Source organism: Oxyura jamaicensis, chromosome 2 (assembly GCF_011077185.1).
Source record: "Oxyura jamaicensis isolate SHBP4307 breed ruddy duck chromosome 2, BPBGC_Ojam_1.0, whole genome shotgun sequence".
NCBI classification, from domain to species: Eukaryota; Metazoa; Chordata; class Aves; order Anseriformes; family Anatidae; genus Oxyura; species Oxyura jamaicensis.
Genome location: NC_048894.1, coordinates 86,181,364 through 86,305,676, shown reverse-complemented (window position 1 = coordinate 86,305,676; position 124,313 = coordinate 86,181,364). Strand labels below are relative to the sequence as shown.

The following is a 124,313-nucleotide window of genomic DNA, read 5'->3' as shown; positions in this document are numbered from 1 at the left end:
ACAAAGACAGTACAAGGAGAAGAAGTTCACAGGAGGAGTTAGGAACCATTGGAACGCATTGCCCATGGAGGCTGTGAAAACTTCATTCCTGGAGATTTTTCAAAATACAGCTGTGCAAGGCTCTGAGCAACTAGCTTTGCCTTTATCATTGGCCTCATTTTGCACAGGGGATTATACAGATGATCTCCAGACCTCCACTCCAAACTACATTTTTCTATGACTCCATGATACTTTTCTGAGGCTTATGGCCCTCTTATTCCCATTGCAGTTGTGAATCCTACCCATTCTCTCTTCTTACTGAGGACATACCCTAAATTCCCAGGTGGAGAGTCTGTTTTACCCAACTATCTCTTTACTGTTTTGTTGGTTTCTGGAACTTGATCTGGATTATGTATGTACTGTATCAGGTAATTCTGTGCAAACTCTGATAAAAATTGCTCTAGCTGTGTCTAAATAAGAAAATTAAACAGTGCTGGGGAAAGTTCCTGGATGTACAACTAGTCTAGATAAATGGTTAGAATGGTCGCTGGCATATTTTCAGTTCATGCCCAACAGCATCCCCCTCCACCCACCCACCCACAGACATCTTAAACATAAATTTGGAAACTGAAGAGAGTCACAGATTCCTCTTACTTGTAGTCTCCTTGTTTTGGAGTCTTTTAGAGTTAATAGCACGGATTTTTGCTGTTCCTTGGCCCTTGGCCCAAGTGATCCTTGATGTGTTTTAATTCAAAAGGATGGGGACAGCCTCAGTGTCCCCAGTGTCTAAGGAACTCGCAGGCCAAAGAGTCAACTTCAGGATGCACTGGAAGTTGTGCAGATTGATCTGTATTGTGGGGAGGAGAGTTAATCTCAGTTTATGATTTGAATAATTACATCCCACCTGACTTCTGCGTTAGGTATATATTCTTCTCCATGTTCCTAATCCTTAGCCATTATGAAGCTGCAGCTTGATCTACATAGCACTGAAGTCAGTGGACAATTTTGCCTTTTTGTTTGTTTGTTTGTTTGTTTGTTTGTTTGTTTGTTTTGTTTTTGTTGGCACTTGTCCAGTTTACCAACAAAGTAAATAGTTTACTTCAAGTTACCTTGCATTTAGGCAGCTTTACCAAGCCTTTAATTAAGACATTTGTTTTTAATCACTTACATTCATGATGTGGCTTGTCTTTTAAGAAATCTTCAGTCATTCCAGTCATTTCTCCTTTATTCTCTAATTATTTTAAGTATAAATTATTCAGATTTACAGCCTGCTGGATGTCATTATTTGAGAAGTGTACATACTAGCGTATTTACTGTGTCAAACTGATGGTGGATAATACAATTACATGCTTTTTTCACTGATATCTGATCTGCTAATTAACTGGAAAATATTTTGATTGGGGTGACTGCTTACCCAAATTATTTAATTGTCCCACACAAGGTTGTCAGCAAAAATAAAAAAAAAAATAAAAAAATGGAAATAAGCTTACAAAGCTCTTTGAGATTTCATATGAACAGCCCTTCAGGTTAGCGCTGGAATTAGAAAAACAAAGAAATAGTGGGAGGAATGTGTAGTCTGCAATAAAATAAATTAGTTCCATTTTAATTTTAATAGAGAATAAATGTACGATCACTTAGGACTTGTCTAATCCTGTTCCTCTATTTTCTTAGTTCTTTACAAATCCCCCTAGTAAAAAGTGTGCGTGTGTGAAGGGAAGATGAGTGTAAAGAACTGAGAGAACTGAGAGCACGATGTAGGTAAACTGGAAAGCCCTAACTCTCAGGTCTGTGTCTGGTTGACTAGGCTAGACTTCTTTCCTATTTTGGGTAGGCTTTTTATCCTGAATTGACTGATGAACTGAACATGATAGAAAGCTGCAAACAATTTTATCACTCAAGAACTTTACTTTCACTCTGTGCAGAATATATTGGACATGAACCATTCTCAGAAGTTCTTGTTGAACAAAATGTCTGGATTTAATAGACACATCTGTGCATAACTACTACATGTGCATATTATTAGATTTCCTGTCAGCAACGAAAAGGTTAACTAGTTTAAGTGGTGTTAAGGGAGCTGAAGTGATCTATATTTTTTTCAGTGGTCAATGACATAAATGAAGAGATTTACACCAGAGGATTAGCAAGGTTTATGTTGTTTTAAAACAGAACCAGCAAAATTTTTGTGTTCTGCTTTGTCTGTAAGTACTTTGTTATGTAGGGATAATTTCTTGAATCAAAGGCCACATCAAAGGCAAGAGAAGCACAAATGTAATTTTATTCATGTGAATAGTTCCATTGAATTTCTTCTTACTGCTACTTGTGTATTTCAGACCTTTATTAGAAAGTCTTGGAAATTTCATTTTGTATTCCAATTGTGAGAATGCTGAAGGAATGCATGGCAAAATTCAAAATTAATGAGTTTACATATCATTTACACATGCAGAATTGTTTCATGCAGAATGACAACAGGGAGGTTTACAATACCTTTTATTTAGAGATAGAACCTGATTATTATCTTTTCAGTGGTAGCAGAGAGAGGGCCATGGGTCACTGCAAAGTGTGTGCTTAAAGGCCTTTGACTTTTAGGGCCTATATGTATAGACATATCATAAATATAATACGCTCATTACTAGACTTTGTAGTATGCACACAGCAACAGCAAATATCAGATTTAATAAATGAAGGGATGATTTGGGTGGTTATTTTCCTTCTCGGATTTTGCTCGGACATTGCCTTAGACTGACCTCAGAGCTGCTGTTACTTGAAGATATGAGATGCAGTCTTAACTTGTTATTATCAATAGATGGTAAGAAGTATTCACAGTATTCAACAGGAGTAGGAGTATTCAAAGGGGAAGGAGTGTCCTCAGTCTTTACTGCAAAACCAGCAATTATTTTTTCTAAGTACAAATGTGCAGTGCTTTAGCTGATAAGCAACTGTCCTGCTTCACAGGATAGGATAGGTCAGTCTTTTGGGGACAATCACATCTGGAATGCCTCAATATGCACTTTGCACCACTGCTTTATATTCACTCACATTGTGGAAAATGCAGTCCTAAAGCATATAACAAGATCCCTGAGCCTGGCATTGCTGTGGGGAGAGAAAAGATGGAAGAAGCTGAGAGATGTTGAGACCCACAACAAGGGGCTTTTAGCCACAATCAGAGAGGAATACCCCACTTAAACTTTGTTTTCTCCTCTGCTCCATAAAACTTCTCCAAGTAAATCACTTAATCTCTTAAACAATTTCTTAAAGCAGCTTAAATTTTCTACTTGGTCATGATATTCTTCTGTTTTTAATAGTATTTTATTAAACAACAACAAAAAATGCTTCTATCTATGGTGAAAAATAAAAACAAAGTTTACAGTTATTGTAGGCTTTTGTTTTCTGTCTCTTCTGCAAGTACTTATTTCCTCCAGTCATTTTCAAGATTTCAGGCTAGGATCACCACAGCCTTTTATATTACATTATTTCCCTACCATGAAGTTGTTTATGTGTATTGTTTACCCAACAGACATTTCTCTTTCACTTGGTATATTCATTACTAAATAATTCTGCGAGAAGATACAGGCCACTGATTTTTTGCAATTTGCATCACCATACTCTAAGCTATGTTGAAAGCTAAGCTTTTTGGTCCTCTTGCTTTGGAAGTACATTAATATTTCTATGACCTTTACTAGATGGCAGATGAGAAGCATTAGGAATAAAATAACAAACAAACCAAAGGAAACCAATTTTTCAGAATGTGTATTTCTGCTCCTTGACTGGAAAGGAGTAAGAGGGAAAAGAATCTATGTTAAAAAGAATATAAACTTCAGTTACAGTTATGATAATTTCTCTACGTAGATTATTTTTCCATGTCAAAATGCTGTCGTATTTTTTTTGGTGATTATTCCATTCACCATAATGCAAAAATGCATTTCAAGGTTTTTAATAGATATGTATATAGAAAATATATAGACATCATTATAGATTTTATTTAGAGATATTTAGGAAAAAAAAAAAAAAAAAAGAATAGTTTGACAAGTTTATTTACTCTGTGCATTGAAGTTATCATATTAAAAGCAGTCACTATGCTAATGACTACTTTACACAAAACAACTTCAATTCACTTCCAAAGCTTGCGTGATGTGAAGAGAAATTCTGTGAAACAAGCTGCAGATGTAGTGACTTTTTGTGTGGTGTAAATGGTCTGCTCTAGAAGACTATACCTTTACAAGTCTTTAGAAGACTGTAGAAGGAAAACCAAATAAATTCTACCCAGGAAACCAGTTCTTTCACGGCAGCATTGTTTTTCAGTGGTTTTACTACACAGCGGAAGCCATGTCTGTTCCTGTTCATCTAGGTGTCAATGCTATAACTCAAAGGAATAGATCCAAAAATGATTTTTAGTGACTTGAAATTTGTCTGCTTTATGAGGACCGTGTATAGATTAACAGCATCTATGATCCAGCAAGGTTTTTAAAATATGCAAAGCAGTTGTCCCATGAACTAAAGTATTTGTTCTCTGTTTTCCAGTTGGAGGAAAATTTGAGATTGTTCAATAGCAATTTTTGTTCATATACTTTATATGCTATGCCAGAGCCTCAAGTGAAAGGATATTCTAGGTGTTGTTGTTGTTATTTATTTATTTTATTTTAATTTTTATTTCTCTTTAGAAAAGTCATAAAGCTTAAAGAAAACAACAATCAGTTAATGATACTATGAATCACATGAATCCAGAAGGGTTAAGATTAAATTAAGTTGTGCTATTCTTAAGATTGACATGATGTCAAAAGTCACCATCTTTACCAAGAGAAGCAATGCCATTGCAGCCAGTAGAAGCAGGAAAAGGCCTTATACTGAAAATGTCACATAACTTTTAAACTGCTGCTTTTGTAAGATCTTCTGTTTCAATACCTGGTTACACAATTGGGATGAAAATATATATTTGTTAAAATAACTTCTTCAGGGAAAAAAAAAAAAAAAGTTTGAAAACATGTTTTTTATGGCTTTAATTGGTTTATTTCAAGTGAAGTGAGGGACTTTGTAGTTTGGATACAAGCATTTCCCTTCCACGTGCTGTTTAAGCCCAAGAGCATGTTGCTCTTTGTTCAAGCCTCAGAGAAACTGAAAGTAACTAGATACTGACTTTTAAAAATGTCTTTCCTCCCCTCTGTTTATTTTTTAGAATTTCCTCAGCTTGATCTAGCAGTATGGATATATGGAGAAGTGTTTTTTTTACATTTTTTGATTTATGTAATGGAGTTCTAACACACATCTTTCACTCATAAAATGTAGAGATTCTGACTCTTACCCAATCTTTAAATTCCGAGCAAACTATACTGAGCTATCCAGCTGAAAACCCGTCCCATTTTAAATATAACTCCTATATCTGTAGGTTATTGTTCTTTAATTATGCCATGTGTAAAATGTTTTTATACAAAGCATCCAATCTGAACTTACTCAAGTGATGGCATCTCTCTTTGCAGTCAAAGTTCTTAGCCCACTGCTGGCTTAAAATGTAACCAGTTTTCAGCTGCTAGTTTGAATGGAATTTAAGTTTCTATTCAAGATATAGCTGTGATGCTGCATCACATTGCACAAAGACAGTTCCTAGATTCTTACCCAAAGTCAGATCACTCTCTTTGTGCTGCAGAGTTGGGGTGTCTCAAGCATATAACATAGCCATTGTATCCAGTAAAAAAATGCAATTATTTTTATGTGGTACATAACAGTTTAATAGGACATAGTAAACCAAATTTGCAGAAAAGACTGTGTTGTCACCTAAAATGCTCACTGAGTTATATTAGATGTCCAGCTCCAGAACAGACAAGCACAAAAAGACAAAGCAGGTTGCATCCTTCCTGTACCTGTATATATGCTATAATTTGGTATGTGTACAAGCAAGTTCTAATTTAATGCATGCAGAAACTTGGGTTGGATGAGAGCCTCTCCTTAAAAAATTTTGGTATCAGTGATTTCTGCACGATGAAAATGCAGACATCCAGAAGTGACAGAGTTTCTGTGTTGGGTCAGACACTTCAAGAACTGGAGTTTTTCTGCTCTACTTTTGGATAAACAATATACTGCAGTCTTATTAGGAGAAATGGTATACCTTAGTGTCAGTGCTTTCCTTGCTTAGCGGCCAGCTTCCTTTCCCTAGGGGCTTGTATATCCTGTATGACTCCGATTTGCACAGCAACATCAGGTATTTGGGTGCTCAATTTGCACTGTTGTTGCTGAGGATCTAACCATTTTATTGATGGATATTAGTTCTTTTCTGTGGATTTGCTGTCTTCTAGCTCTGTGGTTTATAATCCCTACCTTTCAGTATTCCCACTGAGTCTTCATTCTGCTCTTGAAAAGGCCTTTTGCAATAGGTACATTTTATAACCGTTCACAGAAAGCCCTTAACTGTGGAAAAAGCTATTTCTTACAAATCTGTTGCACACATATGTCCCTCATAAACCCTCTGGAGAAAAAGCAAGCAGGAGAGGTAACTGAGTAGCAGTATAGATGATTTGGGTAATACAACTCACTAGAGACCTCAAGACAAAAACTGCTGAGCAAGCTGCCAGGCTGTTCAAATTACAGTAAACTGTTTGGAGTATTTTGGCCCCAGGAGCACACCAGAACTTCCCCAACTACAAAGTTTCATTTGGTCTTCTCTTTCTCGAGGGTGCAACTCTCTCATGTTGCCTACTCCAACACCAGAAAATAAAACAGTATCAAAACCGAGGCTTGAGTACCAGCACTCCATCTTCCCTGTTTAACTGCTTTCAGTTTAAGCATGAGAGAGATTAATCATGGATGCAGGCCACACAGTCTTAATTAGCTTTCTGACCAATAAACTTAACCTTGCTCCTTTTATTTACTACTACACACAGAGCAGTATTTAATTTTTTTAAAAATGAAAATCTCATTCTGTAACATTTAAGCATCTTTGCAAGGCACACTTAGGACATGTGATGAGAAGGGCTGCTGCTCAGTAATAATTTTTAGTTAATAATGCATTTATATAAATGTGTCTACATGTGTCTGTATGGGTCTCTCTCTACATACATATATCTGTCAATTGACAGAACCTTTACAGCATCCTTTTCTACCTTACTTAGCAAGGCAATCCAATACAGAGAGCAAGTTTCAAGGCTTTGAATTAAACTCTCCTTGTTTGTAATAAGATTTTAACTGTCAACACTAGTAAGTCATAAATATGAGAATAATTTAATAAGGACTACCACAAACACACACCTTTTTGCTATTTTATTTTTGTTCTGTATTTAAAGTATCCACACCTCTTCACACATTTCCTTTCTCCTCAGTATCAGGCACTAAGGCTCACTTAGGCTGGTAAAAAGGACTGACTGTTTTTAAACTGTAATTGTTTCTCATTGAGTCTTGTTGAAAGAATTCTGAGGACTAACTGGAGTCACCATTTGTGAAAAAGGTCCCTGGTGATTATACTGAGATGAGGTTCCATGTTTTGCTATGTACCTGTAGTTACAAAAAGACAGAGAAAAAAAAAAAAAAAAAAAAAAAAAAAGACCTTTAAAACACATTCTCATATTGCTGAACACTCCCTCTTCTTCCCCCTCACTCCATTCTTCATAAAGACTTATGCCCATTTGCTCCAGAGATGGTGGGGCAAAGCCTGTACTAGTTGCCCAGTCACCGTGATACAGGGTACTGGGGTGGGGTTTAGAAAATATTCTGGGGACAGTCTGAGAAGACTTCTGTATTCTTCTAAATTTTTTACAGGAAGAGGCACTATAAATAGTCTTACACCTAAATCATTATATAGTGTATCTCCTCAGCTGAAAAACCTCTCATGAGAAGTAGGGCTGACACAGAACTGACCAGAGAACCTTGTGTTCATTCAGTCTCCAATAAATAAATAAATAAATACATACATATTTTAAACTAAATATTACTCCTGAAGACTCCAAAGCAACTTGCTGAAAAGGTGCAGCCTTTCTCTCTAAAATCAAATGAAATGTGGTGCTATCTTATATGAACTACTGCAAACCCAAGACATGGTCATACAACTTGTGGTGCACATCAAATATTCCTTCCTATGAAAAAGGTAAACAGTGCTGTCAGAATTTAACTGCACTAAAATTTTTTGCAACCTTATTTTCTGACTTCATCTAGGGATTACTTAGAATTAAAAACACAATACAGCAATAAAGCTTGTCATATAAAAATACCATTAATATTCCAAGTTGAAGAAACCATATTTCTGATGTTCTATATCCTATACAACAGCAATGAGTTCAGAATGCTTAAAACAAGTATAAACAACTTTTGTTCCACATAGCGTGGAAGGTCAATACAATAGAAGTACAGCACAGATGTGGCTGCATGCTGCCTGTTGTAAGTGATATCACTGATTCTTTTCATAGGAACATTTATTAGACTATGTTAGCAGTAGAGAAGCAAATCTCTGTGATACCCATGACTGTCTCCAGGAGACTGACCATATATTGTAGACGTGTCAAATTAAGCAGCTATATAAATATCCACCACGTGCAGTCACTTGCTACTTTCTGAGATATTATCACAGACATGACTTGAGAATTATCAAAGCGAGAAAATAAGGGGTTGCCATTTTAAAAACCAGTAAGAATGGCATGATGCCCCATGTGAAAATCAAGTAGAAGTGAATTGTTGTAGTCTGACCCCAAGTTCCAGGAATAAGCTCTCTTCTGTTCACCTCTCCACTACAGTCTAGCTTGACTTGTGACCATGAAAATTAACAGGACTTTTATCACTTATTTTACAAAGCAAAAAATTAAAACATTAAGCATCTCAGTTTTATAGGCATCACTAAATAATGTTGGGGTGGGGGGATGGAGGGAGATTCCCAGCATCTGTAATACTTTTACAAAACTGTTTCACAGAGTGATATAATCCTCCACCTTAAGTCAGTGAACACTATTGTACTCCCAAAGTAGCTGCAGAGAAAGTAAAAAATGTCTGTTGCAATTTTCCAGCCAGGGGTACTAATCTCAGGAAAAGGTACCATTCAGCTCAGAAAGAGTGTGGTAAAAGCTGGTCTGCAGTTTCTGGGTGTGATCTTCAAAAAAGCCAGAGGATTTTGTCCTGGCTCTAGAAAGACTCCGTTAGCACAAAACAAGAACCCTACTCTTCCTCTCCACCAAAAACTAACAAAATTCATCCACTTTGAACTACAACCACAGTAACACCTGTAGAAAGTAAAATGAAGTAACAGATGTGTTTTCCTTTCCTAGATCACACGGGCATCTGTCTTTTTGCTCTTGAAATCTGGTATCTGTCTGAAGCCTGTCAATGATCCTTGCTGAGATGCCTTTGCCTTTTTATTGTCTGACATTTACAAGCAAGTTGCTCTTGCATCAAGTTGCTCTGAGTTCAGCTTTATTAGGCTATACAGCCTTGAGACTGTTGCGTATTTTCATCCCCTGTCAACAGGGACTGTGACAACAGGTGACTGCCTATATTCTAAGTCTAACCACAAGAGAAAAAGAGCTGAAGTGAATTCATGGTGGATAGCAGAAATGGAAGTCAGTGCATTGCCTTTTGCACAACAATGAAATAGTTGACAAGGTGAATTCTTCAAAAGCCAGGTAGCTCCCTAAAGCTTCTCAAGCCTTTTCTGGACACTTTCCACTGGCAGTGTTAAAAAGAATTGAAATGTGTTGTGAACAGAATCCCAAGGCCATTAAACAGTTTAATGGAAGATAAATTTATCAGGAATACTTGGAAACTTGGACAGTATCACCATGTCCTAGATCATTCTGGAAAATAAGAAATCAGACTCTAAAGAGAAAACACAATATCATAAAAGAGGGAGGGGAAACAAATGGTTACTAAGCTATTCTGAAGCTGGGAGGAAGGCTGGTTCGGACCTATGACTATGTTAGGAGCTCTTTGTTCTCATCAAAGGAATAGGGTTTTTCACTTGCTCTGAAGTGTCCATCTCTGTTTAACTTAAGAGGAATTAGACACTTACATACTTCGTAAATGTGGCCCATATTTTTAACAGGCCTTGAGCAGGTAAAGAGTAAAGGTTATTAATTCGGTTCATGAAATAGTCACAATAGTGATGTGAGGAAACAATGATTTTATAGTCACAGGGTCCTGGGCTGCCTAAATGTGGGGGCATAGCATGATGGCATCTCACTGCCATCTGAGTAAATCCACCCATTTTTAACAACCATTTTTGTATAGCAAATTTTGTATAGCAAATGCCCATTTCATGAGAGTCTGTTGCCACCATTGTGGAAGTGCCATACCACACAATTTTATTTGGGGAATTTTTACTTTGGTGTTCATGGGCATCTTCCAGAACACAAAGATCAATCAAAAAAAAAAAAAAAAAAAAAAAAAAAAGCCACCGTAGGTAGGCAAAATACATCTCAATGCAGAAACATTTAGAAATCATGATTTACCTTATTGTTAAGATACCTTCCCTGTACATACTTTATGACATTCCATAAAATTTAAAAAATCTCAAGGTGCTTTCAGATTAGCACGTCAATAATGTGGTGGGATCCAACACCAACTGTTCTGCATTTTTTAAGCCAAGGGAATGTCATACTTAACACTTAATTGTTCTTTAACTAAATAAATGAAATTAGGATTTTCCCTGTAATCTTTATGAACAAGATAAGAAATATATCTCATACCTACCCATGCATTTGTGCAATTATTGATGGGGATGTTGATGGAAGATTAGAATTTGCCGGGTGGGTTGCTGACCAATGAACCTTGCCAGTGTATCCAGGGATATTTGGAGTGCTAAAGAAAAAAAAAAAGTTGAAGAGTGGGGGGCAGGAAAGAATAAATTAAATGACTACAGGCTTGGAATATGACTTACAGATCAGTTTTAAAATAGCTAGTGTTTCTCTATCAAAGATGGATAGGGTAAAAATTCATCATAATATAATGAATAGTCCTTAAAATGTATAAACTGGCATAGCTTCTTCAGGACAAGTAAAACAACATTATAGTGGTCTCACTGATCAGTCACAAACCCTTGTGTTAGATATGGAAATATCTTTTTTTTTTTTTTTTCAAATTTTTAAAGTACTTGGAGTATCTGTATGATTATTCATTATTGTAAGCCACATTTCATCACTTCATGTCAAAGAAAATATGGGGTCATGAGGTTCAAAAATAAAAAAGGAAATATATATTTTTTGATGTGATATAGATTTAGTTGATATTTACATTCCCCATTAAAAAAGGGATTAAGATAGTAGGCTTTAGGCCAAGAGGTATGATTTCTTGTGGCCTAAGACACTTATAATTTCCTCAATGATTCTAAAGTTCTCTGAATTTCCTCTAGAATTTATTTACATGTATGTGCAACATTACTAACACTGCTAAGACACATCAACTTAAAAATTAGCTTGAGTGCACCAGAGGACTAAGACAGTATGTTCAAAATTCTGGAAAACAACTAAACCCTGTTGTTAATTCTGAACCTAAGTTTTAACATGAAATCTAAAAAGAAAGTTTCTTAAAGAGGCTAAGGAAAATATTCTACTTATTTGAGGTATAACAAGAGAAAATTTTACTAGAAATTGGATGATTAAACAGAGATGGACCAATACCAAATAAAAAAATAAATTTATAAAAAGGTATGAATACAAAATGATAATCCAAGAAGATTAAAAATAAAACAATCTAATACCCCAATATGACAGTTTTTTTGCAGCACAGTTATTCAGAGAGTACCATAAGTACTGTTCTATACTGACAGCTCAGAATAGGACTCCACTGAATTATAAACACATTCAGCCTCCCCGTCTGGGTGTAAGTGCCCGTGGCAAGCTGTTTTATCCACTGAATCAAGAAAATAGTTGGGATTGTAAAACGCACCTGTATTACTTTTTGTGAGTCATTTGACTAAGTGAATGGTAAATAATCAGATATTTTTTGGTTCTGCTGTATTCTGGGCAAAATAAACAGTTCATTTAGTTATAAAGTGCATAGAGCTGTTTGTTCCAGTACAGGTGATTATCTGCTTCTCTGCAACTGAGTTCAGCACAGGATGCAAAACTGGACATATGTGGGAGATGCAGTTTATCAGATACTTCTTTGACTTGTGTACTACAAAACCTGACTTTGAAATTCCTTACCAGAATATCGGATGTAATGACAAAATGCTGTATTGACCTACCACAGTTACAAGGGGCTACACTTGTCACAGGAGCATTGGCAGTAGATGTTGTAGCTGGCAAAAGGATAATCTAGTTCTTTTTTTAATATTATTTATTTATTTATTTTTATTTTGGAGTAACCTTGCACAAACCCATATATCCACACACTGCTACATTCCCTGCATCACACTGCAGTGTGTGACCCTCCAGAGAAGATGGCTTTGTGGTATCAGTACAGCAGTTCTGTAGCACTTAGGAAACTGTTCCCTATAGGGAATCCCCAAGAAGTTGGCTGAGCAAGTAACAGACCTGCTGTCCATCTTGACAGCAGCCACGCAATGGAAAAAAACAGGCCTGAAAATCTGGTACAGAAGTGAAACATATTTTCAGAATTAACCAAAATGGCTTGCAGACAAAGTTGCTTTTTCATGTCAAAGTAGACAATTGTCAGGTTATGTGCAGATGAAGTAATGTTGTATAGAAAAACTCATTTCCATACACAAGGATCCCACTGAGGTACTCAATGGACATTGAGTGTGTGTGAATATAAGGCCATGCATTCAGCCAAACCAAACTTGAAAATGTGATATCATTCTGAGGGAGTCAGGCTGTAAATAGTTTTACTACTCTGGCAATGCATTATAATAAAGATATATCTCTCACATGTAAAAAAGAAATTCCATTGATTTCTTTGAAATTGTGTGAGCATTTCAGAGAAAAGATCACAACACGAACCCCCATATTATCTTGCAACATTTTATGAGCCTATTAGGAGCTAAGTCACATAATAACTATACAACTGTGGAGATATTCAAACACATTACACACTGTGAGGCATTTAATTGATAAAATCTTCTGACCTTTAAAGCTTGAAAAACAAGAAGAATAGAGAAAAATATAATAAATGACAAAATGTGACCCAAAAATCAAGCCTGAGAAATGACCAAAGGGCAAGATTTGTTATAAACTGTCTGTTAGAAAGGTTTCACAGAAGTCATCAGCTTCACAATATGTGGAAAGGATGTAGCTCTGAAAGAGAAGAGAGATGTGCAGAGAGAAGCCAAAACTACCAGGATAGTAAGAAAGCTTAGACTACAGTAAAGCAGCTGCTCTCCTGGGAACCTGCAAACAAGATGCAAAAATGTGCTGCGGTTATGTATGTGATAAAGCAGAAGAAACTGAGGTTAAAAAAATACCCCTTTGGTTTTTTGTTTTTGGATCATGCTGTCTAGCTCTTGTGTGTCTGCTCTGATGAGCTGCTAAACCAGATTTTTGCTGCTAAAGAAAACAACTAAGTGCCAGGCTACCACTGGGCAACATACAAAACTCCTCTGTGGTTATGCTGCCGTCATCAAGCTTTCTTTCTGTAACCATGACATCTCTCTTGTTCATATACTTCCTTGTTATCATCCTAGCAGCTCTTAGTCCTAATGGTAGGAAACATGCTATGTTAACAGCTGAATAAGCTGTAAGATTTTTCAAGTGAAATGTAGTGATTCTGAAAGTCCTCTGCTTTGGTGTATTTGTGTTTTGTATGTCCAACTCTGGATGTCTTTGAAGATTATTTCCTAGTAGTCTTTAGGAAAAACATTGTGGATCTAATTTAGTTACCTGCTTGTACTGACAGAAGCACTTGAGATACCTTAGGGTATCTGAGATATCCCTCTACAGTACAGGACTCACAGAAGACCCATACTGTTATGAAGCAGCAGCTGAAAGAGATGTTGTAGAATCCATGGGGTTTGGATGCCCAGGTTTGCCACATAAATTGCTGTCTTTAGGGGAGCAAAATCAAGATTGCCTCAAATCATTTTTTAATTCTTGAAAACCTTGGATCTAGCACTTCAACCTGAGCAACTGAGTTAGGCATGCAAATTTCTGTCTCATGAAAGCAACCCTGAAGATTCGTAACTTGCACTCAAGAGCAAAGAGTTCCTAGCATCCTACTCTTTCTTAGAAACATTGTTTCATAAATCCTAAAGAACAAAATCACCAGATAAAATCATTGATTAGCTTTTCTGGTCAGTGCAATTACAAAATGGGCAAGTCTCACTCACAATACGTAAGACTTGCAACTGGTCTCCACCTCAAATTCCCTGACAGGAAGATGTACATGTCACTCATTCGTGGTTCCTCTTTCTCTCCATGATCCTATTTGCCAAGTAGAATAACCCATTGTAAAAATACCTCTGACGTGATTGATGTGATATTATGTCAAGAAACTCAATGCATACAGACCCAGTGTTGGGAAAGAGCATATCTGAGAGAACTTGTGAAGTCAAAACCAGGTGATCCATGTAGAGTGAAGAATGGAACCAACAGGATTTTTGAACAGAGCATTATTGGCTGAATTTCGTACCCTTCTCCCTCAGCCATCAAAGAAGTATAGGGAATTTACAAAAGGATTTGGGATTTCTAAAGGATTAAAACACCCAAAATGGTGATTTTCCCAGAAATATTTTGGACCAGGTTAAGCTAGACCATTTTGTTTCTACAATTTCAGACCATTTTAATTGTGTTTTCAACATTTTCAAGCCCCTTTTTTTAGTATAAATATATATATATTTCAGAAACAAGAAATCAATTCAAGCCAGCAATAAAATCTAATTTGGAAAAATTAGGATATTTAAGCACCACCCTCTCCCCCTTCCTCCCCACCCGGTCCTGCCACCCCCTGAATGACTCAAATTGGAAAACCACTAAAAATACATACACGGTGGACAAGATGTTAGTTTCTGAAGAACAGACACATTGTGGGAAAGCTTTTAGGCAGACCATGTAAATGACTGTGCAAGGGGTAAGGCAGCAGAGGGTCCTGTCCCCTGCTAATTGTGGCCTGTGAGGTTTCTGTGGTAACTTGAAATGATAAGGGATGCATGCACACAGTCAGTTGGAAGCTGACTGTACACTGAAGAAATATGACTGAAGTCACTACAGATACACTGGTGTGATAGTAGCATTTTGCCCAATGTGCTTGGGAAACTGAGAATAAAGGATAGTTTCACAAAACAGCTTTGCGCAAGAACCAGGACTTGAACCACTTAGGACTTTATCTTCCTGGAAACTGTGTGTATTAAGTTCCCATTTCAAACGCTCCCAGAAATGGACTTTGGTCAGATCCCAGTCTCTCTACAATACAGAGAACCTCCATGGCCTTGGCCAAGTCACTTCAGCTTCCTCAGCCTTCATCTTTCAGAAGTAAGTGGCATAATCTGCTTTATCAGTGTTAAAAGCATGATCCAGTTGATGCTTCAAAAGTACTTCTGAGAAAATAGCACTCTGGTAGAATGCACATGTATTGTGTAAGCACTGCCCTCTACTGAGTATTACGAGAGCTGATGAATTATGAGTAGCAAGTTTGAAAATGCAAATGACTGCCAGATTTTCGTTTAATTCTGGAGGGCAAGGCTTTTAACATAGAACAAGAAAATATAATCTCTGTCCTAACTGCTTTTGTCAAATTTCAAGAGGTCACAGTAAGTACCTCTGTGAGACATCAAGCAGGGGCTGTGCTGTAATACAAGAGACCCACAACAGAGAAGAGCACGAGGCAGATACAACGATCGATAGGAACTGTTGCTGTGTATGCTGGAATGCACTAAGTGTACTGCATTATTGCTATACTAAGTACTGCTAACCCACAGAGGGTGTAAGGGAGTACTAACAATGCCAAGAAGGAGAGTTATTTGCGTCTGTCAGGCTGAGCACTTATCAGAGCTCTGCCCATGAATGCTACAGAGGAAATCCCCATCACCAGCGTGGGAGGCTTTTTTTTCCATTGACCCTTAAAACACCTGCAGAACTAAAATACCACATCGAGCATAACCTTGTTTCAGCAGTTGAATGGGGAAGAGGTCAACTGAAGGAAAAAGCTGGTGACTATGGACTGGAGGAGGATTATACAAAATTACATACTGATGAGGATATTTAAGAAAAAGAGAAGAGCAGATGATTATGTTGGGAATCCATACAATGCAGTAAACCCCAGTTCTGTGTGGTTTTCAAAACTACTGATTTGAAAATGCACTTCTGAATAAGAAAGATTTTTTTTTTTTTTTTTTCAAAGTAGTTGTTAATAACAAGAAAGAATGATTGGGTCACTGCTTATTTTCAGTTATTAATAAGATGAAGTCAAAAGTGTGCGGAGAATTTAGCCATCTGAGCCTTCCTGAAAGTCACAGTAGCTGTACTGCAAAGTATCCTCTCCCGTGCAACTTGCCCAAGTGAGCTGAAAATGCAGTGTTTCCTCTGAATTCTGACAATCCTCCTCTTCCTTGATACACATTTGGGTTGAAGCAGCAGTTACATACCAGATTTTTCAAGTGCTCAGTATCTAAAAGTTTCATTGTGGTGTTTGTGGCCAGATTTACACAGGCGTTTAGCAATCGACATACACCCAGAATGTGAGCTCTTTCTGAATTCTGGTTTTCAAGTGTGGTTGCTGAGCTATTTTCAAAAGCCTGGCTGCACAAAACATACTCTTTAGCTCTCAGTTGCTTCCCTACCTGGTATATGGTTAGCTATGTGACATACAAAATCAAGTGTGCTTTTCATTTCCTACAAATTAATAAATAGTACAAGCAAATAATTAATAATCAAATCAGTAAGAAACAACAACAGACTAAGGAAAATAGGAATAATCATTTCAGATTCCAGAATCTTCTAAAACAAAATACCAGACGTCTTAGTTCTGCAAAGTATATGAACATATACTTAATTCCATCCTGGTCAGGAAATCTTGTTAAGCAAATATCTTCAGCTCATTAATTCCAGTGGAATTTATACTTTGGGGGTTTGAAGGAAAAGAAAGCAAATACAAGGAGAGAGTTTAAAGTGGGCAGACAAGAAGAGAAAGTAGGAAATAAAAAACATGCGAAAAAAAGCAAATATGCAAAAAAAAATAATAAGAATAGTAAGTTCAAAAATACAACAACAAAAAATGCAACTTGAGCCTCTGGAAGTATGTTGGTCAGTATGCCTGTAAAAAATTACACAAGGAACATTCAATGCAAATACATGTAAGTATAAAAGTATTCATTTTGAGAACTTGCTAGTTAATGGCATGAAAAGACAAGATTCAAGCCTGCAACTCCTGTACTCTACCAACGTAGATCAGTTGATGCAGTTTTGAGCAGTAAAATGAGATCATGATATGCTTTATAAGAGATCTTTGAAGATCTACTGGTGAAAAAAAAAGACTTTATTAGAGTAGGAATATGTTTAAAAGATATTTTCAGAGTATTCCTTCTTAACACAATTTCCTTTTTTTTTTTTTTTTTTTTTTTTTTACTAGCTTTTTATTTAAAATGTTTGCATGACATCCTTGGCAAAGAACTGATACAGAACTGGAGATGTAATTAAACTATCAAAAATGTGAAATAAAGATGAAAACCAGTCCAGTATGTATTTGGATTTATTTATTTATTTATTTATTTATTTATTTATTTATTTATTTATGTGGTAATAAAGCCAGATCCATGTGCTGCTATAGAAATGTGTAGGTCAAGTGAGGTGATTGTGCCCCTCTGCTCTGCCCTTGTGAGGCCCCACTTGGAGTCCTGCATCCAGGTCTGGGGCCCCCAGCACAAGAAAGATGTGGGGCTGTTAGGGTCCAGAGGAGGGCCACAAGGTTGATCAGAGGGCTGGAGCACCTCTCCTATGGAGAAAGGCTGAGAGCTGGGGATGTTCAGCCTGGAGAAGAGAAGGCTCCAGGGAGACCCCATTGCAGTTTTTCAATACTTAAAGGGTACTTATAAAAAAGATAGAGAGCAGCTTTTTCCTTGGTCAGATAATGCGAGGACAAGGAGGAATGGTTTAAAATTAAAAGAGGGGAGATTTAGATCAGATGTTAGGGGGAAATTCATCACTCAGAGGGTGCTGAGGCACTGGCACAGGTTGCCCAGAGAAGCTGCAGATGCCCCATCCCTGGAGGTGTTCAAGGCCAGGTTGGATGAGGCCCTGAGCAACTTGATCTGGTGGGTGGCATCCCTGCCCATGGCAAGGGAGTTGTAACTAGGTGATCTTTAAGGTCCCTTCCAACCAACCTGTTCTATGATTATGAATTGTGATTGTGAATGATTGCAGCTTTTAGGCACACATTACAAGATTATGAAGGATGGAAGAGGCAAACAAGTTCATTCTAATGCAAATTTAGGAGTCAATACACAAACCAAAGATATTAAGAATGATGCTACATTTCAGAGCTGGATCAAACCTCAAGAGATGATACAATCAATCCCTTTCCCCAAGACAGGCTTTAATGAAAGCCTGGAAAAGAATCAGAAGAAATAAATTACCATCCAGGATCTTTGATTAAGTATGAAGATGATGAGCCTGACCCGTGAAAAGTATTTCCACAGCTCCCTTATGGAAATTCCCACTGATCACCCTAGACTGCCACCAGAACATAAAGAGTTTTGATTAATAAGTCCAGATTTATAAATCGAGCACTTCCAGCTGAGTCACAACACTTATGACATGGCTTTTTACATGTGATGAAGGCTCCAGCCATTCTATTTCTGAATCACAGAGATAAAAGGCTGGATAAAAGACAAATTCCTAAGTCTTCACTTGTGTCTCAGCCTAACTTTTAAGAACTGTGGCTAACATTTTCTGCTAAGTATTATTTTTTCTAATGAAGTTTAAGCAAAGCACTGTTTCAGTCTAAAGATCAGAGTTTGAAAAAAAAGCCAAAACCAAACAACAAAAAAGGCACAGTCTGGGACTCTGGATATATGAAGTTTAAATCCTAACTGTGAGATAAATTCTCAGTGGGATTTGACAAGCCACTTAATCCCACCTAGATTCCCATCTGTAAAAGTTCCAAATTGTACAGTAAGGACTTCCGTGTATTATCTGGAGCACTGTGCATATGCACAGAGCCTTTAAACAGGGTTGATCTTATGAGGCTTTTAGGCTCAACTCCGGCGTAAGTCATGACTTTTATCTTTTTTCTTTTTTTTTTCTAATTCCTTAGAAAAGAAAAAAAAAAAAAGAAAAAGAAAAACAGAAGATGGTTTCCTGTTCTGCCAAAAGGAAGAGAGGGTGGGCACAAGGGTAACATACAAAACATGCCCAGGTTCACCACTCTTCCTGTTTGTCTGTGCAAAATAACATGACAGATGACTCTTAGCAAGTTTCAGCTTTGCTAATTATTTGACTGGCAACCACTTTCTTGCATAGTCTGAGGAAGAAGAGTGTCTCCCTCCTGAGTACTGCCTGAGTGCTGTTGCCTAAGTGCTAGAGGCAGGATGTGCAACTGGTAGTCCATGAAAGAGCGAAAGTGACTATCTGCAAAGAGATTTTTACATTTCACAGATTTACAAAGCATACTTATGCTTCTAAATCCAAATCATATACCTAACATATGTCTAAGATTTCAGTGGGAGTCTAGTAGCCTTTAAGCCTTTTATATATCTGTCCAGAACTACTGCCAAACACAAAAAGCAAAACAGTATAAATATATATTACAGAAATAACTTTTATGTCTTCTTTCTAACTTTTTTTTCTTCCTTCTGCTTAGAATCATAGCAATCTTGATAACTTACAGTCATAGATATAGTAAACAAATATACTTTATGAAGATCTTTCAGGAATAGATTTTTTCAGGTGGAATTGAGTTTTTCACACCTTTGAGGTATCTGAATCTTTAAGGTCTCAGAGCTCTTGGTCTCCTGCTTGACATAAATCAGTGAAACTCATTGCCTTACTCACTAAAACCCAAGAAAATGGCATGGAGAATACAGGAGATAGTAATACAGAACCTGTTGCTCGAATGCATAAATCCACTATGATACTATATGCTGAAAATAGCTCCAGCCAAGATGTCTGTCTGTTTGCAGCCCAGCATACACATCAGCTTCTATTCTCCAAAGCTCAACAGCAACAGCTGCATGATCTGGCAGCTGTTGGGTTGATAGGGTTAATATCTCTGCTCACTTTAGAAATCTCTGTTCAGCACTATGGTGTGTGCTATGTGTGCTGTATTTTAAAGCACATTTCTCAGTAAACATTTTCTACTATTTTCTGTTCTTATTCAAGCAGAAGTTGCAAGTTAGATGAAGACTGTGAGAAACCATGCCTTGTGCAGGAGGTGAGATAAAACAATCAGAAGGGTGCATTATATACATTCACAGCTTGGTATTAATAGGTTGGGTTGCAGTAATATGGGTCAAATTTGGCTGTCTTTCAATGCCCAACACCTCACGTTGCCTGTGAACCTACTGCCATAATGAGTAGGGCTGTGTAAGGATGATGTTCTTTTCCCATAAATTATGGCTGCATGTAAGGCATTGCAAAAGCATATGTATTCTCCCTGAAACTGATGTAAGATGGAAATGAACAGATCCAAGATGAGGCTCAAAAACTGCAGTCACCTCCAAGCCAGTTCCCAGCAACTGGGATGTTTAGCACATACAATGCCATATGTGAGTAAGGCCCAGCATTCTGCCTTTTCTTCAGAACTGAGAGGGAAATATTTTTGCAGCTTCTCTCCCTCTGCTTTCTCCAATGACATATCTTCTTTGTTGTTTTCACACAAATGTGGGCTATGCAAGATCACTGAAGGGAAAAAAAAGGAAAGGCCTATGCAAAGAGAAAATCTGATAAGGTAAACAGAACAGTCTCTTTCCTCTTTTGTTTCACCGTATTTAGCTCTTACCATTATGCTGTTACTTTCACCATTTTGCTGTCTCAAACGTTTACAATTAAATTCTCCATACCATCTCAAGCTACTAAAGAATACTTTAGGAAAGGCTTAAAGTGAAAACCTTTCAATATCAAAGTTCATGATATAACTAATACTAAGGTAGTGTTCCTAATTGCATTCAGAGAACTTTCGCAAACTAGAATGCCATCTAGTGGGTGAAGTTAAAAATCAATTTTTTATAATTCCAAAAGTCATACTGCCCATCAAAGAATGCCATAGTCCCTTTTTCATAAATACTAAAAAGAGGTGTTTGAAGTATCAAAATATCCCATAGTTTGAAAATAAACATAGATTTTTTGGAAGTAAGAACTCTGTTCAGAATGGTTCAGATCCACTGAGCTCAGAACTTTCTCTTCCATGTCCTCAGCACTTGAGCCTTGGATGTAACACAAATCTCTTTCCTGCTGCTGGGAAGTCATAGTGTGTTCGGTTGCCTGAGCATCATTAGGAAACACAGTTTGGGTGTTTTGGGGTGTGATCTGGAAGATGTGCTCAGAGTAGTTTCACATACAACCTTTCTAGAATGAGAAAAAGGGAAAGACACCTGCCCAGTTCTTAAACCTCAGTTGTGCAATTAGTCTAGCAAGGTTAACAGCAGAAGTGATGGAATACTCCCATTTCCATCCCAGCCTAGGTCAGAGCCTGCTGATCATGATGAGTTCATTTGACCAAGACAGTATATTGCACTGGTGTTACCACAGGTAGCCTGTACTTCCCAGGATAATGCAGACTGAGGACAGATTTTCATCTGGTAGTCAATTACTGTCAGTCCATTATAACCATGCTGTACTAGATGGATGTCAGAGTCACTTGGGCCACAGTGCAGCTCCAGATTTTGAAACTCTGCCTCAATATCAGGAAAATAGTACTGATGGAAGGATATGTGAACATACAAGTTTCATTAACTACTGCCAATATGTTCCTGTGAGAAGGATATTTCCTTGAAAGCCAGGGGGAGAAAGAAAAAAAAAAAGTTTTGAATTTCTGAAAAAAATGGAAGAAAAACCTAATCAACATTTTTGGCTAAAAAGCATGATGCTGGGTGTTAGGATTATGATTTCCTTGAAATTGTAACACTAATGCAATGCAGTATAGAATCAGGTCTTAATGTTCTGTGAAAAATTCATATAGTCAGAACAGGTTGCATTTAAGTTTACCATAATACAAACAGATGTATAAAACGTGTTATACCATCATTTCAGTAGACATCTCTCTGCTCATTTTGTAAGAGCTGCCTTGGGTGAGTTTGTGTATCTAGGATGAACAGGTCCCTTAGATTTATATAGACCTATACTGATCACTGTAGGAAGTGACCACTGTAGGCCATTTACTACTGATTCAGTGATTAAAAAGGACTTTTCAAGGTCACTCTTGAACCTGAAAATCCACTGTTCTTCCTGCGTTAACAGAACCTTATCCGAATTATTCAAAACTATAATGAGTGTTCCTCCCAAGTTTTTAAATTCTTTTGGACCCAGGGTAGATCTTTAATACTTTCTCTACTTTTCCCAAGTAACAAGAGCTCAAGACTCAGTATCAAAATCATGATAATAAGAGAAACATACTGTGCAGTGCTTGTGTAGCGAGGCTTTGAAGTTCGCACATGGTTAAACATGATTAAGTCTACATTGGCATTGTCGATGTCTTCAAAATTTACTGCACCAACACAGCCACTGTTTGGATAGAAAGGAAATCAAAGACATGTACATTATTCATAAAACAGATGGTGGAGGCAGCTGAACCATATATTGTGTACTCCAAAATTCTAGTTATTTATTAAAACGGTCCACAAGAAAAAGATGTGGAGATGAATTGCCCTGTGTGTTTGGCATATCCCAAGATGAAAGCAACCATTTGCTGAATTTGCAGCACATAACAAATGACAGCAGATAGTGCATATGTGCAGAGAGGAGGATTGTGAAGAGCAGAAACAACACAGAAAACTGTCATCCCCTGTGCTTTTGGCTATGCCAATGATCAGAATGGGATATTCTTTCAAAAAGGACATAATGGGTCCTACTTTACACTTTACAGGTAAAAGGCTGGAGTCACCCACAGGCAGAGGAGACTCAGCACACCCTCCGCCTTGGCACCAGAAAACACCTTAAGAATAGAACCCATAGTCTATATCTTGCTTCTTGCATCATCTACAATTGTTGCTTGGGCTAAATCAAAAATGTAGGAAGTAGAAAGAACCCAAGGACATTGTACTCACGTATACAAAGGGATATGACAGATTCGAGAGCTTCGGCTTACGCTGTTAAAAGACAAAATACATCAATCACCTTTTTCATCAGGCAGAATATTCTGACAGAATATTTATGAGGTCCCAAAAGAGATGTGGTGACAAGTCAAAGCTTTGCTCTTGGAACAATGCAATGCTCATTTGAATTGTGGTAAAAGACTGTGGTAAATGATTATGTTGGCATATATGCTAAATGACCCAGTTCAGCATGTAGAATTTTGCCTTTTAACCCTCATCATCAGATGCCGGGGCTTCAGGCAATTTCCTACATCTGTATATGCAAGTTTTCTTTAAACATGAATTGCTTTTCTACTTGTAACACTTTAATCAGTTCTAGAGAGCATGGGAAAACTTAACATCAGGTCTGAATTCCTCTCTTGCTCTGTGTCTGCAAACTGCTCTTACTGGCCACATCTATACTCCTCTGAAAAAACAACTTCTAAGCCAGTGATAGTATGCTCTTTCCCCTTTCCCACTCTGGAGAGGTGCCTGCTTGACTTTGTATGCCTGACTGCCTGACTGCCAGCAGTGCACCTGCCCATTGAGTTTGGCCAAGCAAACCTGCTGGCTGTGGCCTTGAAAGCAGGCAAGTTCTAGCTTTCCTGCTTTGACCACGCTTTTCATCCCCACCTCTACTTGGCTCACGGTCTGAGTAAGCCCTTTTGAACTTCCTTTGAACTTCCATTTTGAACTTTCTAAATGAGGCCTTTTATTGCCCTCATTTAAAATGCTCCACTATGAGGTTGTTTGGGATTCTACTCAGCAGATAAAACTTCAAGTTTGTAAATGTGTATGATTACTGTGGGATTTTCATAAATGTCAAATCTCGATGAAAACATCAGATGTATGCAATCATGACACTCATTTACATTACAGAATTCTTCTGTTCTGCTTTTTATACTTAACTCTCTCATGGGAAAAAACATGTTGGAGGGTACATTTAATGTAGGTATTGACTGAATATTTTAACTAGTTATAGAATGCTGCTGAATTTAGTCTTAAGAAATAATTAACAGTACACAGACTTCCTAAAGGAAGTACTCACACACACATAAAGCAAAAAGAAACTTACAAACAAACTGGTTTCTGTGGAGAGGTAAAAGATCTTGTCTGAAACCTGTCCCAAAGGTTTCCAATAACCTAAAATCATAAATAGATGCTTCTGTTAGGGAAAGGATGACCTGTGCAGAACCAATTGCAGGACTGAATTATAATTTAGTAAAAATAATAATTATTACAGATAGTAATTACAAATAATCTAACTAAAGACTTCCTATGCTGCAACATAATTCCTATCAAACAATTTTTCATCAATACCTTTGTCCTCTCTTTTGGTAATACGTATGAATACCTTCTTCTGTGCCAATTTACAGTGGGTAAAAGGGAAAACATACGAAACAATTTGAAGCAGTTACTCAAGAGTGATGTTGACCATAAATGCTCACTTGGGACTGTTTTTATTTGAAATCATTACTGTAGGTTTGTTTGTATGACCTATACAATATATATGGGCTACATTTCATTAGCAAAGTCAAAAAAAGAGTTGGTAAGAAGTTGTTCACTGACTTGGCTTATTTCAGGTGCAGGATTGTATCTCCTTTTTGTGAAACACTGGGAAACAGGATCAGCCATCACTTCCACTGTTGATTCCGGAGGCTGAATTTTGGATGGTAACATATTATCCCAAGGAACTTCTTCATATGCTCTGGATAACAATAAAAAGGGAGGTAAAAATGCTCCAATATAATCATTACTGAATGAAATCTGTAGCTAGATAATAAGGAATACTGTGACAAAGAAGGATGTGGAAAAAGCAAAGGTGTATATTTCTGTTTTAAAGGGAGGTGAAAAGACTGGAATTATGTTACCTGTTGGGGAACATGTAGTTATGGTAGAGTTTCACAGGTTTCTCTTCTTTAAAACTTTCTCATTTAGTAATTGAAAGAAATAATTTATCTTCCAATATGCTTATGGTGATGATAGTATTTATTTTGTCTAAGCTTGAAAAATCAGTTAAGTGATATAGAGAGATAAGACACCATGCCTGTGGCAGTTGTTCAAGACAGATGTACAGAATGTCCTTTAGGAAGCTCCAGTTTCTCTTCACTGCCTATAGAAGTGAAGATGAATGGCACAGTCTGGGTGCAAACTTTTAGATAACTATAGGTAATGAGGAGAGTTCTATGCCAAGTAAATGCTGTTTCAAGACAAGAAGACCTGAGTGATAGAAAAACTGTAGTCTCATATGCTCTGCTACCTAAAGTTGCACCAAAGCAAAAAGAACATGAAAAAAATGAAGCAAGGTACAAACAAAAATTATTCTTAAAATGTACCGTGTCTCACTTTTGAGTACTTGACTTGTAGAAATAGTCCCTCGCTTTTTCTTCTCTCCAGCTCACAGAAGGATCATTTAATTCCTAAGAGAAATCAAAGAAATGGCAGAAAGCAATGGTATATGATACTATGATTTCTTGTTTAAAGAGTGAATTGAATGTATCTGTATTTTCCTAGTCTAATATTTTCTTTCACGTAAGAAAGGGAAACATACAATTTCATATTCTTCACCAGTCAGCACTGGAGATTTATTTGGAGAGTGGATCTACTTCTGAAAAGTTTTACTTAGGAAGGAAAATTTAATAAAGTGGATGCAAGCTTAAAAACTAGTAGAATGTCCTTGCCTCTCTACCCCTCAGGAATTTAGCTTTAGATTTTTTATGTTATTTATAAAACGGCATAGCTAATGTACTTTGTAGTCCCTCACACATGCCTGATATATTTGTATGACATTCATAGCTATTAGAGGGGGCCCAACTTAAAGACCTATTTAAGCATGTGCAACACTTTAAGGGCTACAAATTCTCTTATCAGTGTAGAAGGATGAAAGATACCATTACATTTTCAGTACAGGAAAGACTTAGACTTGTGCCATGGACAGATTGATGTCTTTTTATTAATTTTTTTTTCTTTGGGACTTGCACCAAATAAGGTAGAATCACAGAATCACTGAATCATTAAATAGTTTCGGTTGGAAGGGACCTCAAAGATGACCCACTTCCAATCACCCAGCTGTGGGCAGGGACACCTCCCACTAGACCAGGTTGCTCAAAGCCCCATCCAACCTGTCGCTGAACACTTCCAAAGATGGGGCATCCACAACTTTTGTGGGCAATGGGAGCCAGTGCCTCACCACCATCATGGAGAGGAGTTTCTTCCTTATATCTTACCTAAATCTCCCCTCTTTTAGTTAAAAGCCATTCCTTCTTGTCCTGTCGCTACATTCTCTGACAAAGAGTCCCTCCCCAGCTTTCCTGTAGGCCTCACTTAAGTACTGAAAGTCTGCTGTAAGGTCTCCCCAGAGCCTTCTCTTGTCAAGACTGAACAACCCCAAGGACCCCAGGCTGTCTTCATAGGAGAGGTGCTCCAGCCCTCTGATTATCCTTGTGGCCATTCTCAGGTCTCACTCTAATAGGCTGATGTCCTTCCTACACTGGGGGTCCTGGAGCTGAATGCAGAGTAGAGAGGGAGAATCACATGACCTGCTGGCAATGCTGCTTTTGATCCAGCCCAGGATATGGTTGGCTTTCTGGGTGGTGAGTGCACATTGCCAGCTCATGTTGAGCTTCTCATCCACCAAAACTCCCAGGTCCTTCTCCTCACAGCTGCACTCATAGGTAGTGTTTATGTATTAAATATATGAGTATTTTTAGCAAATATGAGCTGGCATAATTTTTAAATTAATAATATAATTTCAGTTGTAGCTTTGGTATTTTTGTATGTTCTGGTATTTTTGCTCTCAGGCTGTCTTTACATACACATATATGACATGAGTAATATCAGTCTCACATTACAGTCTAAATGAATATTTACATACAAAAAATAATATTATTGGAACAATAATAAACTAAAATTTGATCGTGCTACAGGCATGCACTTGTTTGCTCTAATTAGATGAAGAATTGATTATGTCCAGTTTCACTACACTACCATAATTACTGCTAAAAGTATGTCACATGGAAAGCAGAGTTAAAAATAAAATGATTTGACTATGTTTTCCTTTATTTGACTATGTTTCCTTTATTTGACTATGTTTTCCTTTACTACAAGAGCACCAGGTACTTGCCTTGAGATTGGGATCCATACAAAATGCAGAAATATGGTTTTGGTCAGGCAAAGCAGGAACAACTTTCACTGGAGCTGTCCAACCTGAAAGAAAGGACTTTCTGCTGTGTTAATCCCTTTGCAGCAATCCTTATTGTTTTAAACTGGATGAAAATAACTCAAACAATTTCCCATAAAAATTGATGCATGGATGTTCAGCTACCTGTTAGTACTCTGAAAGGAATTACAAATGCCCACAAAAATGCATTTTCACGTATACATATTATACATTCTTAATACATGTAAGACATAAAACTGTTAGAGAGTGTTCAAAGGAGGACTACAAAGATGGTGCAATGTCTAGAGGGTAAAACGTATAAAGAGTGGCTGAGGTCCCTTGGTCTGTGCAGCCCAGAGCAGAGCAAGCTGACAGGAGGCCTCATGGCGGCCTGCAGCTCCCTCACGAGGGGAGTGGAGGGGCAGGCGCTGAGCTCTGCTCTCTGGGGACAGCGACAGGACCCGAGGGAACGGCATGGAGCTGGGACAGGGGAGGGTCAGGCTGGGTGCTAGGAAAAGGTCCTGCACCCAAAGGGAGATTGGGCACTAGGACAGGCTCCCCAGGGTGGTGGTCATGTCACTGGGCCTGACAGAGTTCAGGAGGTGTTTGGACAGTGCTCTTAGATGTTTGGTTTAATTTTGGCGTGGTCCTGTGTGGAGCCAGGAGTTGGACTCGATGATCCTTGTGGGTTCCTTCCAATTCAGGATCTCACATGATTCTATAATTCTACATAAAAATAATTACATGGAAGCTGAAAGTGAAGGATAGATAATATCACAACATACTTTGCTATAGTTTGGCCACCTTCAGATATTGTCATGTACAGAATTAAATGTACAGAATTAAATTTGTGGAACGGTAGGACCAGATGATCTTGGAGTTCTTTTCAAACCCTGATGATTCTATGGTTCTATGAAACGTATGGAGAAAAATATTCAAACTCACAACCATTTTAATAAAAGCTTGCTAATGCAACCCAAACTAGTAATTATTTGTTGCATTTCTACAATTACATAGTTTTTGCCAACCTTGTTAGCAATAAACAAGCTATTCCATGAGCAGTAGGTGAACGATTTCCTGAAGATTTTTCTCTCCCTCCCTCATCCTCCCAATTTCATATTCCAGTAACCTGAGCTCTCCCTGACCAGGTGTAAACTTTAACTGTTATCTGCAAATATATGACTTGCACTCATATGGGAATGCTTCCATTAAGTTTTATGTCTGAAATTTTGTAATTACGTCATGGATACATGTGTATTAGTGCCCTCTACAGTAAAAGGATAGATTGCTCACGATTGCTCAGTGTGTAGATTGGAAAGACGTGTGACAAAAGAAACAAGAGATAAAGAACAAAGATGTTAAATAAACAAACATCTCTGCTATTGGGCATGGGAAAAACAAATGTGCAGTGAAATACATGATTGCAGAGACAGTAAGTAATCAAATCCTTAGCAAAACTAAAGTTACCATTTACGCAATGGCAGTCAATCCTCAAGAGTTTGTTTGGTTTTATTATGCAGTATTTTCTGAATAACCTACCAGTTTATTAGCAGTATGCTATTAGGCATTTTGCTGTGTTATGGATAATAATTCAATATAACTTCTTACCACAGGCAGATAGTTTTCAGCCTACTTGCAGGCCAGTTTGCATTCTTAGTTGACTTTGTTTATATACTGCAGTAGTTATGAACTATGCATGTTGGCTATGAGTACTCTGAATTGTCACTTTTATGGTTTTTAAGTTGAACTTTTTTTTTTTTTTTTTTTTTTTTTTTTTTTTTTTCTCTTTGCTTATCATGTTGTTGCCTCTGACTAACTTTTTTACCTTCTGCAGGCAGGTAAAAGGTCCTGTCTCACCAAGTACCTACGTTACACACTAAGGCAGCACCAACATTGGTTACAGTCATTTTTTAACATCATTTGAAAGGTAGGCAAGGCTGATGTGCCTCATACTCAATGTGTGCCTTAGTCTCGGATGATCGGTGCTCTGGAGAAAATGCTTCTTGCTTCTAGGGTGGAAGCACTGTGAAGTGAATTCTTCCTAGTAAATGGCCATTAGGAAGGAGTTTAATGTGGCCACAATTATTTCACGAAGTTCTGCATAAAATCCTTGAATCGAGCCTCTTAAAGCAACACTAGAATGAAGATAATTTATTAGATCAGAGAAAGAGGGAACAGGTAAATGGCCCGTTTTTGAGGTGGATATCTGGTAGAGAGACCTGGACGTAACCCATCTGGGCTTAGGACTCTGTTGCTTAACATAATCACAAATTATCTGGAAACAGAGGGTTGGGAGTTAAGATATGGATTCAAAAAGCAACTGGATAAATCAATGAAAACAAATTATGAATCCACAACTACCAACTACAAGGACGCCACCTCCTGGTCAGAAATCCCTGGTTCACAAATCATCATGATAGGAAAATACACCAGGGAAGAACAATGGCGTGCTTGCTTGGTTATGGAATGGCTTGGGTTGGAAGGGACCTTAAAGACTGTCCAGTTCCAACCCCCCTGCCAAGTGCAGGGACACCTCCCACTAGACCAGGTTGCTCAAGCCCCATTCAACCTCGCCTTGAGCACCTCCAGGGATGGGTCTTGGGTTCTTAAGCTATTTCCTTTTGTTGGTAGGCTTAGGTCTTAAAATGAGTTTCTTTGCCAGCTTTGATATTCATCATGCTTTGATATTCATCATGCTTTGATATTACAGAGCCTCACTGCTCCATAAACCTGCTTTGCTTAGTAGATGCAAAAGGCTGGTGGAAAAAATTCAAAGTAAAAGTGCTGATTGCCAAAGTGAAAGCTCTACATTTTCTCACTACTAAAAACCTGCATATTGCAGATGTTCTATATACCTCAGCTCATTTGTCCCAAAGACTGCTTCTGTTTTTTTTTTTCCATTCATCACCAAGATAGTGCAGAAACTGACTGCACAATTTGCTTGCAAAATGCCTGACTGATCTCTCTTTCAGTGCAACTTCCCCAAATGACTTAGCAGTGGAATGTCTCAGGACTGATGTCTAGAGCGATTAGCAACTTTCAAAGCATCACATGCCTGGGGGTTGGTAGCTGGGTTCTGAATTGTATAGCTGAAATCTGGAATTTGTTTATGCAGTCTCATTAGGAATAGTAATATAAAACACATCTACTTTTTAATCTATATTCACACATTTGTAGTCAATACCTCAGCATCAGAGGAAAACTTGTAAATGAATACTAACTTTGGTAGAACACTTACAGAGTTTTCCTAATACATTTATGGTGGACTCTATCTGTTTCAAGGTTTTATACATGAGTTAAGTTCGGCTTTTGTAGACAGCTTCAGTGCAGTCAGTATTTCACTCTAATGGTTAACTTTACCCAACGGCAAATCAACGGAAAGTCACAGGCAGTTTCTATCTTTTTTCCTGAACTACTCTACATTCTGGACCACTTTCTTGATAGTAACCCATATCACTGATTTGATGACATTCAGTTTCAGATTTTGTCTGTGTTCATTTCAATAGTGTCTCTACATCTGCCACAGTATCTCTACCTCTGTGTCTGTCTGTTTTTCTTTGAATTGGAAAAATTAATGACCAGATAGAAACATATACATCAAACCTTCCTTCCCCTTCACTTTTCCAGAGGCTTGAAGAAAAACAGACCTGATCAGCTCTGACTGATGTCTGAAATCTAATTTTTTAAGTAAATAGAAATCAGAAACTAAGAAACCAGAGAAAAAAATGATATGGAATGAACAAGAAAAAAAAAAAAAGAATGAACAAGAAAAGAGAAGGAAAGCTATGGGCTCTTATTTTTTTATCCTCTGTGCTTTTGGGTGCTGTTATTGGACTGCAATAGGCTTCAAGTGATTTCAAGTGGCTTCTTAGACAGAAACAGGAAATCAAAACCAGTGCCTGAATTTATTGTATTTAGAGACTTTATAGTGACAATAATAGGAACAAAGTACAGTTAACCATGAAGTTTGTGTGTTATCTCTGTATGGTAAAATGGAGCCAAGCAGTTTATTTACATTTCTTTATCACGTTCTAAGAAATGCCTTCCCCATCTATGAGACATAAGCTTGTTGTCTGAATTCTCTTAAACTTTTGTTCCAGCTGTTATAAGCATTTCTCTGTGAAAATTGCGGAAATTGGCCTAATCTTTAGAAAAATTCAACCACATTGCTTACTACTACTGATGTCTGCCTTCAGAAGCCCTGGATAGATATTCATGCTTTCCAGAATTTTCATCAGACCATGGTTTTGAGTATTAATCATGAACCTAATTTTGTTTCACAATATAAACAGTAAATGTCCATGTAGATGTAGTAACTAATATGAACTGATCAGACTCAACTTGACATTGAAATAAAGTAAGGTAATATGTACTTTGACCAAGTTGTGATGGTCAAAGAAGTCTTAAAGGATTTCTGTTCTCCCATCAGCTAGACATTGAACAAAGTCTTAAATGCTCTGCACTGCTATTTGTCAGGAAATGCCAGAAGTACTCAGGGGATTTCCTGACACTTTGCAGCAATTTGTTTCTTCAGGTTAAAACAGATGCTCAGTATGGCTACTGTACATAGCTTCATAATTTACACACATTCTTTAAAACGTTATATAGCTTCAAAGATTTATTTTTCTGGAAACGCTCATTAGAATTTGCTGACTTGTACCTCTTTGCTACAGCCAGGACAGCGAATCAAACATTCTACAGCAGTTCCTGCATTCAGTTCAAATATCCAGCACAAATATATTTCATAACGGTGTTCTTTCAGAACCTCAGTGATGGTGTCCAGAAACCAATTTTATTTATTTGTTAAACATCACCGATTTTTTTATTGATTAATAAATAAAAATAGCAGCCTGCTTTACCTCCAAGTCGTGCCCTGACCGAAGCAGCTGGCACAGCTCTGGAGTTCCACCGTCTGTCCTGGCTGGTTTCCTCCTGGAGGATCATGTGCCTCCTGTGGGCACTCTGGGCCCCCTTTCCTGCGATGGGAACCCGCTGCTGAGGTTTCACATCTCCGTAGTCCACCAGGGATTCAATCACTCTTCCAACATGGGGCTGCAGATCAGCATCCCCTCCCGCGCTCACAAAACCTGAGCAGGGATCTACTAAAGGCACATCATCTCGGTGTGGGAATAAGGGGTAATTCGGTCCGACTGGAGGAGCGTGCGGATGGAATTTGAGGAAGGAATTGCTGTCTTTCTCTTCAAAGCTGGCGAAGTCATGTCTGTTCTCAGGACCTCTCACAAGAGGCATGCACGTCTTCTTTGACAAGTTTTGGTACCCTTGGTGACCTATCCTGTGAAGTGGTTCAGCTGACATGGCAAAATTCTTAAAGACAGTTGCCTGTCTTTCAGCTCCATGGGAAACTGTGGTCATTCTCCTCTATCTCTCTTACGTGGCAGTAAATTTAACAGACTCCACTTGCTCCTGTTTCTCCAAGTTTCTCAAGTCCTTGCCAACAAAATACAGTAATACTAGAGGTTATCATCCAGTTTATCAGCGCAAAGCAACTGCAAAGAGCAAGGCAGTGGCTTAAGCAGTGAATTCTTTCCTGGAAAGGGATTTATCAAGTAAGGTGCAAAAAGAATGGAGGCGCTGAATTAACAGTGAGTCCTTTTGTTGCTCGGTAACAATGGAAACAGACTCACAATGAAACATCTCCTGGTGTGTAACATGGCTCAGGTGTCCCACAGCTACCCCATCCCTCACGGGGACTCAGATAACAACTTGAAATGACACTACCAATTACTTATTCATCTAGGAGAGGCAAAATGAAGGAGCTTTCAATTTTACTACAGATTAGCTGGTGTTTTCATTGATTTATTTTAAAATAAACTGTTCTGTCCATATCTAGACCACGAATCTGAATTACACTGAAACACAGATTTAACACAAAATTTATCAAATGCTACTGCAGATAAATGCAAATACAGAAAAGTTGTAATTATTACTTAGAATAAGAAAGTCAGATGGACATCACAGTATTCTGTGCAGCTTAATTTCTTGCAGCTTCACCAGTTGCTCTGTCGTTTGTCAAACTCACTGATGTTCCAGGTCAGAAAATGGCACTCATTAGGCACTCATTGCCTAATCCCAAACTCAATAGTCTTCATCTAGCAATCAAAACAAAGCAGTCTGATTTATAGGGACCCTCTCTGCATAAATTCAATGCTCTCTGCAAAGGTCTGACACATAAGAAAGATCGAACTATGTTTATTTGAACAGCTCCTTTCACACTATGGAGCCTTTATTTTATGGGCTTGTCAGGATAAATTAGGGCACAGAATCTGATCATTCTTTCGTTTATGTTTGTATCCTGAGGATATAACTTCCTGGAATTTCTAACTTGCTCTTGATTATTAAGGTAGTTTTCTTCTGATTTTTTTTTTGCTGATGGAGGAAAAAAAAAAAAAAAAGCCGCCTTCTTGACTATGACAGCTTTCATATACTGATCACGAGAACTAAAATGGGTAAAAAGTCACCACTGAGAACAATCTATGTGCAGCAGTGGCATTGTAAGGCTCAGATAACTGTTAAAAAAATAATACCAGAACTCTTGGTCTGACCCAACATGTGTCCATTTTCTATAATAACTGTACATTCCCGTGTCATGATACTTCCAAAATTCGACTTTTGCCTGCAACAAGCCTTTAAAATGCTATACCAGTGTCTGTATTTACTGATACTTTGTAATCTCTGTACCAAACATATTTAGTTTATACACTAGAGATAACGTGCAGGGTTGCAAACTGACCTGCTTCCCCACTGCTTCCTTTTTTCCTGGAAAGTTTTAGTAAGAGATGGCAGCAGAGGCGAGGACACAGGACCCAGGGAAGGCACGGGATGGAAGCCATTCCAAGGATACCTCATGTTTTGTTGCAGAGTGAAGTGCAATTAAAGCTTTACTCTGGATTTTGATGACAGAGATTCTGTCCATATTATCCTGGGAAACTAATTTGACGACTAAGGAGGTTGAACGATTTCTACCGCACATTTTCAAGAGTAATCCGCGATGGGAGAAAGGACACGGAGGAGGTGGTGAGATGTTTGTGCAGATGTTCTTTACTGGCTGTCTGCCTTTTACCTTACTTTAAGATTCCTACGGAGCAGTCTTTTCCTTTCTTTGACGTGAACAGCTGTATTCTTCTCTGGCACAGTACCAACATGCCAGATTTCCCAGTCCGCTGACATTTTCCTGCCAGACTTCACCTCCTTCCCAGATAACTCCCACCAGGACGCAGTCCTATCGCAGCACCACTACCGACGCCCACCGCGCCGCCCGGGCTTCATCCTGCACAGCCCGGCGGTTGGCGCTGGAGCTGCAGCCGCGGCAGATGTTTCCCCGGGGTTTGAGGATGTGAAAGCCTCCACCCTTCCCTCGCCTCGCCGGAGCTCGGGGAGCCCCCGGGGAAGCCCCCGCCGCCACGGCAGGGGAGGAAGGGCCAGGGGGCGGCGGGGGCCGCGCGGCCGTTGGGGGCCGCTAACGGCCGCCGGGCAGCGGCACCGGGGCAGCGGCCATGGGCGGCGTGGGGCGGCCGGGGGCCCGGGGCCGCCTCCGCCTCGGGCTCCTCCTCGTCCTGCTGCAGGCGGCCCCCGCAGGTACCGCGCGGCCCGGCCCCGTGTGGGGAGGCGGTGCGGGTTATAACCATAGGCAACACCATAGGCAGGCCATATAACCATAGGCAACACCTTAGGCAAGCTGGTAAGGCGGTGAATAGTTGGTAGCCTCGGTACTGAGCCGAGAGAGCTGCATCTCCGTGCCGAAAGCTCCGAGGAACTGAAATAGCTCTGCAGCGGGATGCCGAGGTGGCACGTCTCTGGTGTAATACTGCTGATGGGCTGCTCGCCCTGCGAGATTGCAGCTGTCAGCTGAGGCAGATGGGGAAATTCGGTTGTACAGCCTCGACCCTAGGGCTGGGATTGCCCCGAAATGCCACTCTCTGGTTCTTTGTGAGGTTTGGAAATTTGAACGTAGTAAATCACTTAGGCTTTCTGGTAGTATTACATTAGCTGATTTAATTTGTACATTATTATGCATACGTGCCAGATCTTTTTATTTGCCAATCTAGTTATGATCAAGCTTCACTAATTCATTTATAAGGCCTTTTCCATCAACGAGGTTAAGGGTGGAGCTCAAAGTCCTGCTCTGGAAAAAAAAAAAAAAAAAAAAAAAAAAAAGAAAAAAAAAGAAAGAAACGGGGAAAATCATTTGCAGTATTTCAGTGTACAATCACTGGAAAACACTGCTGTCGTATTATTTCTTCTGCCCTAGGTTTTAATAGGCATAATATACATTATCAGCTCCAAAATAGACATTTAATTTTGTTGCATTGGGGAGTTATTAATATAGTCTGAGTTTAGTTTGATGTAAAGAATATACACTTCTTCATTTTATTTTTTATTTTTATTTTTATTTATTTTTTTCTAATGATTGCAGTTTGGGCTGGTGTGTTTCTCCATACGTGAATAATGAAACTCTTGGAGGACAAAGTGGAGCATGTTTCTTAAAATGCCTAAATTATATTTGACTTGCCTAAGTCATCTGACGGGATAAAATATTTAACTTTCGCTAGCTTCACAATAAGGGAAACTTAAAATTAGTTAAAAATGAACTTTTTATTCCAAATTATAAAATGTTTTAGTGGTGTAACTCTCAGAGGGGAAATATAAAGTCTGACTTGAAAAACGTAATATAGATCATGAAAAAGCATAGTATACTTTATGTATTATAGGCTTTTTTTTTCAAAAGGGTTAAACACACTGAGACAGATTGGAAACTGAAGTTCAGTTTTTCCTGTATAACTTTAATATTTCTAGTAATAGAAATGGTAATATTTCTGCATAACACTTACCATCAATAGGCTGCTTGGAAATGCCAGATGTAATTAAAATACTTGGATATAGGAAAACACTTGACTATTAGCATGATTGAGCAAAAATAACTTAAGTAAGTAGCACTGCTATTTATATCGTCTTTTGGTGCAGAAACCTCTTTACAAAAATTATCTTAAAACATAATTACTTTGAAAAAACTTTTAGCAATTACCATAACTTAAATAAATCTCTTTTTTATCACGTTGTATAATTTTCATTTCTAAATAAATGAATTGAAAATATGCCAATTGAACATTCTAGCAATAGTCTTTTATTAATTAGCAAATTGATTAAGCCTTAAGGCTCATTTCAAACTCTAATTCCTGCGCTTTTCAGACCAAATTGAATTTTCTGACAAATTAACTTTGAAGATGACAAATTTTGCTTCCGTAGCGTTCATTTGAAGACTAAAAGGTTTGCAATAAAATATGTTATGGAACAGCAGAATTCCTTTACATGGCACTCAGCGCTGGGGGAGCAGTGTTCTGTTTGGGCCCGCTGGGCATATGAATTTGTGCTCGTGCAGTCAGCGTTAATCTAACCAGCCTCTGTAATGCCCCTAGAGCAGGGGCTAGGGGTCTGCAAGTGAAGTCGCCCACTGCTTCCAAAACGGTGCTGAGACTTTTCAACCCAATAGGCTTTATTCCTATTTCCCCCTTAGCAATACATGGTTTTCATTTCTCTCTTGCTTTGGGTGCTAACTACTTCTTTGTATTGACTTTATACTTCAGCCAAGGAGATTTTAAATGCATTGGAGCAGGTTAGCATTTTACACTTAAATTGAACTCCCTGCGGAATCTTTGGCCTACTTCCGTGGCATAAGTTAGCGGTAAAGCTGTTGAATTTAACTCCAGAAGATCTTAAAGTTGCCCGATGAATCCTCAAGTAACATAGATACTTCATGTGGCAAATACGCCCTTGAATTCCAGTAATAACCACTCGTTTGGAATGGCTCTTCAGGCAGCCGAGAAGCTTGAATCACCCCAGACTTGTGGGCAATTGCCCCATTTCCCTGTATCAGACAGTGATAGATAACTGTTTTTCATTATCTGTTTTCATCTGCAAAAGTAGCCATTGCTCGCCCATTGTATTACACCTGTAAGAAGTACAATACAAGGAAGAATCACATGCTCTGCTATGCATTTCCAGTGTATTGGGATGCTTAAGAAATTTACATGGGGAATTAATTAAGAAGCCACATTTATGTTTCACTCTCAAAAAGCCCCCAAAAACCCAACCCCCCAAACCTTAGCTTTTCCCACTGCTTGTTAAGTGCAGTTGCAATTTGGAGAGATGTAGTTGTGCGTTAAATGTCTTTAAAATGCAGTATAAGCACTTCTTTTGTCCTTTATTGTTTTTGCTGCTCTTTCTGTGGAACATAATGACCTCTTAATACTTCTTTTCTATAATAAGCATCTGTTTAAACTGATCATAGCACTCTTAAAATAGAGAGTAAGAATGAGAAGTTCTTTTGTGCTAGAGACTGGTGCAGGAAGTGCCATTTAAATTAAAGTGATTAGGAGAAAAGCAAAGAAATTCAAGTAGGTTAACCTGAAAAACAGTTTGAAAAATGTTTAAAGGCATTTTAAGTATCAGAAAGTGAGGGAAAGAATGTCTGAGGATTCAGATTCATATGTGGACAGAAACATTTATTGACTGAAAGGACTGCTCTGCAAAAACAAACAAACAAACAAAAAACATACACATGAAAGAGCAAATAAACTGACTATCTCAGAATCTAGCATGTGATGTCATTAAAGATATCAAAAAAAGTTATTTCAGTAGTTTTACATTATCTTCCTCCGGTAACTAACTCTGTTCCTTCAGCTTTTTCTAGTTCTTCTCATATAAGCAGTTCAAGAGCTCCATCTTTGGGTTTAAATCATTATTGTAAAAAATAAAGAAATAAAAAAATACTACTTTCCTCTTCTGCTTAGTGCATAAACATCCCATAAAAAGAGTTGTCAGTTTGCAGTGCTTAACTTTTCTAGATACATAGAGATCATGTGGACAGTTAATATTGGCAGATAGAATTTCAAAACAGACTGTGTTTCAGGTAGGATTTATAATTGAATATAAATTAGTATACTTTTATTGAAGTAAAAGCACCTGCTGATATTTGCCCATGGAGAATCAGATCATGTTCTTCTGTGAGCTGAATTTTAGTGAAAACTTAGTTTTGTTTTTACCAGTGTAGCAGAATTATGGAAGAGAGTATAAATATACCAGTGAGGAAATTTTAATCCACTTTGTTTTTTAATAAAAACCCTCTAATCTTTCTTGGAGGTCTTTGGAGAAAATGAAGTTAATTAAAAGTTTTTTGCTCCTCAAAAAAGTTGAAAAGTGGTATTTAGTGAAGAAATATTATGAAGTAAATTAAACTTTTAATCGCAGTAATCCACCTTTTTTTTTTTTTTTTTTTTTTCCTCCAGCACAGTTTTATTTCTTACTGCTCCCTAAGTTTTTTGAATAGAATATTCTGCTTATATTCTCAAAGGATGAGTATAGGCAGTTCTTTCAACTTATCTCTACCTGACAGCTAGAGAGCCTGCCTTGCTTCTGTTTTCTATAGCAACACTGTATGGTAGAGGAATACAATTACCAGCTTTATAATAGATGGGGTGAATTGATAATTTCCTGTTATTGCTCAAGTCAAGGTAAATCAAAACATCTTTTTTGTGCCTCAACAAATGCCTTAATCTAAAATGAATTTACCCGACTGTTTGTTGCCTGGTGACTGTTGAACCTGTTAGCAGCAAACACTGATCTGGTGCCACATAACTATTTAGTCTTTAGTCCATCTTTGTAAAATAGTTGCTAATTACATGTTTGGTATTTTATTGCCATCTTTTGTGTTCAAGACTTTAGATTCCTATGTTACTTACTTCCTTTCCCAGATTTCTAAAGAACTAGAAATCAGAACCGTAACTTAATTTACAGTAACCCATGTTCTTTCCAAACGGGAGGTGGAGACAAAGAACGCAAAATCCTGAGAGGTCTGCTAGCCACTGGTCGCTTTCTGCTGCCTTAAATTCTGTGTATCCGGAAAATCTGTAAAAGAAACTCAGATGTGACTTGCACGAGAACGCCCACCTGATACTACCCACTGAAAGATACTTCTTTACAGTTTTCTTTCAGAAGCCTTGTGTGCTTTGCAAAGCTTTTCAATTGTTATGCAGGTTTTTTAAATCTCTATTTAAAATAAAAGAAATGCAAATTAAAATAGCCATAAAACCCATTGTATTTAAATTTAATGGGGAAATTAGGGAAATCACAATAATGGAACCCAAGCTCATTACTTCGTTAATTGTCACTATACAGATTGATTGACATGGTGTGCATGCAGTTTAGTTTTAGGCCCAATTTTGGACAGCACCTAACCCCACTATCCTCATAATGGACAGCCTTAATTTAAAACGTGACCGTTCTTTTGTAAAACTTACAAATATGTTTAAAGCTAAGCCTAAACTTAAGTGTTGTTTGGAATGCTCTTCTAGATCAAACCTTGGTAATTTCTTTTTGTTGCCTTATTGAGGAACAGGCCTTGCATAAGACATTAGACAGTTACTAAATCTGTTGAAGAACAAGTCTATTAAAGGGTTTAGATTGCCTGAAGTATGCTGTTGGCTTCTTGAGAGAAACTGAGTGTTGTATTAATGTCATTGTTTTATCTTTTAACAGTTCAAACCTCACAGGGATTTTTAAGAAGTGCAGGGCCAAGACACAATAGCTTAAAAATAGTGGGATCCATCGTATTTCCAGGTACTTTTCTTTAAACATAACATAACAAATTTCAATTAAAATACACCTTTTTTTTTTTTTTTTTTTTTTTTTTTTTTTTACCACAGAAATGCCCTTCTCCATCATGTAACCTGTTGTTTAATTGTTTTAAATGGTTTAATTAATTACAGTTCTGAACTGACATGTATGTTTAATAATAGGTCATAAAAGCACATATTTCTACCATTGAAATGTAGTTTTATTAGAGTTATTTTATAATTTTTATGAGACCAAGATAGATAATTCTTTTCCATAATTGTTATAAAAATAACAATGTTCTTTGTATTCTTCATCCTGTCTGTAAGACTTTTGCCCTGAAATACTGCTTTCTTCCACTGTATGCATTCCCACTTCATTTTACTTTTTGTGTACACAGAACCTGAGACTTGAAGCTTATGTTATGTTCTACAATAAAAATGAAGAAGTGTTAAGAATTAATTGTTCATTAAATTAAATCCATCCAATTTCAGAATATAGTATAATCATTTTCTTTTCTTAATAAATTAAACAATTATTGGAAAATATGAAAATTACATTAAAAAGGCAGTTCCTCATGGCATATGCTTTTTGTGTTGCTGTCTCTGTAATGCACATTGCCTGATTTTAATAAGACTCTTCGCCATAGTTTTTTCTATCTGTGTTTTACAGTTACAGCTTTACTAGTAGCATACTGAGAAATGATGAGCTCTAGTCAGTATAATATATATATATATATTAAAAAAAACCACCACCACCACCAAAAAAAACATTTTTTCTACTGTATGATAATAGTAATATGTTTGTTTCAACAGGGCTATTGCTGTATAAGAAAGAAGAACAAAACTGAGACAAAACCAAGACCAATTCTAGAAAATGTACATTGGTCTATGCAGGACATCCCTCCAAACTTGACTATCATATAGGAAGTTAACACAACTAATTTTTTCAGACTGAGACATACAAAAAAAGCAGTTTATGATCACAGAATAACTTTTGTCAGACAGGGAGATCAAACAAAATTGGGAATTCAATGATGAAGTGTCTTTAGACAAATACTTCTCTCTCTCTGTCTCTCTCTCTCTCTCTCTCTCTCTCTTTTTTTTTTTTTTTAAGCAAACCCGTGTGTCTGTTTCTTCAGATTCATGAGAGAACTTCTGGATGGAGAAAAAGCTATCCTTAATGGAGGCAGTTGTCTGGTGATTATAGCGCTCAAATGTAAATTGAGAGCTACACTTTCAAATTGGTGGTTAAAACTTTGAAAATTCTTGTTCTCACTCAATGCAAATGGAGATGAATACAGAAACTTGTGTAATATTTTTTCCTCTCTGTGAGTTCCACCTACAGAAAGTACAGTCCTTTAATTTCCCACTTGTTTCTTGCATCATACTGCTGGCAGTTAGGAAACAAGCATAGTTTCTGGAATATTTTCCTAATTTCTCTTCCTTTCTCGCATCCAGAACAAACATGTCAAAAACATATGAAAGCAAGCCTTTCAAAGGTAAACAAAATAAAACGTACTGTAAGACAAAGCATTTTTGATGTATTAAGAGCTAGAAAAACTGGGAGCTTCTGCTCTCCCTCTACCTCTCCCTTTCTCTCTCCCTCTCCATCTCCTTCACTCTCTCTCCCTTCCCCTTTTTCCACTGTTGCATTTAAATTCCAGGTGGAGAAAGGGTCAAGTTTCTTCTATTTGAACTAGCACCAGAATGAAAGACAATATATTCGTATCAGGCAGATGCTGTATTATAGCTGGGCAGCACCATACTGGATAATCAAACTTACCTGACTGAGATAACATCTTTGTACCTATACCACTGGCTAGCTCCCGGAGTTCTGCACCTTTTTTGTAAACATGTTCAGCAGTGTGAATACCCACAAATAATCTCCAAAATTTTTGTTTTATAAGAAGAATGTAAAATATATTTTTTGATATTTTTTTTTTGGAGGGGGAGATTCTTAGATGTATTAGCTTTTGTCGAAAGGTAAAAGATTTCTGGAAAATAATTTCTTTTTAAAGGTTTCTGATAGTAGCTTACATTATGAAATTATGCAATGATTAATATTAAATAGTTGCTCTGAGTGGTCTGAAGATTTCATCCTTCTTGTCTAGTTTTTCAGTCTTCTGATTCTGACATACGTCTGTAAACTTGGCTATAATGTAACTGCAAAAGGGAAATTTGAAAGTTAGAAGGCAAGATTAAAATGTTTTTCTCAACTCTGTTTCTAAACCATTTTGAATTAATAAAGACTGTTTACACCTTCTCTTTGACACCCATTGTGAGTATACAAGACTTGGTTCCAGTGTTGCTATGAGATGTTTGGCATATTTTGAGTTTTGACTACCAAAATGTGGTTAAATACAGTGCTGCACTTAAAATCCTGAACTATTGAAATACCTGACATAAATGCTCTTTTTTGGAGTAGTTTCTAAAGTGATCTATTTATATTTTTATAACAGAAAGAATATGAGCAATTAAGAAAAAAAAAACAACTTTGATTAAAAATGTAAGACTTTATTTTAAAAGCAAGAAGAATAAAGTTATACCTGGTAGATATTTTATCAGTTACTGTTTTCTATCAGATCCCCTACTGCTATATTGTTCCCACAACATATGTTTACAAAGCTGTCATGGAAATTTACAGTGGTGGGGAAAAATTTACCATTTGCCAAGTCACAGTAATAATGACACCACAATTTTGTTACTTTTTATTGTGGATATATGAATATATTTAGATTGCTATAAGACAAAGCAAAATCAACTTGAGGAAATCAAAAACAAAATACAAGGTGGGAGAGATATGCAATCTATATAATTTTTCTGCAGTAGACTCTTATTAAAACCAGTATGTTAGTAAATTTTGAGAAAAATACTAAGTATTTACAATGAAAAATGCTCCGCACACCTGCAATTGCATTGATATGTAGAGTTCATATTAATTTACATGCTTCTGGATTAAAAACTGAAATTGCACCTGTAAATGACAATTATTTCCATGATATGCTACTGTAAATTAAAAAGATTCTCTTCTGTTTTCTGCAACAGAAACTACTGTAACAAGAGAATTATTAGCCAGGATGGACATATCCCCTGTTCTTAAGACTATCAAAATTATAAATTTATTTTTTCTATATTAAATGTTAATATCTAAGTCTGTATTCTGTTTAAGCAACTTAATGTTGTGAATATAAGTGACTTTTCTTTAATGAAAGGAAACAACCATTCTTGAAGGGGAGAGAAAACTGGTGCTATTGCCGCCAGTTGCCATAATGGGAAAGTGGAAACCGTTTTTATGAATGTTAATCCCTTCCTGCAACAAATAGCTAAACTGCTTTCCACCTGCAGGGAATCTGAAATAGTGAGTGGTAAAATAAATAGTAATTTATTATTTGATTCTGTTTTACTTATTAGTCAGATTCTGTAAACCACAATGCAGTAATGGCGGTGGTTTTCTACTAATTGTAGCTTTTCAATGGCTTTAGGATAGCCTGATACGTTCAAGTTCAGCATAAGTATCTAGCATCTAAAGAACACAAATGCTTTGCAGAATGTTGGTAGGAAGGGAGATAAAACAAATTGTACACTGAAATCATGTATATTATGGGAGTGATTATGTCCACACCAATCTTGAATTTTTTAGAAGCAATTAAAGATCTGGAAGCACCTGCACACTGCAAATCTCATATGACATGCACACCTGCTTTACTGGAGGAAAAGACTAAGTACATCCTTACTTTACTTAGTTTGCTTCCTAAATCATTATCTCTGAATTGAAAAATAGCTCACCATTTATTGAGGTACAGCACTAAAACCACTTTTTAAGAAAAATATAAATATATATATGTATATTTATATATATGCATGTATGTAGCACATTGGTAAAAGGCAATTGAGAATAGAAAGTAAACAGCAAGCTTCCGAGTGCCCTGGATTAGCAGGTTGCATCTCTACTCTCTCCATATGTGTTAGACACCAAGTCAGACAGAAAACTGCAGAAGTCCATGCTTATAAGAGCCTGCTGAGACATACTCCACTCAGAAGGATGTTACAGTGCACTGTGGTTCTTGTTTACACAGCCAGATATACCTAGAGCTAGAAATAATTCTCTTAATGTTATTGTCCAGAGAAAACAAAATTGCTCTCTATTTATATATATATATCATTTTGATGTAGAGACAACAGGAGCAGTGCCAAAATTAGAACTCCATTCAAGATCACCTGTGAGATACCGTGTTAAAATTGTATAGCGCAGTGTTAGGATAGCATTGGTAAATATCTTATGCTAATGATAATAAACTTATTTCAGTGAAAGTTTATGTCAAGCTGGATCACAACAGTCCACGTATTTTATGTGTTACAAATCATTTGAGAAACTCAGAATTGATTGATCCAGTATTCCGGTGGAATGGACCAGGTGGTTACCTTTCTTCAGGTAAGTATTTATGTTCTTACATGGCCCCCTGCACCCTCTCTCTTCTCCTCCTCCTCACCTGAAAAGAAGCATGATGTTTACAGTGGTGGGAATGTAAATGGAGGAGAACTAATTGAGGGTACTTGTTGTTTGTATGTGTATCAGATACATTAACTTTCTATTTTCAGAATTCAGGATAGCCAAAATAACAGATCCGCACATCTCTGTAGATGTTGTATCTCTAAAGAGTACAAGGCAGAGCAGGGCATGCTGGATACAACAGATGCTGAGGATGGCATCCTTTGCTGCCTTGAGAGACAGCTGGGAGTGTTCTGTAAGGACAGAGTAATATAGGGTCATGGCCTGTGAGATTGAGCCTGGTCTCCTGCTCAATGACAGGCTGCCTTCAGATATGAAGTTGCTTATGGCCTTGCCCTCCATCCATGGAGATTTTTGTCCTTTCTGTGCAACTTGTTCCATTTTTTTTCTTGTTTTCACTCATAATTTCCTGTATTGCAACTTGTCATCATTGCTACTTACCTTTTGTGATGTACCTCTTAAAAGGTACGGCTTATTTTTCTCATAACTCCCCTTAGGTAGTGAAGCACTGCAATTCCCTCCTTACACTTCTGTAGGATAAAAATCCCAGTTTCCTCTGCCTCCTGTCCTCTAACTCCTTAACAATATCCCAGGCTTTCTGCTTGACTTGCTCCACTTCGCTGGTATCAGTCTTGTCTTGAGGAGTCCAAACAAAATACAGTGTTCGGTAGTGCCCAAATAAGTGCTGAGTAGGGAGAGAATAATCACTTAATTTAAACTGCTGATTATACTCTTGCTGATGCATCTAATGAAGTCATTGTCCTAATCTGCTAGTATGGCATGAAACAACTAATCACTGTTTCTCCATGGAGTGTGCTGGGCTACTTGTACATTTACTACTTTTCTCACATAATAACGATTCCTTAGAATCATAGGTCATGACCTGCTCTGAGTTATGTTTTTTATTTCCTTCCATATATATATATATATATCATTTATTCTTCAGTACAATTTCCATACTTGTAATTTTAAAGTATATTGTACATTATGATGAATCTATAAATCTGTTTAATCTCCTAGTTTAGTTTATTGTTTAGGTTATGAACTATTCACTCGTTTAGAATGGCAGTGCTACCAAATCCTATTTGCTTTCCTGTTAGTCTATATTGGTGTCTATCAAAACACTGTCCTTGTTTTTCATATATTTTCAAGTAACTTTTCATGTTACACAATCTGAAGTACCATTTGTACCATAGTGATTCTTCATTCTTAATCCTCTAGATGCCAGCCTTCATAGCTGAGCATTTCACGTTTCTGTAGCATCTGATAATACACCGTGTCTTCACTCTGAATCTAGTAACGGGCTTAGCCCTCAAAATGAATTTCTAGCATTCTTTGTCTCAGTGAGGTATAGATGTTTTTGCTTATACTTAAGCCTGTGGACTATGTCATTTTAAGTGAAACATCTCTTTTGGGATAGATATATCCTGGTTAGCTGTGTGTACTGCATTGTAAATGATATATCTTGATGCCCAGTCTGTGATGCATGGCAGATGCGGTATCAGGTATATTGTCATGTGCATAAGTACTGAGCTTACTGTCTCTGACCAGACAGAAGGCAGCCTCCTGATTCACAGTTATCAAAAATTTCCCTTTTGACTCCTCTGGCTTTTGCTTACCCAAACCACAGTTTCAACAGTGTTAACTATGTAGAAAATGTTTAAACCATGGAGACCTCAGACTTTCATTGGACAGATTTAAATCTCTTTCTGCAGATTGCTTCAGTAATATCCCAAGTTGCTGTGCCAACCTTGGTTGACTAGTAATAAAGTTATGGTGACGGGTTCTCGGCTCAGCGGAAACTTTATGTGTACTAGAATCAGCAGCAGGAGGGCAAAAAATATTTCTATAAGAGAAGAAAACTTGTGTTTTCCTGGCATAGCTTTCCATAGAGGTGAGAGGTAGAAAAAAAGTGTTTAAAAAAGTGGTAATGAGAGAACTTAGCCTTCAGCCACCACAATTTTGGATAAATGTCACAAAGAGAGTTCTTAGTCTCCTAGGGATGTCATATTTTCTTTCAATTCAAGGAAAGTTTAAACAGACAAAAAGCTATCTTAAGTTTATAGCTTATGAAGTTTTTGTTGTGTAAAATAATTTATTGTGTGTAATTTGTTGTGTAAAATAATTTGATTGCTTGGATGCCTTTTATAATAGGTCCAATCCCGCTAAGTGGTGAAAATTATATGGGCTTTGGTGTGACTAGTTAGTCTTCTAGTATCTAGCATGGTGAATTTCCATAATCGTAGGAAATTAGGATTCATAAACATTGCATTATATTTTATTTCATAATTTTTCAGTGTGTTCACAGAAAAGAAAAGAATACTTTCAGTGGGAATGTGGAATAGTGAATACAGTCTTAGGAAAGACTAACAAAATTATGCTTTTTGGAATGCTTCAGAATAAATGCAATTATTTAAGCATAAAATCTCTAGGCATTTTATGCTTTATTTAAGCATAAAATCTCATTGTACTAACTTTCATAGGTAGAGAAGTCAGATTCGTTTTCAGACAGACAAGCCCTTGACACACACCCTAAGAAGGTGTATTGTGACCCAAAAGTTTTTTCTGACTATATAAATTGAACATCATGACTACAGTAAAAAACTCACAAAGAGCAGTAAACACTCTTTTATTTCTGTGGCCATTAACAAACAGTTCTATTTTTTGAACAAGTCGCTTTGGTCACAGATAGTTCTAGTCTACTTATGTGTTGTTGAAACAGTAATGAAAAATTAATTCTACATGACGTGTAATTTAAAATCATTACGACTTTAAAATTAACAAGCCATTTTTCTTCAGTTAGTTCAGTGACTCCTCTGTATTAAGATCTGGAAATTGTACTTTGAAGTTTTTAAACATCATCTGTTGGGTTGGCTGACAACACAAGTATTTCAAAATACACTTTAAGTGGATGAAAAAGATTAAAAATAATTGCTTCTTCTGTTCTGCATCCTAAAGTTTCACTGCATAAAACATCACTTCTCGTGGTGTCCTGAACAATTAAATAGAACAGAAAAGGTGAGAAAGCATCTCATTCTTAGACTATTTGCTAATGCAAATTAGCATTGAAAGCTTGTTCTAGTTTTGTGAAAATGAACCTAGAAATTTGGACTTAAAGGACAGTTTTTTATACACATTGTTACCTAACATACTCAAAGAAGTTTGGGAAGACTGCGACTATGTCCTTTGAAAGGAAAAAAAAAAAAAAAGTGTGTACTATAGATTTGTAAAACAGAGAACCTCAAAAGCAACTTACAAATTAAATACTCACACTCAGCCTGTCAATTATGAGGTCTTCTAAAACCTACTGTTCGTATATCAAGCAGTTGTGAGGAGAGGGAAGGAAGGAGAATCAGAAATACAAAGATGCTTTTAGCAGATGTGTATATCTGTGTGTTCATGATATTTTGATCCTTGCTTCCTGAGAGACTGTCAAGTCCTGTCCAGACTACTCATCTAGGCAGTATTCATCCAGTGAATCTCATGAAGCAAGGGATTTTAACTGTGGTTTCTTTTTTAATATTCAGAAAAACAAAACAAAACAAAACAAAACAAAACAACAACAACAAAACAAACAGGGTTTGATTTTGTGGTCCAATAGGAGATCCTTTACACACAGACATATAATTAAAATAATTAATGATTAATACTAAAAAAATCATGTTTTGTTCTATGTGAAGCTTTCATTGTTCCAGGTACAATAACATTCTAAAATAAAAAAAGCACTTAAAAGTGATCCAGCTATCCAGTCAATTAAAGGTGATGTTGCTTTTGGCCCACACAGGGCAGGTTAACATGCCAAAATTAGAACTACAGTTCTTAAATCTGTGATGGTTTTCTGACAATATAAATCTGTTAGCTATTTCAGCCTACAGCAGGAAATGTTATCCTAGTTTAGAGACACATCCCAAGACACATCCAGACTACATCCTGAGTAATTCATCACTAGATTAAAAACCTCTTCATCGACCAAAAAAATGAAAGACAGTGTCCCATTAGTGTGAAAACCTAATATGGAATCCCAAACCTTTCTTGTCAAAGAATTTGCACTTCCAGTCTTTTTAATAGTACTCTTTTTTACCAGTGATTAAATTTTATTTTAAACATAGTTATATATGAGACAAAACTAAGCTGATTAAAAGCTGAAATAGATTCTTGAGGAACAAAGTTGTCTCACAGCCTGCTGCCAAGTGTGTAAAAAGATGCAGTTCAATCAAGGTTGCTTTTTTATTTTATTTTATTTTATTTTATTTTATTTTATTTTATTTTATTTTATTTTATTTTATTTTATTTTATTTTATTTTATTTTATTTTATTTTTTTTTCCCCTCAGTATCTTTCTTAACATTGCATCCCAGGAAAATCAGTGTGCATCCACACTAACATGTTAGTTTGAATAGGAATGTGGCTTTGAAGTGAATTGCTTGACCCTACCCTCTTACCACATTTTGTTTGGATTGTGGACTGGTTGGTGACTGCACAGACTATATTCTTTTTGGGTGAAGCTAATTGGAAAGGTTTGCTTTGAGCGATAACACATGGGCAGTTTGTAAAACCAGACTAAGACTTATCTGAAGCAAAAAAGCTAAGATGTCTGTAGCATAGATCTCAAGTCCTTAGTATTGATTTTTTCAGTCTAAAAATATGTTTTTCATACCACACTAATTCCATGCACTAGATAAAGGTCTAAGTTACTTAGGATACTAAATATAGTGTTTTTGGTTTGGTTTGGTTTGTTTTTTTTTTTTACTCCAAAACTAGAACAAAAAATCCATTCTCAAAATATTTTATCAAAGTGAGTATTTTACCTTTAAATCTGTTATAATCCGCTCTAATCCCAAGGTTTACTTTGACAGCTGCCAGCAAGAGAGGCTGCATGCTACTATTTGAGAAACCCTTATCTGTATTGGCACTATCTGAGGACTCTTAAGTCAGGAAAGGGCTCATCAGCTGTCATCATGTAAACTACCAGCTGACTACATGGGACAACTGCATGGCTCAATATCAGTGCCCAAAGTCTGACCTCATATATTGCTTTTATTTTTCCTTAAAAACTTAATTATAAGAGCAATATAAACTTAATTAATTAATATTAATTAAAATATTAATTAACTTAATTATTTTTTTTTTATGAACCAATACTTAAAAACTCAGTAGCAATATGGAATATTTGTGTAAAGCTGAACTGAGTGACACCCTCTAAGCTTCAGTTTCTGATTCCTGTGCCTTCAGCTGAATCCATATTATTATACAGTTTAAGAGTAAATAACCATTTGGTCAGTTACTTTCTGCATTTTCTCATCATGACAGCTAAAATTATTTTATTACTGTGTTTACTAGAAAATAGCAGTGTGCAAATATCACCAACGGGAACTTTAATATTGAGACACTTCAAATCTCATCTGAGTGGAGTTTACAATTGTTCTCTTCTTTATAAGTTAACAGCTACGCAACCTGATAAAAAACTCATATTAAAATATCTTATTTATGGTAAGTTATCAACCTTGGTAAGCGTGCTCTTATATTGAAAAATATTTTATTTTAAAATGTGTGTTGCTATTTATAAATATGTAGTGCTTACTTAGAACTTAACTCGGGGAGGTAAAGATATTCTGTTTTTCTGGATAAACTGTTTTATTAGCATTTGCTACCAGGCAGTTCATTTGAAGGCATTTACAGAGCCTTACATGAAGCTCACTGGTTTACTGAGAAATTTATGAACACGGTTCTTTTTAAAAAAGAAACATAAAACATAATGAAATGCAACAAATTGAATAGGCAGTAATCCTTAACAACATAAAAATACTATGATTTTAAATTGAATTATTCTTTAGTAGATTAACTTTAGCACAGAAATATGGATTTATTTCACACCAGATTAATGCCATAGTTATTACCCGATTGTGTTTTTAAAATATAAAGTATTTATCACTTAATTATATAGTATTTGTAGCTCATTCTTTCTTGTTCTGATTACATACTTGTCTGTCAGGAGGTAAAAGTCTTTGATGAAGTGAAAGGGAAATATTATAAAGGCAATGTCATTCATTACTAGCTCTCTCTTTCTTCCATAAAGTATAGAAATTTATTCTTGTGGAGATGTAGGCAAGAGTTCCTATTGCCTTAAACAGAATGGTGTCTGATCTTAAATTTGAAATGCATACCAGTGCTCATTTAAAGACTTGGTAGAGCACAATAACCTAAATTAACCTGCATTGTAAATTAATTTGAGTTTGGCCTCAGTAGCCTTAATGTAGAATACCTATGACTTTTAGCGATTAGCTTGCTTGACAGAATTGGATAGGAAGAAATTTTCTGAAGCAGTTTTGATGGAAAAGTTTACCGTTTTCAGTAACGCAGTCTTACATTTTTCAATAAGGATCCAATCTAAATATTAGCATACAAAATTCAAGTTTCATACAAATATACAAAAAATCCAGAATATGCAGCAGCAAAGGAAAGGAAAAGGAGGATGCAAAAGCAAGGTGGAGGATCTTCTGAGCTGTCTTAATTGGTTGTTCTGCAGCTATCCTTCTAGTATTTGAAGGCGTTCTATAGGAAAGCTGGGGAGGGACTCTTTGTCAGGGAGTGTAGCGATAGGACAAGGAGTAATGGCTTTTAACTAAAAGAGGGGAGATGTAGATTAGGTATAAGGAAGGAATGCTTCATGATGAGGGTGATGAGGCACCGGAACAGGTTGTCCAGAGAGGTTGTGAATGCCCTATCCCTGGAAGTGTTCAAGGCCAGGTTGCATGGGGCTTTAGGCAACCTAATCTAGTGGTGGAATCCCTGCCCATGGCAGGGGGTTGGAACTAGATGATCTTTAAAGTCCCTTTCAACCCAAGCCATCCTGTGATTTTCTCTTTTCTTTCAGCTGGTTTGGTTTCTCTTCCTTCATTCTTTCTTCCTTGCACCTCTCCCTGCTTTCTTGTTTCTATGATTCTATCCACACCTTGACCTCTCTTCTTCGTTCTTTCACTCCTGGTTTTAATTTAACAATTTAGCATTCTGTTCTGTTGGTCTTCAGCTTTGTGTAAGTAGAGTGGTTACCATGAAATAATGAAAAATATGCATTTTATGGTATATCAGTATATTTCTAAAAGATGTCTGGGTATGCATTTAGCTTCAAAGTAAAGTTGAAATAACTGATTCTTCCTTAAAAGTAAATTTCATACCTGTATGGTAGCTTGTTCAGGTACGTACACTGATAGAGAAGGAACTTCTGTTCAGTTTTTACTCTTCTTAATATACTTACATGATAGCTGACTAAGAAATGTAGGATAGGCTACTATAACTGATGCTAATGGATGAGATTAAATACTGCACCACAAACTACAGGATATTTTGTAACGTCCTTCTTAACCTTAATTTTCATATTCTTGATGCCTTTACTGTAGTTTCCTGTTGGTTTAAAAAAAAAAATTACAGTAATGATCAGTAAGACTTACCTATGTATATAATTAAGAATGTGGACTTGTATAACTCTCTCAAGTGTTTCTAAGTAGCCTAGTATATGTTATGTATCATTAAAAATACTGTGGGGGTTCAAAGTAGGTATTGCTTATAAATTAAGAATTTAAATTAATAATTTTATTTTCAAGTATATGAATTACTTTTTTATTCTTGCTTCATACATTTGCCTCATCATCTTTTCTATTTTTTTTCCTGCAGCTTACTCTGATCCTCAATATTACTATGAATTGACAGTACGGTATCACGCAGCCCCCTGCAATAGTTTTCATAACATTTCTTTTAAGAAGGCCTTGATTCAGATACTAAACAAACTTGTTGCTGAACTTTCTTGTGAGGTTATATTAATTAAGTCAGAATGCCATCATGTAAAAATGCAGAGAGGAGGACTACAGAATGAAATGTTCTTTACATTTTCAGGTAAAAATCTGCCTTGCTTTTAAATAATAATTATATTTTTTATAGCTAGTGCATGTTACTGCTTATGTGCAGAAAGTATTGTAAGTATTTAAAATTAAAGTTTTTTGATTGTTCAAAGTATTGCATGCGAATATTGATGTCAATAGCAAAAAAGATAGTTATGTACTCAAAAATGTGTCTTTTACATTATTTCATAAAAGCTTCAGAACTTTTTATGGCTCTGGATAGATCAATATGCTTTTTGTTTTTTATCATAAAACTTTATCACGTTCCTTAATGCACCCTAACATGGGAAGAAAAGTGATACAGTATATTCCCTAACTCCCTAACTGACCTTCCTATAGGCACCTATTACAGCTATATAAATCCCTCCATGGATGTGCTGTGAGGTTAAATGAGATGAATCTCAGCACCTTTCCTTCTTTAAGTGGCAATAATACAAGAGCGAAATCCATGTAAGAATAAATTGCCAAATATACTGGGTTGACTTTGGTATTTTCAGTTTCCTTTAGTCACAATTCAAAGCAAATAATTAGGTGGCTTAGAATCAGAATCACTGGTTTGGGTTGAAAAGGACTTTAAAGATCCCTTCTCTGCCCCCACCATGGACAGGGACACCTCCCACCAGATCAGGTTGCCCAAAGCCCTATTCAGCCTGGCCTTGAACACCTCCAAGGATGGGGCATCCACAGCTTCTCTGGGCAACCTGTGCCAGTGCCTCACCACTGGAGCTGGTAAATATAGTAAATAATTTTCATACTATAGTAAATAATACTCATAGTAAATAATTTTCTCCTTACATCTACCTTCCCTCTTTTAGTTTAAAGCCATTACTTCTTGTGCTGTCGCTGCACTCCATGACAAAGAGTTGTCGTGTGTCCCCAACCCACCTTCCCCCCCCAGATCTGGGGAGGGCAAATGTCACTAAATTATGGAATACTTAAGGCTACTGAGTGTCATTATATATTGTAATAATTATAAAATGTTATAACTGATATTTGGGTGTCTTTATAGATAAATATAAATGACTTTTTAGTGTCTGAGTTACTTATCATCCCTGAATAAAGTTCAGGTATTAAAAATACATTTTCACTTTAATATAAACTTTTTTTTATTGAGGCTTTTTTTCAGAATATTCTTTCTGAACACTGAAACCATATGAAAAGAAAGTCTCAGCTCCTTTATGCTGTGAATGAGGTCTGAAAGAACATGTGATGCAGTCCCTATATATGTGTAGTTCACTTGAATTACTTTGTTATTAAAAGAGATGTCTAAAACCCAAAGAGATGCAGTTGGTAATTGCTGAGCTGAATATATGTAAGAGCATACGTAAAATTGTTGTGAGCTTACTCTAATTGTTTCAACTCTAAAAAGGCTTTCATTCTTTTCATATATTGCATTAGATTAGTCACTATGCATCAAGACATGCAGTTTGAGAAGATACCTTTCTGAAAAAGAATACCAATTGCATGTTTTCCACTTTCCACTGTATGATTTAAATTTTCTCAAAAATTAAATAGAATTACTTTCAAAAATAATGAAACAGCTGTGTTTGTCTGAAGACTGTATTTGTAGTAAATAGCACTGACAAGTGAAGAATGTAGCTAGTTTAGGTTAATTATTTATTTATTGAGATGATATAAGTGAGATGTAAACAATGTGCAGGCTTTATAGAATGTTTGAGCAATACTTTGAAACATTTCTACAATCAAGGAGGAGAAATCCTCCAGTTAGAGGTTTTGGTGGATTTAAACTTTGATACAACCCAGTGGTATACTACACATTCTTTATTAGCTTGAAGTATTAGCACTTGATTTCCACGCAGCTTTTGGCATTCAGAATTCTGTGACGGAGTTAGGTAAAGCTTATAATATAAGGTGTGAAAGTAACATGTGAACAGATAATTTTCTTCTTACTGTGGCAGATTAATCTACTGCGAGTTCTGGAGAGTAGGCCAGCAGCTTCTAAACTATTTCTTGGGCCTTCACTGTAACATGTTAGTGGTAGTCAGTTGACAAGGAATGTGGACCCATGCAAATGGGTTACTAAAATGTAGCTACAGTTTTAATTCAGTCCTTACTTAAAGTTTTCCTTCTGTTCAATGTCCCATAGGGATTCCTATGAGGATGGAAAGGGTTGAGAGGGTGAAGATACAGAACTAAGATGTGTGCAGGGGAGGAGACCAGTGGGAGGAATCTTTAAAACGCTAGATATTGCTGTAGCTGGTCTTGAGAAAAAACTTGAGTCCATTGCTTGGACAGTCAGAAGCTTGAACAGTTAGGGTTCCTGGCTGACTGTTTCAAAACTTGTCTGTATAAATGCATAATAATAGCTAAGTTATTAGGGATGAATCTAGGAAGCATCTAAGATTACACATTTCCTTGTCATCACAATTCACAAGTAAATGACAGTTACTGTGAAATACTTAAGTATATGGAAAACTAGACATAGACATATTGATAATGTCTGGAAAAGGAAAGACTGTATGGTTTCTCTAAAATGTTGCAAGTCAGACATCTGAAATGTGGAAGAAATTTCAACATTCTTGCATCAGAAATGACTAGAATCTTAAACCAGTAAAAAGAAAAAAAAAAAATTGATTTCATTGACTGTTATGTAAATATGTTGTCTTTTGTTACAGTTACGTGCTTAGATAGAGAAGAAAACAACAGACTATGTCAGCGAAGTGCTTGTGATGCATCTCATAGATTAAACAAGGTACAGTAGATGGAGGAATAAAATGGCAACTAACATAATAAGCTACTCTAACAAAGTATAACATCAGCATAAAATATGAAGCATACTGTGTTTAATAAATAAATCAATATTTTAGTGGATATAAATTTCATTAAAAATACAAATTTGGTTAAAATTGTCAAAATTCTGTTGCCCTTATGGCTAAGGCAGATCAAACTATTGGTCTGTATTAAGTCTGTTAAACAGAGTATGAAAAATAGCAAGACAATCAGGAATCTTTGTATATACGCTGTCTTATAAATACTAAACATGCTGTTTGTAATGGAGTGCCTTTCCATAAATTCAAAGTGATCTTATCACTAATTTGGTAAAATTTTAGCTGCCTGCAGATTTTTATTTTTATTTTATTTTTACAGAATTTTGTCTCTTCCAGCAGAAAGCCAGAAGCCAGTCTTTTGCTTACTAGGTTAACTGTTAATTCAGAAGTTATTAATGGGGAAAGGAAAAAGAGAAAGGGAAATACAGGAGGAAGATGTGCCTTCTGCCATAGGAGGGGAAGGGAGTGCCTCTCCTGTGAAGACAGGCTAAGAGAGTTGGGGTCGGGGTTGTTCAGCCTGGAGAAGAAAAGGCTCCACGGAAACCTTACAACAGCCTTCCAGTACCTAAAGGGGGCCTACAGAAAAGCTGGGGAGGGACTCTGTGCCAGGGAGTGAAGTGATAGGATAAGGGGGAATGGCTTTAAACTAAAAGAGGGTAGGTTTAGATTAGATATAAGGAAGAAATTCTTCAGTCAGAGGGTGGTGAGGCACTGGAACAGGATGACCAGAGAAACTCTGGATGGATGCCCTATCCCTGGAGGTGTTCAAGGCCAGGCTGGATGGGGCTTTGTGCAACCTGGACTGGTGGGAGGTGTCCCTGTCCATGGTGGGTGAGTTGGAACTGGGTGATCTTTAAGGGCCCTTCCAACCCAAACCATTCTATGGTTCTATGATAAGTAAAGAGAAAGTTGGAAAGAGAGTTGGAAAGAAAGGCATGAAAAGGTGTATGTTTGCTGAAGATACCTAGGAGAGGAGAGATGAGTTGTTAGGTAACTGCTGTGAGGAACCTGTTGGAACATAGGAGATGAACACTCAGTGATATCACGTAGAGCCTTTGTGGCACTACTTAGTCTGCTGCATCTTTGTACTGGCAGTCATTTTCCTGACTCGTTTCCATATTTAGCTGCTCTGTAACATCCATCCATAGAAAGTTGACACAGGTTTCATGTCAGAAACATGCTGATGAAGTCCCCTACTATTTATGGATTTAGGGCCCGATAGGTCATGTTTTCAAAGAAATGATGGGGTGGATAAAAGAGGTTTTTTATTTGCCCACATTTTGAAGTAAATTTTGTGGATCATGAATATATTCACTTACAACCTGGACTAAAATACTGTAGGAACATAAGGGAGAGCTCAAGGCAATCTTGACCAGTGTTTTTCTGAGGCTTTCCTTCACAGGATACCAATTATAGGTGCTCCTTCTATTCGGTATAGTGCTGATTTGAACTTTATTCTGAAGCATCTACCTCTTCCTTCCCATTGTCAAGAAATATGCATGCAAATTGTCCTTTGGGATTTCACTGGAGGGGCAAGGGAGGCTAAAACATGCAGTCCTCATTAAGCAGCTTTTTCCACTGGAAAGAAAAAATCTGTGGGGAAAGCTCATGGTCAAAGCTAATCTTTTTCATGCAGGCAAGATCAAAATAAGAGTGTATAAATAAATTTGGTTTTGCCTTTTTTTTGTAATCTGTGTGTGTAGTGAACTTTGCAAGCCTATTAAGGTTTTTTCACTTTTTCTGTTCAGCTTTTTACATATGTGATTAATCCCTGTATACAAATGAATCACTATCTGGACATGAAACATTGAGACTTCTTACTCCTAGACTGTCAGGTTGCTAATCAGTCTATTTTTTGTTACAGATTTTATAACATTTATTCAGTTTTAAAGTCACATTTTTAGTTTAACTACTATGAACTAAAATCTTTGATATTCCAATGTCATGCACCTAGTAAGAAAATAAAAAAAAATAATCAGGGAAAATAAGGACTTTTTAAAAATACACATTGCTTTTAGCTAGGGAATTGGAGTAGATGAGACAGAGCAGAGCTCTCTTGTATCCTAATATTTCTGTGACTCTATGCTGCTGCTTCTGCACTGATTGAAACAAATATTGATGCTATATAGGATTCTATATGTGCTAATCTTTTTGAGTAATAAAATTATTCTTCTATGGTTATGTTTGATTTAATAATCTCTTTATCTAACTTGGTTGCAGGAGACCTTTGGCATTTTTTTTTAAATTGGAGAGAGATATCTAATATGGATGGAAAGTATGAAATCTAATTGAACCAAAATAATAGTACCTGTGTAGGAGGGAAAGCTGCAAAACTATTGATGCTGAGCTACAGATGTCTAGGGCTGGCAAAATTGCCACGGATTAGATTTAAAAGTTGTATTTATACAATCCTGAAAACTTTCAGTGATAATTAATTGATCAAGGTTTATCTAAATTAATTGATCAAGGTTTATCTAAATTAAAACCATGTATCCAAAAATATCAGATTATCCTCTTGTTACCATTCCACCTACCTGCTACAAAAAAGGGTTTAGTAATATGTCCTTTAAATACTAAGTCATACCCACATTCCTCAGTCTTTATTTCTATTCTTCCCTCTTTGCATCAAAGACTCTGAAAAAAATATTATTTGTTTCAATTTAGGCAAAATACCTCATAGAGAGATTTTTTAAGCAAGAAGTAGAAGTTAGGAAGAAAACTGCTGAACCGTTGCCTGAAATATACTACATTGAAGGTACTCTGCAAATGGTGTGGATTGATCGCTGCTATCCAGGATATGGAATGAATGCTCTAAGACATCCAGGCTGTCCAGAATGTTGTGGTAAGTGACAAATTCATTTATCATACAAGCATTAAATACAGTTACAATGCTTTTTGCTCTGATTGAACAGAATATTTTGCTATGTAATTTTATAAAATTGTTCTGCCCAACTGTTTTGGGCTGTGATCCTGACAAGTCTTGACAAGTCTGTCAAGGTAGCCAGTACTGGGTCAGGTTGGTACTTGGGTAGAACATTTGTAAAATCTTGTTAATTTAGACTTTAAGACAGACTCACAGTTTCTGAGGACTCAAATTAAAATTAATCAATTTACTTTCAGACCTCTAGATACAGTGGCTTTTTTTCCTTTTTTTTTTTTTTTTTTTTTTTTTTTTGAGTTAGTGTAGAAAATCTGCAATTTTACAAGGCATGTTTCAAGTATTGTTTTTCAGGTCAGGCAAAGACAATTATGTTTTTCCTTAAATTTATAAAAGCAGGAATATAAGTTAATGCCTTAATGTAATTACAAACTTAAATGCTTTGTTCTGGATCTGAGATGTGGAGATCTCAGTGAGAATAAAGTGAGAATAAAAGCATAATGAATTAGTAAATATTTGTGATCCATTTGGTATAGAAAAAGGGAGGATTGATTGAATTTTATTTATGTATTATTATGTAATATGTTATGTTGATTTTATTCATTGGATTCCTCATATTTAAACAAGTGATAAACCTTTATCCTAGATGGTCAGGATCGTTGTTTTGAAAAGTGGCTTTGCCAGATTACATGTCCCCTGGCAAAAGGTTATTCATACGATTCCCAGATATTAAGACTGAAGTCTCAAGGGAACATCGGAAGACAGACATGTAGAGAATAAATCTGTTGTCAAGCTTTTGACATGGATAATTCCCTACAGAGCTAGAAGTAGTTAAAGAAACACTGGATTACATATCAAAGACAGTTTACAGTATGGACTACACTTTAAAAAGAAATATTAAGAACATGGAAGAAATTAGAAAACAGAAGGAGACAGTCCTAAAATTGTAGGATATGGGAAATGCTTCCATGTGCTATTGTTTTTTCCAGTTTGTTGTCTTCATGAGAGAGACAAATTTTTAGTCCGTTTCTTCCAGGAAAATTTTTATACACACACACACACACATATATATATATATATATGGAAGGGCAAGATATATATCAATTTAGTACTTTTATTGCAATACAAGGTCCTGTTGCACAAGGCACCATTGATTTCAAGAAAAGGAACGTGAGAATCAATTTTAGAAAAGCATATCTTCTTTTTAGGATGATTTGTTATGTACAGACTGCAGTTTTGTTTTGGGCTTTCTAAGTCCATTCTTTCTTTAGTCCATACTAAACTATTTTATATTTCTTTTTTTCTTCAAAATGGAATTTTTGTCTTATCTCCAATGGCCGTTTAACACCAGCAGTGAAAAATAATAGTGTTTTCCTAGCTGACATCCCTTTTTATACGCCCCTGCACTAGACAGAAATATTACATAGCTCTACACCAATTTTAGCCCAAGAAGCTGATTCCTGTTCAACTGGGATCATAAGACGTATCTTTGGCTGATACAGAGGCAAGATTTCCCATCTGAGGTACAGAAGAATCTGAAACAGCCAGTCCTGAAACATGTCTACTTACTACTTCCCATAGTTGCAGATGTCATTCTACCAGCATGCTCAAACATATAATCTTTTCCTTTGTTGACATTTTGGTAAAATTAATATTTTCCTTTCCCCGAATCCAAAACACCCTGTCATAGGCAGTGTAAATGAAAGGGTCCTCCGCTATTGACCTGTCTATCATTCTACCTCAAAGCAAGATACCAGCTTCAATTATTCCTGACAGATGTGTCCTGCATGATCTTGAAAACCTCAGAGGACAGACTTCACAGACACCGAAGGACATACAACTCAGTACTGAAAATCATCGCTACTGGAAAATTTTCTCTCAGAAATGTTTGTAGTGTCCCTTTATATAGTTTATACCTGGTACTTCTTGTTAGTCTCAGTGAATCTGGAAACAATTCTGTCAACTCTATCTTTTCAACAGCTTTTGTACATCCTTAGAAGACTGACCATTTTCTTCTCCTGACACTATCTTCACTGAACTACGTTCAGTCTCTTGGGTCATATTTTGGGTCATGGTTTGGATCATGACCTCTGTTCAACATTATTATTATCTACTACAGATTCTTTACGTTTCTTTTCTATACCTCAGACTTCATGAGTAGTTCTCCAAAGACATAATAACACGGGAGACTTACTTTGTGTATCTTACATACATGGCTAGCACTACTCATTGTGACTGGCTTTTTTTTCTTCAGAAATATGAATTGGATTCATAATCAATTGTGATTTGCTACAATCCCTAAATCTGTTACAAAAAGAGAAAACAAAACATCTTCCGGTTATTTTTCTTAGTCGCAGAGCTTCTTCTAAAACATGCACTTACTCATTGAAACACTTTGATAAATACATTTCCATGAAAAAACAGCAAAGTTCAACTTCATAGGTTATCCAGTAATTTCCTTTGTTGTTGCAGGAACCAGCTCATGTAATCCAGTTAAAACAGTTTTAGGGTCCATTTTAGAACATTTTGGGAGCTTTAATCTCTGTTGTTACACTTGCTTTGTAGTTAAGAAGATTCGGCTTTTAATCTAAGTTCATAGAAAGTTTATATTCATTTGTTCTGATGTAGAGACTGCCCTTCAGCTTACATAGATTTTTTTTTTTCTTCTCCTATTTTATAATTGGAACATATCAACCACTTTCTATCTGCTTTCATAAGAATCTGAATTTGATAAACCTTCATCTCCCATGCCCCGTTTTAATTTTCTTGCACAGGGATGACTAGAATTTAATAGGGTATTTCAGATGAGCTCTTCCTAGTGTCTTTTATGTCATCAGTGCTTTTATTTGGTCCAAAGAACCTCTGATAATCTTGTTAGTGAAAAATATTAGTTAAATTTGTCTAAGAGAAAGCTAATGAGTAATCCTGTTACCAGTTCCACTCCAACTCTTATTTCCCTTTTAAGCATCATTCAGTACTCCTTTTTTAAATTTTAATTCAAAACAGTTTTCTGCAGTTTATTGAATTTGCACATGCTGCCATATCAGGTGCTTTCTTTCAAATTAATTAGATATTTATCTTCATGGTAAAACAATGTCAGATTGTATTGTTTTCTGCTTACCTGTACGTATTTCAGAGTTCGTTCATGAAATCTTTACGTTGCATTTAAGTCTGATCAGCTGCTCTATAGTTTCTATGATTCTTTTTCCCCTTTCTGACAATTTTATAATACTTTCTTACTTACCAGTCATAGGTTGGCACCAGTGATATTCAACCACCACGGATGCATTGAAAACCTCAGATAACTGTGTTACCCTTTCAAATGCCAATTCTATTTTGGAATATGAAAACAGATGTTTCTAGTCTCCTGGTCTCAATATGTGTGACAGAAATGGAAATGTTATGGCATAGGCTCATGAACATGGAGAAATAATAATAAAAAAATGTATATCCTCTGCAGGATTCAAAAGCAAAAACCTACATGAGTTTTGATACATTAAAATAACTGGATCTTAGTTTCACTGTTCAGTAGCCTCTATTATTTTTATAATACCTAATTTCATGTCATGCTTTCCTAGTCCTGGTTCCTCAATGTCATTGCATAGTGCTCTATGCACAATGCATCATTTATTTCCCACTGCAATCACAGAATTTATGCACTAAACATAACCCTTTCACTTACTGCATCATCTATCAATCCAAATCTCCTGTATTAGAACTTGCTTTCATTTTCTTCCCCATGTTCCACTCTAAAATTCTTTTATACAACATTATGTATTTTTTCCCATTTGCTTTTATATAAAAATGATATTAAATCGAGATATTGCTTCACCTTCTATGCCATTTTTCTAGTCTAAATCTCATTCTGATTTAGTCAATTAAACACGTTAACCTGATTAGTCACTGGGTGATGTATCTATCTCTAGAGAAATCTATTTGGCAAAACACACTGGTGGTAAAACGTATCAAAATCTTGCTCATCAGGTACCAAACAAGTGATTTTGCAGAGGCTTTAAATCTGAGAGGATTTTCTACAGGTTACTAATTCCAGTTAGTCTCCTGCCTTTGTGAAAGTATCTTGAACAGAACTGGTCAATACAAATGCTTTAGAAATGTTCATATAATTTCATCTTGCTTTTACTGTTTTTCTGCTTTTAAAGTCCATTTTATGTTAAGTATTCCACAATTTAATTAAATATTTAGTTATCAGATACATGAGGTATCAGTTTATAGGATACAAGAACAAATTAAGATGTTATGGGTTTTTCAGTTTGTGTGAAATGGCAAGTATATAAATTATGCTGTAAAGATAGAATATTTTGCTTGGGTGTTTATACTTTCAAAGCAATGGTATACTGATAGGAGTTTTTTGTCACTGAAAAAGATTGAAAGTTAAGTTTACTGATTAGTTTTCAGCTTACCGATTCGTTTTCAGCAGCTGGCTAAGTAAGCTACAGGCCTCCTTGCTAAGGTTCCTTTCTCCTTTTCATGCTTTCCCCAAGGTAGCAGATTGCAGTACTGAGAAATTAAAGAAGTAATAGTAATTGTAATAGAATTCCACCTTGTTCCAATTAAACTGAAAATTTGCAAGAATTTACTAGAAGTGTACCTATGGTCTTAAATAAAAAGCATATAGTTATTCCTCTGGTACACAAGCAGAGGAATACGCTTACATGTATTTGTAAAGCTTTCTCTTTGCTGTAAAGCCATCTTGATCTGCCTGGACTCATGTACTAAAGACGCAAGGTGTTGATGTCATCTGCAAAGGAACCTTTCTTGCTTACATTTCATAAGACCTCTAAAGCCCTCTCCAGGCAATAACAGTGGCAAAAAATGCTAGGCAAGATAATAACAGTCCACTGAGGATCATGTGAATCCTGCCAGCCTCAATGAACGAAGGTAAACCAAATATGGAAAATCCTGCTGAAGGTTTGTGCATTAGTGACTAAGAATTCATTATTAAGCCAGGCAAAACCAAATACCCAGGTAAACACAGACTCTGCAACAGGAAAGAAGGTCTTAAATACCTTTGCATGCTGAATACTAACGCTGTTCATTTAAAGTCTTTCCTGAAGAAAGGCTAACATTGCCAAATTGACCTATGATTCAAGATAGTTGAGCCAAATAGCTCAAATTCTGCTTTCATCAACTAGCAGAATGCTGGAGGAAAAAAAAAATCTTTTTTTTTTTTTTTCCAAATAGATAAAGATGCATCCTAAATATTTCAAATGTAAAAATTTTGTATTAATGCCATTTAAATTCCTTTTTTTTTTGTGTGTGTCCATATAGTTATCTGCAGCCCAGGATCATACAATCCTAGTAATGGAATTCACTGTCTTCAGTGCGACAGCAGTTTGAAATATGGAGCAACAAAGTGCTAGTGGTTGAGGGATTTGCAGTGTTGCAATAGCCCTTATGTATTTTAATGTGGTAATATTAATAAATATTTTTTACATGTGTACAGTTTGATTTGGTTACATCAAAAGGATACACTTGTTTTTAAGAAATAACAATTAATCTGCATATTGGTGAAATATGTTTGGTCATATCACTTAGGTCTACTTAATTTTTAAGGTCTTTGGTCTACTTAATTTTTAAGGTCTTAAGGTCTAACTCTATCAGGTTAATAGCAGTAAAGACAATTAACCATTTAAATCACAGAAGGAAAATATAAAAGGTAGAGCTATTTTTCATAGTTAGTCCTTTACTGGTAGGCCTCATCTCCTTTTGACACAGCCTAGCATAAGGATTCTGTGCTGTAGCTTTGTCTGCCCCTCCATTCAGTCCGGTTAAGAGGATTGGAGCCAACAGCTCAGGGTGTGCATTCACACTCAGAGGTCAGGAAAGTTGCAGTGTAGCCCCAAGTGCAAAAACATCCCCCTCAAACTTTCTTTCCATGTGATGTATAATACTAGTAGTGACCTCTTGGTAACTTCACCCCAAAGAAAGTAAATTTTTGCTCAGGTCATTCATCTGTTCTGCCTTTAAGGGCACCACTCTGAGCATAATACTTTTGCTCTGACCTGAAGAAAACAAACAGTAACATAAAATACCACGATGCTTTTTATGACACTCATTCATTACTTTTGCACGACTGTCAAGAATTAGTAAGTGGTTCACTCAATGCATTTCTTGTCATTGTCATTCATTAGTAGCTTTGTTTAAATTGGTATTCTGTAATAGAACTGTTAAAAATCCCATTTATACCCGTTTTCCTTTATGTCTGACAATGAGCTAGATGTGTAGGTCGTTTTTAGCTCTTTGTCATCTAAAAAATAGGATTTGCAGGTATTTGTGTTTTCAAGAACAAGTATGAACCACAGGTTTAAATATGTACCTCTTCAGGTATTGTATTCCTAAAAAAGGTCTAAAAAATACCATGCTACTTCTAATGAGCAATTTTTAAATATGGCATACCATGTAAAGATGCTAAAAAAGATATAATGTAAAGATATTAAAGGTGTAAAGCATCCCACTAATAAACTGTTTATGTGACAGGGTGTGAAGCTCCACATATATTTTGATGTGGACATGAAAAACTAAACCAACACATTTAAAAGCAACTAATATGACTGTATGATTTGCTTTTCCAGTTTGAGTGAACAGTAAATTTTATATAAAACAGACACAACTAAGGCATTTGGAAAAATGGAAAAAAAAAAAAAGGCAAAAAAATTACTAGGATTCTACAGTGACACTGTTTAATGCTTGAACATTAGTATAAACAGCATAACTTGCAGAATATATAAAATAGCTATTTTTATCAAATGCCATTTGAAAACAAATAGCTGGGAAAGAACACGTTAAAAAAACATTTAGCAGTTAGTTAGGAAATTAAACTCTATTTAACTGTAATCCACAGAATGACTGAAGGCCACCCATTCCTTATTTTCATTTGGTAATTAGAAATAAACAGACCGCAAATGGGAAGGGTCATTATATTAGGTTGAAGCACTGCACATCCATCTGTATGTTATCTCCATAATTTCCCAATCATGACAGCACTAAATTAGTTAGCATTAGTTTGAATTATTAATGGATAGAGAGAAAGCATGTTAGGCAGTATTGTCTTTGCAAAAATACAGACTTTCTTTTCATAAAAAAGCCCACAACATAACAAGTAATAAATGCACATGGAGATTCCTACAGTATGGGCAGCAAATTAATTTGAGAAGTACCTTCTGAAATGAATGCAGCTTTTTTAAGGCAATAGAAATATAAATTAAGCAGCATTTTGACATTTTTATATTTACCTTTCTATTGCATGTCAGAAACAGAAAGCTCTGGTTGGCTTTCCAGCAGTCTCCAACCATTGCAACAATTAAAGACATTCATAGAATTGTATCTGTACTTTGAGGGAGAATAATAAAAATGATGTGCTTTTTTAATTGGGGCATTATATATACTAAATTTGACTTTCTTCACTAAGTATACATTTATGCATTTTATCTGAGCACAGAAACATTGTCTTTTGGTCCTCCCAATAAGTGAAATTCACTTTAATTCCCAAAGTTCACACGCCCTTTATGACTTACTGGAAAAAGTAAAGTAAGTGGTCATATAGGTTTGCCTTTAACTCTTCCTGTTATGAAGAAAAACACTTGAAATGATCTTTGTGAAAGTTCTCTCTTGTTCACTGATTGCAATCAAGTTCAGATGCTTTATTATACCTGTATTCTGTGGAACAAATCCTGATCTCAGTTAACAGTATTGACCCAGACTTCTAAATTACTCTTGATTTATGCTGTCTTAAAAAGAATTTTCAATTGTTAATGTATACATGCTGTATATATACAAATACACATCTCTCATTGCTAAAATGTTTTAGGTTTACCCTCCTGTATGGTTGGAGCCAGAAGAAAGAAATTTCTTTGCATATAAAGCCATGGAAAAAAAAGTTTTACTTATTTTTCTATTCTCAAAATTAATGAATGTAAAACCTACTTTCATTTCATCATGTTACATCTGCTATATGTTTGCTGTGTTTCCATATTGTCTATGAACTGATATATGCATTTCTATTTTCAAACCTTTCCATTAATTCACCTCTTTCCAACAAGGATGCATGCAGAAATACTCAGGACACTCCACTTTTGGAGATGTTCCTGCAATTTGTACAAAACCTGCAGTAGTGCTCCATAATTTGCTGAAACTGGGTGTTTACTGTTATACATGATATTTTCCCCCTTTTGCCAAAGAAACACGAAGGGGGCTATCATCCTGAGCTCTAAATTGGCAAGAAGATTACTGACCCGATGTAAATGGCAAACATAACATTTACCATGGATACATTGTGGACATTCCTTCAAGAAGACTAACTTGCTATTCCATTACTATATTCTGCCGATTCTTTTCAACAATAGCTTTTTTATGCAGTGTATTTCTTAAAAATAAAGGTCTTTTTAAAAGCAGAAAACTTATGTGTTACAGAAATAGCATTACTATTAGCTAATAGCACAGAAATAACCTAATATGAATATAACAACATTTCTGGGAAGTTGACAGTTGATTGTTTTCAAACATTAGCTTTTGTGCTGCTAATTATGTAAATGTTTTCCTATTACTGATTAATTAATAAAAATTTTTGACTTCTCTGGAACTGATAAATGACATGCATGTTTGTATTTTTCCTGTACATATTTTTAAAAGCATATAAAATGAATGAGACATAAAATATACAAGCAATTTAAAAGACATAGTAGGTTGTATTTATTTTTTCTCTGTTACGATTCTTGAGAGGAAGGGGGGCTCTGAGGAGTGGCTGCCTTCTAAAAACTGAATGAATTCAAAAAGTGATGAATAATTTGAATTCTTGGCTAGCCAGGATAATAGTCTGTGATACTCAGTTCAATGCTGTCTCCCCAGTTTGTATTTTGTTTCTAAATGCAGCAGAAATACAGAGCAGAATGTGCATCTTTGTAGACAGAAATCCTGTGGTAGGCTGCGAAATGTAGGCTGCGAAAAAAATTCATTGGCTGGTAAGGGAAATAAATGGGGTGTTCAGCTGGATTGTATTAGGTCATTAAATAATATGTGTCTGTAAAAGCCCCCTATGTATTATAGAGCTATCATAGTTTAGATACAAAAGTTACTATAAAAAGTAATATCAAATACTTTACAAATCTTGACAGTATAGTTTAGCCCTGGAGCTTGTCCAGAGCAGGGCTACGAAGCTGGTGAAGGGCCTGGGACACAAGTCCTGTGAGGAGTGGCTGAGGGAGCTGGGGGTGTTTACTTCGGAGAAGAGGAGGCTCAGGAGAGACCTTACTGCTCTCCACAACTACCTGAAAGGAAGCTGTGGGGAGCTGGGGGTTGGCCTCTTCTCACAGGTAACTAGTGACAGGACTAGCTGGAATGGCCTCAAGATGCATAGGGGCAGTTTTAGGTTGGGAATTAGGATTAGCATTTCTTGTCAGAAAGAGCAGTCAGGCATTGAAAGGGTTGCCCAAGAAGGTGGTAGAGTCACCGTCCCTGGGGGATGTTCAAGGAAGGGTTGGATCTGGTGCTTAGGGACATGGTTTAGTGGGTGACATTGGTGGTAGGGTGATGGTTGGACCAGATGATCTTGGAGGTCTTTTCCAACCTTAATGGTTCTATGGTTCTATTATGCCATATGTGAACAGAAGAGATTGCTTTCCAAGGTGGAAGAACCTTTCATCATACTTTTTTTTTTTTTTTTGTATTAAAGAGCTAAATTAAATTTCATTTTAATATGGCTTTCAATTTTGCACCTCTGGAGATCACCTACTCCAATTCTTTGCTCACTGAAGGACCAGCTACAGCAGGCTGCTCAGGGCTGCATCCACTTGGATTTTAAACATCTTCACAGACAGAGATTCCACAACCGATCTGTGAAACATCTTTTAGTATCAGGCTCCTTTACACTAAGATTTTCTTTCTCATTTCCAAATGGAATTTCTTGTATTTCAATTTATGCCCAACTACATTTCTTATTTACTTTCCTTAAGATATGCTTTGAAAATCTCCCTGTAAAACACCTCTATGACATTGTAGTTAGGTTTTTCACTCTTTTACATTCCCACTGTCATGTTCAGTTTCTCTGTTTCCTATCTCACATCTTTTCTCTTTCTCTCATTTTACCTATAAAATATTGCCTAAGTTTTTAGGTGATTACCTGCACTTCCTATTTGTGGTTTAAATGAGTAGTGTAAATACTACTGTTGCACACTACCTGCAATTTTATAATTACTTGAAACTATCTAGAATATCATCTCTTCAGGCACCTACGTACTTAGGTTTGAAGCCAAATTCATGTTTAGTGCACTCCTGCAAAAATGGACAGAGCCAAGAAAGAATACTTTGGCATGATTTCAACTGGGAAATAAGCAGAAGCAAGTGAAGTGGAAGCAGAAATCTCATAGTCATGCCAATGCAGCTACATAAGTACATCTGAGAAGAATATTCATTTCTCAGGCAACAGACCTTCAAATACGAAACTATTCATGAGCTATCAGTGTGTCCTGGAATTCAGCTTTTATAGACATAACCACCTGCAAAGAGGAAAAATTTGGATACATAATCCTCATATGTTTGCACTGAAACAAAAAATGTCTGAGTTCCTGGGCTTCAGGTGTGCCTCTCGGACAATATACCTGAAAGCCAAAAACCACTATAAGTTAGCTTTATTTTGTAACAACTGGTAATTTATAACTGAGCTTTTTACTTCAGTAACATGCACCTTACTTGCTTAACTTTATAAATAAATGTAAAATTTCCAGTAATATGTAAATTGGCTGTTGAGGCACACTAAGACTTTATTGATTTTGTTTGTTTGTTTTTTCATTTCACTCTACTGTCAGAGGAATGTCTCAGTAGGTCAGCCAGTGTTGTCTGGGATTTGGCTCACTGGAAATGACGCAGATGGCTTTACACATTTTGGGGGGGTTAAATATGAGCAGGTATATTACTTGACCAAGCCATAACATTTAGATAAATACACATGGCCACCACAACGTGTTTTTTTTTTCACTTGGAGATTAAATGAATTTAAAGGTGGATGGTCTCTAACTGCATCCTACATTAGCTATTTTTCAATTTTAAATCCTTTCCATATTTTCACTTTCCACTCCTGTTAAGAGAGAGGAAGGTCTCTGTCTATGTGAAGTAACAGTATGAAACAGGATGCAAATCACTCTCCAACACCATTGCCAAAGGCCCCTGAGCTGCTTGGTGGGGTCTGTGTGTTGGGGTTGCTGATGGTATCATTGGGTACGGGGTCTGGCTGGGATGGAGTTACCCTTCACAGTAGCTTGTTTGGTGCCGTGTTTTAGATGTGTGACCAAAACAATGCTGGTAACACACTGTGTTTTTGCTATTGCTGAAGAGATCTTGCAGAGTGTCAGAGCCTGCTCTGTTTCTCACTCTCCTCCCCAAGTGAATGAGATCAGGAGTGTCCAAGACTTTGGGAAGGGTCACTGCCAGACAGGTGACCCAAACTAACCAAAGAGATATTCCACGCCGTACAACACCACACTCACCATGAAATGGGGAGGAGCGAGGTTTGGGCAGGTTTTGTTCAGGAGCTGGTTGAGCATCAGTTTGCCTCTGGGAGGTGGTGAGTGATTGCTTTTGCATCACTTGCTTTGTTTTCTTTTTTTTTCTTCTACTTGTCCTTCACTTATTAAATTATTTTTATCTTGCCCCACAACGTGCCTTGTTTTTGCTCTTCCCTTCCTCTTCCCCTGTCCCGCTGGGGGCAGTGGGTGGGCGGCTGCGCGGTGCTTACCTGCCTGATGGGGTGACCCGCAGCACTGAGAGGGTTACACACTGAGCTTACTGCATGCAAACTCTGTCTCCACGGTTGGGTGAACCTGGTCACATCTGCTCAAGATGAGTCACTCAGCACGTTTCCCCATCCTCAGGAATGGCCTAAAGGCTCTCCTTGTCATACTAAAAGCCAAAGCTGGATGTGGTCAGTGACCTTAGCATAAAGAAGGTCCAAAGCTCATTATGACTTTTATCTCGCTACATCTTAAAAAAAAAATAAAAAATTCTGAATCTCAAAAGACTTGAAGATTATATCTTGAAAAGAAAGATCAATTGATTGTATCTCAAAATATCTCTTCAAGAAATCACCCACAGAGCTGGCTCTGAAGATGAATTTGCCCAAGAAATTACATATCAAATGGGAAAGGATCAACACTAAAGATGACATGAATATGTTGGTGCCAGGACTGAAAGATGGAAAAATATGCAATAGAAAAGTTATAAAAGTTACATGAGAAATACACACAAAAATATCCTTTAACCTTGTACTCACTACTTCAGTAAAAACAGAACTTCCCAAAAGGACATCAATTCAAGCCCAGAGGCACAGTATAAAGCTTAAGAAGGGCTTCAGTGAAGGAGAAGCAAAGTGTAACTAGTCCAAGGTGATATTTATAAAAAGTTAAACATTATTGGCTATACATTGAAAGACAAGCAATTTCAAGTCTCTCATAGTTTCATGAAAACACGTGTCTCTTAAGTACACTCTTAAATACACTAACCAGTCTATTTGGGAAAGGAATCCCACCCTGAGCTGCAAGTCCACCTCTGTTCTCACTCATGTTGCACCGTGGCTTCCTGCATGGGTACCTCCACTCATCTCAAGGAGATCTCCATGGAAGATCATCAGTGCTCTTGGCACCTTCTCAGCGCTGTGCGGATACTCGACTTCAGTAGGCGATGACATGTTAGACACGCTCAAAATACAGGCTTGAGGGGAGAACTGGGGTCAACTGAAGTCCCTGGCAATGCTCCCATGGTCTTCAGAAGTACCAGAGATTGACACTTTCTATGCAAACATGGAAACCAGGTTACAGCTCGGCAGTAAGTCACAAGGGGTAAACAGGAATTCAAGCAACATTATTCATTTTACAGTACTGATTCATTAAGTCTTCCCTCTAACAAAAGCTTAAAAGTAAGTACCCATGTTTGTGTTTTCTTGAGCCATTGTCTTAATAGGTATTCAAAGCAGATGCAGTCCAGTAGTTGGAGATAAACTAAATTAAAACCAACATGAATCCAAATAAAGGCTGTTAATGGCTGAAGCGGGGAGATGTGATTCATTTCACATGTCATCAGAGTCAGACTCTGCGTTATAAATCCTGTGACAGACAGACAGACTGACATTGAATCAAAAAGCTGAACAAGCACTAGGGAGGTAGCAAGAGCAGGGTCTCCGAACCAGCTCTCTTGCAAATCCAAGGATTTGCACTGTGCAGCCATGCTAGTGCTTGGCTGCCATAGCCCATCCAAGCTGCACTTCGTCACATCCATTATGCATGACATTAATGATGCCACCTGCTTACTTACCTCATTTCCACCAGCTCGGCGAGGCTGCATTGTTTATGTCACAGAGGAATGTGCCCTGCTGTAATGTCTTATGTCTGAACTTAGTATTAGAAATTGATTTTGTCTAATTAAATTTTTATAGCAACAGCTACAAGAGACCATTTCATATTACCTACTGCTCCAAGTTATCTCAGCTGTGGACCAGTAGATACGTTGAACGAGGAAAAGGAGCCGACTTGAACGAGGAAAAGGAGCCGACTCACTTTTATACTTCAGCAGTACTCATATGTGAGCATATATTCTCTAAAAGCATATTCTAAGACATTTTTTTCAAGAGTGAGAATGTCAAAGCTTTGTTGCAAACTGGCTCTTTCCTGGCCCACTGAAACAAGCAAACAAAAACCAAAACAAAATGAAAAAAAGAAAAAATATATATAAAACTGGAACAGAAGTGTAGTGTTTTAGCTAAGGTGCTTGTATACAGCAGGACAGGCAACAATACAATACTTTAATCTGTACTGTCTATATAAAACATTTATTTTTAAGCTCTATAATGGCATTATAGAAATACATAGAATAATTTATAGAGTGTATTTTAGTGTACTCACTGTGAAAATAACACATTTATTAAGACAATTTTATTATGTCCAAACTTTTTAAATATATGCACTTCTTTCTCTTGCAGTATTATGTTACTTTGAAAAGCAAAATATCAATAGTCTATTCTTTGTTCCTCACCAGAATCTTCTCATTCAGATTTCCCTGGGTCGCCTAGGGTGCTCACTACTGTGAGACAGTTTATAAAAACCACGAAAGTACTTTGACTGGTAGATTTCCTATATTTGTTTGCATTCATGTCTAGTGCACATAGCTTGTCGTTCAATTCTCCAAGTGCCTTCTTCGTAAGTACAGTGACATATAGTGCATTCATCAGTTTTCACCTCTCGGCCTGCTGGAATGACAATGGTTTCTGCAAAGCAGTTCGGGCCTAAAAAAAGGAAAGAGTTTATTATGGGATGGCCATAGCATACTGCAATCCAGCACAGTTTAGTTTGTCTCAAGCCTTGAAAATCTTAACACACAGTCAGTAACACCGGGCACATTAAACAAACGTGAGCATCGTTCACATCACATAAAAGCAGCACAGAGGATAAGGAAGTCCTGCCTTCTGAGTTGGCTACTTTCTGATTTTCCTCTGGTTTTCAGCACAAGCTGTCCTGCCCTCTGCAAATGAAGGTACAATAAATCCCTTGTACAAAGCAGCCACCTACAACAGCACCTGGGCACAGACTGGCCAGATAGCTGAGTACAGGTTTAAGCGAGAGAAAAATCTGGCTGTCAACAATGAAGTAGTGCTACTGTAGGCTATTAGGGAGCGGATTATAAATGTTATTACTTTTTCTCCATTCGAAACATACATTGCATTTCATGTAGTAGTCAAAGTATCAGATTAGTTTATTTTCCATTGCACGAGAAAATTGGCTTTTTTTCTACCAGAGCTGAATAGCTCCAGCCTCTTCTGAATAAAGTCTCTTTTCAGGTATAAAATGAAACATTCGTATTATATAAGTCAGCAAGTCTACAAACACTTTTTTTTTTCCTAGTACACCAACATAATTTAATTTCCAAGGATCAGGAGAACAAGCCACCAGCACAGTGTTCAGAAGACAAATCTGATTCCTTCAAAAGGTGACTTCCTCACATCGCTGCCGATGGCTGCACATGCTGTATTACCTACAGCTCTCCTAAAAAAAAAAAAAAGTATTTCTGCCTAGAATATCAACACACGCTTGTGAAGCATAACTAAACCCTACCAATCGCCTCGTATCCATGCGTGTTCTGAGAGGAACTGGTCCTGCTGTTCCCCAGACACTCAGATCAGCTGCTCGGGCAGAGCCTGGCTATCCAGCAGCACTTTGGCACCGCCAGCCACCAGGGCAGGACACGCAGCATGGGCCTGCGTACATTGACGTGATACAGCTGAAACTCTTGACAGAATATGGGTGTGCCAAAAGCCTGTCAACTGCCAAGCTGCTTGCCACGCAAGTAAATAAATCATAGATGAGGTTCAGCCTTCCGCTGCCAGGGATCTGCTGTCAGAACTAAGTCAAACAGCGTGGTTGCAGTTTCTAAAGCTCCGTTTTTAAGTGTTTTCTCTGAAAACCAAAGGTAGGTGCAAGCTGCACATTTTAAAGCAGAAGCTATACAGCTCAAAAATCAATTTTAATAGTTTTCTCTTTGGATCAGATGGTGTGTTTGTGCACTGACGAAGCTGCCTGAGAGGCAGATGCGAACTGACAGCAACGAAGGCCTTTCCTCACTGAAGAGTTACCCCTCTACGGAAGAGACCTGCAAGGCTTGCAGAAATTTGGTTCACCTGATTGTACCCATGAATTCTCTGAATATTTAAGGTAGCATTTTGTTTTAGAACTGAATGTTGACAAATGCCTCTAACACGTGGCTTCTCCTGTAATTTTGGGTGGCTTCTCGTCTGTTCAAGGTTTTGGAAGCAGAACAGATAGCAAACACAGATTTCAACACAGCACATCTCAGGTAAAGTTACCTGCTTTACTCCCCTAACTTTACTGTGGTGCTTTTGTACTTGTGGCCCCTCAGTGTGCCCATGCAAAGAGTCACTGGACTGGGCAAAACAGGGAGGAGGACTTCAGCAGGGCAGAGGGAAGATGTGTCTGGGCCCCTCTGCGCACCAGGAGGTGCCGAATCCGTCAACTGAGGTAAAGCAGAACTATTAATTAACTACACTGTCCTCAGTGGAGTTTAACGAGATTCTACTCTAATCTATATAATTCTGTTTCAGCTAACTACGGTACCTTCTTGTGCATAATAAGCTTTCTTCCATCCGTAGATGGGTTCGCCCTCCCATTAGAAACAGATACCCAAGTGTTTCGCCAACTGGCCTGTGATAGCCTCCTGATGTACAAAGCTGTACAGCACAAAGAGTTAAAATACTAAAAGTGAAATCCACTTTCCATGGAGAATTTGTCTGAGACTTACAAGACCACTTGAAATTTAAACACTATTTAAAAGGCACAAGAGGAACGTAAGTGATGTCAATGCCATGAACAGGATTTATTTCATTCTGGGAAAGTAAATGTTACAGGCTATACTTGGTTATAAAGATCAGCCAGGGAATGAAGTAAAAACCGTGCAACACACGTAATATAATTCACGAGGATTCAGAATGCAAATGCCTCCACTAACTACTAGCAGTACTTTAATGCTGTGCGTGACAGTCTTTCCTAAATCAAAAAGTTATTAAATGTAAAGATAAAGCAAGTTAGCCCTAAATTGATAAACTATTTAATATGTGTTGGGAAATGTGTTGGGAAATGTACAGAAGGGCAACAACTGCCTACATGAGAAGGGGACCCCGCAAAGCCAAACAACAGCAACAAAGTACATTAAATCCAGCAAACTGGCTTTTTTTTTTTTTTTTTTTTTTTAGTTTCATGCAACTGTTCTGCAGAAAAGTGGCTATTTTCTGGTTCTGCACTTGCACCCATCATCACTGTACCTGCAAATCCCGTCTACGGCTCAGATTGGCAATAGTCAACTGGCATCCTTGCCTCTTCTCTTTCTTTGCAATACTGTGCATGCACGATGTGATTAAGGTTACAGAAAAGGGCATCAACGAAGAGCCTGAACCAACTGTGTTACAGCAACCCCATGCATGTAAATGCCAGTACAACACTGTGTCCAAACACTGAAAAAGAATTCCACAGCTCTCCTTTCCTCCAAGTACCATTGAATTTTCTGTACCATTCCTCCAAACCCGAAGACTTCTTCTTCTGCCCCAGCTGTTCCCATCCCTGCCTCAGCCCTTCCCTGGCTCCATCCTGGGAAAGGCAGCGGGGCCAGGCAGGAGCTGCTGGTCAGAGGGACAACGCTGATGATCCAGCTAATGATGCCATTCTCCATCTGCCTAAAAGGACTATGGGGAAGATGAGAAATTGAAGATTTTAAGTGGGCAGTGGGACAAGGAGGCAGAGTGGGCACACGAGGGCTAGTTTTAGAGTGACAAGTGCCATTTGCTCACTCTCCTTTAGGAGAGAGAGACAGAAGCAGGTGTCTCCTCCAAACTCTTACCCAAGTGGATAAGCTGATCCGAAGGCATGGCATTTGCTGAAACTTCTGCTTTACTTAAAACTGGGTAGTTTATATTGATTTAGCAAGAGTCACAGCTTCCCATCACAAAGGGCAAGACATTTTGTGAGTTCTTAAAGTCTGCAAAATTATCTCACATAGCACATGAAAAGCATTTTGAAGTAAAGGGGGGCTGCTCTAATGCCGAAGCAGCAGTGGATTTTCTGACTAGATGTTAGTGGTGCAAGGGCAGCGAAGAGTGAATCTCTTCTCCAATGTCCACAAAGCAGGCTGCCTGCTTTCTGAGCTGGTCCTTGGTACCACCTCTATGCCTGAATTTCGCATCTGGTCCTCCTTTCATGCAGCAGCAGCTTATTAGAGATCATTTGATCTATAGTATAAACCTCCTGGGCCACATCCCCAGCTGCATATGCGTATACAGCTCTGAGGAAGTTAGTGGTGCCGCACATCTTCGCAGTAGATTAAGATCTTGCCACATCACTCTTAAATCTGGCAGAAAATTCGATATGACATATTGTACCAATTCCAAGCACAGTTTGAAATCTACCACGACATCATTTGTTTTCCTAAAGTATATCCTGGCGCTGTCAGGCTCTGCTTGAGCTACACCACGCTGGTATCAACTGAGATTTCTTTCCTAGGGCTAAGGCATAGCTGCTGCTGCTTCAGCGATGCCTTGAAGCAGCAGGTTCAGTGCAAATCCTCCGTTATCACACTGAGCACCAGATTGGAATGAGGCTCTGGGTTTTCCCCTGCTTGGAACGGCGAATCCTAGCTTCCGAAACAACATTTGTTGTCGGGATCAAAGCAGCTAGAAGAGCGAGCCTATTCGGTGGTGAATGCACCACGAGTTTGTTTGTAAACGGACTCTCATCTCCTAAATATTTTAAAAAGTTCAAAAATATTAGGGGGGTAAATGCAACAATTGTGAGTCTTTTTTTTTTTTTTTTTTTTTTTCCGAAGTCCTTATGCCGATACTGTGAAAAGCTTCCGGTGACTTGTGTTTTACGCTTCAGTGTTGATAAATGCAACAATTTAATTAAAATGCAAATTCTGTTATCTCGGAAGAAAACAGCCGATCCAAATTATCAACAGAGAATGCCCAAGCCACTCACCTACAGAAGCAACAGTACCTGTAACCTTGACAACCTCGCAAGAGACTCTCAGAGGCTTCTCCTCCTCCTCCTCCTCTCCTTCCACAAAAGCACAGCCGTACTGTGCAGAGCTGTGCCTAGCTCCTCTGCAGCCTGCCCCTGCTTTTGCATAGGCCCATCTTCCTAGTAGTTCAAAAATACAAGTCAGATACAGTGACTCGGTAAATCATGTTTTAATCAACTGTTTTCATCGGGCATTAAACCAAATTATGGACAAAGGAATCTGTTCAACTGCAAGTTAATGTGCTTGCCTGGAGAAGAAGTCACAGCAAATTTTAGCCAATTAGAAGTGCAGTGACAACCTCTGCAATGTAACACTTTGATCTAAGACTGCTCTGGGCTTGGGCTTTTTACTAAACTCCCTAATAGCTGCCCTTTTAATAGCTCCTTGCGGCAGTCAAATAGGTCACTTTTAAGGTATCTGATGGAAGACCAGTTATATTACATTTATCACTGTGGGATCAGAGCACTTTGTAAGGGACATAACCTCAACATTTAGCTTAGTGACTATTTCTATGTGCTTTTTTTTTTTTTTCACATTTCATAGAGGGATTTCCAACAGTTACAACATGAAAAGGCAGATCCTACACTTTGCCCGGCAAGTCTTGAGAACCACAACATCACACAAGAAATAGCTGTGCTATGCCAGATCAGAGGTTCACCTGCACTGCAGCAGCCCAAAGATGTGCAGGGCAGTGCATGGGAACAGAGCAAACACAGCTCCTAAAATACACACCCAGCTTCTAGCTCTCTGAATCAGACACTGTAAAGGGCTGCTCTATGCTTCGTCATCATTACTGGACTTCTCTGTGATCAGCCTCTCCAAGACCTGGTGTACCCATAAAGCCTTCTACTGCATTCAGTAGCAAGGAGGCCCACAGCTCTTGCGCACGGGGTAAGACAGCTTTCTTTTACTGCCTGATGCTTTCTGCCAGCTACCTGGGTTTGGCTCCTCAAATTGCCACAGTGGGAGATGCAACAACAGCCATCCCCAATCTGCTGTGCCACTCCTAACCTCCCAGACCTTCATTAGACTTCCCACCTGTCCCACCAGCAGGCCTGCAGACCGAGGGGGCCAGTTCTGTCCCCCGCCACCCCTGCTGACCCCCCCCCCAGCCCTCCGCCAATTCCCCTGCATCATTTTGGGGCTCTGAGGACCAGCCCTGCCCACCCCAAGTGAGTGGCAGAAGCACCACGGGCTTTTACAGTCCCAGAGCAGTGCTCCCTGTTCTGTTCCCATCTCCCTGACTGATCATCCCATCAACCGATGACAAAGTTGAGCTGGTGTTTTCATGAAACTATCAGTTTTACATCAGGCACAAAACCTCTAGAAACAAATGCTTCATTATTTTCAGAGAAATTGTCCTGTTGCTATTCTGTGTTAACGGAAAACTTTCATTTTCCAGCAGTAACACTTGACTACCTCCCACTGCTATTCCAGATGGGTTTTGAGGTGTGCCAGCAGAGCACGGCACCCCAGAACCTGGCTGCTCCATACACAGCAGTGTGCTGAAGCAGCTTGGTTTTGAAGTGCAGGCATTCCCTCCCTCATCCCTCTCACATCTAATCACCTCCTCTGAAGACGGTATCTGCACGTACTTTGTGCCCTTCTAAGCTCTAATCTCCTCTAAGGGGTCCGTATCTCCCCGACTTGATTTTGTTTCCCTCTCATGTGGATATATATAATGCATCTATCTCCCACGAAACGTCAGCTTGGAAGATAAAGAACAAAAAGCAGCTGGCAAAAGCAGTCTGTAGCCGGTGCCTCTCATTCCCTGGCAAAAATAAGTTCATCACCCCTGCTGCTGTCAGCGTGGTGATGGCTCCCGGTGCAGCGCAACCTTTTACTTGCCTCGGTACCTTTGGGCACTACTGAACCAAATCCAAAAGAGAGTTTTCAATTACAGAAGAAGGATTCGGGTAGACCCAATTTTAAGAGCAATCTGGGACCCTGAAGAACCATGAACTGTTTCTTGTGGCTTATCAGTGCCTTAAGATACGGGCAGCCAGAGAACCATGGCAAATATCTTAATAGACTCCCAGTAAGTGTGTATGTATGACGGGGAGAATAAAAAATAAAGGTATTCATCCATTTGCAATTTTACCTAGCTGCGACAGGGAATAATGTGCTATGTTTCATAAAAGCAGTGTTTTGTTCATGCTAGACAGAGCCTTTGTGCTTTTAAGAATAATAACCCCCCTCCCTTTTCTAGGGTCATGTTTTGTTAGATGCACAGGGAACCGACAGATTGCAGGAAAATCTGCCAAAGGCAAAACAATTAAAAACAGCATTTTGCCACGTAATTTAGAAGGGTGGGTGCAACCATATCTGCTGAAAGGGGACAGCCAGAAGAAGCTGAATGAAGTTCTTGTGTAACAAAACAGGCTGACTGTGTCCTCAGTGGCACTCCTGCCACAAAAGGGGTAACACAGCTGGGGCACTCGCTGCAGTCTGTGTGCAGGTGGTTTAATACAGAAGGCAAAAAAGCTACAATCTTGTTTAGAGTTGGGTTTTAATATTCTGCTTATGAGACTCACAAGCCCTGCATATGATCACGTTCTGTTGGTTTACTTTTTATCATACGTCTGAACACTACTGAATCATGCTTTGGTCCAGCTCCAATCCTAGAAATGGGAGAAGTGTCTGAAAATTTAGCAGATCATGAGGCACAGAAATCACAGCCCCTGGGACAATCCCTTCCCCCAGCAACCCTTCCCAAGTCCGATTCTCCACCGCCTTGCCCTTTGCGGTGACATTAGCACCTACAGAAGCAAAGTGCAAAATGCTGCTGTGAACAGGGCTGCGCAATTACTCTTGCACAGACAGAAAAGGCTTGCAGGAAGGGAACAGTTCATAATCCTGACAACAGTGCTGTCCCCGTGGATTTTCATGTGTATTCAGAGAAAGGGAATTTAGATATCGGCTTTTTGTGTACGGAACAAAAAGCAGCTCAGACACATCGAACACTCCGCAATCAAATACTGCACGAGGCAAACAGAAAGCCTCAGAGCATAAAAGGGCCCAATTAAATACGGGGTTTGAGTGCCACAAAAAAAAACCTACATCAAACAACTTCCTTTATCAGAGAAAATATGGAAGGACTTGAATACTCTGCTTACAATGATTTTCAGAAGTCCTACGGCTTGTAAAGGGATATTGTGTTTCACCCAACACCGGCACCAATTAGACATGAACTGAACATTGTGTCTATCTCACAGCAAATTATATCAATGCTTAGAAGCCAGCAAGCAGCATATCAATTTTGCTCTCAGCTTTCTTGCAACTCAGACACCACCCAGGTGATGAGAAAATCAGAGGCGCATTGGGAGAATGCACGACAGATGCCTTTGACACGGAAAGTCTTGGGGCTGCTGGGAGCAGTGGTGTTAACGGGACGAATCCTTCCCCATCTCACCTGTTCCTTCATCCCAGTGACTTGACGGGGTTTGGGGGTCTGATGAAAGACTGTGCACCCCTCCACACAGCCAAACCCTGCCAGCCTCAGCCTGTTCCTCAGACTCAGAAAGCCGTGTGAAACACTGTTGTCAAGAGATCCTGAGCAAGTTATCCTAAAAAAAACTATTATGCAGATTGAAGTAGGCTTTGCACTGCCAAAAGCATGTGCTACAGGCCAGTAATTTAACACATCACAGCGCCGTTGCGAACGCTGGAACTAAAAGCACTTTTAATTAGACAAACTGCTGCAGCACTGCTCGCCGTACAGTCTACCAGCCGGGTTCGTCAGGTCACCGAGAGGTGTACAGTAACCAGCCGGTAAGGCGCCGGACTGCACGCATCCTGAAAAATGTACTAAATGCAGAATGCTAATGGGTGTTTGAGAATTATTACAGAAAAATCCCTAAAGACTACAACTAAATTGAAAGCTAAAATGGAAGTGAAGTACAGTGTAATGCTGCTTTGGCAATCAAGTGGAATATAAATCAGTGTATTTTTCCAGTCACTGTAAAACACTAGAGAGTAAGAATATGTACACAAGGATGACCAATGGCTACTGATTCCTTCAAGAAATTATTCAATCAAAGCAAAGCCAGAACTTCATTGGTCAAGGGTCAGATGTTTTTTAATCCTACTTTAGAGTAAACACCTTGAATGTTAAAATCTGAGGTTGTTTTTCCTTACTGAGAACTATTTACACCTAAATACTGAGTCTAAAGTATTCAATTCCAGAAAGACTGTCACAGCAGACTGTGTCAATTTTCCCAATCACTTAGTCCTCTTGCAAAATGAGGTGTTTTATAACGGTTTGGTTTGGCTTTTTTTGTCACTTTTTTTTTTTTTTTTTAGAGGCTTGTCTTCACATACAGATTTCTAGTCCCTTGTCCAGTTTCCCCAGAGGTGGCTGTCTCTAGTCAATGAAGTGACACAGACTAAACTAGAAAAAGGCAGCTGTACCAGAGGACCAGCAGTTTGGTGTCAGAGATACCACTCGCAGTGTAACCTCACACAGACAAGCTGTGCAAAACTTGGTTAGCTGTTGTGCTCACTTAACCAATTTCCTTTGAGTTGCGTGTCAAAAGGTGAGAGTCCTTTTGAGACTGACTCCACCGCATGCATGTCTTCGCTCAGTTGAGGATACTTGTACGATGAAGCATTATTTTAGCCCGTGATGATCTCTTTGAAAAGATGCCTGTGTGACTGGAGCAGGCGTTGCACAACAGATTCCCCGCTGAAACAACAGTCACCTTCTACCATCCAAAATTCCCCACTCAGGGCACCATTGTACTTTACTCATCACCCCCTCAAGCACCTGTAATCTCAGTCATTGTCAGTATTTCCCTCAGCAGCTCTTCTCCATGACCCAGTTACTCCACTTCTGTCCGTGCTCCACAAACGCTCCTAAACACATTCTGGCCCTGCCTGCCATGCCATCGTGTCCTACTCCAGACATCCATCAGCCTTCCCTGCCTCTTCCACCACCTTCTTGAGATTAGAGCTGTAATGTTAATGCTAACACTACCTAATTTTCCTGGTAGGTGGTGCAGGAGGCAGTGAATGAGTTTAAGCAAAGAGCAGGTGTTGGTGTAAAACTGTCCTAAAGCAAAGTAGACTAAGATTTACTTAAAGCATAACAGAATTGTTTCACAAAAGGCTTTCTTTAATATATACTGAAGAATGACCACTTTTTCTCCTGCTTCCAGTTTTCTCATTTACAATGTTTCCAAAAATCTGCGTCTTAAGAATTGATAAAAGAAAACCCTTTATTATAGGGAGAGAAGCAACATGGATCTATGCAAAATATATATATATATATATTTACAGTTTTTGAGATGTCATACATCAATTTAAAAAATAATGAATTCTAACAACATCCTTTGCCAAGCATTTTTAGCTTCATTCACTGAAATAAAAAGCTGTATTTCTCAAACAAAAATCTACTGGAGAAACAGTTCTAGTGCATGGGATTCAGAATGGAAAATGAAGAACCTGTTTACTCACCAGCCCTAGTGAATTACCACTGTCTTTAGGTGTGATAATTTTCACGGTGTACAGTTGTAATTGCGGGTCATTTTAGCTTGACGCCAACATTATGTGTATCAGTAACTAACAGAGATGTTAGGTTTTCCCAAGAAAAAATTCTTTAGGAAATTTAAGATGCACCTACCTAAATTACTTCACAGCTGAGAAAAAACAGTATTTTTATGAGCAAAGGAGAAGTTATGCTACGCTTCCATGCTGCTAAATCAATAATTCTACCTTTTCTTCCACTTTAATGATTTTCCCCTGGTGGTTATGAAACACAGCACTAAGACAGTTTACTTTGGAAAGACTGCATTTTGTACCCACTCAGGAAGATGAAGAGAAAATACCGGGACCGAACAAACACAATGCTCTGAAAGGGCACCCTCCTTTTCAGGGGTGCCCCTGAGCAGCTCTGCACCCATGGGAGGCCAGGATATGACCTGGGGGAAGCCTGGTGTGGGTCCCCCCTGCTGGACAGCCTGGTTCTAAGTGGCTTGGCACCCAGCTTTAGCTTACTAAAATTGATGAATCTAGTCCAAGACAGCCATCCCCTGTCCCTCTGTGTGCCAAAGGAAAGGAAGAGATGGCTCCAGAAGGAGACTCATCTCATGGCCTTCAGAGGTGGAGAGAAGCAGTGACAGCTTCATCTGGACAGGTGGCAGCTCGACCTGTCCACCCAGTGGCCTTGCCTGGCCGGCTCAGGGGAGCTGTGTGTGCCTCCTCGCCCTCCATCCCCTCAGGGGTGACCGTCCCACCCACCAGCCATGCCCGCGGACTGTGGTGCGAGCCAGCGCGCCGCAGCGGGGGTAAAATGGCTGCCCGCAGCCTCAGGCCACGGGCGGGTGCTGCCACAGCAGTTCGCCAGTCTGGGCCACAGCTTGTACGCAGAGCTGCTCCTCATGTATCAGCCCCAGATTTCTGACACGGGCTCGAATCGCTTTCTTTCTTAGTGAATCTTTTATTTCTTAGTGCCACATCCACACGTCTCTCAAATACCTCCAGGCATGCGGACTCCACCACTTCCCCGGGCAGCCTGCTCCAATGCTTGACCACCCTCTCTGTGAAAAAATGTTTCCTAATGTCCAGTCTAAACCTCCTTGGAAGGACAGGAAGGGGTACACCAAATCATAACTATTATTCTGTCAATCAGAAACTGTCAGCAAGTCAGAGATGCAAATTTAAGGCTCCATTCCTGACAAGGCTTCACTTAACTTAGGACCATGTCTCAAGACAGCTACTTAGAAATGCAACACATTGCTAAATTAATCTAAACATTAAATTGCAACTTAATCCAGTGATGGATATTTAGAAATCCATCACTGTCTTACACGTGTTAATTTCCTCCTGTTTCTATTCATATCACCATTAAACAATCTGTGAATCAATAACTACCCAAAGGGGATGCTTTGGCATAGAAAGAGGAGGAAACCAGAAGATGTAAGGATGATTCACTGCAAAGGTAAAACAGTCAGAATCCACTGGTGTTGGAAGAAACCAAATTAGTGGGAGTGCAAGCAGTAAGGAAAAAGGCAGGAAAGCAGACAGGGTGACTGGTAAAATGATTTTAAGGGATCATCTCTTTGTGGAGATGGAAAGACGGGTGATTTGAAGTGAGAGACATGAATTATGAAAGATTCGGGAACCGGTTTTGTTAAATGCAAAGATTGTCTCTGTGAGTTATACAAACCCTTTCATCTTAGAGAAGTGCTGCAGCACAGAAATTGCATGTCATTCACAGGGGCAGACATAAAAGGTTGTGCACTACCCAAAAGAAATCTTCTACATAATATTGCTCAACTTCTTCATTTTTGGTGTCTGAGTTCAGCAGTGATTTTTCCATGTGCTGCAAAGTTAAGACCACAATTTGATATTACAGTACTCTTCTCCCATTATTAGTGCATACTTTTTCTCTCCATTACACAGGTGTCTGAAACTGGGAAGAAAACAGCAAAGGATTGAATCCTCTTGGAGTAGCCACATTTGTGTGTACATTAATACATTTAATCTGGGTCAAGTGAAGGAAACTGAAGGTGATGATAAACCAAAACTTACCACCAACATTCCCAATGCAACTTGGGAATGAATCTAGTTTGCATATTTAGCCATCAACCCTAACATCTCAGGGAGCGCTGCTTGGCTAGACAGAGGCAACAGTGCAGACCAGTCAACAGCAGGACACTAACATACCTTCAAAAGAAATCAGGGCTCATTTAGTAAATGCAAGCTGACAATCTAAGCAGCAAAAATTCAGATATGAGGGTTGCAAAGCTGTCTTTTCCTCTAAGTGGGAAAAAACTGGGTACTCAGTATCAGTGGCTGAACCATTTACACGCCATAGTACTAAGCCATGAGCTGGCATTACGAGTATTACTGAAGCTACTGTTCACAGTAGACAGCAAGCTCCAACAAAGATGCTCTGGAAAAAATAACAAATCCGATCAGGCCTTTTATTGAAGTAATAGTCCAGAAAACTGTCCTGGCAAAAAACAAACTGGCTTCCAGGCAATGGACCCCAAAGATGGTCAAGCTGGCATGGGGTCAAGCTGGTCTGCTTCCAAGATTTCTCTTCTTTTTACTCCCCCAGCTCATCAGACCTCAGGAGCAGTTACTGAGGCATGAAAGCTAGTCTTTGTATTTACAGTAACAGAATTACTGTAAACCTATTCTTAAATATTTCCACATATTATATGTTTCTTCTTGTAAAATTATCTCTAAAGGCAAGTATTATGGATGTAAAAATTCTGGAGAAAAAACAGCTGGTGCTTTTATGTTTATCTGAAAGCTATGTTTGTTTTCTTCTAGGCAAAACCAGAGCCTTAGGAAATCGTAAATGATTCCCAAGACTCTTTGAACTGATTTTCATAAAACTCTGATTAGTGCACTAGAAAAAAGAGTAGTAAACAAAATGGAAGTGGCAAAACTAGAAATTACATTTTACTTTTCTACTGAAGCTATTGCTCCTAAATATCCCACGAACAACAATTAAGAGCTCAATTTATGATTATAATGTTAGCCATCCCATTTGTCTTTAGGGTATTCTTCTACTCTGTGGTAATAAAAACGATTACTTCTCACCTGTAGCATTCACAGTGTAATCAGAAGGAAAACCAGGGAAGCTCGTGTGGAATACAAGTTATTAGTTTACATAACCCCCCTAGAAGGCAAAACTAAATTAAAAGCTGGAGTGCTTAATTACAGAGTGGATCAAAGTGCTGTAAAATACGTGAGATTCCGAGATGTGGAAAAGGAATGTTTTCTGGAGAAGGAATGTTCTACTGCAGGGGGAATAAATATCAGTCCGAGAGGAATAAACAACCAGCTCCTCTGACTCATTCCCTTTTGCACCGTGTGATTTATCCCTGTCTTGCTCAGGAACTTAGCTTGTAAATATTCCCTTTGTACTTGATACAAGAAGCTTTAGTAGCCCAATATGTACTTGAAAGTCTGCAAACATTAACAGATCAGTAATTTCTTCTCTAATTCTTTATTCCAACTTCTCAACGTATGCTTGTGCCACTGAAATCTGTGTATTACATTGCATGAAAATCTGTTTGGTAAGGAAACTTTGCAAAATGAAAGCTTTGGATATGTTTTTGAGAGAGAATTGAGAAGTGGTCAGGAGATGAGGAGTTTTAAGGGGAATCTCATTTCTATCAGCAAATGCATGAAGACTGGAGAAAAAACGATTCAGCCTGCAAGTAGCAAACAGTTTAAAAGTCACATTGTATCTTCTGATTTCCTTCCCTTTTTCATTTTACCTTTTCTTGCTTATTGCATTGTAAACTCCTCAAGTCTGAGGCTGTTTCTTGCATTTTTACTTTTTATTTTTTTTGCACAGGACCTTGCATATCAGAGCCCCAATCCTAATTTGGAAATTAATCATAATAATTACAATCAATAATTTTATATCTATTGGAGCACTTAGGAGTTTGCTCCACAGTCCAAATACTAAATGATAATTATTTGACACGGCCATTAAATCGTGAAGTAACAAATCTAATTGAACAGTGAGGAAAGGTTAAAAAATAAATTAATTCTGTCACATTAGAGATGAAGGAAACAAAGGATGAGTACAGTCAGAAGACTCTAAGAAGACTCAGGGCTCTACTATGAATAATACAAACACACCCACATGTGGTAACTCTCCGTAACAGGAAGGTGGCTCTGCAGACATGGAGTTGCAGAGGTATCTCTACCCACCAAACACTAAAAAGCCACTGGTCGCGGTGCTGTGGGATCTGGCAAATAATGGCTGGGACTTCAGCTTCCTCACAGACTCCGTGACTCTAGGAACTTTTATCATATTTACCTTCCTGTGTTTTCTTTCCAAAAGGAAGCATGGTAGCCTTTTCAGTCACTTCTTGTTAGCCAGCTCCATGAGACTATCCAAAAGGGCTTAGCCCCAACCAAAATGCTGGAAATCAGCTACACGCTCCCTATTACTGCTTCACTGATGGAGACACTCAGTCCCCCAGGAATCAACACAAGAATGTATTGACACACAGGACCCTTACTTTTTGCTTGGACTTTGCATGAATTTCTCTATTTTTTAAATCTGTGCAAGCTCTTCGCTGTCACAGGAAACTGTGGCAGTGAGTTCCACAGTTTCTTTGTGCCTTGTATGAAAAGGCACCTACAGCCCTTTGCTTCCTTGGAGCCTTCACCTAATAATTTCATTGAGCTACACTAGCTCTTACAATGTGAGAGACAGCAGAGGTGATATTCAGAGGATGAGCAACCGAAGTTCTTGGTAATAAGGATTTTCTCCTTTACGATGCCTTCTAGCCAAGGATTTCAAACCGTATCTCAGGACTTACATGCTGTAAGATTAGCCAGAGTTCTATGAATTTATATTTTGAGGATCTGTACACTTTCTTAAGCACAAGAATAGCAATGATTTTTAATACATTTCTCCCCTTTTACTATGAAAAAGGGAAAATCACCTACATCCTTTAGATGAAAGTGACAGTTTTCCTTAAAATTGCAGTGTAGAGACACCAGCCAGTTTCTAACAGGCATTCCATATATGCTTGCTGTTTAACACGCAAGTGGAAATAATGTTTCCTTTATTATTATTTTACAGGCTAACAAGGCATCATTTTGTTTCTAAATTGCAATCACAAAGAAAATAATAATAATAATAATATTTTTTAAAGGAAGCCCTGGCCATAATACTGTAAACAAGATCACTTAAATGCTTTAAAACAAGCTAAAGCACTTTGGAATGGAAACTTAGAATTTGTATAGTTTGTGGGAAATTACATCAAGGAGTAAAATACATCAAGCAGCCTTCCCTGAAGCATGAGTGTGTTGATTTCTACTGTATTAGGAACACTGCTCCAGGTAAAACTATACCATCAGCAAGACTAAATAATCCAGTTGGAAAGGTAAGATTCTCTGACGGAATTGTATGCAAACAGAGGCAACTGCTCTTCAAGATGCCTGCCATAAAAGCTGTACTTAAATGCATCTTCTTCTTCAGCTAATGCTGCGAACACTAGACCTGTCAAAGGATACTGGAATGAAATCAAAATACCCTAACCATGGTTAAATAATCAAATTGATAAATTTAAATTGCAGACTTTAAGCCTTCCTGGCATGTTGTGTCATTTTCCCTGGGCACAAAATCTTAATAAATAAAACAACTCTACACCTGTAATTACCAGACTCGTATTTTACCTAATTATGTCATATTTATTCATGCTAAATAAAACTATGTTGACAAGTAATGACTGAGTGCAGATACTGTCAGAAAGAGACAAACTCCTAAAATAGGATAAAATGTCAAGATACAGTGGAAGGCAGCAGGAAAAAAAATAGTTTTTTATTTCTTTGGTACTTCCTTTTCTCAGGCTTCATTCCTTTTCAAAGTGGAGCTTTTAAAAGCCACACTCGGTCGCTTATTTTTTGCAATAACTCATCTATCACAAGTTCTTCCTGCACAAGATGTTGCTTTTAAAAGAACATTTCTAACAAAGGATTCCGGTGAGAAGTCAGATTCCACTTCCAAGAGTTAAAAAGTGAGAAAAAATGTCTAAGGGAAACAAGTAGCCTGCCTACCCACAACATCATCTCCCATTATGGACAGACTTACTAATCCTAGGTTTCCTATTTGTTTGTTTATTTATTTATTTATTTAATTAATTTATTTTATTAAATAGATTTTAAGAGAGGTTCCCCACCTCACCCCTGGTGTTTATGGGAATTTATATCAGTTCTGACAAATTACATCAAGGAGTAAAATGCATTGAGGAGTTTTCCCTCAAGCATAAATGTAGGTTTAAGATGCTCTTCTGCCCTGTGTTTGGATTTCAAATGTGAGATCCACAAAAGGATAGCCAAATTGCACAAAGATTGTGCAGGACATTCAACCATCTAGATTTTGGGAGAAGAGTATGCACCGTGGCAGGAGAGGGAATGGGGATGTTAAAAGAAATTGCAGAAAAATGAAAGCGTGAAGAAATTACACAACAGAACTACGGGGTATCAGTTTGAAACACAAATTTCCCATATGCTCAAGGTATGAAAGAACATTCCAACAAGCCCTTTCCTTTAATGATGAAGAAAATACCTCAGACACTGCATTTAAGAAATAGAGCAAAGACACGTTTCCATTAGGAAAGCATCCTGAATGCAGTCAGCACAGCAAAGCAAATGCTGCATTTGCCTGTGGAGTTACTGTTCCACAGGCTTGGGGAGACAAAAGGTTGACCTTCCCAGGGTTGGGTCTCACCCAACCCCCTTTGGGACACCCAAGCCAGCAAGGCTTGGAACCCCGGGCTGAATGATCTGCCAGGAGCATGAGCAGCAAGGCTCCCACACTGAAACCTGTGTGTCTGCGTGCTCCCATACCCAGCCCAGGGCATTACAGACATTTCAAAGAAGTTCATATAATATAAATCAAACAAACTGAAGAACACCCTTTCTTCCTCCAGATACTAGGGCAGGAACACCTCACATCTAAGTGAGTTTTCTCAAATCCACTTCCTTTGCGGTTTGCAAAACAGACCCAGGTCTATGTGCATGGCAGTCCTCCGTGTCACCCTGAGCATACATTTTATTATACCTGCATTATTTTTCTGGCTACATAAATTCCCTGCCCACCACATGCATACAAGAAATATCATCTTGTATGCAAGCATACCAAGCTGCAAACCAATTTCAGTAGTACTGTGTCTTGGCTAGGAAATCTGCTATCTCACCATGGGTGCTGCATTTTTTCATTAGAGGAGTGCATGTTGCATGAATTCACTTACACATCTCTTGAGCTCCTGCAGGATATTGATAAAAATGCTAGTTCCAAAGTTTCAGCTGTCCCTACCATACCCATGTATGTTTAATGCAGACTAAAAAACACCACTGCCACTTCGGTGATTTCCAACAGCAATAGCTAAAATATGTAAGCATCTTTCTCATATAGTTTTTCTTTCTTTATTTATTTTCTCCAGCACCAAACAAATTGTCCTATTAAGATTCTATTATTGTAAATCTAGAAAAACACAGAGTATATATTATCTACTGTTTTTTTTTTCCATTAAACCTTTGGGTTCTTGAAATTCCTGTGTTTCCAACTCGGGCTAGACATGGGCTTCATTTGTTAGCCCTGGAAGAATTCACCATTTGTTTCGGTGTAAATTTAATACACCTCAGACTGCAGGACCTGTGAGAGCACAAAGAACACTGAATGATGAACTCGAGAAAGAACAAACTTTGCCCACGTGAATCTGGACAGGGAAACCTCTTGCTGTTTGGAGGGCCTTTCCTAATGCAGCTGCAGGATGCAGCAGAGGCTCTCTCTTTCCTTCTAATATGATCAGGGGATGAGAACGTTACTTTTTCTCGTAACTCTTCTCTAGCAATGACAGGATGCACTTTACCTGCGTTTCCTTTGCCAATATCCCAAACTGCCACATACTGCAAAGGTAATTCAGAACTGTCACAAAGCTGTCTGAACATGTGATAAGGATTGCTCTCCTGTGCAGAGAAATACTTCAGGACATACTTATTAGCAAGCTCGCATAGCTAGGGAGAACCTGCCTTGATATTTTCCTGATTTTTGGTTTGCAAAAGCTTGACTCATCTGGTGAAAGATTTGGAAAGTTCTCTGATCAAAAAAAAAAAAAAAAAAAAAAAAAGACCAGCTTCTCAGGCTATTTCCATTTCAGAGATGTAAAGAATGAAGGTTTGTGTAGCCAAACCTTTGCTTTTACTGTGAAAAGCAACAATGTGCAAGCAGAGGAGCTAGATATGTGAGCAAAACCATCTCCTTTCCTTCACCTTGGGCTTGTATGAGTTAGACCAGGGGCATCAGCTTTATGCCTGAAGTCTGCAAACCAGGAACAACTGCTGTGGGCTGGATGGAGGCAGAACCAGTCCGAGGTGAACCAAGTGCACACAGCAATGGGGAGCTCTGCAGCTTCCTGCAGTGGCCGGCTAAGAGAACTATGGATGCTCTGTGTTGAGTATCTCCACAACTTTTAGCGGGAACTAGGTGATTGCAGAGAAGTCTGCAATGGCTTCTGAAAGTGAGGCAGTGGCACCAGGATGATTTTTTTTGGGGGGTAAGGGCTTGAGATGAGTCTTAACTATCAGTTCCCTCTTGGAGCAGAGTGAATATCAACCATTGTTACAAAGCTGCAGCACACAGGAGCTGGAAAGGGAAAGGAAGGCTTAATTTATAATTTATGATTAAAAATGTGAGCTAGAATTTAAGTATGTCCTTGAGAAAACAGAAGAAAAGCAGGGGATGAGCACTGGGAACCAAGAGCCTGTGAAGTCTCAGGGTCAAGCTTTCAGAGCTTTGGACCACCTGCAGAAACCAGAGCAGCTTACAGGCTGATTCACCTCAGCTCTACCCACAGCAACTGCAGACATAAGTTGCAAAAAATTCTTCTAGGATCTACAATTGACAACTTTTTATCTTGTATGTGTGTGGACTGGGATGTTTGTATCCCTAGCACCTATGCATTTCAAGCTGTTAAACCTCTGAGGCCCTACCTTTATTATTGGAACAATTTACTGCAGAAACAAACTTTTCTGATCCCCCCCCCCCCCAACCCCGCCCCAAAACATTCCCCTCTCACCATCAGAGGTTTGCAGTGTCTGTAGAAACTACATTAGCACTAGCTTCTGCAAAAGTGGATGGCAATTTAGAGGAAAATCACTCAGGACATCATCTCTGGACATGCTGGACTAGAGTGGCATTTGATTTTCAGTTCCTGCTTGCTCAGATGATGCAAACAGGCACAGATGTCAAGCAGTTCTAGGGATTGACTATAAACAAAAAGAAGTCCTTTGAAAATATGTCTGCTCAAAGGATTAGAAGAGAAAAGACTGTCTGGAGGATTAGAAGAGAAACACTAGCAAGACTGAAATAATGTCACATCCCTTAAGCTGCATGAGTCAAAGTACAGGCCAGGGACTTTTAAAACTTGAGGAAAGTTTTACTCAGCTGGATGTGTAATTAAACATGTCTGAAAAGCACATTTTAAAAGCACCTCAAGGACTGCTCTTGGCTGTATGAGTTTTGTCCATCTTGCTCAAAGCATGGAAGCTGTCCAGTCGCTTCCAGAAGAAGGCAAAAGGCAGGCAGTCTGCTCCGCAGGCACAGCGGGTATCGTGGATGTTCTCAAGGTGCTAGCTCGTAATTTCCTGAATCACGGCTCTCTGCTGGATCGTGCTCTCACAAGACACTCACACAGCAAAGTACACAGTGAAGGTCCTCACCATGGAAAAAGCTTTTACTGAAAGCCAGCATCCTTAGGTCTCACGCTCTTCTACTTGCCATGAGGGTACTTGGAGCCACAAGATGTCACTGAGATGAAGGTTGAATGCCATCGCGTCAGTTCAGCTTTGTTGTACTTGGGTTACTACCAGCCCACAGTTGCAGGGAAGTCTTTGTTCCATGAGGTAAAGAAGAGACCTGCTTGAAGTGGATCACACAACCATTTTTCCAAACGTGCAAGACATTATAACGCAAGTTACAGAAGATGTAAATTTCAGCTAGTGTCACCACAGGACATATCTTTGTGGAATATTCTTCTGTAAATTGCCCAGATCTGCATGCACAGTGCAATTCTAGCTGTGAATTATTAGTGAATAATTATTAGTGAACAATTATTCACTACCTTGGAGATTTACACAAATATACCACAGTTTTTTGGATGTCAAAACACTTGTCCAAAACTGGTGAGGGACATGCTGTATCTGAACAATCTCGAAGGACAGGTGCAAGTTGGGCAGATATTTTACGATCCAAGAAGGTCACTCAGATTTTGAGGCACTATCCTTATAGTTCTTCAGAAATTTGTAAAAGAACAGAAACAACAACCAACAAACACTGCTTGAGCAGTGTTAGTCCACTGAATCATCTGTTAACCCTGCCAGATGTCGCCAGTGATACACTGACTGCACAAACTAGAAAAGCAAACTTGCAGTGACTTCACAAAAAATCACTTTGAAAGCAATTTTCCTTCACTTAAATGTCATGATCACATGTCCCAACAGAAAATAAATGTTTGAAGCTCCACAGAAAGAGCTATGCAAAGATCTAAAGAAATTAATTCAGATCAATTTATAATGCTCAAAACAGAAAGAACTGAACATAAAGACTTTGACACTTGCCTTGGACCTTTTCTTACAGTGCTGGTAACAACAAATGGGACTTAATTAAAAAAAAAAAAGGAAGAAAGAAAAAAAAACACAAACTGAGCAATTTTATTTAGAAGAATAGTACAGTATGAGCCCTACTGAAAATCTTCCAAGGCCACCTATCTCAATTATTGACAAAATGAATCAGATCCAGGAATTAATGGTGTTAACAAAACATTTATAAAGTTTGCGGAATGCGTCCAATTATCAGCTCTACATGAAAGTGCAAAAATTCTTTGAGCTTGCATGATGTTAAAAGGAGATTTGGTAAAATGACATGACATAAAATACAGGATGGAGCTAAAAAATTCATATGGAGCAAATAGCTGCTGGTTATAACAGAGGAAAAAAACCTATCTCATCAACATTTACCGATGGCTCAGGAATGTGTGGGGAGGCTTATGAACATATGGGTCAATAAAAGGTATCCTGATCAACCTTCCAGTAGAGAGATGCTGGAAAACAAGATTTCCATGCCTTTGGTTAATTCCTTTGCTTTCAGAAAACCAAAGACACAGCAAGAAAATCCAGCTTCTCAAACCACCTCTCCACCACAAATGAACGAATCACTTGGCTTGTTCTCTGTCCTGTGCTCAGCAGATGCTGGTCAGTAATTTAGAGCTCAATCCACAAACACATGACACCCTACTCAGGCTCATAAACATGTAACTTTTCCAGTGAAAAAAATGTAGAACATGCAACACAACCAAAGATTGATCAAGTTATTAATGTATGGGCTCAAAACTTGCAGAGCACTGACAAGTACCTTCTTCGTGTGCTACTTGATTTGTGCACTTGCAGGCAAAGAAAAATGGGAACTCAAAATATCTGGACGGATATTTGTTGGTGAATATACTCCTTTTTGTGTATGTGAATGCACACAGTACTTTTACTGTTCATTTCCAGAAATCTCAGAAGTTCATATGCCACCTCCAGGTCCCTAAAAGCAAAACTGTTACCAATAAAACTGCTACAAACTCTGCTGTGCCCAAAAAAAAAAAGTGACTCTTTACCATACAAAGGTTGCCTCATCCAGCACACAGGAAACAGAAAGTATCAGGCAGAGACACCTGCTGTAATGCAAGCTTCTCCTCCAGGACTGACAACTTGTGGATGGATGGATAGCTATATACTAAAAGGAAGAATGGAAATTCAGGGGATACCAAAGTAGCCTGAAACTTTTGAAATTAAGTCTACATACGCTCTTGCGAAACCCATTACAGAATTTAGTTCTCCCCTGGTATTTCAAAGTTGTCATCTATGGATACCTATATTAAACTTTTTTTATTATTATTATTTTTAACTTATATTAAACTTCTGTTTACTGTCTCTAGTATGTATATTGGTGGGTGTCATCATCAAGAAAGCATTAATCAGTCCTAGGCTACCACCAAGAGGTGGTCATCAATGCCAAACCAGAACATACAAACAGGCACTTACCAAAAATCAAAACAAACCACAAAAGTTGGTCACCGTGGTGGAGGACGACTACCCTTTTAAAACCATGGACTGAAATACATTCCCCATGTATTGCAGCAGCCTCTCAGCCTGACATTTTCTGTGCTCATTAAAGCTGGAAGACAGAGCATTTAAAGCAAGTATGGAGTATATACCATGGGATGTTACTAAAGGGGCTGAGCTGTGATCCTGCCATTTGTTTGTTATAAGCAGGCGATTTTATTCACAATGTATACCCTGACCTTGTTAAAGAGGTATTGAAATTCCACCAGAAGTCACTGCAGGAGCATGGTTTTCAAAATTAGTAGCACGTATATGCACACATCTACATATATATACGCATATCCATGTGTGTATTATATAGTACATTGCTCTGCATCACATACTGTATGTTATATATTATGACTACACTGCAGAAAGTATTAGGAGAAAGACAGCATTGTAGTCCCATTTAATTAATTAAGTCCCAAGTCTATTTAATATTCTGGATCAGAGATAAAACATGTAAACACTTAAAATATTACAGTACAGTAGAAAATCAGTCAGAAAATCACCGTCAGTGAAAATAATTTCTTCTTTTACGTGCTTGCCAAGATCCAGGCGTGGTGCATGGTTCATCTTTAGAAACAATGGGAACATTTTCTAATGCCACAGCAGAGTGCAGGTTGCAGGGGACATACACGTGCTCTAGCTGCCCACTAATCAGGCAGAGAAGAGGAACACCAGACTCCCTGGAAATATCGCTCCAGGCCACCAGCTCTCCACGGTTCACTGTAAAGTCATTACTGTAAGAGAGCTCAGCTCTGCCAGAAGGCACCTGTCCACACAGCAAGGTGAACACTTGGTACCAGCAGCAAACAGCCTTGCTTCATCTTCGATGAAAACTCAGAGCAAAGGAAAGCCAGAGAAAGACTGACAAAATCTTTATTCTGCTAAATGAAATTTAAAGTTAAAGGTTTTATCATGGCTTAATTTTCTTTTATTATTATTATTATTATTATTATTTTTAGAGAAGATTATGCTATCCAGAAAACACCATACAAGAGTTCAGCTGCCTTTACAAAATAAAACAAAAGAGCACAGAAGTGCAGACTCCATTCTCCATGTCTCTAACATACCACATTGCCTACCTTCATACAGACTGTATTGTACTGGAACTAAAGTGACTGCACTTGAGTGAATAATAGAAGGACAACTTAGATGAACCTGTTCTTAGCTCTTTAGCTCCTTCTCCTGAGCATTTGCCTAGAAGAGAAAAAAAACCCTGTAGCTTTGACAGATGTTTCAAGGAGTAGCAAGCCCATCTGGTTCAAGACGGCACCTTATGGGTCTGATAGGTTCAGGATTTTCTTGAGCTGTCAAGCAAGAGTGGGGTCTGTTCCCTGCAACCAGTGGAGCAGCTTGCTCTTCTAACTCAAGAAAAGCAATGAACTGGTCCAGAGCACTATTACAGCTGGGTATGGACTCATGGGCAAATAATACAGAAGAGATGATATCTTAACACCACCTACCCAGAATCACTATCATGCCCAGAAGACAAAGAAGAGTCGTCTTCTTATAAGAGTCATCTTATGCTAATTATAAAGTGTACAGTTTAATTCCCTCATCTCCTTTTAAGGGAGATAAAGAAGCAATTTAATAATTAAATTAAAAAAATAAATAGTGCAACTGTACATGCCATGTAGGGAAACACCAGTTTGTGTTTCCTCAGCTCTAAAATCTATTTACTGACATTCAAATCACCATAACCATTACCTTCGCACAGGATTTGAACATAGTAATGCCACTCAAAGACAGCTGCAAAGAAAGAAATAATTACTCACAGGCTTCCAATTTTAATTAATGCTTCCTGATGTAACAATAAAGTATAATTAAAGTATGTCTGGCCAATGGAGTTTCATACTGCATACTTATTTCTTACAGTAGCTTTTATCAAGTTTTAAATTTGAAATCATTAATTGAAACCCTTAAAATGTTGACACAATATGTTTACTACCAAGTCTTAAAAATAATTGGGTCATTATAATTAAAGTTCCTTAACTGACTTTAACTTGAAAGTGTTGGGAATGGTTGAGATATGATGTATAAAATGAACATGTTTTTAATCCTATTTTTAATGCTATGTGATCTAAACACCAAGACATCAAAGACTGCACACTTTTTAACAGAGGATTTTTCACTTTAATGACATCCACTTTTCCATTCCATTTTCCCCTTTGTCCCCCTCCATTCAATTTTCCCATTTATTTTAAATTATATTAAACATGCAGCAAAGAAAGATGTGAAATCCTAAACCTACTGCTGGGGGCATAGTTCCTGCCGTGGTAACTCCCTCCTATTCAGCTTCACTCAGAGGCCACTTTATTTCCTTTTCAAATAGCCATTAGCTTTGCAGTACAGACAAATGAATCAACAAATCCTCTAATTATCAGTAATCCAAAGATGACTTCCATTTGCAGAGAAAATGACAGACAAACCTGGCATGCCAATTCTCCTAGCCTTAATAGGCTACAAGTGGAGAAAATATTGCCAAGATATTACAAAGGATGCCAAATGTGAACAGAGAAGCCGGCAGACATGAGAAATGAAGTCCTCTGCTCAAACAGTTGTTGAGCTTTTGGAGGACAGGAATAGTAAGGAAGTTTTCTACTTAGTACGTGTCCTTTGGTAGCACTGTACTGGTAAGAAAGGAATAACAGGCATCTAAGGGGAGCAATGGAAAGGCATTTACTTCAGGTGCACGTGCATGCTTGCAGAGCAGCAATTTGGGCTTTAAGTGTCTCAGCAGTTCATGGTTGATGGTTGGACTTGATGATCTTGAAGGTCTTTTCCAGCCTAAATGATTCTGTGATCCCACTGTCACTTTGGTCCTGTTGGACTTCCACCTGATGTTGCAAAGCTTCCACTGACTGATGTACCAGCTGGCTTGATGCCACAACTGACTGTCACCCTGTAACATGCTAACATATATTCTTTAAATAACAAGGTGTTTTATAGATGATACACTTCCCCAAGTGCATGAGGCTTCTCGGCGCTGCAGCCGCGTCTTGCCGAGCACGGCCAGCCAGGCTGGCTCAGCCCCAGCACGGCAGCAGATCACCTACTTCCTGCACCTGGCAAATGGGCACCGTGGGTGAGGCTGGCTTTCCTCCCTGAAATCCTGCCATGCTCATTTTCAGGGGCAGCCTGCTTTTTATCAATTCAACAGCACAAGGGATCGAGCCAGGAAAACGTTAGGTACTGAGTGTGCTCTTCGGGTTCGGCTCATGAGGGGACAATAGGGAGCAGTTGGTAGGGAAGCTTCAAAACATTTGGCAGCTTGTTTTAAAATTAAATATCCCAATGCTTATCTACAGCTTATGCATAGTCCCATGGGAGCATCTCGGTGACCAAGCTTTCCTTGACAAGTGCTCACTGTGGGCATCGCTCATCTTTCTGTACCCCAATGTCCTTACACTGCTACTTTCTTTCCTCCCCCAGCTCTCCGGTGCGTGGTTTCTCTTCATGCCTTCAGCTCCAGCCACATATACAAATACTCTCTACAGTCCATTTATATTTCTCTTGGGTGTTGCTTCTCCACTGTCAGTTCTTTCAAGCTACATGAGCTGCAGAGACTGAGGTTCACCCTATTTTGCTAGCCAGGACACCTGAAAGGCAGAAGAGGGAGCAGCAATCCACATGTGAAGGGCTGAAGGGAAGGGGGGTCCTGCCCTGCCAATCCACGGCATCAATGTGTGCGAGCAGGAGCTTGAAAAGTGCAGAAACTGCAGGGCAAAGATAAGAAACTAAGAGGCTTGAGCATCTTGGAGAAGAATGGGCAGCAACACAGGGAACCTGAAGCCTTGCTCAAAGGGAGCAGGGACTTCTTCATTAAGCCCTTCAGAGCCATCCACATCACCAATAAACACAAAATAACACAACTTTGTCTTTTCTGTAAAGTGGGTGTACTATATACAATGACATAAGTCATTTCATTGTTTCTCTATGGTGAAAAGCAACTGCTGTTGCTTATTTTGGGTAGCAACAGAAGACCATGTCCTAGATCAGGATCCTGCTTCAGTGCTGTTCTGCTGTCTTGGGGTTTTCTTCTTTTTTTCCTTTTCTTTCCTCTTTCTCTGGAGATTAACTTTAGAAAACAGTTCATCCTAATTTCAGTGTGTTAGGACTGCGTTCCCACAGACTGTGAAACACAACTAAATCAGACTTGATAACTCTAGGCTTTTTTATTCTATCTGCATGTCCATATATATATTAAGGAAATCCTTCCTTACAGCTGTGCTGCAGAAAATCTGTAAGATTATGACAGTGGCAATCTGAATTCTCCAGTACTTCCTCATTTCACATAGCAGAAGCCCACAGTAACCACTTATAATTGTACACACAACTTAGCACCTGCTCTGTCTATTTTGAAAACACTATACATAGGCAATGACCCAAATCTAACCTGGCTACAGTCCAAGCCAGGGAGCCAGAAGGTTGGCAATTAAAGTTATATAAAAAGAGGAAACAACCTGAGAGATAGTTCACCTTTATTTGGATGTAAATCCTCATCTAACAATAGCTCTTACGCATTTTTTTTCCTCTATTCTTTTTCCCTCCAAATAAACCAGACAGGCAATATAGATGTCACTAATCATGCCTGAGTACACACATCCTTATTAAATAGATTGGACAAAGCAGTGGAAAGTTCCTGATTTACTTAAACATCTACAACTTCTTTATTGCTTTAACGAAAGCAATTAAAGAAAGTCAAGTAAAGGTCAAATAAGCAAACTTATTAAGCTGAAGTAAGCATTTTAATGAATAATAATTACGTTTAAAGGTGTCCTGAAGATTCCTTGCTTCACTTACTGGCCACGCTTCCAGATTAACGATTGATGGTATTCTCTATTTTTGCAGTACTTTTAAGCTTTATGTTGGTGCAGGATTACTAATATACTTTTCTGAATTGTCCCATTCACAAATAACAATCAGATATTTTCCTTCCATCTTAATAAACATTTGCCAGAAGTAGCCAAATTCCTTTTGTTTTGTGGCAATAAAAGGTAACATGTCAGGGTGAGAAAACCACTTTGTCTACAAGATATGCAACTGATATTTTAGGGATTAATGATTTGGGGACTGTGGAACTGAGAATTTTATTCTCAAAAATAGCAACACGCTCCTTATGGCAAATATGTATTTTGACTGTAAACTTGTTAAAGCAGGGTTTTACTTTTTGTTCTTCACTCACGTAGTTGTTGTGACCTAATCTAGTCCTAGTTTCTGGACTCAGCGTATTTAGTACTATTGAAAACCAAACAATATAATCACAAACATAGTGAAAGCCTTCCAAACTGGAAGCCTTTCCTTTAGCAAGGAACTTTTTTGACCACGTGTGTTGACGAAGGAGGCACTGACAAGTCATGAATCATTGCCTGATCTGGTCAAGAAATCTTTGCTGCAAATCCTTCTTGAAGTAGATAAGCAAACGTAAAATCATGCAAACACAGCTAGGAGAGAGTTCTTCTATCCAAACAATGAGTCCATTACCATGGCCAAAACTTCATATTACCTACAGGTGGCACCTGACAGATCAGAAATGATTATTTCAGCACTTCTCTTTGAAGACAGCAATGATTCCTTAAAATGGAAGGGAAAGAAAAAGCAAACCATTCCCCAAACCTCACATTATTTTTTTTTATTTTTATTTTTTCCAGCTGACGCCAGCTTTGATAGTGGCAAACAGAATTACACATTTCAGTCTTCCCTCAAACTACAGAGCACAGGGATGTCATTGACTCCTACTGGATGAGATGGCCTCAGGTTATCATTCCCTGGGTTTGTCACGTTCAGGATGCCTGTCCTAGACACCAAAAGCCTGCAAGTGCATAAAGTACATCATTGAATTTCACTATGATAGAGGATATTTTACTTGACATGTAGGACTGCATCTGGCAGCTTCCCTTTCTCCTTCCTCCACTCTCTTGAAAGAGAACAATTTCCACGTGGCTTTTGTACTTGCAAAAGACAAAATGGAGTTTTCACAAGCTTTAGAATTGACACCTTATGCCAACAATGAAAAACATCATGTCTGTGTACCCAGGAAAAACAACTTAAGATTGATTAATTTCACTTCTAAGTTCTTTAAATTCCTCTGCTGCTCACAATTAGTTCCAACTTCATGAAAAATCTATGATGACTAAAGGCAATAACTAATTAAATATATATATATAAATGAATTTTCAGATAATAGCTCTAGTTCTGGAATACTCCAGTGCCCCTACTGATTACAGATTTCTACCATCCACTTCCTTTAAATAAAATAAAATAAAATAAACATTTAGCTGTGCCAAGCCCCCACTCTGTTTCCTACTTTTTAGATAAAATTCTCTTGCCAAAGCAACAGAACCGTGCTGTGATGGAAGCCACTGTCAGACGCAAATACAATCTCAATAAGCTCGTCAATAAAATGGCAGCTTAACTCCTATCCAAGGAAGAAAGTTTTAAGATGCTGATGGATGACTTTGTTGATGATGACGAAAACAATGAACTGGATATGGTGCTCACGGGAGTAATTCAGGGAAGACAGCAAAGCAGCTACCAGGCAGTTTGCTCTGCAGGGTTATAGCCAGCCAAGAAGGCACAGGGGCTCTGCACAACATGTGGCTACCACTGCTCTGCTTTCCATGCCTCACACTCCCTAGTGTTTGACTTGCAGACATTCCGAAGTGACACTGTGGCTGGGTATACTCTCCACCCCCACATGTAGATAACAAGAAAATACATCAGACTAAGGTAAGAATGCCTCTTGCCTACCTCACTACAGGTCACAACGTTTTCTTCAGCGTGGTAGAGCCTGGTTCTCCCTCTCCCATTTTTCTTGACTCCTTCTCTGCCCTTTCTTCCTCTTCATTCCTCTCATTTTTTTCCTCATTCTCATACCTTCCATCTCTTTTCCCTAAATCACTTAATCATGATTTTGACTTACATGTTGGTAGAATAAAAGATCAGCAGAGATGAACTAGAAATGTCTGGAGTTACAATTGCTCCAATCTACTGGATCAATGTGCCAAATGAAATTTATGGGGAAAGGAAACAACATCACTTTATTCCATGTAACTAAGGCATCCCATTTTTTTTCCTGAGTCATCTTCCAAACAAAGGGATAAGAAGCTTTTTGTTGACAAATTTCACATTTTGATGATTATATTAGAAGAGCACCCTGGTTTTCATTCCAGTGTCAGAAGAGATGGGCTTACAATCTCTACATGCACATGCCTGTGTTTACAGACACAGACATGACAAGGGCTAGCACTCTCTGGCTCTCTGAAACTGCTGTTTTACTCTTAGGAAATTATTCTAGAGAGAGGTGGGGAAAAGAAAAAAAAAAAAAAAAGCAAGCTTTTCCTTTGAGTTTCCTCTCCCCTATTGCAGTATCTTGTAAACTCTACATATCAGCACGTGTGGGATACAATAATATTTTGTTTTCTTTTATAGTTCTAGCACATATAATCTTTATCACTGTTTAGCACACTTGTCTTCTGTTCCTTTGCTAATAGATACAGTTCATACCAGTGGGAAAATAGCCAGTGATGGAACTCAAGCTACAACCCTGTTACCTACAGACCTATCTCAATCCTGCCAGCAGTCTCAAAGCTCTCAGAGAAAACACAAAGACTGAACACCTGTTTCTGGTTAAACAAAGAAAATTGGATTTTTATCAGTTTGACTGTCACCTTTTACATAGCACTGTTTTGTCAAGAGCCACTCATGAAAGAGCTTAGCAGCAGATAAAGGACATGTGGCTTTGACTGAATCCATAGGTTTATCTAAAATATTTTACAGCAAGAATTATATTCCGTGCTTTTCAGAGCTGAAATAGGATTACACAGCATGGAAATGGATGTCTTAAAATATATGTCTATATTGTTGCATATGACTGAGCAGCTTCATTAATAACGATGTCTCTGAAGATTTCAGTTCTGCACATAGACTTGGTGGAACTTTAAATATACTGCCTGCCTGTAATCCATATTAATTTTGGCAGGCATTCTGAACGGATGCCCTAGGAAAGAATGGAGGGTTTCAGCAGTCTGCAGGCTAACAAAGTATCCTGAAAGCTAATATGATCGTTTCCCTTTTCATCCACATCCTGTATGTGTGTGTGACCATGGACATGGCACCTCGTCTAGCGGTGTTCTTCTCCAGCACCAGCTCTATACATTACAGAGGCACTGTGAGGATGGACTGCCTTGGAGACTGAGCTTGTGCAGGTTCGTATAAAGACTTGAAATAGACAAGGCTAGCTGCACAATGCTGCAGCTTGAAGATCTGAAGGTCTTTCTGAAAACCCCACCTAGTATTTCATTGCTACTAGAATAGAAGAAACTTCTGGAAATTTGAAAAAAAAAAAAAAAAGATCCAAATCAACTCACAGCTTGCCCTCTGAAACCACCAAAAAATGAGTTAAAAAGCCATGATGAAAATGAGAGTCACAACAGCAGAGCAGCAGAGGAAGCCCTCCCCCCATAAAGCTGGAGGTGCAAACTTGTGTCCTTTTCCAGAGCCATAGCCAAGGCTACCTGTGCAATGCAGCTGTCAGCAGATACCTTTCAGTTCAGCTGAGGAGTCAGAGCTAAATAAATAACATGCTAACTACATCATTTCTTCGTGCACATGAACCGCAGGAAACTTGTGTGCCTTAAGCGCACTAGCCAGATGGGATAATTAGGCTCAGACAGATCATTGACCTTCCTAGGAAAAATACCTCAGAAATGGAGGTTGACTGAAAAAATCTGTGTCATGTTATGAAACTCCCAAACAATCCATGGGAACCCATCCGTACTGACGGTGTTCTTGTGGGTGCATCTCCTAAGGGCTGGAACACTGAACTTTGGGTATTATTCAGGATTTCTTAAATCTTCTCTATGGAAAACAGCTCCGAGAGTTCACTGCTGGGAACTACTCAGCTGTCTTTCTATGAAAATGTTGAAAGCACATATATATGCATTTATGCTAAGCAATTCTCTCTTTAATTATCACCGAGGCTGGTTTGTCACAGTAAAACAATTTTGGGGAAGACAAGGCTTTGCGACAGCACAAAATGCAAATGTCATCATTTCACCTTCCCTAAATGGGAGGCATGACACCCATTTAAATCATATTATTTTATCTTGAATTATAAAGGCAAATATAATCAAACAATCTTCTGTTTGAAAATAAATTCATTGTTTTAGATTTACAAAGGCCGCATGGTCTCCCTGAAATCAAGGGAAACTTTCTTTCCTTTCTGCACCAAGTCTAGTTTTCCTTCCTCAATGTGTACCTCAATGTTCAGACCCACCCTGATGAAGAAATACTTTCACAGGAGGCTACTCTTCTATTTTCCAGGCGTTTCCATGTCTTGTAATTCTTTTCTTAGCCAATAAAACCAGGAAGGATTAGAACTCACAGTTCTAAGCACGACCTGCTATGAACTAAGCACATACTGCAACCCCAAAGACAAGCAATCCCAAAAGAAGTTCATAGTTAGAAGATAACAGCAACTCCTCAAGAGTCCCATCCTTCCTGTAGAGATTAGGGCTGGCTCAGTGAGCTGCAGCGACTGGTAGCACCTTTTCCTGCATCCCAGTGGCCTGGCATTCTCCGGAAGCCAGAAATTAAAGTCATCAAGAAGCTCTGTAAACGCACAGCCTACAAATATATTACCCATCCCAACATAAACGTGCAGCTCCACTTGGCCATTCACTGGACATTCCTGCATTAACAGATACATCTTGTTATTTGAGACATATCCACATAAGCTACATCCACAAGGGACATGGGGCATCAAAAACTAGTCCTTAACAAAACACACATATTAAAATAAATCAAAGTAAAAAACTAAACAGCTAATTTCAACTCATAGCAAGCTCTGACTTTGAAATACAGTTCTTTTTTTTGGCTGAGATCTTCAAAAGTGATTGAAGTGACCTATGCCAAACTTAGGGCCAGGGCATTGGTAAGGAAGATTTATGTCTTCTGCTCCACACAACACGCACTCACGTGTGGACACCACCCATCATGTAAAGAACAGCAAATCTCAACAGTATCACAACAGTATCTGTATCTAACTTCTCTTATCAGCCCCCTGGCTGAAAGTGTTTTTAACGGCTGTTCAATTGGATTGCTGCTAATGAGCACAGATTTTTAATTATAAAGCAAGCAAACAAGCAGGGAGAGAAAAAGAAGATAACAGATCAAATCATCTTGTGATTTACATAGGGGTAAATCAGAAGTCACTCCATTAAAAGAAGTGGGATTATAAGAACGTATGAAATGACTCGACCCAAGTATTTAAACTCTCTGTTTTACCCATTTCACACGACTTCCATGATCTCATTAATGCACTGTTCTTCTCTTAGCAGCAGTATCCATCCATTCTTACTTGCCGGAAGACACTTAACATTACAACAGACTTCACAGCATCAGGACCGTGAAGTCAGTCACATCACACTACACAGAAACAGAATTCACAGGATTAAAACATTTACAAAGTTCTTTCTTGATGCTAAACTACCTGGAAAGCATGTTCACAGAAAAGCTTCCCTACTGCTAGTCTGTCTGAATCTGTGCACAGCTGTGGCACATGCGGGTCCCACCTGTGCCACAGCCACTCAAAGTCCTTCTGAATTTACAGACAATCCAGTACATGGTAAGAAGAGATTTGACCTTAAAATTTCTTTAACTCTGATGTCTAGAGACAAGAGGTGGGAATCTGCCTTTTTATGGGGCTGCCCAGTAGGGCAGAGTTGAACCTCCTGTCCATAGCGACTCAGTAGGTCAAGTTGAGGGTTGGACTTAATGATCTTGAAGGTCTTTTCCAACCTGGATGATTCCATGATTCTATAATTCTACTCCCCAACACCAAGCAGCTGAAGATGCACCTCCAACTCAGGTACATCAGGTATAGTCATGGATGAATTACGGGTGATGCACCACAGCCTGTAGCAATTTCATGATTAAATCCAGACCTGTTTTCACTTACTAAATAGAGGAAACGGGAACAAAAAGAAGGTAAATGCTGTAGATTTCAACTCTCCTAACAAATGAATTGCAACGTAAGCTGTGGTGGTTTTACTGTGCTAGGCAGTCTAACACCACAACCGGTCTCTCACTCCCTCTCCTCAGATGAGGAGGGGAAGAAGTAAAGGAAAGAACAACTCACGGGTTGAGATAAGGATGATTTAATTAAAGAGAAAAAATATTATTAAGGAAATATTATTATTAATTAAACAATTCAACTAAAGGGAAAAAAGGGAAAGGGAAAGGGAGGGGGAAAGGGAATAACAAAACAAAACAAGTAAAGGCTATGTGGAAGTGCAGAGGAAAGAAATTACTCTATGCTTCCCACAAATGAGCGATGCTTGACCACGTCCTTGAAGCAGGGCCTCAATGCACGTAGCCGGTGTTCGGGAGGAGGACAGACATTTTCGCAACGAGAGCCCACCCCTCCCCTCTTCTTCCTTTTTCCACCTTTTATTGCTGAGTGTGACATCATATGGTATGGAATATCCCTTTGGTTGGTTTAGGTCAGCTGCCCTGCTGATGTTTCTTTCTCACTTTTTTGCCCACCCCCTAGGAGGGTCAGAGAGAGTCCTGATGCTGTGCCAGCACTTCTCAGCAGCAGACACAGCACTGGTGTGATACCACTGCTGTTCTAGCTACAAGTGCAGAGTGCAGCACTGTATGGGCTGCTGCAGGGAAAGTTAACATCCCAGGCAAACCCAGTATATAAGCTAAGCCCACATTTTCAGGCAGCCAGACGAAATGCTCTCTCTCATCTCAGGGACTGTAATAACAAGGCAAACTCTTCTGCTCTAATGCTCTATAGCAACAGTAGCTTTGTAGCTCTTGGTACAGTACTCCTGGGGCTATCTCTGCAAAACAAGGGCGTGATGGTCCATGCACCCACAGGAGCAGCTATTTTGCCCCTGTATTCATTTCAATATAGTCCAGGTGGAAGAGTTAGTCTATTAGAGTCAGCTGCCAACCATCTTGTCTCAAGAAAGCCTGTGGGGAACGCGCAACTGCTGCTCCAGCACACAACCCACCTTAATGGCTCTGCATTTCTTGGAGGTGAATTAAGGGGATGATGGCCTTGCCCCCTGCAGGAAGTGTTTCAAGAGGGAGCTTCAAGCTGGAAATGCTTTTCACTAAGCATGGTGTCTGATGAGCTCCTGTAGCATATAGTATGTATGTGTATACACACTGGAAATCTGCCAGATGGACCTCAGAGGGAAAGAAGAACCTTTGGAGCTAATCACAGCTTGGGGTAAATATGATAAATATGTGCAGTTTTTATGTCATCTGAATCTATACATTTTGCATGGTCTGGATTTTGTAATCCATGTATCTCACTAACATTAACACGACTTGTGTCAAGGGTGATTCTCACTTTCTTTCAGCCACCCATCCAGAATATTCATCTCTGGCAGCAGTCTCTAAAATCAGAGTGCAGATTCATTCTCCTCCTCAGTACCTTGAAACTTGCTTCAAGGACAGCAGAAGGTTCCAGATTGTTCCTCCACTTGGCTGACATCATGGAGGTTTTTATGGAAGTTACTGCTGGTGTATGGTTTTAGCCAGGGGACTGCACAGACAGCAGCACTGAAAGAGGGAGAGCACCACAGCCCTGTGAAGGAGCAGACACCACAGCAGACCTCAGAGCCAAAACCGAATCAGGTAGAGATATGCACTAATACAAGCACATACATTTCAGGATAATTGACGTGACTCTCCAGTCCTCTTCCCTGGAAATAATCAGCTGTCAGAATGAACTTCTCTAAAAAGACTAAAGAGTAAACCCTCCACTGATGTGAAATTAAGAAGTCCTCTCATACTGACAAATGCTTCGCCTTCCCGTAATGAAAACTGCGCAACGGATAAAAGTCCTCTGCTGAATGAGCTGCCAGCAAGAAAATCAAGACGAGTTATTTTTCAGCACCACAGGCACACAAGTGGTTCACTCTAGGAAGGCATGCTTGCCAGCAAGGCAGGCAGCGTTTGGCGGCACACAGACCCTGATTCCCCCAGTGCTTGGATGTTAGTGGTCTTGTGTGTTTTAGCAGCTTACCTGATCACAACAGAACGTAACAGCCACACCAGAAGGGGAACATACCTTATGTAAGCACACTGAAAACTCAGCCTGTGGATTGAATGCTTAGGCTACAAACTAGGTAATGAGATCTTCTGACGTATTCCGGCTGTATGTATGAGTGCTTAGGCATGTATATGGATAATTAGATATAAAACTTATGGGGAAAGAGAGAATGATACGCTGAAAAACAGTTGCCGAATTGTCTCAGGAAGTTATCATAATCATTACCTGCTTGGACTTCAGCATCAGTGAACTGGTCTTAAAAACAATCACTCGCTCGTGTTAGTGGCTGCCAAACCTCTGTCTAATCTGTTCATTAGCAATGTATCAGGTTAGCAAGCTGCCATGGCAGGAAAATAATTAGCTTTCCATTGCGGGGTGGCACATTTCTCTATTGCATTGACATAACAAATAACTCCATAAACTGCTATCATTTCTTTGCTTCTGAGGCCTCTTTTTTTTTAATTAACCCTTCAGTAGATTGCTTTCAACACACGCGAACTATAACTACAGAGAGCCCTTTGACCAACCACAGCTGTCTTAGCCAGCATGAATAGCTATTATACAAGCAATTTATGGGTGACCTACCTTTAGGTCATTTAAATACAGCTTCATAGAATAGCTGAAAGCAGAACATGCCAAAAGGCATCCTCATTAGCTCTTTCCTCCATCATCTGCATGCACTGAGTAACTTGAAAGCATAATTTTTGATGGTACTATTGTGTCCCAGCAAACATCTAAATGATTGTGCAGTGGTTGTGTGGGAAAAGGATTGCTCTGATTTAGAGATTTCTTAATTAGGTCTGGCTTAACTAGAAGATATGGGTACTTCCAGGATGCATCTGGTTGGGTTGAAGTCAAGGTAGCCTAGCCCTTTTTTCTGCAAAGTGCTTTACAAAGAGGCAGCTCAAAAAGGAAATTCTAAGATGTGGACAATATGAAAAAGTAATGCTGAATTTCTGCTCATGCAAAAAAGAACTCCTGTAAACAGATTTCTTCCAGACTACAGCATGTCACTCCACGCAGTTTCACTGTAGCTACATTTAGGCTTGTATTTTATTCCCCCATCAAAGATCTAATCTTTATTTTTGTCCTGGGAAAATATGTATCATCACTATCTTGTGCAGTGTGTTACATGGGTTAATTACACGGTGCATTAAAGACCTTCTTATGCATCATGACTTTTGATTTTCTTGCTTTTCCCTTTATTTTGCCTTATGAGTACAGGGATGATGTTTATTGGCACTATCCCTCTCCCCCAGTAAAACACTTTACCCCGTGATTTCTGATTCAAGTGCTATGAATACTAGAGCCTAATCTGTTCTCTCAGGAGAATATTCAGCAGTGTTCAGAGCTTTCTTGCTGCTCTTCTCTGTACTTCTGCAACCTCTCTTTGCTGAGTGCTCAGCAAACACACAACATTATACAAATCAGGTGGGAGGAACCAGTCTTTATATAATAGCACGCTTCTAATAAATGCAAGCCTTTCTTAATGAAGCCTGACAGATGTTTACAGAAAGCATTTCACATTGATATTTAACTAAAACCCCTTGGCAGAAATCTTAACAAGAGGTCATCAAAATATCCAAGCAATTTCTTTCACTACCTGACATATGGGTATGGTGAATTACATTTACCATTGTGCTATCTTGCTGCTTGGCTTCATAAGATATCATTAACAGTCATGAATCTCTTTATGTTCTGTCTTTAATTGAACTCAGTAAACTGTGTATCTTCCCCCCAAATTGCCCAGCTTAACTGGTGATTTACATTTTGAACTCAAAATATTCCAGAGAGCTTTAGACCAAGGGTTTAGGATCATATTATCAAAAAGGAATGGAAACTATTTTGGAGCATAGGAAATAACACCTTTACTTTTTCTGGGAAAAGCAATTAACACCACCATCGTGTGGAACTACCTTTGAGAAAAGACTTGACACATTGTGAGTAAGTACTTCAAACACTAGAGGCCCCAAGCCAATTGCTTGGATATAGATGTTCTTTACTCAATGCTATTCACTCAACAGTATTTTGGGTTCCGCTACAATGCATTGCTTGTTCTTTTTTTTTTTTTTTTTTTCCCTGCCACTGCTCCATCTGATCAATTCCATTGGAAAATGAAAGAAATAAATCACATGTTGGGTGAGCATGAAGTGAAAAGCTGCTTCCCCTGTGCTGCATTTGCTAAACTGAGTGTGACTTATGGATGGGCTGCTTGCAAGTGCTTCAAAGCAAGGTGGTCAGTAGCCAGCGTGCCACAGCAGTGTGTCCCAACGCTGCAAGAAACAAGAGGAAAAAAATACTCATCATCCACAAGACTATTAGGTATGCTGGTTTTATGCACGGAATTTTGAACAGGCTGGAATTACTCTTATCCAAGGGCTACCAGCACACAAGCAAAGAGCTAAAGACTCTCTAAGAAAAAAGGTCATTTAGAATAAAGTGTTGTTTTCCATTAGGAAGTCATTCCTCTATTGAAAATTTAACTAGCACCAGTGTAGGCAGCAAGAAACATTATAAGGTTTTCCTAAATAAAAACAGCAATCAAAGTTTTTGGTTGCCTATCATCTTTGGAACGTTAATCATTATGATAACTGTGCTGGTGAAGGTAATGAATTATTTTAGAACTGTTATTTTATTTATTTTTTTTTTTTGAATCACACCTGTACACCTGAACATGCTCAAGGAAACAAAACTGCATAAATAATTACTCTCATGGAAGCAACCCAAAGGTTCACAAAGTGAAAGCTGCTTCCAACTTAAAAAAATTTAAATTTTAAAATTGGGAAAGCACTCGAGTTTCCAACTGATAAAGATGTCTGACCTGCTGGGCAATGGTAATCGTCAGGGACTTTATTCAACACTCTCAAAGCACACAACATAGGGGAGTTCCCCAGGCCAGTGGTTTGAAACGCTAAGGCACTATTTACAGCAACAAGATAAAAATTAACAAGCACTGCAATCTTACAAATAAAATAACAAGAGTCTTTTAGCCTCTTCCCTAAGAGCCTGTCACTCCCCTTCCTTCAGGGACTTTTTCCAAACATATGAAGAGGCATACAAGTCATCCCCTAGTTAAAATAACGTCAGGAACAAATTTTCCTGTTCTGCATCACATCTGTGCTTCATTTAAAATGTACAGTTTAAACAGGACTGGAAAAACAAACAAACAAACAAAAAACTTCTGAAATTGCTGCCATGCTCACTTAAGATAGAAGACATCCCAAGGGAGGAGGAGTTATGATGAGTTAAGGCAGCGCTTGCATTAGTAGTGCTGCATTGGATGGAAAGGCCACCTGGTTAAACAGAACAAATGATGGAATAGCAACGTGTTAAGAAATGAAGTTTGGAAAATTTGGTTTAACAAAATCAGCCAATTCTCTGCTTCCATTCACCAGTAAGTCACCTGGATCAATTCACATATTCCTTAACCGTTAAACCTTAACTTCCTGTGAAAAGTAAGGACAGAAAAATGCACTGCATTTAGAAGTAAAGGGAGATTTTGAGCATATCATTGTATTGGGTTTATGTGGCAAGGTTTTGGTAGCAGGGGTCTGCAGGAGTGGCCTCTGTGAGCAGAGCCCAGCAGCTGCCCCATGTCAGATCAGAGCCGGCTCCAGTCAGCTCCAAAAGGGACCTGCTGCTGGCCAGAACTGAGACAGGGAGTGACCCCGTTGGGCCTCTGGGAGAACAGGTTTAGAAAAGGGGAAAAATAAAGCAACTGCTGTACAGTTCAGTGCAGCAGGAGGGCAGGAGGAGCTCCAGGCAGGCAGCAGCAGTTCCCCTGCGGCCTGTGCAGAGGCCCCTGGTGGAGCAGGCTGTCCCCCTGCAGCCCATGGGTCCCACACGGAGCAGATCTCCACGCTGCAGCCCATGGAGGAGCCCCCGGTGGAGCAGGTGGATGTGGCCTGGAGGAGGCTGCGGCCCATGGAGAGCCCCCGCAGGAGCAGGCCCCGGGCTGGAGCTGCAGACCGTGGAGAGGAGCCCACGCAGGAGCAGGGGGTCTGGGGGGAGCTGCTGCCCATGGGGGACCCGTGCTGGAGCAGTTTGCTCCTGGGGGATGGACCCCATGGTACGGAGCCGTGTGGGAGCAGTGCTTGAAGAGCTGCTGCCTGTGGGCAGCCCATGTGGGATCAGTTCAGGAAGGACGGCATCCCGTGGGAGGGACCCCATGTGGAGCAGGGGCAGGGAGGGACCATGAAGGAGTGGTGGAGTCGAAGCTTCAGGGACTGACCGCAGCCCCCATTGCCCGTTCCCTCGTGCCATTTGGTGAAAGTAGCTAGAAGAGGGTGAATGCATGGGGAAGGTGTCATTAGTTTTGCTCTTAGTACTCACTGCTCTATTCTGCCAGTGATAGGTAATACGTTATATTAATTTCCCTACACTGAGTCTGTTTTTCCTGTAACAATAATTGTTGAGTGATCTCCCTTGTCCTTATCTCAAGCCTTGAGCCCTTTCCATCATATTTTCTCCCCTTCTTCCTCTGAGGGGAGGAGTGTGAGAGCAGCTATACTAACATACCACCACACTTTACTGTAAGACTCCACTTCCTCTCAAAGCCACGCAAATTCTTGGATGCCTGATTTAACTTAATAAAATAGAAATGTAAGAAACCAGATGAAAATAAAGCCAACACACAAAGTGCACATCTTTCTTCATTGCTCCTTTTAAGCACACAGAAAAAAAAAAAAAACAACACTAATCAGCCATGTACTCCTATTACTGAGGTGCTGTAGCACCTAGCTAGTAAATAGCCTCTATTTACAAATGGGATTATTTGCAGAGAATACAATTGAGAGCTCACATGGACAGAGTCTGTGGCTCAGCTAATATCAGGCAATATATTAACCTATGGTAATTCAATCTTGAACAAGACAGAGTTTTAGAATCTAAGACATCATAATTTAATCAAATACTACGGTATTCCACTGATACAGAATTTTATTCCAAGGATAATACATTGAGATGCACACAAGTATTTTAAACATGCCCTCTGAATCTTTGCCACAATTTCAGTTAGTGACATATACAAAATCAAAATAGACATCCAAAAGCAAAACATGGGAGCAACCTTAACACTGGGATTTGTTTTCTAATGAACCAGCGTAAAGAATAAGACTGAGTATAGGAAAACTTTACCTCCCTTAATATTCATTTTCAGAACTTTCTTCAAACAACAAAGAAACAACACTGGATGCAGTATATGAAGACTGAAGGGGACACAATACAACTCCAGGATATCTTTAATTTACACATATATAGAGAGACAGATAAGATATAAAAAAATAAACAAACTGCAATACAAACTCAGGGGTTACCCATTTCAGTGGAAAGTGAGCAAATCCCCAAACATACATCTCTGTAAAACAGAAGCCAGGCAAGACAAATCACGCAACAGCACACTGTTTACTGCAATGCCCTGGTGGATATTAGCATGAAGTCACTTTCCTGTCTGGAACAGAACCAGCACCCAGGACTAAATGGGATGGCAGGTGTGTGAAAATGCCATGGTGAGCAACAATGTAAGGTACATAAGGTAAATCAGAACTCTTTTTTTAAAAAATAAAAAATAAAAAATAATAAAAAAATTGCTTCCATCTTTCTGCTCCTGGAGCTGAAGCTAGATACCTCTGAAGAACAAAAGAGCCATGACAACCCGAAGCACTGTCCTGACTGTACTGCGAGGAGCAGGCAGCTTGTTTCCTCATGTTCACCTGGTACCGTCCCTGCCAGTCAACTGTTTGGGCATGTTCTCTCCCATCTTTTGCTTCAACCCACAGCAAAGCAACAGCCCTGTCAACCAGCTGCCATGAGTGACTGATAGGGCAGAGTTTAGGTGTGACACATGAGCTAAGCCTGCAGCATCAGGAGAGAGGAGAAAAACTGGCTGCTGAAGAAAAGCTGCTCAGGCTCTCTGCAGCAGCCTGTAATGAGAAAATATTGCAGAGTGAGTTCTGGAATGCCTATAGGATACACTGCCTTTATATTTTAATAGGCTCTTCTGCATCCTCCTACCTAATATAAAAGTACTACTTTAAACACTAGTATAACTTCTGATTGCCCTCATGCGCCCGAGCAAAACGACAGCGTGCCATGTACTCAGAGACAGTTACTGCTGCCTTTCAACAACAGAACTCCCTGCTGAAAGCATTTTGGCTTCTTATTGGAAAAAAATGTATACACACTGTATATACATGCAATAAATATATATACCGTATGTAGAGAGATTTGTTCTTGTAACAGATTTAGGCTCAGTATAAACGGGTAGTTTTGCCATGTCTTTAGGCAGCTCCTTCTCATCCTCTGATAGCTGTTTATCATGAGATAAACCAAATAATTTGGAAGTCAGTAAAACACACAAAAGAAATTCCCTTAGAGGAAACAACAGCACCTGTAACTACTTAGCCAGCTCAACATGAAAACAAGTCAACACTGTATTTCATATGCAAGAGCATTCCTGCACATATATGCGAGTTGGAAACAACAACGACTTTGTGATTTTGGGATACATTTTTGCATGGCCCACTTTGCAGTGTTGCACATTACATCAGATCCAATCTAAGAGGAAAATATGGCCCAACAAAGTCCTGTGATTTCTGTGCTGGAAACACATGTTGCTTGTGTAGCCACCAACTTTCCAGAGTAAAGAGAGAAAACGAGAGATACTATAGGGTTACAGAGATACTATAGGGTTAAAGGAGTCCCTTAAATTAAGATGGTGCAGACTCAACTTCATCTCAACTTTGTTAACAGCAGAAAACAAGACCAAAAATTACTATTATTAGTTTACCGACTTCACCTACCAGATTTGGAAGCCACTCTAAATGCCCAAGGCAGCCATAAAGGAGCAAGTCTGATATATCTTTGTTTTCAATATATAGCTGCCAAAATACCTGCTAGAGTTTTTCACCTAACTGCAAATTCTCTAGGTAATTTTAATCACATACAGCTGTTCATGCAACTTTAATGGTGTTTTTCCCCCTGAAACATTAATATTTCCTGGTTAACAGTCCTGTATTATAAATCATTTTATGAAATACAGCCAATTAAAGCAGAAACTTTGTGCAGAAGTTTTTGCTAAGTGACTGATACACACAGAAACATGGAACAAATACTACCCTCCACACACACACAGGCATCTGAATTCCTGAACTGAACACATGAGAAGGGAACACACCATGTTGGTGCATACAGCGTGGGTAGGACAGGGATCAGGGTTAAAGGATTTCTTGTTCACTATGTTATTTTTTAATGAAAATTCCCTTTTTTATAAATGACATACTGTTACAATCTTAGCAACTGGACTTTACAATCAGTTTAGGATTCCTATATTTTACATATAGAAGACCACCACAACCACCCCATTTGATCCCTCGCTTAATGCAGACTGAAGAACCATCCTCAGACTTTGAAACATCTGTGTCGTCTCTGCTTTATATAAATTATCTGCCAAGACATGACTGAAGAAGGTAAATAGAGAGAAGAGAGAAGAATCAAAGGTACTGCCTATTTAAATTTCACAGCAGTTAAGTTCCTGATGTTTGCAATAGTCCTGTCTCGACCTCTACTGGGACAGCATTATGATACTTTCTCAATTCCCGAGACCAAGCTATATACGGTTGAGGGAATATCATATTTTATTTAAACATACTGCAGAAGGACATTAAATTTTACAGGTCAGATTCTCCATGGTGCTTGAGTAAGGCTGGGGCTGCAGGAAAAGCAAACACTCTGCTCACTTGAGAGCTGCAAGGTGAAGCTTCCTTGGTCTGCCCTTGGGCTTATTATGGCCAGACAGGTCCCTCTGCCCACATAGATGATGCTAGACCTGCACCTTACCATCAGCAGCCATTTCAGCCACACAACACATGTATTTCAATTTAAGTATGACCCCAAACATGAAAGGAGCTCCTGACAGCATCCACCTAAGGCACCTGAGATGACTCCACCTGAAGTAACATCTCCCCCACTGCATGATCACTGAGAACAGGCAAGACAGCAGATAACATAGACCTGGCAATAACCATGACCTGTGGTCATGTTTTAGACTGACCATCTCTGAGCCTTTACCGACAGGAGACCTGTAGCTCTGCCTGTTGCAGACGCAGAAACACCACCAACACCCAAACAGGTAAGTGCTGAGAAGCCACCAGAACCAACTTCACTTTATCTGGGGCAATCTTTCAGCCATATAGAGAAACAAAAACCTGTTGCAGACCTTGGAACAATCTGTTTGTGGTGTTTTTTCTTTTTTCTTTTTTTTTTTTTTGTTTGTTTGTTTGTTTTTTTGGTCTAGCAACCGTTCTTCCCCTCCGGGCTCTGTCTGGGCTCCTGGATTAACCCAACATACGCCCCCCCCCCACACACATGCAGCTCCTGTGCCTGCTCTGTGGTGGCAGGCTGCAAGCACGGCCACGTCCAGCTGTGTGCGCCTACCGGGGTTCCCATACTGAAAACAGAATTGGCACAGACAACCAAGGTAATTAAATTTAGGAAAAACAATTCACTTTCAGTACTAACCACCCCCCCGCCGCCCAAATGAATCATTGGCAACAAATGCCCAGCCTTTTTCTAATGGAGAGGGAGCGCTGTGCTTATCATCTTTATTCCTCGCTCCCTGTGGACTGTAGAAATGTTTGTGCCAGACTCCGAACACACCGGTATCGCTGTAAATAGGACCTGCCTCCACAGGAGCAGCTAACTACACTGCCAGTACTGTAAAGCAGGAAGGAGATTGGAATGGGGCACCTGTTACTCCGTGCAGCTCTCTAAAGTCAGATTTAAGTTTATGGAGGATTTTTCTTGTTGTTACTGCTGTTGGTTACCTGAAGCATGAAGCTCAGTCCCCACACAAAGAAATCCTCTCTTCCATTCCTCTGTCCCCACACTGCTTCCTTGCAGGGCACGTAGATGAAATAACTACAAAACAGTTCACTTGTAGTGACTTGTGACATAAAAAGCATGAAAATTCCTCCTACCCAAAGATTTCCTCAGTTAAGTGCACCTTTTATCCCTTCTGTAAGCTACTTTTCTGAACAGATACTTCTTTAAAGTACTACCTGTCCATGTACACAAAGAAGAAAACATCTTCAGCTATGAAAGTATCTAGGCTCCTGCTTGACAGACAGGATGTGATACAGGTTATTAAATCCTACACTTCAGACTGTTCCTCACTCTGCAAGTTTTCCATTCACTTCTAATGCTGAAAACAAGTGAGTACCGATGCAAACACTCCGTTGCACAGCAGCCTATCCACCCCTCCTTTGAAGGGTTGCCAGCACTTTTGTGAAATCAGGTTGGAGATGTCAGCTACACCCCTTCCTTCCCACAAGGGATAATGCACAGTGTCTCACATCTGCCAAGTGACTGAATTCACTTATTTCTAATAATGACTGGCCTCCATGAGATTTCCTCTACAATTCTTAATCAGGCCTTTGTACGTGGTCCTGCCAGTGATGGAGGCACTTTCCTAGCTCTGACCCTGTTGGTCCACCAGGCCAGGCAAGCTGGAAAAGCATCGTATGTGATGAAGTGCCAGGAATGGGAGGGAAATCTGAGAGCAAAAGTTGTGCATTTTTAGTGCATGGGTTTGAGTAAACACATAGAACTCAAACTTCACCTCCTACCTCTTCTTGCTCTGTCAAGGGCAGGATGCTGAGTGTGAAAGCAGCCATCTATCTCCCTTGCATGCTTTCCACAGCCTCCCTATAAGGCAGGCTCCACCTTTCCCACCACGCAGGTTATGTGGCTGAGCAAACTGTGCATCTCCTACGCTCTTTTGGGTTACTGACACGATGTCGTTGAGGTCACCTCTGCTGCAATCAACCCTGAAGCACAGTGCTGGGATTGTTTTCCCTGACTCACATTCGCAGTGCATTTGTTCCAGTAGGCTTGAAAATGACGGGATGAGGCAGGCTAGGTTTTCCTGCTCAATAGGCTTTTGATCCAATCTAATTAAAACATTTAGCAATTCACTGAAGTTCCTTGCAAACTGCACAGATCCAATGCTTTAAAATAAGCTCTGAAAGCAAACAGCCTGGTATTTTTTGAAACAACTCCCCAGATGGAAAAGGATTCCTCAGGAATTTCTTTACTATACTATACCAAAGCTGCTGAACCAGAAAAGCCAAGCTTCTTTTGAACTATCTTGTTTTTGTTGTTATTGTTAATGGCTTTTTTTTCCCCTTGTCTAAAAGCTAACAAGAAAAACCACTCTTGGTTCTCTGACATGCACAGAAGTGACAGGACAGCTCAGTGGAAACAGTCAGCTCTGGTCACCTTGGTTTGAAACTGGGTCAGTGATGCCAGCTTGTGGGTATACTGAAGGAATATGCAATTAATGGGGGGGACTCAGATGCTGAGGACGAGAACACCCTTTTCTTGCAGGCAGGGCTCAGGTTATTCAGCTTTTGTGCTCTGAGAGCAGGCAGCCATGTCGTAACTAAGGCATTTTTATGCGTGGCTTTTGAAACAGGCTCCCTTTCTGGGAAATGCATCAGGGAATCTATGGGAAGGGCCAAGCCAAGCCCCACACTGTTGTACTAGCTTAATTCAAAGGCAAGCAACCACAGAGGATGGCCACCACCACATTGTGGGAGCACGTGCACTGACAGGCAAGTCAGGGGAGCTCCAAACAGCAGCAACACTCCTGGAGACCTTCAGCGGGAAAGACTACGCAAACTTAATGCGTTGTGCTTGTAGCTCCATCCCTGGCATTGAAAACAGACCTCCTGCCTGCCAAGAGTGCCCTCCGTCCTCCATGCCTCAAAAAATGCCTCCTCACCTCTGAAAGCAGAGTGCCCTTAAGCTGCACCACCAGGAACAAATTCCTTCAGGGTTGTAATGACCAGTTAAGGGATGGGAGGCAATTACTTCCGTACCCATACAAACGAAACTCCCTCATTGCAGTTAACTGTCCCTTATCATCTACTGTTGGATTTGTGGGAAAGCACATACTGTACACTCTCTCCTCCCCTAGCCTTTCCACCGTTTTAATCCATTTATTTTAGCTAATGTAACGGAACCTACCTATTCTACAGAAATAATGTATGTCTGCAAATTATCTGAGTATTTTTAAACGTCTTTTTTTTTTACTTAAAATATAATTTCATTTGAGATTTTGCAGCTTTCATTTCTATTAATAAATTATCATTTCTTCTTTATAAGTGATGAGCTAGTGTGTCATGTAATTTTTTCTTCTAAATAGACCAAGACTTTGATCTAATGCAAGCCCTTGCTGGGAGTAGAGAGACTTTCTGTCTAATTTAGTTACGAAAAATATTCAATTAAACTTGGGAGTTTAATTCATTTAGTTATGAAAATTAAATGAGTTCAATAAGGTGCATTTGATTTGCCTCAGGGAAAAAAAAATCTCTGAAAGGGGAACAAATAAGAAGGGAGAACAAAAGTAACTTTTATTGCTCAGATTGAAAGGTGGATAACATGAAGAGCTTGCATGCGTTTTAGTGTGGCTATATAAAACGTATCCACAACGAGTTTATGCAGATTTTCTATCCAGAAGTCACATGAATATCTGGCATTAACACTCTGATTGTCTCCTGGGTAACAAAAATCCATCTAGGTCATAACTGAGTCCATCCCAGTCACGAGGAGATCAGCCTCCTCACACGGGGAAGACACCTCCCACACACAATCCTTCTCCATCTCCCTTTGGGGAAGAAGGAAGCAGTGGAATTTTTTTTGCAAAAACAGAACAGAGCCATTTGGATCTCTCTGTGAGAAACCCCCTTCTAGTTTTCCAGCAGTCACTTACCATTTTTGCAGATGGGACAGCACTGATCAGGCTCATACACCGGATCCACGCACTCGGTCTGGGGACAAGCTGACACAGTGCACAGCACTTCTCCATTGGCTTCACAGCGACACTTCTCACACGGAGAAACCTGAAACACAAATCCACTCGTCTTTTAATGCTTTCTCTTGTTCTTTCCTCGATCTCTTTTTCCTTCCATTTTAAAAACCAAATGCTTTTTATGGCCTGAATAACACAAAGGGCAAGGCCAGGCTCCTGCAAAATGATGGTTCTGCTGCAGAATGAGACACAGGTTCTGCTCTGAACCTGTGCCCTGAAGAAATCAGTCAAAGGGATCTTGGGAACAAGAACTCTTTATACTTTAACAAAAACAATGCAAAAATGTCCTCACTCCTTTTCTATTCCAGCATAATAGGTTCATAATTCAGATGAAATTTGGTTTAATTCCATCAGAAGTTCAAAAATTAATTTAGCAAAAAATATTGTATTGAAAATAGTTGTTTTTTTTTAAATGAAATATGAAACTTCTTTTAATGTAAATCCTTATTGCAATTTTTCCATTTTTGAAAGTTTTCGGTAGCAGGAAGCTGCATTTTATTGAAAATAATCATTTTCATAGAGAAGTCAGGAAAAACATCCAGTGAATTCAGGTATTTTCCAGAAGTTAACTATTCTTTTTGCAGTGTTTGAAACTTTCTGAAAAGAAACTGCAATTCAAAGAAAGGGGTGAAGCACAGAAAAGGGTCATCCCTTTTTTACCTTCTGAAACATTACTGGTTTTTGAACACTTGTACTGAATAGAAGTACCGGGAGATAATTACTTAAATGACCTACTTCAGTGAAATTAATTCCAAACAAGTTAGAATCCATATTTAAGAAAAAATATGGACTTTAAAATGTCTGTATTTGCTAGATGTCCTCTTCAGTGTTCCTGAGGTGGTGCTTCATGTGGCATCTGTAACATCCTTGTACCACTTGAGGAGCTGGAGGTGAAGGGAAGCAACGGTGCTAAGGAGGAACAAGTGGTATACTGTAAATCTCATCACAGCACTGCAAAAACCACTCTGCTATCCATGCTCAGAGTGCAGGGTGAAAGTGCAGCTGCATGTTATTACTATGATCCTCTAAATCCATAATCTGTGCACATTCTAGGTTTACTTAAGGTCAACAATTTGACGAGGCTGATTTTGCTTGGACTTCTTCCTGTTCCAGATTCCAGCTGATGCCAAACAACCATCCTCTGCATTTCTCCAACGCGAGCAGAGTAGCCTCAAGCCTAAAAAAAAATCCTTTGCTGTGAAAAATCATGCAGACCTCTAACTTGCAGATCATCTGCTATCTTCTCCCTATTTCTGAAGCAGCCTGTCACATTTTTTTCCTCAAGTCCATTCTCTGCTTGCTCGCCACTTTCACATCTTTCTCACTTCCAAAGTTCAAACATGCTGATGCTTGCACAGCATCATCTCCAACTAAATGCTCATCCATGCTTTGCCACTTCTCTTCCCACCTGCCAGGGCTGTCATTTGTTTATGCACTCATGTATCTTTTCACGCTGGCCCCTCTGCGTAGAATGCCTAAATAGGGTCTGTTGCTGTGTTGCTTTCTGCTTTTATTGCTATTATTTATTTCAGACTTCCTTCGCTAGCTAGCTGCTTCCAGATTTCTCTTTGCTTTGCACTCTACCCAGGACAAAAACACACCATGAGTTTATAAAGTGCTACAAGCAGGCTGATAGCCCAGCACCACAGGTTTTTATTGCAGGCTTAAGGACAAGAACTTTGTCTTGTAATTGCTCATAAACTGCCATGTTCACTTGCAGAGCTGGAGTATCAGCAGATGAGGAGATTTCTGACCCAGTGTTCAGTGTCAGCTATCTCAGGCAATCACTTAAATTCCATGTGAAATCTTGCATGTAAGCAAACCTGAGCCCCTAGTTATTTGCAAGTCACTGGTAAGATTCCTTCCCTCTGGAGTTACATGAAGAAAAAAATACGTACTAAATTATAAAAACACGTTTGTATGTTTGTTTTTTAATTGGGAATCCTTGATGAATGCTACCAGAACTCAATTTCAAGGATAAGGCTCAACAAGGCAAACTGTAGCTTTCAATTGGTTTCAGTTTTTTTTGCCATCACTTGAAGAACATGCAAATTTGCGACTAATCGCACGCAGTTCAGTGAGGCCTGTAAGTACAACAGATATTCCCTCTCCCAGAGCTTCACTTTGTAGCTATGCTGTTCAGTATTGAAAATGATGTAAAAAAAAACAAACATCTACTAATAATCAGGAAACAGTAACAGCAAAAAGATGTCATTCCTGAAGTCCCTCGTCTGTAATATATAATATTCTAATTAAGTAGGTTGTTTACTAAAATTCCGAATATACATAAGCCTAAAACTTCTACAGCAACAAGCCATTAAATAAAGCATTGAAAATACTATAAAATGCGAAACAAAATTGATTGAATTTTTGTCTAATGATAATTTGGAATGATGGCCTTCCCTCTTACACAGCACGTATGGCTGAAGACTACATCCTTCATGAACCGAGCACTCCACCCGTGTGATACCGCAGTCATGAATACCCTTCCTGTGTGATACATGAAGGGCTGCTTCAGGGCAATGCAGACAGAATCACAGAATCATCAAATGGTTTGTGTTGGAAGGGAGCTTAAAGATCACCCAGTTCCAACCCCCCTGCCATGGGCAGGGACACCTCCCTCTAGACCAGGTTGCCCAAGGCCCCATCTAGCCTGGCCTTGAACACCTCCAGGGATGGGGCATCCACAGCTTCTCTGGGCAACCTGTGCCAGTGCCACACCACCCTCTGAGTGAAGTATTTCTTCCTTATATCTGATCTAAATCTCCCCTATTTTAGTTTAAAACTGTCGCCCCTTGTCCTGTCACTACAGGCCCTGGCAAAGAGTCTTTCTCCATCTTTACATAGCACACCTTTAATAAGCACTGTCATCTGTCAGGCACTATTTTGTCCAGCTTTTCTCTTACTGGACGAGACAAACACTCTCCTCTGACTTCCCTGTCACAGGCACTTACGGTTGCTGTACAAATAGCAGTTTGTGACTCTCTCCATTCGTTGGCCCAAAGGTCCCATCCTTTACTCATCTAGGAACACACCGAAACCCAGAGGTACGCTTGGTGCGGTTACTTCATATAAGAACACATGGAAAATGCACAGCAAAACCTCCAGCCACGGTGTTATCCCAAACCAGGTACAAGCCAAAACCAAAAACCAGATTCTGATGCTCATGAATCCCATTTTGTCCTGCACCGCTGTTCTCCCCCCAGTGTTACTATGCCACTCTTATTACCTGAGGGAGTTCCTGTGCGGTTTCCTGAAGTCAGCAGGACCACACGTCTAAGTGCAGCCCTCCAGGACATGTAATGGCAGCAGAGTTGAGGAGGTTCTGCATACGTTTGTTTTCACATAGCTCTTTTCAGGCATGTAAGCAAAACGTAGCTGCTAAATTGGTATTAGTGTCAACCTTTATCTGTTCATCCTCAGACTAAATGGTAGAGCACTGCTTTTTATGTATCATCATGATGTAGTGGGAACTGGAGAAAAACACCCATTTCTTTCCTCATCTTAATAGCAGCTTAATACTTGGAGACATAATCATCACTAGAGAGAGAGAATAAGACAGCGTATGTATCACAACAGTTAAATAAATCAGAATGAAAAGACACATTTGGTCCTTCATTTCCTCTCCTACACTCCTCTAATGCAAGAACATTTCCCTGCAGCACAGTTTCTAATGACAGCCAATGCAACGAGCATCCCACTCGTTCATTTGGGAAGCTACCAGTTTAGCAGAACTCACACTTAGCACATTTGACATAACCAGGCTGGGCTGCAAACAATATGACCTAGCAACCTCTTTCTGAGGCCTGGTCTACAGATGAAGTTATTAACATTAACTACGCAACACAGTAGCTCCGCCTATGCAAAAGCCATGCAAAGACAACAAGAGGCACAGAAGTCTTAAGTATTCACCAGGCAGCTGTAAAAACCTGTACAAAATAGAGTACAGATGGCAAAAAAAAAAACACCCTTCTTTATAATTGTTTGAAGGGAAGTTTATAAACAGATGTATAACTGTTGTGCTATGAAGTTGCAGATGTAGGGAAAATGCAAGCACACAAATGCGTAAACAGGTAGATTTCCCACTAGTGGGACGTGAAGAAAACTTTAGCTTAGTAAGGGCAGTGGGTTTATTCAGCAACTTGGTATAAATTGTCATAATTAAGAAGTGACAAGACATTTACATTCATTGAAGTAACTTGAGCTCTGTCTACCCTCTTTCCACATGCCAAACAAACAAAAAAGCTGAATAAAAAAGAACCCATAAATTATTTGTAACGTACATTTTCTCCTTGAGCCTTGAAAACATCTAAGCTTAAAAAAAATTATAATCACAAACTGATTTACTCTTCTGCTGGAATATGTATCAATATTTTCTTTGCACTTACACAATTTAGGATAACATGAACAGGATTAGGCTGACAAGAATAAACATACCAGCCTTGTTTTTACTTCTGCATCCATTCACAGACATTTCAAAATCCATTTGGGTTTGTTGACTTCCAGATATCCAAGTTATTCACAAAAAAAAAAAGAAAAAAGAAAAAAACAGTTTTTGGTAGCATGGAAATTCTAAACAAAACACACAAAGCAACAACTTTCGAAAACGTATGTCTTTCCTAAATGATAATACACTTCTGAAGATAATTTATGGTCCTTTAAGTCAGACTGTATTTTCAGATGTTACTTTAAGACTGAAAAAAAACCTCGTGGGGTATGTGCTCAGCAATCCCTAGCTCCAGTGCACAATTTTTTCCTAATTGCATTTCACCAGCTAAGGCTTTTGCTCCAATTTCACCTGTATGGATCCTGTCATGCCTTTGCCATACTGCATCTCTATACCCACCGGAGAGCAGAGTGGTGCTGATGAAAACAGCTCTATGAGACCTCATCCTTCTGCTACACCTGCGTTCTGGTTTTGTATTGACATCCATGCCCTTTTTAAAAAGCTGAAAAACACGTGTGCACACACACACAAAGCCTGCGGGAAGAGCTGCCAATCAAAGAAGAAATGCATCAAAGCTCCCATTCCCTAGCAAACTCAGCTTGTGAGTTAGCACTGTCTCCTGTCGAGGAAATGTTTTGCTACGTCAAGCCATATATGAATTTTACATAAGCAAACTCCCAGACTTGCCTGTATATTTACATGTCTGTACATGTTTGTGCAAGTAACCTCATCTGAAAGTTAGGAAGTCACCTTTTTTTCCTTCAGTGGTGGCTGACACTTTTGGCCACAAACCG

The 124,313-nt window shown here is 38.8% G+C and overlaps 3 protein-coding genes across 4 annotated transcripts in view; 1 reads left to right on the top strand and 2 right to left on the bottom strand.

The window, feature by feature from the left end:
- Positions 1 to 7,014: 7,014 nt before the first annotated feature.
- On the bottom strand, positions 7,015 to 34,429 carry SPATA48 (spermatogenesis associated 48). Its single transcript, XM_035319146.1, has 10 exons — positions 34,297 to 34,429; positions 32,075 to 32,663; positions 27,180 to 27,262; positions 25,403 to 25,476; positions 24,626 to 24,764; positions 24,132 to 24,199; positions 23,030 to 23,071; positions 22,380 to 22,487; positions 10,633 to 10,740; positions 7,015 to 7,455 (listed from the first exon to the last, which is right to left on the bottom strand). Exons 2-10 carry the CDS (start codon positions 32,586 to 32,588, stop codon positions 7,350 to 7,352), a joined length of 1,242 nt encoding a protein of 413 aa, XP_035175037.1. The 5' UTR covers positions 32,589 to 32,663; positions 34,297 to 34,429; the 3' UTR covers positions 7,015 to 7,349.
- Positions 34,430 to 34,729: 300 nt separating this feature from the next.
- ZPBP (zona pellucida binding protein) lies at positions 34,730 to 63,489 on the top strand. Its single transcript, XM_035316368.1, has 7 exons — positions 34,730 to 34,811; positions 44,151 to 44,276; positions 49,694 to 49,843; positions 52,025 to 52,243; positions 54,885 to 54,961; positions 57,702 to 57,879; positions 63,205 to 63,489. The coding sequence occupies exons 1-7, from the start codon at positions 34,730 to 34,732 to the stop codon at positions 63,294 to 63,296; spliced, it is 924 nt and encodes a 307-aa protein (XP_035172259.1). The 3' UTR covers positions 63,297 to 63,489.
- An 8,236-nt stretch (positions 63,490 to 71,725) lies between these two features.
- VWC2 (von Willebrand factor C domain containing 2) overlaps positions 71,726 to 124,313 on the bottom strand; it is a 57,177-nt gene continuing 4,589 nt past the window's right edge. For both annotated transcript variants that reach the window (XM_035318917.1, XM_035318918.1), the window contains exons 3-4: positions 118,974 to 119,103; positions 71,726 to 72,199 (exon numbers count right to left, since the gene is read on the bottom strand). In XM_035318917.1, the coding sequence (XP_035174808.1) occupies positions 72,048 to 72,199; positions 118,974 to 119,103 (282 nt within the window). In that variant the 3' untranslated portion in view covers positions 71,726 to 72,047. The remainder of the gene's footprint in view (positions 72,200 to 118,973; positions 119,104 to 124,313) is intronic.

Coding starts and splice junctions, on each gene's coding strand:
- SPATA48 (XM_035319146.1), bottom strand. CDS start 32,588: ATGACCACAGTTTCCCATGGAGCTGAAAGACAGGCAACTGTCTTTAAG. Junction 22,488..23,029: donor TGTCATATCCCTTTGTATAC/GTGAGTACAATG, acceptor CTATCCAAACAG/TGGCTGTGTTGGTGCAGTAA. Junction 10,741..22,379: donor CGCTACACAAGCACTGCACA/GTATGTTTCTCT, acceptor TTTTTTCTTTAG/CACTCCAAATATCCCTGGAT.
- ZPBP (XM_035316368.1), top strand. CDS start 34,730: ATGGGCGGCGTGGGGCGGCCGGGGGCCCGGGGCCGCCTCCGCCTCGGG. Junction 49,844..52,024: donor ATTAAAATATCTTATTTATG/GTAAGTTATCAA, acceptor TTTTTCCTGCAG/CTTACTCTGATCCTCAATAT. Junction 52,244..54,884: donor AATGTTCTTTACATTTTCAG/GTAAAAATCTGC, acceptor CTTTTGTTACAG/TTACGTGCTTAGATAGAGAA.